The following is a 137,646-nucleotide window of genomic DNA, read 5'->3' as shown; positions in this document are numbered from 1 at the left end:
AAACAAACTGATGGCCGTAAAATCCAACCCCCCATCCCTTCCCAATCACTATGTTTCCCTCTAGCACCTGCATCAACAACCAAAGGAATTTTACCTGCTCCAGCAATACCCATTAAAACTACAGAAAAGTATTTCAGTTTGTTGAAGTAAATTGATCCACTATGCAGCGGACATTGAAGTTCACAATGGCCTCAATCTATTGCTCCAATGCAGTTCAGAAATTTCAATAGCGGAAAATATTTTTATGTTACATTCTTGAGGTGCTCTTTGCTAGCCAGAGGCTTTATTTCAAGTGCAAACTTTAGTACAATAGCTGAACACGTGTCAAACTATGAAGCTAACAGTACATCTTCTAAGTATAAATTCAAATGCTAGATGTCTAAAAGTGACACATGTTGCCAAAAACCTGAAAGAAAAGAGAAAAAAATTGTTTTCATACGAAATAATTTATTTCATATTGTTAAAATTAATTAGAAATGGTCTAATTAAAGAAATAATTAATAATATTAATTATGATGGAAATAACTAATTAAACATATTTTGCACTTACTAGCAGTGTAAGAGCCAATTTCATTTATTTATTTTTTTCCATTATAAACAAAAAACAGCAGAAATATACTGTTTTTGATTTTTTTATCAAGATAAATTCTCATTGTTTTAAGGGGCGTATGAAGTGAAAGAATGTGAAAGGTTCATTCAGGAAGAATGTGCTAACTTCACATGTCCATTTTATTCTGCCTCCAATCCTCCACACAAGAAGCGAAAATTTTGCACCTCCCATAAGTTTGCCTGGGATGTTGTTCTTTTTAGCACAATGGCAGGGAACCTTATGTCTCCTTCAGTGGATAAGACCACACCACTGGATTCAATGGCAAAATTACAGAGACCAATGACAGAGTACCTATCTATCAACAGTGCACAGTGAATATGACAATAGACTTTCCAGACCCACTGTTCCAAGAAAAGCCTAAGGAAAAAAAGATGGGGAAAAGTGAATGATGGGACTGTAGGAAGAAAATGCTATTTCAGATATGGGGAAACAAACAGCTACTAAGGGAAGTGACCATAATTTCTCCTAAACTTTACATCCGTAAGTGAGTCATTATATGAGAACACGAAATGAGGAAGGTGCATCAACAATATCCTCCACACTATGAGTCACTGTCAACCAGTAGTAGTTATGTTGAAAGAGAAAACACCTATTGAGGAATGAACAGATACATGAATCAAATGAAAATATCATGTACTTTTTTAATAAAATGAACTGATTATTTTCTATGTTTACTCTTCTTTCGACTCTGTCAGCCACAGAAGTCTATTACAAAAGCCCCACTGCTATGGTTTTAAAGGTAAAGATCTATCTCTGATTAAATCTTATCTGAATGAGAGAAAACAATTGTACATTTGAACAAAAACAAATCAGACATTCTGGGTGAAACACAAGGTGTCCCATAATGTTCCATGCTTGAGCCCTTGCTTTTCATAATTTATGTAAATGACTTGTCCAAGATGATAGGACCTTGAACACAATCAAGCAGAAAAGTGCAGAACACCTCAGAATATCCGGTATATAGTTCAGAACAAATGAATCACAAATTAACCACTCTAAAACTGTATATATTCTTTTTAGCCTATGTAACAGCAGCAGCAGCAACAATAACAACAACAACAATAATTGTGCCTCATTTAAGCTTCTTGGGATTCCTCTTGATCCAAAATCAACTTGGGAAACTCACACTGAGTATGTACGCAAAACGTTAGCCCAAGTCACCTATCTGTTAACTAAACTTACGACTTGTGTGATGGACAAGCTACTGCCGAACTCCTATTATGCCTTCTTTTTCCTTCCCCCCCCCCCCCCTCCCCCTTCCCCCCCTCCCCTCCACATCTACCTCACATATGCAGTACTGTAATGGGTAAAAGAACTTTTATTTGCCAGAAAAAGGACATTAGGTGCATTGTTGAAGTAAGGAACCCTTTATTATGTAGGGAATACTTTAAAGAGCTCAAAATACTGACAGTTAGATCACTGTTTGTTCTCAGCAGACTGGGGACTATTGAGGGAAACGAAGACAGTCGTAAACTGTGAGAGTCTATACATAACCAAGACACAATAAAGGCAGATGAAGGACATTCCAGTTACCAGACTTTTAAAAAACCCAAAATATTCATATACAAAGGGATACTATCACTTAATATGTTACCACATACAGCACAGACCATATCACTGAATGTCTTCAGAAATGTTACAAAAAGGTGGCTTAAACAAAAAGCCTTCTTCACGGTAGAAAAATTTAAAGTACGCAATAAAAATAATCTAATCTACTAAAGCTGCTGTATGATGTTACTACTATATTACTTCAGCTTTTCCGGATATAGTATTGTATCATACTCTCATGCATTATTTTTCATGATGCTTTTATACTTGATGATTAACATGTGTCAAGCATACATATCTCACTTATATTTGTCAAAATGTTTTTCTCAACATTGGGTATTGTTTACACATACTGTTTCTCCTTTTGTCATTCTGTATTACACGTTTATATTTAATGATTACTAAATCTGTCAAGTAAAAACCATGGATATTCCTTCAAGATGTTAAAAATGTGTAACTCATTATGTAGCTATACAATATATGTAAAATGCTGACATCAATTGCATGGAAAATGCTTATAGTTGGATCGATGAATTGAATCAAATCAACCTCTTTTGAAATATGTATGTATATTATAAAATACTATCAATTCTTTGCTAACATAAAACAATTAAATACATAGTTTAAACCAGAAAGAAATTCTTTTCAAAAATTTTTAAGTAAAGTTTCTGTAATTTGGTAAATTTATTTTTTACATACCTCAGTGTTACAAGTTTCTCTGCTGATGTCATTTGCAGTGGAATGCCCGATCTTTTCTGTGTTCAAGCTAGGAGCTATTTTCTGGAGTATTTAATCAAATGTTCAGACAGACATTCTTGCGTCAGCCAAAACCCTGGTTTGGTCATTTCTTAAATCACAAAATATGTGGTGGCACACTTCATAAACTTTTCTACTCCCATTAATTGTATTCTGTCCAACAACTCACATTTCCAAAAACAGCTATTTTTCACTCAAAATAAGGAGCTTAGTAGATCATGCGATGATGCCATGTTAAAAGGTGATGGAAAATACCGCTCTGCCACTTTAATTGTTGCCAGCGACACTCACCATTCCCCCACTCATGCCCACTGCTCGACGACTCATTGTAACTGTGGCCTTACGTGGGTCTTGCACTCATAATTTGGTATTTTATAGTCGCATCTAGAGATCTCGATAAAATACCAATATTTTTTCAGAAAAATATCACTATATATTTTTCCCCAATGTATCAACACATCGATATCGAAATGGCATTATCGAGTGCTGATATTTTTGTTTTATATTTTTTCACAGTTTTCAGTATATATATGGAATCCTTCTTTTGAAATTGTAGGAGAACACTATTTTACAGTCTTACTAATTTTTGAGCCTTCATCACGTCCAGTCTTTCTCTTTGAGTGTGTTAGCAAGTATTGGCGGCACAAAGAAGTAGTCCGATTGCACTGGTCATGGCGGTGTGAATAGAATAACAGGATTTTTTATGTGAAGGGAAATAGCACACCAATTTCAGTAACAAACAATTTTTGACGTAACTAGTGTGCTACACCTTCACTTCGGCAGTTGTTGAAAATAATGAACAAAAATCTAAATGAGAAAAGTGGTCTTTGCGGTGGGTGGGGACGTGTGAGGGGAAATGCTGATGTAATTGGTACTCGGCACTACAATATTTAACTTCACAACACAATTCTGACACTACAACTGCTATGTCGCTGGCGTTTGCAGAAATGAAAAAAGCAGGGAAATCAACACGAAGCACTTCAGACAAATCTGATGTGTGATGAAATCGGATGATAGACCCATCAGACACCTTTTACTGTGCCACTTACATGGAGTTACCATTGTTAGCAAAGTGGTTATCGCCAAGTGTGTCGTGCATTGTTTTCCTTTCAATTCTTGTTCTAAGGGGAGTAAGCAAGCTACTAGATTGTTGATGCACAGAATATCGAATAATAAATCAATACCATACCTAAATATATCTAGCTCTAAAAATGGAAGTATATTTACGATGTGAAGCCGATCTTTTATAGGACGGTAAGTTGATATTTGCTCCTTCAATATGATGATACATGGATCTTTTTCTATATACCGAGAGCTGATAATGATATTTTTTTAAATATTGATATATCGGATTCCCAATATTTGTAAAAATATCAATAGTCCTTGTTACAACCCTAGGCCAACGTCTTATTGTGCAAGAGCATGGCAACAAAAAAAGTTAGGTGAGCTTTGGTAAAAAAAGTTACAGCAAACAATCTCTGACAACAAAATTGTAATATATGTTTGTAATAATGCACAGTAGGCCATAGTGGGGCAAAACATGTAAATAAAACTCTGGTGCTAATGTGCAATACGTAAATAGTTGTTTAAGGCAATAGAATTACCATCAACTGGGGAACATTGCCTGTTTTTGAAAATGGTTATTTTTGGGGACTTTAAAAAGTTCCTGACTAACCAGTGCACACATCACAGTTTGCTTTGCACACAAACATGTTTAACAACTTCAATTTTGCCCATTTTCAGCATTTTTGCAGGTTTATACTGGTGTTCCTGCTTTCATCTTGGAATATATGATTTTTTTGTAGTCTAAAAAGGATCTCACCCTTCTCATTCATTTACATATGGGAATTATCTATTTATCTTTCCTAATGATCCACATAATTCTCTATCAAATACACACATCAAAAGAAATTTTTCATTGGTTGCAAAGATGGACTTCGCGATGGACGTCGAGAGTGGAGTTGTGCATCATGCAGCCTACTGTGCGCAGTTTGAGTCGTAACATGACGTCCTGTGGCTGCACGAAAAGCATTATTCAACATGATGGCATTGCTGTCAGGGTTCCTCCGAACCATAATCCGCAAGTAGCGGTCATCCACTACAGTAGTAGCCCTTGGGCAGCCTCAGCAAGGCATGTCATTGACAGTTTCTGTCTCTCTGTATCTCCTCCATGTCTGAACAACATCGTTCTAGTTCGCTCTGAGATGCCTGGACACCTCTCTTGTTGAAAGCCCTTCCTGGCACAAAGTAACAATGTGAATGCAATCGAACTGTGGTATTGACCGCCTATGCATTGTTGAAATAAAGACAACATGAGCCATTCCTGGTGGACTGGCTGGAACTGATTGGCTGTCAGACCCCCTCCATCTAATAGGCACTGCTCATGCACGCTTGTTTACATCTTTGAGTGAGTTTAGTGACGTCTCTGAACAAAGTGTGTCTGTGATCCAGTATTCACAGTCAATATCTATCTTCAGTAGTTCTGGGAACCGGGTGATGCAAAACTTTTTTTGATGTGTGTACAATTTAAGATGTGAAAATTACTTCGCATTACCTGGTAATGTTGCACCAGCAAGACTGCTGGAAATGGGACAACTTTTTCTGCGCTTGTTTTCAGATTGTGTTTTTTTTTTTTATTATTTTGTTTTAGATGCCATGATGCATGAGGACCAGGCTGGGAGGCAGCAGTGATCAAAGCCATCATGAAACTGCACACCAACTTACTGTCTCTGCAATGGTTATTAAGGAAATGTGCAGTGGGACAGCAGCTCAAACATATATCAGCTAGAACAATTGAAAATAAAGTGAAGTGCTTTCTTCCAAAGACACCAGAGGCACCAGCTGCAGCACCTTCCCCCAAATCCCTATGGAAAAATTACGCTATCTTCACAGCTGTAGCATTCTGTACCGCCACATAGGCACAAGCACCAGTGTAGCATCAATTTGAAGAAAGGCAGGTCCAAAGCAGACAAAGGAAAAATGAAAGACAAATTAAAATGGAGAGGAGAATTGGAAAATTAGTAAAATCAGTCAAATCACTCTTTTTTCCTCCCAAGTATTATTTGCCAAATGCAGATCAAGTGCACTGCTACAGAACATGACATAACAGCCTGACATAATGTCATTCAATGTACTAGTTGAAACTGATCAGTCAATGAGAGCAACCAATGGCAGGTGACTGCTACAAAGATTGCCAGCAATTTATTGTCCATTTGTTAAGCATTTAATGAACTCACTGTTGACCAGACTACTCAATGTGAAAAATAAGGTGGTGCACAGCAGCGTAAGAGGTCATGTGCAAATTATACAGGCTGTTTTAAAGCAACTACCACAGAAATGAAATGGCATTAAGTAGTGGCATCCACAGTGTGAAGCCTATTGCTTGAAGTATTGGTTTGACACCAAAGGTGGCACTAACCTCTATGTATCCACTACTAAGGGAAGTGAGGAGCCAGAAAAATACTGGCAATTTGAATTGGGACAGGATATAAACTGCACTGACTTAAAGATGATAAACTGTAATTATTTTCAGCAGAAGTATCAACTTCAAACGCTATTAAAATTCAACCTCTTTTAATAGCAAATTATATTTATGACAAAAATACAGCTCAATGCACAAAATTTGTTTATAATAAGCTATAAATTATTATTCAAGTGTATTATGTAATGATATGTGCATGGAAAATGTCTTTTTCAAGACACTGCCGTGACTCATTCAACTGTTTGATTTATCTATGTGAATGAATAAGTGCAATTGGCATGATAACTTCAAAGGAGAATGGATAATTTTTAGTAGTCTGACATTCCTGTAATTACAAAGTTTATAAAATTCAAGTTTCTCCGACATAAACTGCTTCAGGCAAGTCGTGAAACGGTTTGGATGACTTGTTTGCATAATTAAACTTCTATGAATATAACTGCCATGACCAGAATCTCCAATTCATTAAATATACACACTGGTGACAATTTATGCTGTGCATCCGCAGAAAAAGGCAGTTGATTTGGTGCATGTGTTTTGGTTGCCAGGGACTGGCTACACCCAGACGTTGTTTGATAATAGCTTACCTTCTGACTGCTATCACTTGTGTGTGTTGTTACTGTATTGCACAGTTTTCTTCTTTTCTGGCTAGGGATGAACACAGTTCTGTTGTCACCAATTGTTTTGTCTCTAACTGGTGCTTAGCAACAGTATACCTGTTGGAGGGACCCTTGTATTGTGAGAACATGTCCGGCCAGCCTGAGTGGCCGAGCAGTTCTAGGTGCTTCAGTCTGGAACTGCGCGACCGCTACGGTCGCAGGTTCGAATCCTGCCTCAGGCATGGATGTGTATGATGTCCTTAGGTTAGTTAGGTTTAAGTTGTTCTAAGTTCTAGAGGACTGATGACCTCAGCAGGCAAGTCCCATAGATTTCTCTGTGAAGAGACCACGTCCCATACTGCTCAGAGCCATTTGAACCGTTTTTTGAACAGTGTCACATATTTACTCTCAAGAGGACATGTGGAAAATAATCCCCAGATAATTTAGGAAACCATCCTGTGACAATAGCAAGAATATAATTAAGCTGGGGCAAGTGGAATAATGCCTAGGGACCTCAGAAAGGAACACTTGAAATGGAAATGCACAGTAGAAAATTTGTTGTTATTGAACTTGAAATAAACACGTGGTTACAGTGAAAGAGAACATTAATGCTTTTGTTAACATGCACAGAACAAGTGTAACACAAGGGCAGGCAACACACTACTATGTTAATGGAATGACTATAAAAGCGTCAGTAGCAAAAGATGAATATTAAGCAGAGGCATCAATTCTAAATTCAAACACCACCACTAGAAGCGATGTCTCTCAGTACCTCATTCTCGGAGTCCAAATTCTTGTGTTAGTTCCTGATGTCTGGTTCTTGGCAGTGGCTTTGTCATCATATTGAAATTTGCTCCACTGTGATTTCTCCTGAATCTATCTTTTCCCCGATAAAATGATGACTGGTGCCAAAGTGTTTGGTGCGACCTCTGTATCTGTCTTTGACAGATCAATTGCATCATTGTTGCTGCAAAACAATCTTATCGGTCCCTCTTTTGGCAAAGAGGATCTCTCCCTTTGCAGACATTGCAGCCAAATTGTTCCTTACATGCAGAAGTTACAGCCATATATTCTGCTTCTGTCGTCAAGAGAGCTAGTGTTGGTTGTTTTTTACTATTCCACGAAATTGCTGCACCTTGTGACATAGATAAAAAACCAGTGATTGATTTCCTATCTCCTATGTCCCCAGCCCAGTCAGCATCAGTGTAACCTGTGATGTCATGATCGTCTTTGCAAAATTGTAGCTTGAAGTCTTTAGTTCCCTTTATATACCTTATGATTTGCTTTACAGCTTGCCAATGGGATATTCCAGGATTATTGTTAAACTGACTCACAATTCCAATTGCGTACACTAAATCTGGTCTAGTATGTAGTTGTGCATACATTACCTACCTATGGCTTCTTTATAGGGGACTTTCTTCATCGCATCTCTTTCTCTCTCTGTTTTTGGGCTCATTTCATGAGTTAACACTTGGTTATTGTCAAGCGGAGTGTGATACTGGATTACAGAGATTCCATGTTTTACTTTTGTAAAATCTGATTTATGTAATGAGTCTGATCCAACCGTAAAAGTCCAAGCTTATAATCTCTTGTCATTCGGATCCCTAGACACCTGGATACTTCTCCAAGGTCCTTTAGTTTAAGTTGTTCCTTTTAAATGTATCGTATCACTGGTGAGTATGTTTCTTCATAATCTAAACCTTTAACTTGCGAACATCCCTTAACGACAAGTTGAGCTTTATGGCGAATTATCTGTCCTTATAAGTCTCTTTTTATCTTAAATATCAAGCTTCAATCGCTTTTTTGCCTTGAGGCAGGATAGCTGATTCCTAAGTTTTATCTTCTGTATGTGACTTCAATTCTTCTCTATTGCTTGAAACCATTTCTCTGAATCCTTGGATTGCAAAGCTTCTTCCAGACTTGATGGCTCTAATTCTTGTGAATCTTCTTTCGTACAATAGGTCACATAATCATCTATCTTCTTCAGTCTGGGTAGTTTGGAAGAGCTTCTGAGCATTCGTTGAGGCAGTTCAGATTCTTCTTCTATTTTGAGTAAGCCTGTTTCTTCTGAAATGCTGTTATCTGATCTGTTGTCCCTTGAATCATCTTGAATCGTAATGTTCTCCTCCTTACTTGTGAATGGAATAGATATCTGATTTGGTTCCAGCAAATGATCACATGTTCCTGGCTTGTTACTATTCTCTTGAATTATTTCTCCTTTAAATATCACATCTTTGGATTTAATGATTCTTTGTTGAACCAGACGGAACAACCGGTATGACAACTGTCTTCACAGTATCCGATGAGTATGTACTGAACACATTTCTTGTCCCTTTTTCGCCTAATAGTTTTTGGTAAATGGATAAATGTCTTACTGCTGAATAATCTTAGATGTCAGAGGTCAGGTTTCTTTCCTGAGAAAGCTTCCTGTGGCATTATGTTGGAGGGCTTTTGTTGGTGATCTGTTAATGAAATAAACTGCAATGGAGACTGCATCTCCCGAAAAATTTGTAGGTAATTTTGCTTCCAATAACATACATCTTGCCTTTTCCACGATTGTTCTATAGTGCTTTTCTGCAACGCCATTTCGATCTGCAGTGTAGGGAACAGTGAATTCATGTTTAACTACTCCTTCCCTTAAAAAATTTGCCAGTCTATCATTTACATACTCTTTTTCATTATCGGTTCGCAATATACAAAGCCTTTCGCCTGCCTGATTATCTATGAACTTTTTAAAATTGCGTATAATGTCAGGTACTTGGTATTTATTGCTGACCATATACAAAAATATCTTTCTAGAGAAATCGTCAATCAGAGTTAGAAAATGTTTAGGTCAACCTATCGATGTGGTTTGCATTGGACCACACAAATTTGAACGCACTAACTCCAAAATTCTTTTAGCTCTAGAAGTGTAATGAGGAAAGGAAAATCTAGTTTGCTTACCTTCTAGGCACGTAACACATGGGGTGTCGACGGCTCCTTTATATTTGAAGCCATTAGACAAATCGTTTCGTAATTCTTCCATCACATCTGCGTGTAGGTGACCTAATCTTCTGTACCATAGATCAATCACTTGGTTGGTCCAGCCTCTATACATTCCGTTGATTAACGATGCTGTAGCTATCAGTTTCTTCTCTTTATCTCGAATGCGACAACCTTAATATTTATTTTCTCTCGGCCTGCCACAGTTTTAATATGTGTGCAACCTGCCCCTTTAACAGGGAAATTTTTGTTGTTAGCCATGACCACTTGGGAACTGATGCTAAGAAATTTAAATCACATGGATGGTTTGACATGTGAGCTGATGAACCAGAATCGACAAACCACTCTTTGTGTATAGCTTTAGTTGACAGTGGCATCATGAAGAATGTCTTGTAAACTGATTTATTTAATTACTGAGTTTTTGCTTGCCTTGTTTTTACTGTGACAATTTTTTGCTATGTGTCCAATTTTGTGGCTGACACTATGACAGAGCACCTATCATAAGTGGTGTACACAATAGTGTGCGAGAAAGAATAAAGTTACAATTTAGTTCTTAACGCCACTGTAGATGCTAAAACAGCCATATAATTTCAAAACACTTGTAAATAAGTAGATATTTCTTATCATAGCATTCTACTGTGGTAGGATTTAAAAACTTTTCCACAACTGTGCCCGATATTATACAAAGGACACTAAATTCAATGCATCGGGCTGCTGCCAGATACGACACCATTTATGCACTTAGAGAGCCACTGATATTCTTAAGGATACGACAAACCCATTACTAGGAGTAAAAAAAATAATGGACAGAGTTTAGCAATAGTTCCTAAAAGCAGAATTGAATCATACAGGTTTGTTGTACAATGTAAAGTACTAAAATGAAACACTATACTACTTCATGCCTCAAAATCAGTGAGATTGGTGGTTGGAGCTACATGAAATCTTAGGCATGGTGCTTTCAGACAGGATCATTTGGCAAACATTCAACATTTGTGAAAGATGGGACATTTAGTGAAAATTTCCTAGGAAATACATACAAACAGTAAAGAAGAACATTGTCAAGCTATTCAAGTATGAGAGGCTGACAGAGCCTGTACATAGACTTAGAGTGATGCTTTATTTACCCAATGACTGGCAACATTTATTCAGAACAAAATATTGTGTATTAAAGAATGAACTAAGTTATAGACCCGGAAAGAGCAAAACAACCTTTGATCATGCCTACTCCCTGTGATGAAGATCTTTATAATGAAACACTTTTTTTCTATGGCGTTTCTTCATGACATTCCTCTTTTGTTTCCACTGCAGTTGATGTCCATAAAAACATCATTTAAAGTATAAGTGCTGAAACTGTGTTATGTGCAACACTTAAGCACAGCTGATATCGACCTACCCTGAAGTACTCACAAATGTCCTTATGTATCAAACAGAACCTACAACAGCAGCAAAAGCAGAGTGTTCTCTTTCCAAGCTAAAAATAATACACTGACTGAGGAATGGATGTCTGGTCTATCAGCAGGAGAAGGGCAGTATGCTGCAGGCTTGTTTGAATGGTGAGAGACTGTGACCGAAATAACGAAAAATTTTAAGTGGCAGAACTGGAAGCAAGACAATGCACATCTTGCAAGAATATACTGTGATATATGACGAGATGAAGTGGTGATGTTTTGTTGAGATGAGAATGGGATGTGGGCAGGCTCGAAATGCTCCGCAATTCAATTCACTACCATATCATTCGTTATCTGATCTTACCACTGAACTTCCACTATTATTTTGCACCACCACATTTTGAAAGCTTATATTCACTCCTTGACCACATTATTTACTCATACTGTCCACATTTCACCTCTCCATTATAGGCTACTAAACTCTATACAAATACTTTCAGAAAATGCTTCCTAAACAATTAAATTTATATATGGCTTATTACTATGAATACTGCCCTACTAAGTTGTGATTCCTTGTTGCTTATCACCTCTTGCAAAAACAAACCATTCTTCCTTTCATCATAATCCACTACTAATTTTTCCCTATGAGACACATGGACACTCTCTGGGAGGTCCTGATCTGTGCTTGTTCTCTGAGAAACAAATTTCTCAATTTTCCTGACAGTTAGTGCACATAACAATGCGTCCTCTCAATATTGCAATCTGTAAATCTTTGCACTTCAAAAAAAATTAGAAATGGCTTCATTATTGCACGAATAAATCTAAAAGCATGTGCAGACTCGACATCCTTGCCCGTGTACAGCCTCTAAAATTTGTCCAGAAATTAACAGGCAACAAGAATGGAAACACATAGAGTAAAATCAATGTAATTGCCCTGTATGACCGCATTCTTGCTAATGCCTCATTATAGCCTGAATGTGGTGGGTGGTGAGTATGTTAAAAAGGCATGGGATGGGGAGGGTAAGGTAAACAGTAAAAAATACAGTGCAGATGTATGCAGAAATACAAGAAGCAGCTAGCTATGAAGTGCGGTAAAATGAGGGTGGGGGGATTGTTAACATAAATATTGAAAGAATAGTACAATGTGAATGCGGAGTATCTGGAATGAGAGAAAGAGGCGTAAAAAGTTTTAGAGGGGAGTGTGGAACTGACCCGAAGACAGGAGAGTGGAATGGAGTGGGAACAAAAACAGAGCAAGGGACGAACGGACAGTGTTGAAAGATAGGAAGTGAGACTAGTGTTTTAACATTCCATCAACACCGCACACATTGGAGATGGAGCACCAGCTCAGATTATCAAAGGATAGGAAATGAAATAAGCCATGCCCTTTTCAAATGAACAATCCTGGCACTTGACTGGAGCGATTTAGGGAAATCACAGAAAACCTAAATCTGGATGGCCATCAGGGATTTGAACAGACGTCCTCCCAAATATGAGTCCTATGGACTAACCAGTGCGTCATCTTGCTCGGTGAAACTGATAGAGATTAAGGTGAGGAAGATTGTATAAATAAAGAATATGTAGGAGGGTCGTCAGTTCCAATGTGATCAGTTCGATCAGCAGTGTTGGTGGTTGGATCCCAATGACCTAAGTCACTGTTAGTCCATGTCCTCAACATGCTCTTATCACCCACTAGTGTTTTCATCATGTTATACTCTCCCAGTTGCTAGCCACCTTCTCTTTCCACTGCCCAAGTTCATCTATGTTTTCCTTCTTCTCTTTACTCATCTCTCTCAGGATTCTATATAGTTAATTTGCAACAAAGTTTAGCATTTATCCTTTTGCTCCCCACCCCATCTTGATCCCCATGTAGGTGACAGTCCTTTCCATGTGCACACCAGCATGTTTCAAAACTGCATTACCTTTCTGTATTAATGAAGAAACCGCATAACAGTTGCTGAATGAACAATCTTTTGTTGCATATACAACCATTTTTGGAACACTGAAAGTTCCATCATCTGTTATAAACTGTAATAATGCAAATATTGTGTTACAAGATAATGGGAGAGGATCCTCAAATCTTTTGTAGGATAAGGAAACATATAGTTAAAAATATCTAAATAAAATAAAAGAGAGGACAGGAAGTTACTTACAAATAAAAGAAGTTAATCCCTCTGGGGTCATCTTTGTTCCCCAGAAAAATAAATGGTGTGTGTGTGTGGTGGGGGGGGGGGGGGGGGGGGGGGAATTCTAAATACCAACATTACAACTGGACACCAAAAGTTACCACAGTCATAAAACATGTAAGATGCAATAAATATTCTGTAAAAATCATTCCCTTGTGCCACCTAACCAGGAACATTTAGAGGAAAATTATGCAACAGTGAATATCTACTACGCGTGAGTATTGGAGGTGCACACAACCAGTAACACAGGTGCTGTCTTCATCAGGTACATGATTGGTAAACTGTTTAAACTCGAAAAGTAGGAAGTAACAGCAAAAAGGAGACAGAATCATCACAACATTAGGAGAGAAGAGAAGAGGGGAGAGAATCTGTACATCTATTACCTTACACACACACCTTAACTAGCCTGAATAATGTGTAATTAACTAAAATATTTTTGTGATACAGGTCACAGCATTAATTAATAGTATAAAGAGGATGGGAACGGAGACTTCTTAAGATTTCAATTTCTTCCAGGACATGGAGTATTTGACCTTTCTCTGCAGTGTGTAAGACAGTTAAATTATTGCTCACCTGCTACAGCTGATGCTGGCTGTCAGTCAAAATCATTGTCAAAGATCACCTGGAATTGGCCAGATCTTTGTGTTCTTTAAATCTCAAATGAAGATTCCCATCTGTCAGGCAAATACATCTGCTCTTACACATCCAGCTTGTATCACACTCAATACAACACTCAAGAACAGGAGAAGAATGTTTTTTGAAAATCACTCAGTTCCTTAACCAAATGCCAAATTTTTTGGTATGAAAACTGCTGGAATTATGTTAGCTGACAACAGTTTCTTTCCAGACCTCCATGATACAGAATCTTACAATACTTGTTCCTTTTTTTCCACTGGATTCATAGTGATTCCCTTCAGTGCTCCCCTTCCCCACTAGTAAATTTTTTATTCAGTTTCTCAACCACAGACTACGGATATGCATTAAGTGTGGCAATATTCTTGATTATACTGAACTCCCTTTCATATACCTCTGGTGTCAGGGGAAAATTATTTATCTATTCAGGAAAGCAATTTAATGCTTAAATGGGTGGTTTGATGTTAAATGTTGAAATGTAAGTTAATTCCTAAGTGACCAAACTGCTAAAGTCATCAGTCGCTAAACTTACACACTACTTAAAGTAACTTACACTAATGTATGCCAAGAACAACACACACACCCATTCCCCAGGGAGGACTCGAACCTCTGCTGGGAGGGGCCAAGCGATCCGTGACATGGCACCTCAAACCATGTGACCACTCCACTTGATGTTTCATTTGGGACTAAATCACTGGTAGACTCTTTTCTAAAAATATCAAACTATCTTACCATCATTTAAGGCGATCTTCAAGTGAAAATATAGCAAGTTCCCCTTGATTTGATGTTAAACAGAATATTTAGAACTACTATTTTTTTTAATTTTTTTTTTTTCCCCAGCATACTCCACGAGTGCAGCAATTAATGGAGATACCTACGATGTTTCAACATCTTGTGATGTATACAGCTCACACTGCAGCACTCTGAACACTATCATTTTAATAAATCATTTTCAGGCAGTTATGGAGATGTATATTTATTTCTACCTACCTACATATACCTAATTATTAAGTCTGCTTGTAGGAGCCCAGAAGCTGTCTTTTCATAAAGCTGAGATTTTTGCATGAACATATTGAATGCAGATTGGGAATTAAATTACAGATGATGAAACCGCATACTGAACGATGCTCAGTCACACGCTGTAGGCCTACTCTTGGATGCAAATTTGTTGATATTTGGGACATATCCACTCAACACTATTTTGTTATTTCACAACTGGTCCCATAACCTCAAGGAATAAGTCCAGCATTAATAATTTTATTTGTAACTGCAGGTGGCTGACTATATTAAGACATTCAATATAACACATTTTGGCACCATTTGTTTGCAGTTCTACAATGATTATATGTTTTGTTCATAAATAATTTTACTTTTTTTATATTTACTTTGAGAAGAACACTAACTCAGCAGTTATTTTAATGCCAACAATCTGTTAATAATATTCATTTCCTGTAGTACTGCTAATTTTTATTTGCTTTACTGTAAAATTCTATGTTTGAATCATTTCAGTTTACTTACATTTTATTTTCTTCTTAGTTTTTTCCTTTATATTTTGCTTCTATTTTTATTCTCAAGCAAATAATTCTTTATGTCTGTTTCACTGACACTTTTTTGGAAGCTTTATGCCCCATCATTAAAAAGGGATGAATAAATAAATTGTTTATAAAAATATTTAAGCGTCACAAATATTCAGCACAAACTGTCTGTTACTGGGCATTTTCTCTAGTGTGAATTTCCATTTCATTTAAAACTCTTCATTAAGCTGATGGTTGTTTCAACAAAAAATTAAAATTTAGGACCACTTGTAAAAGAACTGCACATTTAAACATTTCAGTTATTTTTATTTATGCACATAATATTACAATGTAAGGAGATCTAAAAATAGGTGTATCTGGCATAAAAGTAGCTAAAAATACTTATTTTCTCTGTATGGTTTCGTTCTTTAACTTTTTCAGTGCTGATACCAATTAAAACACATCAAAGACTATTAACAGTAGGTCTTACGGCCATATTTTTTACACATGAATCACATTACTATGGATAAACTGATTTTACACCAATGTTTTAAAAGAAAACTATACAATAAATACAATAAAATTTTAAGTTCATGTGCTCAGATCATTTTAAGCCAGTATTTGCTTGAATCAAAATTGAATCATATTCAAGTTCATTTGCGTCATGTTGGATTTTTATTACACGCAAAGTGCAAATGTTCAGCTAATGTCACACTGACAAAATTGGGAGGCAAGCTCACTGATCAGTTGAAGTAATCAGTAGTTGCATATTGTCAGTGACTATGAATTTTGTACGCTCTTAAGGCACAAATTTTATTATTTTTCTTACTGGTAATCCTAATGATGCATGATTAGCTGTTTCTGAAATTAACAACAATGCTGGAGCAGTCTTATAAATAACAAATAAAATACAATCTATTTTGCAAAAATACTCAAATTTTGTTAAATAAATAATGTATACTAAAAACAAATCCTAGAACAGGGAGATTAAAGTCAAATTTAAGATTTTATCTAGTTGATAATAAATGGCAATGGGACATTGGGATTCACATTTTGCTTCCTGCTCTACAGATTATACTTACTAATGGAAATCCTCCATGAAATGTGAGAGACAATAATGCTTTACGAAATGTGAAACATAAACTGAAACAGACAGTTCATAGTTGTCAAATACAAAGGAAAGGACAACAAATCCTTAATCCTAGGGACCAGCAGTGCTGTTTCTGGAATGCAAAATAAGACAAAAGAAGTGACTGTTATGGAAAGACAATGAAGTAGAAGAGGTAGCAGTGATCACCTAGATCTCTTATCAATCCAAGTCAGGCACACATGGTCCTTTTTTTTTCTTTCATTTACATACTTAACCCTCTGTCTCTTATGTGACCTTAGCATTGCCACTGACCTCAATGATAAATGTTACAGATGTAGATGTGAACTGAATACTATATGAGGGTTACTGATGAGAATATGAACTGTGGCTGTAAAAAACATAGTGGTTAAATTCCCAATCGTTCAGCAATATGAAGAGTAACAGGACTGTCTGCTCCTATATGAAGTACTGAATACATATTAGAGGATCACACATCATAAATACAGCTTTTCAGGGAAAATTCAATTCACTGCATAAGTGCTAGACACAATGTTCTTGCATATGAGAGGACTTTTTCAGGGGTGACAATGACAACTACCTTTAACACAACACAAAATTATTATAAAGTTAAAAAGGATAAGGACAAGACAAGGAAATTTTAAGATAATCACAAACATGTTTGTAAAATAAGTTGTAAACTCACCAGAGTATTTTCAAAATTTGGCGAGTTGGGTGAGGACAAAGTACATGAATTCCAAGCAACTGAATAATGAAATAATTCATTCACAAAAATATAATGACTTCTCACTTAATATATCATTTCCTGGGAGGGAAGACAAAGTTATGTAAAATGTAACATAACAGATTGCAGGGAATATATGTGAAATCCTCACTGATTCTTTAAAATTTGTAAAATATAAAATCTTTGTGTTACAGTAACTTAAAAACAACTAGTATCAAGTGACAGCAGTCTGAAAATTAATATAAACTAAGATAATTTTTTTAAACATTATTTGGAAAACAATAACTAACAAAAAGCTGCAAAAAAACAGAATTTATAAATTACCACTCATTCAACAAAGAAAAAAAATAAATCAAAATCAACTTCTGCTATATTAAGACAACTATATAATCAATTCCTGTGTACCTAGTAGTACTCGGTGGCAATAAATAGTGTACAAGATATATCCTTGAGTATTCATCTCATATCATGTGTATGTGTCATGTATAGTAGATAAAATCAGTCTCTTAGTAACACTTCTCAAACAGTCACAAAGCAGTCTTTGCGATACATAAAATATGCTATTATTAACCACAGAGCAGTGCCCCATATGTTCATTGCCAATAGCTCAGAATGATTATTGTAGAGAGGTTTCCAACTCCATGGAAACATATGCCTTGTCAACTCGTGGCCAACATACAGCACCAATGAATTCATGCCTGAATAAAATAAACAACCAGTCAATTTTACAATTACTATACAAACAAATGAGTCATACATGTACAAGAAAAAAAGAAAATAAGGTCCTAAAACAAATAAAGCAACAAGTGGTAAGAACATCAAAACCGCTCCTTTCCATGATAAGGCATGCTACGAAGGCAAAAAAATTAAAATAGTGAAACTAAAAGTTATAACATGTATATGAAATAAGTTGTTCAACACCTTCAACTCAATGTTTCTTCTTACTGAAACTATTTAATGTGAACACACTGCGGCAGTACCTTTTAGGTTTGAGTGATCATACTGTGGTAAATCTGAGAGAAAACTCCTGCATTTACTTAAGTATGACATCAGTATTCACCTTTTGTTCTTCTCCAGTGCAAGGACTTGTATCGAATTTTATGAGAAGTTTGAAAGTTTGATTACCACGATTTATTTTTACTTCACAGTAAAATAAAGCTGAAAGGGTCCACAAAAGTAGCAATTCCACATGTACAACTATTACAACATGCTCAATCTTCATATTATAAATTCCGTCAGTCTCCCTCATACAAGAAGTGATTATGAAAATACTTTAAACTAATTACTTATGTTTTTAAATAATACAGGGAGTGTAAAAAAGAATCAGTTTTAAAAAATCATAATTATTATGTATTTGAGATACGAGCGTGAACAATGTACTGATGTAAACTGAATACTCTCAAGTTTTACATGGTTTCCAGTAGGTAGCAGTGTGCGCCTACTTCAATTCTATCAAAAATTGTGTCAGGACATAGAAAGTGTTTTTTGTTCCACATTTTGTGCAGTGCAGGTCAGTAATAACTGTTCAGCATGACTTTCGTACTAGGTATGGTGCTCCTACAGCACAGAGCATTAGGTGATGGCACAAACAATTTCGAGAAACAGGTTGTTTGTGTAAAGGCAAATCACCGGGATATTCTTAAGTGTCTGACATGGATGTCGAGCGCATCCACCACAGTTTCAAAAGGAATCTGCAAAAATCCATTCGCCATGCAGCTCGATGGCTCAACATGCCCCTGATGTCTATCTGTCATGTGTTGTGTCAACGTTTACGCATGAAACCATACAAAATTCAACTACTGCAAGCTCTTCATGAAGTCGACAAGGCAACAATGTTTGGAGTTCTGCAATTTCATTCTTGGAAAGATGCAGGATGACAGTTTTCTTCCACAATTTGTGTTTAGTGATGATACAACATTCCATTTTAAATAGGAAGGTGAACTGTCACGATGCGAGAGCATGGGGTACATAACAACCGCATGAATTTTTACAACATGAGAGGGGTTCTCCAAAATTTAATGTGTTTTGTGGAGTTTCACGGGTAAAAGAATATGGTCCATTTTTCTTAGCCAAGAACACTCTTACAAGCACATATCTTCATTACTGGCCTCCAAGGTCACCGGACCTGACTATGTGATTATTTCTTGTGTGTGTGTGTGGGGGGGGGGGAGGGGGGGGGGGTTTATGAAAGAATTTTTTTTTTTATGCCTTTGTTACCAACAAATATGAATGAACTGAGACATCGCATAACAGCAACTCTAGAAGCTGTAACTCAAGACAAGCTCGCTGCAGTGTGGAAACAACTTGAATATTGCATTGGCATATGCTGTGTATCTCAAGGGAGTTTCCCGTTCATCAAAAAACGAAATTCATTGTAGATGTTTATTAGTTTCAGAAATATAGACATGCTAAATCGGATGATTCTTTTTGATACACCCTGTATTATGGCACAGATATCCAAGGCCAGTGTCAATTTACTTGAAATCTTTTTCACCATTAGAATGCATCACTCTGTTGCAAATATAGAGCAAAAGATGATGTTCAGACCAAATTTTAAAAAATCTTCTTTGGGGTGACAAAATCTTAAGGTTTAGTTTCAACATCCCAAAGAGGACCACTGAAAATTCATTGAAACATTGGCTTCTGTTTTATTGCTGCTATTTTCAAGCTGTATATGGACTTCACCCAAATTGCTTTACAGCAGAGAAGCTTGGGTGCTGACACAAAAACAACTGAGTAAAATACAAAGAAGTGTTAAGGGATGTACGAGGAATGATGAGATGTGAAATTAAGATATTAAGTATAGAATTGGTACATAGTAAAATATAAAATAAAAGACAGAACTGGATGCCTAATGACAAAGACAGAACTGGATGCCTAATGACAAAGACAGAACTGGATGCCTAATGACAAAAAGGATATTTTCATATCTTGAAATAATGTTGTTTCTGCCTTCACTTCTCACTGGTTCCTTGTAGGCCACAATCAGCAATCTCAAGACTGTTACTTAAAGCCCCCCACCCACCTTAAGCAGCCATTTCCTTTTTTTAAGTGTCCCATCTCCATAACCGAGGCTCTGAAGGCCCTAGTCTGGATAGGGTATAGAAGTAAATAAATATAATTTAAAATCATAAATGAAAATTTGATTAAAAAAAAATAAACTTAGTATGTTGTCACAATTTTTTCCCATGGGGGAGGGAAGGGATGAGGGGAGGGGGGAGGGAAGAGATGTCATATATTGATGATGTGTTGACATGCACATTGTTAACTTCAGGCTGTTGGAAGCCTGGGAGGACACTCCAAGATAGCAAATCAAGAGACACAATGCAGAGAGAGGGTAAAGCATTACCATTTAGGTTACCAAAGATAAACAGTAATAATGTGCCCCTGCAAATTGCAGTTACTCTTCGCAGCTGTCCCTGAGTAGATGTTCCACTTCATTTCAGAAAATTAACTGCTAACTCCATTTACAGCCTAAATGCTGTTGTAAGGCATTACAGTAGAAGATGGTCACAAACAGGTATGTCTTAGCACACGCAGAAAGATCAATGCTCAATCCTGAGAACAGCACCGTCAGTGGGTTAGTTAGAGCAGACAGGAAATATGTAAACCTGCTCGGACAGTGGTCTCCACTCATGAGTGGCCTCAGAGTGGGCAAGGGCACTGGCATTTAGCTTTCGGCTGAAGGCTGTCGCTACCAAACTTCGTGTTTCTTAATGTGAAAGCCAGGAGCATCCCTTTCCACAGTGCAGGATACAGTGAAGGATCTGAAAGTTGTTGGACAGAAGCACCAAGGAGACGCAGAACCACACATCACATTGGCCAATGCCTGTAAAGTGCTGGTGGATTGATGAGCCAACTACAGATAAGCAGAAATAGTGCGCTGCCACAATCCTTTAAAAACCCTGAGTTCTCGTTCAGATCATTGGGATGCCAACTCTGTGTCACTTGTCACCAGCCTTAGGTACACTGCCACAAGTCTATTTCTCACTTGGAGTGTTGCTCTCTATTGCTACTTCTGTCAGCTCTCACCCCACACACTCAAAAACTTACTTATGTTGTGCAACCAGTCACATCCTTTACTTTTTTAGATGTGTAGAATTAGCCTTCAATGTAGCAGGTAATCTGAATGCAAATAAATAGTGTTATTCAGACCTATGAGTTCCTTGAATCTCCTGCTGCAAGTATCCTATCGAGTCCACAAATACGTGCCTCTCATAGGTTCCCTTTGACAGTCTTTGGGGCCAATTGAAGAAGTCAATATGCCGTCACTGAAAGTTAGTCTGTCTGCATTTGCTCCTAATTGCTCGAAAATTGGAGAATGACCTGTAGTACCCTTGTTCCATGTCTCCTATCTAGAAAACTACAATATGCAATGTGTTATTGCAGCCACGTTTAGCCAAATGTGCATAGGAGTCTTAAACATTCGATGAAACTATTATGTTTGTAGTCATCTCAGTAGCTGATTACTGCCAGTAACAAATGGCAAATGCCAAATGATTTGAGGGCTGGAGTTTGGTACACTGTTGCATTATAGAAAGATATTCAAAAGCAATATACTATTGTGAGACTTCCTGGCAGATTAAAACTATGTGCCAGACTGAGACTCGAACTCCGGTCCGGCACACAGTTTTAATCTCCCAGGAAGTTTCATATCAGCGTACACTCCACTGCAGAGTGGAAATCTCATTCTGGATATACTATTGTACCACCCAGCAATGATGATGTATTAGCCAAAGTAGTAACCATCTACCCAGCTGCAGGTGCTGTATATGGCAGCTGGTCCTCTCAACAAGTATCTAACCACAGGAAGTCACATGATCACTGAAATTCGACTTACTGCAGCCAATGATGTTCGAGGGACAGTTCTGTATGCTGCAAAATTCATTCAGTCTTTATGTGCTAGTCTCACACTACTGACACGACACATCAATCAATAGACAACATCATTCCTGCAAAAGTATACACATTCACACACACAACTACATAGACACCCAAGTGCACACTTCCAATTGTGAGACTGATTACTTACTAGTGAAAGCAGTTGCTTGTGCTGATGGAGGTGGGAAGGAGATAGAGAAGAATGCACAGGGCGAAGAGGAGGTAGCGAGATACTGCGTGGCAGGTTTTGTGACAGATCACTCAGAGGTTGCATGACAAGAAGAAAGGGGTACAGAAGGTAGAGAAATAAGAGATAGAGGTGGGGGAAGGGGTTTGGGCAGGAGAGAAGGAAGATGGAGAAGAACAGGAAGAGGAGAGAGTAAGGGGGACTGGTGGAAAAGCGGGAGGGAGGGGAGGAAAAGGGAACTCATTTGAGGAACGGAGGGGGGAGGGGGGGGGGGGGGGGTGGCAGGTGAATGCACTGCACAATCTCGATGGGGAAGGAGTTGTGTGGTCAGAAGAGACAAGGGAAAGGTAGGGTGAGGTAGTGGGAAACAGGTTAGTGGAGGTTTAGGACAGGGAAAATGTGAGAGTGCAGGATATGCTGCAGAGAAAATTACCACCTGCACAGCTCAAAAAAACTTGTGCTGGAAGGAAGTAACCAACTGGCTCATGTGGTGAAACAGCTGTTGAAGTCATTTGTGTTATAGTGTGCAGCATGTTCGACATTTGTATGATCAAATCTGTGGTTTGCCACGATTTGGCAGTGGCCATTCATCCGAATAGATAGTTTCTTGAAGTCTTGCACCTGGGTTGACCACAAGGGAACGGCCCATGGGGTGTAGGATTGGAAGGTATGGATTAAGTTATTCTGCAGGTCAGATGGGTAGCAGCATGCTGCTTTGGGAGCTATGGGTAGGATATCTCTCTTCTCATCAGAGGAGACAGAGATCTGATTATGGGCGAGATACATAGGATAGTGTCTGTCAATAAAGGCTCTCCTAAGATTATCAATATATTTTGACAACTCCTGCTTTCCAATGCAGATGCTGCATTCATACGTGACAATGATGTAAAGAAGAGACTTTTTATAATGGAGTGATTCAAACTGGTGGTATTGTTGCCTTCCGGCACACTTGACACGAACAGATGTACATGGAGCCCACTAAGAGGTGGAGATCGACATCCAGGAAGGGAGATCGACATCTAGGAAGGTGGCTGATCAAGCTGAGGAGGACAAGATGAAGCAAATTTGGGAGTAGGTTTGAGGTTATGGAATAAAGAGTCATGGTTGTCCTTACCACGAATCCAGATCATAAAAATGTCGTCAATGAATCTAAGACAGACTAGGAGTTTTAGGTGTTGACTTGATAGGAGGGATTCCTCCATATGGCCAATAAATAAAGCTGGCATAGGATGGCACCATGCAAATACCCACAGCGGTACCATGGATTCGTTTATAGATTTGGCTTTCAAAAATGAAATAATTCTGGGTCAGGACGTGGCTAGCTAGGAGAATTAAAAGGGGTTGTGGGAAAGACAGTGTTCCATGGCTTGGTATGACATGGGGGATGTTGGAGTGTAAGGATGTCACATCCCCAGTGATTGACAAGGAGGCTGGTGGTAATGGGAGAGGAACTGTGGAAAGGGAGTGAAGGAAGTGAGCAGTGTCTTCGGTGTCTTGAATGCAGGATAAGCTGCGGATGATACTTTGGAGGTGTTGGCCAACAAAGGCAGGGGTTCGTTCTGTGGGAGTGTTGGACCCAGCCATCTTCTTACGAACTGCAGCCAATGCTACGTAAGCTTAGCTTTATTATGATAGTCCCACTCGAACTATGAATCTGGCTCACTGTTTCTCAGAAAGTGTGTCCAGCAGCAAGACAGCCCAGCACTACTCTGCCATCCCATCATCACTACAGACTTCATTGTCTTCATATTCAGGACTGCATTCAGTACAATGGCATAGTTATATTTTTCTAGTATTTTTTGTTAAGGAGTCTGTTTCACAATTAAGTCTGTTGGACACCTAAAACCCATCTATCGGTATGTATTGTATGTAGTATGTTCCACCAATGCGTGCCATTAAAAGGAGTAGCAGGGTCTGCATTATTGGCATGGCATTCAGTTCATGCCAACTTTGTATGTTTTATACTCCATCCAAAATGGGTTAAAAAGCCTGCTACACCAATTGCCATTTTAAGATTTTTTCCTTTCTATCGGCACACTAATTCACTATTTTATTGAATACATGATGCATATTATAAGCCTGAAAGACAGGCCTGGACGAAAACGACTTTTGTACTTGAATAATTGAGCAGGATATTGTACACAGATAACAGTACATCCATTGTACTATGGTATCAGTAGCCATAACTAACAGCTTTTACACGTGCTTCTTGCATGGTTGGTTTCCATTCAGTGTATACTACAATATGTAACACAGGAACAGAAAGCTGAGTATCGTATTCCTTTCTCGAAGTCCAAAGTCCTTGACAGGATTAATTTGGTCTCTTTAAAATCAATGCTTTAACGTTAAAAGAAAAACCACATACCCATGTTCTTCACTGCAAGTATACAAACTGTGACAATCACATCTGAAGAAACTAGATCATTAACTACATTCTGGTTTTCTGAATTTTGTAAACATACTGCCTGCTGCATATAATGACGGCGTGTTCTCGCTAGGGGCACAAATGTAACTGTTTAAGGCAGCATTTATGAAAATAAAGTAGTGAGTGTTGGGACGTGACAGCGACCAGATGTGTTGACGGCTCACACACTCTGTACAATAAAGACATGACCAAACAGTCACAATACTGGTAAAGGACATCATATTGAAATGTCAGGAGGGAGGGAGAGGAAGAGGAAGAGAGAGAGAGAGAGAGAGAGAGAGAGAGAGAGAGAGAGAGAGAGAGAGAGAGAGAGAGAGAGAGAGAGACAGAGAGAGATTGTCTGTCTTTGTACTAGATGTTGGAGTGACAGTTAAGTACAGGATGGACATACTCTGAAGTCACGCATATAGTGGGCCATCTGCTACGTGGAGTCTTAGGACCCAACATGGTGTTTTATTTCAATCTTGATGTAAAACATCAGTGTCAGGCATGTTGTTGTTGTTGTGATCTTCAGTATTTTTTTGTTATGGAGTCTGTTTCACAATTAAGTTTGTTGGACACCTAAAACCCATATAGCGGTATGTATTGTAGTATGTTCCACCAATGCGTGCCATTAAAAGGAGTAGTAGCGTCTGCATTATTGTTTTGATGCAGCTCTCCATGCTACACTATCCTGTGAAAGTCACTATCTCGGAGTAACTACTGCAACCTACATCCTTCATAATCTGTTTACTGTATCAATCTCTTGGTCTCCCTCCATAGTTTTTATCCCTCTCACTTCCCCCAGTACCAAATTGCTGATCCTCTGATGTCTCAGAATGTGTGTCTACCAATCGATCCCTTCTTCTAGTCAGTGTGTGCCAATAAATTTCATTTCTCCCAAATTCTATTCAGTACCTCCTCATTAGTTACATGATCTACACATTTAATCTTCAGCATTCTTCTGTAGCACCACATTTCAAAACCTTCTATTTTCTTCTTGTCTAAATTGTTTATATTCCATGTTTCACTTCCATATATGGCAACACTCCAAACACCTTCAGGAAACACTTCCCGACACTTAAGTCTGATGTTTACAAATTTGTCTTCTTCAGAAAGGCTTTTCTTGCCATTTCCAGTCTGCATTTTATATCCACTCTACTCTGGCCATCATCAGTTAGTTTGCTACCCAAATAGCAAAACTCGTCTACTACTTTAAGCATCTCATTCCCTAATCTATTCCCTCAGCATCACCTGATTTAATTTGATCCCCAAAGGCACTATGCAGAATGGAGTGGCAGCACTGCCACCAACCCATTTCAATCCTCGCTCATACCATGATCACATCACAACTGAGACAACATCACGAGAAGAAGACACAAGAAAAGGGGAAACAAAATGGCATAAAAGACCAGACAAAATGTGGGGGAAAAGGAGGGGAAAACCTGGCCGACATGGGAGCAAGACTGAAGGCCTTTCAAAGCCAACACTAACTGAGGAACCCAACTTCTGGAAGAAAATCCAGGCACTTAAATCTGGGAGGAAAAACTACTTTCAAAAAAAGGCCATCCTCTAACACCACAGACAAGGAAGGTGGGAGGACATATTTAGTGTAAATGGTCAAATGGTAGAGGCAGTCCAGCTAAATATGAGCTACCAAGATAGGGGCCATGCAAACACAAAAGGGGTAGGGTGGGGGGGCTCATTATAAAAAAAAAAACATGGGTCAAAATGGGATGGCCAATATGAAGACAGCAGAGGATAGTAGATTCCTGCTGGGAGAGGCATAAGGAAGAATGCCACATGGTGGGAGTCCCCTAGGTTGCAGATAGTTTATTAGACAGAGGGGTAGCCCCTCCAAGATTCAGCCTGCAAGTGAGCAAAAAGGAATTTGACATGAAGCTGCAAATCTGTCCCCAAAAGGGTCAAGGACAACGGGGGAAGGGGGTAGGAGGCTGCCCCCTCCCCCCCAATAAGTCACTTGATAAGCTCATTACCTAGGATGTCCAGGTGGGAGAGAATGTGGGGAATAGGGCAAAGAGGAGGGAAGGTGGAAATCACAGCGAAAATAAGTGTGGCAGAGTCCAACTGATAAACCCAGCCAAGGGCGGGCAGCAGGTAGGCAACATCCCAAAGCCACAAAAAGAATAGAATAGGATGTGTGAGCAGGGAAAGAGCAGCCAGCAATGACACAGGAAACCAAGAGCTGAGACCACTGAACCAGAAGAGGGTGGGGGTGAGGCCCCAGTGTCAACTAGAAGACTATCGACAGTGCTATTGTAAAGGGCATCTTTGGCCAAACAGATAACACGATAGCGAACTACGTCCAAGAGGAGCAGTGTGGAAGGTGCAGCTGAGACATAAGCTGGATAGCAATAGTCCAGATGGGACAGAACTAAGGCCCAAGAAACAGAGAAACTACAGTTCTGGATCAGGATGGATCATAGTATGGAGACAGAAATGCACCACCCACGATTAAAGGGGGTGGGGGGACAATTGAAAACCATGCAAAAGTGTCCATGTGAAAGTGCACCAGATGGCACCCTGCAGCTGTTGGTCTGCAGAAGCCATCAAATATGAACTAGCGCAGATACAGCATCATCCACATACAGAGCAGGAGGATCAACAGTCCAACACAGACCACCAAGTCCATTAATAGCGATGAGAAGAAAGGCGCTCAATATGGATCCCTGTGGACCCTAAAGGCCCCACTCATGGAGAGTTGGAAAGATTTGATAGCACAAAGTCATGTCATAGGCCTTACAAAGATTGAAGAAAACTGTGATAAGATGCCAATGCTGGGAAAAGGCCTGTCATATTGCAGTTTCCAATTGATGCAGATGATCGACTGGAGACTGTCCCTCCCAAAAGTTAGACTGGCAAAGAGACAAGAGGTCCCTAGATTTGAGGACCAAACAGAGCTGATGAGCTACCATCTGTTCAACTAACTTGCAGGGGACATTGGTCAGACTGATTGGCCTGTAACTATCAAGGGGTGATGGCTTCTTACTGGGCTTAAGGACAGGAGCCACAATACTGTTCCTCCATCTTGGAACCAAATATGGTTAAATATCTGTAGGAAATATTACCAATATGGAGGACTGAGGTGTTGAAGCAGCTGCTTATGTATGGAAGTTCCCATTCATTAAAATGTTTATTGTACGATTCGTCTGACAAGGGGTAAAACATAAGTGGAAAGCTTCAGACCGTTTCTGGAGGAGGACAGCACCTGGATAGGAGGCTGAGGCTGATGCCATCACAAAACGCATCACACCTTGGGAATGTGTTCTGTGAGAACTGATGGTTCTGTACAAAGGCAACCTGAAACAAAAAGATCCGGGACGGAAGACTGCCTCTGGCAATCTTGCAAGGTGTGGAGCACAGCCCACAGCTGTGACAAAGGGACAGAAGATCCTAGGTAAGAGATAAATTGTTCCCTACACCCCACTTGCTCTATTTGATTAAGTAATGGACTTGGCATGAAGATGTTTGAAGGTATTATGCCTGGTAGAGAAAGGTTCTCGCTTAATACACTGCAAGGCCCGATACCAATCACAGATGGTGATAGCAATGGTCGTGCTCCACCACAGGACTGGCCAGCAGCAAAAGGGGCGTGTCATGGGGGTCGGCAATGCTGGCAGCACAAATAACTCTTATCGGACATGTGACAAACAACTTCATCAATACAACTGACAAAAAAAGGGGGGTGGGGTTTACACAAGACCTGGGAGAGATATAGAAGCCAATCGGTGTGATTGATAGCCCAGTGGGGTGTGGGAAGGGAATGAGGGACTCAATGGAAAGTAATCACTATCGCAGAGGTCATCACACAGTGACTAATGTAATGAAGGGAGAAGGGGAGGGGCAGTGAGTGAAAGATCTATGGTAGAGGAAGTGGCATAATCAGGACTGAAATGTGTAGTGGTACCATCATTAAGATAGCACAGGTGATGGTCCACCAGAAACTGTGTACGAGACCCCAAATAGGAAAAGTAGCACTGTCCCACAAGGAGTGATGGGCAGTAAAATCTCCAAGGACGAGGAAGGGAGGTGGTAGTTGCTGAAGGACGGAAATTAAAGGAGTGCACATATGTGCTGCTAGATCTGCGAGGATAGTAGCTTCTATGACAGAATTTCGCCTAGATTTAATCTGAAGATGGGTAGGATTACAAAGTTTTGGATGATTCAGATTCTATAGTATTATTCTAATCAGAAGTCAGTAAGCCATTAATACAATATTTCTGTTTTCTGTTAAAACTGATTGCAAGAAAATAGCACACAGCTGTGTGCACAATTTTAGTTAAAATATATATTAGAAAATATATAGCCTATTTCCATTTGACATTTGTCAAAACATTGAATAAAAATTTTAAGTAAATCAGTCACAAACTTTAAGATTTTTGCTAACAACCTTTCCCTGTTATATGAGATATATTTATAATTTATACATATTAGAAAAATATACAGTCCCTATACGTCCAAATGTTTATCAGAATATTGTGCTAAACTTTGCAATTTAGAGAGTTTTGCTAAAAACTTTAAAGAACAACTTGTCTTTATATAGCGGTATTGAAGACAAATGAAGGTATTAAAAATCAAACTACTACAATTACTTGGCACATTTGATACTTTCCAAGTTTTAGTGTTGTGACTTGCCGTTCTTTCATAATGCCACCGCGCAGTTACGCGCATCCTCTACATGTGGTGCTGTCTGCCAGCCACGCAGCAGCAGCAGCGCCACCTAAGCGGCTAGCCAGCCAGCGACCGCTAGACTTGGACTCAGTTATGATTTGACTGTTGAAATGTACACACGTCTTACTCTGTTTACTTGATCTGTGACTTTCATGTATTGTGCCTTCCTTGAAATATATTTGTTCAACTTGAAGTTATAACAATTGGCGACAAGGATGGGATTTTTCTTTTCCACCGTTGACCCACATGTTTCCATGGCTACTTTAGAACAACAATTGCAAGGTCTCCTCAAACAGCAAACGCTTCTCACAAATGTGGTTTGTGATTTTATCGCGGCATCAAATGCGGGACGTCTCTCGTCCTTGTCTCTACCTCCTTTTCCTCATTACGACAAGATGGCAGAAGACTGGTCTGGTTACGAAAAACGTCTTCGACAGCACTTCTTGGCATTTCATGTCGCGGGCAAACAAACATGTAAGTCTCTGTTCCTTTCATGGATTTCACCTCAAATGTATTGGTTGTTGTCGCAATTGGCTCCTTTGAAAGCTCCTGCATCTTTGTCCTTTGCTGAAATGTGCTCACTTCTGTCCGTCTATTTTCAAAAGTATGTGGCAGCCTCTCGTATTGCCTTTTATCGTTGTCAAAAACAACCGAATCAATCCTATCACGCTTGGGCTGCTGAACTTCACGGCCTCAGTAGAACGTGTCAATTTGTTACTGAAGTTCACAAAGAATCCTACACCAATTACATGGTACGGGATGCTATTATCCAATCGGCACCCGACAATGAAGTTAAGCAACGTGCCCTTCAGTTGACATATCCAACTCTAGATGAAGTCCTATCCATCGCTCAGTCTTTTGAAATTTCTTGCGCTGCTGGAGCGCAAATAGAGGCATGGGGCAACGTTGAGGAAATACAACCTCTGTGCGATGTTGACAAAGCATGTGGCATGTCCCCGCCAGCCGATGTGGCCGCAGTATGCTCCCAAGCGCAGCCTCGGCCTAACTGTATACAAACCTCTAAGAAACTGCAGCAAAACCTATGGCAACTTCCTTCATGTCCGCGGTGTTTTACGAAACATTCAAAAGAAGATTGTCCACAACATTGGGCCGTGTGTCACAAATGCAAATAAAAAGGGTAATGTGTCATCCGTTTGCAAACCGACCTCATACATGATGTTCATGAACATGACGCTGATTCCGATTCTGTGTTGTCTGACAATTGTACTTCTTCTCTTTCAGGGAAGTTATTCCTCACTGTCCAATACTTGGTCGAGATGTTTGCATGCAGGTGGATACTGGTTCTGCTGCCACTATCATCAATTCTCAGACGATCTTCAGTTGGGTTCTCCAATCCTGTCACCTGTCACTAGACAATTACAGACTTACAATAAACAGAAGATTTCTCTCTTGGGACAATTTGATGCTGAGGTATCTTACATTCTGTCATTCGCACAGTTCCCATATTTGCGGCTGACCATAGTAACATGGAGAATCTTTTTGGTTTTGATGCCTTTCGGGTTTTTGGGTTCTCCATAGAGACGACTCTGTCAATATCGTTTCTGATGCTTTTCCTTATGCTCAATTGGATTCCTTGTCGGCGACATTTTCATCCCTTTTTTCTCCAGGGTTAGGCCGTGCAAATGACTTTGAAGCGCACATCACGCTCAAACCCACTGCTCGGCCTAAGTTTTTTCGGGCACGGCCCATTCCTGTGGCCCTTCTTGATCAGGTCAAACGGGAGCTGGATCGTCGTCTCACTGCTTCAGGGGTTTTCTTCCTGTCACTTCCAGTGAGTGGTCCTCTCCTGTCGTTGTCGTTGCTAAGCCAAATGGTGATATTCATCTCTGTGGCGATTTCAAAGCCACTGTAAATGCTCAATGCCTTATCGACACTTACCCCATGCCTCGACCTGAAGAATTGTTCACTAAACGTGCTGGAGGCCAGTATTTTTATAAACTTAACCTCTCAGAAGCTTATCATCAACTTCCTCTTAACGCTGCTTCCCGGCAGTTTCTGGTCCTTAACATGCCTTTCGGCCTCTATCAATACCAATTATTGCCATTCGGGGTTGGCAGCGCCCCTGCTCTCTTTCAGTGATTATTGGAACAATTATTGCTCACTGTCTCTGGGTGTGTAAATTACCAGGGCGACATTGTTGTAACTGGCTCCACCACTGACGAACATCTTCAAAATCTCCGCACACTTTTTCATGTCTTAAAGACTGCCAGTCTTAAGTATAATCTTCTGAAATTAAACTCTTTTCAGGCATCTATCACATACTTGGGGTTCCAACTCTCTCAGGATGGTATTCGTCTGCTTCAGCAAACTGTCGCTGCGATCTACGCCCTTCCTCTCCCTACATCTGTTAAGGAACTGCAGGCCTTCTTGGGGAAAATAGCATACTATCATAAGTTTTTACTGTCTGCTGCTTTGAGGGCTCAGCCGTTGCACCACCTGTTGCATAAAAACGTGCCTTTTCACTGGTCCGTGTCATGCGATGCGGCTTTCCAGAAATTGAAGACTATGCTGAAAAAGGCCCTGTGCCTGGCTACTTATCGACCTGGCCAACATCTTGTTCTTGCCATGGATGCCTCTCAATACTGGGTTGATGCAGTCCTTGCGCACCGTTTTTCTGACGGTTATGAACAACCCATTGCTTATGCCTCCAAAATGCTCACGGATGCCCAATAAAAGTATCCTCAAACTGAAAAAGCAGCTTTGGCCATTATTTATGCTCTTCATAAGTTTGGTGTTTTTCTCTATGGATCCAAATTTCATCTTGTTATGGATCACAAACCACTTGTTTCCTTGTTTCATCCATCAACATAACTTCCCGACAAGGCTGCACACCACCTCCAGCATTGGGCTCTTTACTTATCTCGTTTCAATTATGAGATTCATTTCCGGCCGACAGCTCAACATGCGACTGCTGATGCACTGTCTCGCCTTCCCATGGGTCCTGATCTGGCATTCGATAGGGACGAACTTTTGTGTTTCCACCTGGATGTAGCCAAGCAGTGTGTTGTGGATGGGTTCCCCATCACCAGGGACTGGCTGGCGGCTGCTACGGGTTCTGACCCTACCCTCTCCCGGGTTTTACAATGCATTCAGAAAGGTTGGCCAAATCGTCCGTTCACTAAGACTTCTGATCTGTTGTGAACTATTACGTTTTGCATTACTGCCTCACAGCTAGGGATGGTGTTATCCTCCTTTCCACCGAAAATGCTTCGGTACCTGCATCTTTACGTGCTTCGGTCTTGCGCCTCCTTCACCAAGTGCACTGGGGTGTCTCTCGCACAAAATCTCTCGCGTGCCGTCATGTGTACTGGCCCGGCATCGAATCTGAAATCGCACACATGGTTGCTGCCTGCGGCCCTTGTGCGTCTCAAGTCATCTTTGTCACCGTGGCCTTCGCCTGAGAAGCCCTGGGAGCATATTCATGCTGACTTCGTGGGACCTTTTTTAAATACTTATTGGCTTTTTGTTATTGACGCCTACTCTAACTTTCCTTTCATTGTCCGTTGCACGTCGCCTACCACTGCGGCAACTACCAATGCTCTAGCTCGCATTTTCATGCCCATGCAGGAACAAGATGACCATCATCTGTCGGAGCAACTCTACTCACCTCCTTCTCCTATGGACGCGCAAACATCACCCATGTCTCCTGTTATAACAACCAGACTTGCCGCAATGGGCAGATTGGTGCACGGGGCCCCAGCAGGCTCGACCCCAACGTCTCCTGTCATCTCGACTCATCATCGGGAACACTTCCATCCGTACGGGAAGCCTCCTCCTCAAGACTTTACGGCCAGTCAAACAACACCTATGGGCATTAGCAATCTACAGCCCACCTCCATCAAGACCTGTGCAAAAACTTCAAAGGGTGGGAAAGTGTTGTGACTCGCCAATCTTTCAAAGTGCCGCCACGCAGTTACGCGCATCCTCTACATGTGGCGCTGTCTGCCAGCTATGCAGCAGCAATGCCGCCTAAGCGGCCAGCCAGCCAGCCACCCAGCCAGTGTCCGCTAGACTTGGGACTCAGTTATGATTTGACTGTTAAAAGTGTACACGCGTCTTGCTCTGTTTACTTGATCTGTGACTTTCATGTGTTGCGTCTTCCTTGAAATATATTTGTTCAACTTGAAGTTATAACATTTAGAATGGAAATTAAAATGGCTCTCTTCCCTGAGATAAAAAAACTGTCCTGCTTCGTATGTGAAGAAAGGTCGAGGATGACTTCTTCAGCATTTCTGGCAATGTACTGCAACATCATGTGATGTTTTGGTCATGAAATGGTGACATGTCAGTAGTTGCAACAAACTGGTGACTTTTGAACCTGATAAATTTTATAGGCTTCAGAAGTAGGTATTTATTTTGAAACCATTACATTTTTTTTATCTTTGATGAATCCCTTACAGTATCTGATTAACACAAGCTGATAGTTAAAACAATTTACATGTTGTTAAAACAATTTACATATTCGTTTGGCACAGCAAGCAACATTCTTGCCTCATGTGTGGCTTGTCATACTTGCCACATATAGTTTCTCTCTTCTGCACTTCGGCCATATGTTCATAGTGCTAACACTTTGAAGACTGCATGGGATGAGAAACACAGGGCCACACATTAAGCGGACAGTATAAGCCATTATGGGTTTAGACTGAGATGGTGATTTATATGTTGTCATATTATGAGCTCCCAATTTTCATTCTGTAATTCTTTGATCCCGTGTGCTTCAGGGCTGTGCACAATACATCATAGCTACAGTTGAGAGTTCATTGATGATCCATGTCTGTCTTCGTACTTTTGCATGCAGAATTTGCAGGCATGACTGTTGATATCTGTATCTGCAAGTAAGTGTCCCAATACACCGATGCTTCACCAATTTGAGGATTATTTCATATAAAAAGAAGAAAAACACTTTTTCAAATGATTCCTCTATTCTTTTAATAATCAAAAAGACATTTTATGAAATTGTGTTGTGTTTACAGCTTTACAAACAACAACGAAATATTGTACTGGGTTGTTCAGTATTGTCAAAACCTACTAGCCTTTTACAAAGTATTTCTTAGTCATTACTTTTGTTACTAAATATCATCGCCTATTCAGATATTTTTGCTAACCTATCAAGTTGTGAGTATAGCCATAGTGAATGTCCCATTTGAGTGGGATCTCTTTGCTGAAGAGATTTTTCCTGTCTACATACTGATTAACAGCCACGAAGGCTGTACAGGCATTAATAGTAACAGATGAAGTTACAACAGTTGAACTCATTGCCACACCAAAATAATTCCAAATTAAATCGCCAAGCTACTATCTGATGAATACCAATACAGACAGACAAGGCAGTTATGCTGTACTGCAGCAGATCTCTGAAGTGGCAAAGCACAGATACATACAGACTTTGGATGATAGTAGTCGTTTTCTGTCCACCTGCTGTAGCCCTGTTAAAACACCCATTTCATGTTGTGGACTATTGAAAAGCTGGCAATTTGCACTACCCATGGGAACTATACTGCGTGAAAAGGACTGCTGACTCCACCTGAGTCGTACATGAACTGCACACAGCAAAAGAAATCATGGCAAGTGACTAAATGTATTTGGTATGCCACATCAGTAACAGCTTGCTCCACTGAAAATTATAATTTTGGGTAATACAAAATCTGCAGAGTTGCCACAAATGTGCAGGAAAGATGACAGGTGGGCAAAGAAATATTCCTTACTCCACGTCTTCTGAGCATAATGAAGTGGAAAAAGAGACAGACTGAGCTGGGCATGAACTACATCTGGTGAAACCTCTTAGTAGAGTAGGTTTTATAAGTCCCAGGTAGTACAGACACACTGTTGGATAGGAACTATTTGAGGAATTTAAAGCTATGCTGGAAAGCTAGGGACACTCATGTTGATTTAGATACAGCCCCACTTATCTCAACACAACCAATAGAACAGTGCCTACTAGTTGCCATTAACGAGAGTTTTGCCTCATCTGCTGTCCACTTCACTAGAACATAGCACACATTTAGGGTGAAGTTTTTTAAATAAACTATTCTTATGGTATGGGAAGTTTAGCCACAATTCTCATTTGCTATGACACACAACATTCTAGCGTTCACCATGCAATGATCGCTGAAGCATACAGAAAAAATGTTTACAGAAGGCTGGTGACCCAGCTCAGCTTCATTGCTATCCTTTGGCGATGTAGAAATGTTCCAGTTCATTATGGAGTGATAAACTTCAAAAGTACACAATGAATTACTGGACAACTGCACTCCTCACAAATACGATTTCACTTCAATTTGCAGAAAGTTTCTTGCATATCATCACCTAAAGCTAAAATGATATGAATGTAATGGAACGAGATTAGTTCAGTTGAGCTGGATTACTACCGAATGAGAATACATAAATTCACATTTATTTTTATGATTGGAGGAATACTGCCAGTGCCCAAATGCACAGAGAAGAGGAAATGTGTTTTTTAGAGAAACATTCATATAATGCCTCTCCATACTGAAATGATTGGTGGATCCAGAGACGAAGAGCCCAGTTATGTCTCTGGATCTGGATCTGGATCTGGATCTGGATCCAGAGATGAAGAACCCAGTTATGTCTCTGGATCTGAATCCTACAGATGCACGAGACAGATGAACTGAGTTCATGAGCTGCCACCTATGACTGTTACAGACTTCCTGACAGCTTTTTGTCAGAAAATGTGATCAACAAGCAATAGCATTCTTGTCTTGACCAACACAGAAAGCATGCTATGCACATAATAAGAATATGTGTCATTTAAGAGCAAATGTATCATTTTACTGCTATGGAAGGGAATTTACAGTTCAGCAACTTTTCCTGACATGTCTATCTTCACTTTCATAACATTTCTAATTACATTTTTTTGGAACTGCTTTACGCCAAATAGCTTCTGATTGAGCTATATGGGAGAAATGGCTGGCAGATTGAGAAAATAAGGCACAGCACTAACATTGCCTCATTCTACACAATAAGTGCTCTGTTCCATTACTAACATAGACTACTTATTAATAACTCTTGGTGATACATCATATATAACGGAATAATCTGCACGTATCTGTCCTGTGTTTAAGGATGAAAAACTGTGGTGTGCAGATTAACTGCAATAATGTTGGAACCGCTCCGCCTCCAACAATAGATCTCTTTATATTACAGCATTGTTTGGCCTGTGATGCATCAGTAGCAAATTAGAAGTAAATTTGTTAGAAGTTAACTTGTTAATAATTACTATAAGCCCTTGTTAACACTCATTCACAGCTAAAGAAAAACTTAAAATTATTGAAGAAGCGCAGAACCTTGGAAACCATGCAGTGAGAAGAAAGTGAAATGTGAGCGAGAGTTGTTTTACCAGGAAGGGGGGAGAGGGCAGGGCGGGAGGGGGGAGGGTGGCGGGATTGGAGCCCCACAGCTCCAAGAGATACAAACGGTAATCAACGTGCATTTTGTGGCCAAGCATATGAACCTCGAAAAATGTCTCTGTGGTTATGAAGATGAGATGCGACAATATGGATGCTGGTAACACATATCAAAAGGAGAATCCAGCCTCTTGATATGAACTGGCAGCAATAAGAGGCAAAGGTGTACAGTGATGTGTGTAACTGGCAATGCACAAAAGCTACCACTTCATGTGATATTTAAGAGGAATACTATTCCAAAACCATCACTGAAAGTCATATTGGTGACAGCAAATCCAAAAGGATGGATGGAATGACCTTGTTGACTGGGTGACACACGTTTGGCACTGTCACATTGGTGCGTTACTGAATTTATGTAACATGTCAGTGCTCGACTGCTCCCATGGACGTACAACTGAGGAAGTGCGAGACAAGTTAGCACAAGGGAAAGCTAACTTGGGTATTATCCCTGGAGGTCTAACAACCAGCCTGCAATCACTATGTGTGTGCATGTATATCAGCCATTCAAACCTGCACTTAAACAGCAATGAGGGCAATGGATAACACATGCATGCCCACGACACCCTCTCCCCCCCCCCCCCCCCCCCCCCACACTCACATACACATGCACAAAGACAATTTCTCCTCCTCCCCCCCCCCTTTCCAATTACAGTGCACAGATTATTTGAATGTATGGTATACGTGGTGACTGACACACTTCCTGCCCCCACCCTCGTCCCGCTCTCATCTCAAATTATTGTGCACAGATTATTTGAATGCATTCAGTATATGTGCTGACTGACAGAGCAGTTTTAAATCATATGGTTCTCAAAATATTTTCAGCAAGTATATATCTTTAAATGAGTATTAATTTACCTGCATATAGGAATGGAGCTCCACTCCACCAGCGATGACAGTCTGCCACAAAGTACAATATGCTAAGCAGAAGGAAAGCCATGCTTGCAGTTGCCAGCACATATGACAGGGACCAGAGATTCTTATTGACTGGGATGATTCCATCTTCTTTCGAGAAATGACAGAGGATTCCAGCTAATAAGCCCTGTGTAATTTTTTCAATGGAACATTATTTTCATGAATAATTGATAAATACACAAGATAAATGAATCTAACAGGTGTTATTAGTTGACTCTTAGCCTATAATTCACTATGCAAATTTAATCTCAAAATGAAGTGTATAATTAACATTGCTGTGATTTAATTAATACATAATTCTACCTTAGAAAATCGGGGATGGAATAATGACAATATTATGAAAAGAACAGATTGCTAATCACCACATAGTGGAGATGTTGAGTTGCAGACAGGTATAAAAGAAGGACACACACACACACACACACACACACACACACACACACACACACACTAAAGGCAATTCAAATATACATGACCACTGTCGCTGGTCACCAGTGCTGGACTGCAAGGAACTGCAGACAGGCGACTGGAACAGAGAAGGAGAGAAGTAACAAGAGTATTGGTGGAATAGAAGGCTGTGTAATGCTGGAGTAGGAGTGCAGAAGGGGATAGGTGGGCAAAGGCTAATGAATAATGAAGGTTGAGGCCAGGAGGGTTATGGGAACATAGGAAATTTTGCAGGGAGATTTCCCATCCTTCCAGTTCAGAAAAGCTCTTACTGGTTAAAAGGATCCATATGGAACAGGCTGTGAACATTCACTGAAGTGAAGAACTCCATGTTGTGTAGCATGCTCGGCGGCAACTGGATGGTCTAGCTGTATCCTGGCCACAGTGTGCAAGTGACCATTCATGCATGCAGTCAGCTTGTTGGTTGTCATGCCCCATAAAATGCAGTAGAGTGGTTGTTCCTTAGCTTGTAGATTGATTCACAGGTAGCCCTACTTTTGAAGGGGTAGGTGATGCTTGTGATTGGACTGGAGTAAGTGGTAGTGGGAGGATGTATGGGACAGAGCTTGCATCTAGCTCCACTTCATGGACATGAGCCATGATGCAAGGGGATGGGAGCAGGGTTAGAGTAGGGATGGACAACAATATTATGCAGGTTCAGTGGGCAGTGGGAGGGGTGGGAAGGTTAATGGGTAGGGTATTACATCTCACTGTGCCCTGAAATGATTAATATCCTGCCCACTATCCTTTGAACCTCTCTCACAGTGGTATTCCCCTGCCCACCGAACCTACACAATGTTCCTGTCCATCCCTCCTCCCATCCTGCTCTCAATCCCTTGGCTCATGGCCCATATCCCTGTAATAGTGGTGCAGGCAAGACCTGTCCCACACATCCTCCCATCACCACCTTCTACAGTCCAGGCACAAGCATCACCTATTCCATCAAAGGCAGGGCTATCTGTGAAACTAGTCATGTGATCTACAAGCTAAGCTGCAGCCAATGCGCTTTTCTACATGGGCATTACAACCCACAAGCTGTTTGTCTGCACAAGTGGCCACTGACAAACTGTGGCCAAGAGACAGCTGGAACACCCAGTTGCTGAGCACACTGCCCAATCTAATGTCCTTCACTTCGATGACTGCTTCACAGCCTTGCTATCTGGATCCTTTCTCCCAACACAAACTTTTCTGAACTGCACAGATAGGAACTCTCCCTGCAATATACCCTACTTTCCCGTAAGCCCTCTGGCCTCACCCTTCACTAGTGACTGTCATTTACCAAACTAACCCCTTCCTTGCTGCCGCTCCAACACAGCCTATTCCACCAACACATCCACAGTCTTTTTACTTCTCTCCTTTTTCACTCCTCTTACCCCCTCCCCCCTCACTGATATCTGTCTAACTGCCCTACCCTGTCACCACCATGTCCGCTATCTCTCCCATTCCCCACCCCAGCCTCCTCCTTACCCATACCAACCAGACTGCTGCTTCTGTTACACACAGTTGCTCACAGTCCAGCCTTGGCAGCCAGAGACAATGGTCATGTGTGTGTGAGTTCTCCTTGCATGAATGTGTGTGTGTGTGTGTGTGTGTGTGTGTGTGTGTGTGGTTTACTTTAGAAGCACACCTTTTGGCCGTGCTAGTCTGTGACTCAATGTCTCCACTCTATGATACGTAGCAATCTATCCTTTTCATAATATTCCCACAATTCTTCCTTACATTTGTTATTCTTTTCCCTTGCAAATATAGACTGTGCACCTAGAAACAGGTAATAACCACTGTTTCTTCCGCAACTGTTAGTGTGTCAGACGCATCCGAGTTCACTATTGCCAACTCATAGACGAATGGCCACTGGCCTACACTGTGCTACTAAGCTAACTTTGAACAACAGACAGATATATAAATGATAGCATGATAGACAGTTAGATGGATGGACAAAATATTATTTTTACAATAGACTTTGTGGACTCACAGTAACCACTCCCCATGACAACCAGCGGGAGATTCTCATAAAGGTGTAGTTATAACACTGCAGGATTCTACCAGCATGAACTCCTAGGTACACCATTAGAATTGATGTCAAGGTTCCAAGTATACCTGCAAAGACAAAAATAAAATTGTGAAATGACAGCAACCTGCACACATATTTATTAGTTATTAGTAACAGTCTATCTTCACTCCACATCACCATGGATTGTAAACTTCAGTATGTTTCGTCTGTTGGTGGAATGTTAATTTGCAGAAATGTAAATAGTTAATTTCAGTATTACTGAACACAACTGACTGCAGTCAAGACAAACACACTGCAGCAGTGGTGCTTCACTCAGTGGTAGACCATTTGAATTCTTATGGATAAAGCACCTTTATTACAAGAACATTCTCGACTTCAGGGGATGGATAGCCACGTGATGTTTCCAATCAGCATCCTATGCATCATTGGATTTATCACCAAAGCCCTCTACAACACTTGAAAATGGCACATCACTGAAATCAGCTGATGTGAAATAAACAACTGTAACATAATACAGCCAAGGTGGAAAATGGAATGATCATTTAATAAAGTTCTGGAAAGCAGAATGTGCTTTCTTGGTAATTTTACATTCTTGAATTTGGAAGCCACCTCAGTGCTACCTCTCCCTCATTGCCATCAAAACCACATTGACATGACATTACACTCTACATGATCCCACGACAGCACCCTCTATGAAGAAATTGCATGTCAGACATAGCACTCATGGTTCACAATTTAAAGAACAGGTAGGAAGGAAGATTAGGGTTTAATGTCTTATTGACAATCGTATCATTTACAGTGGAACACTAACTCAGATTAGGAAAGGATAAGAATGGTAATCTGCTATGTCTTGTTCAAAGGAACCATCATGGTATGTACCATAAGTGATTTAGGGAAACCACGGAAAACCTTGTAGGCCAAAAGGGGATCCAAACAGCCGTTCTCTCTCATGTGAGTCCAGTATTCTTAGCATGGCACCACTGTGGTAAGTCTCAGATACACAAATTTAGGTGGTTGAAGTCTTAATGGACATCAAAGTCAGCAATTTCATACAACATTTACTCTTTTGCATTACTAAAGAGAGTAATATTGTCAAATATGAAAAGCTACTGACGAAATCTAAGAACACAAAATTATCAAGAAAGCACATTCTGTACTGTAAAACTGAGTAAGGATTATTATGCATTACGTAGGGATCTTGTCTCGGTGGTGGTGGTGGTGGTGGTGGTGGTGGTGGTTGTTGTTGTTGTTGTGGTGGTGGTGACGGTGATGGCAATGGAGGGAGAGGAAGAGGAGGAGGAGGACGAGGAGAAAAACAAACAGGAGCGATGGTAAAGTGTGAGATAGTGCGAGAACTTGGAAGTGGAGTGGATGCAAATGCTATGACAACAGTTACAGTAAAGTTCTGCTGAATTACTATAAAATTAACTGATATTAAAGGAAGTGTGCACATTGTAAAGACAAATTTTCTGGATGAAAAACAAGAGCTGGGGAATAAGACAATTTCAGTGGACAGACTGTGGTCATGCGTGTTTGAGATGTGTTTACGTGAGTGTGTCTGTATGCTATCTATTTGCATTGAAGGCCTTGTTGGCTGAAAGCTTACTTTCTGACAGTCTTTTCGTTGTGCCTATCTGCGACACAGCATCTCTGGTATATGGTGAGTAGAAACCATTCTTTTCGTCATATCATTATTAAGAGAAATAATCATCAGAACAGTGTAAGCAAATAAAAATAAAAACTAGAAGAGCAAAGAAAAATGTTTACTTGCACAGAAGTTCAACCCATTTACTCATTTCTTCATTTATATTTTCCATTTAATATAAGGATAGTGGGTAGCTTATGAAACAGCCTGGACAACTTGAAGCATTAACACGGAGCTTCCAGGGTACATTGAAGTGAGCCTGCCTGAATCAAATCTGCCTTGTGGATTAATGACGAAGGCTAGGGAGCCAGCCAGCCTGGATGTGGTTTTTACGCAGTTTCCACATGCAACTAGGTAAACACTAGGCTGGTACCAATGTCCAGTGCCAGACACACACTATGCAGATATCTAGGAAATGTCCTCCCACTTGAACATGAGATTTATTCTAGACGCAAACAGATGGGGTACACAAATTCCATCCCAGGGGAAATGGTGGCATCAGTAATGGCATCTGTCAACCACCTGACACTAACACTGCACATACTACAACACCAATCCTCTTAAGAAATGGGCCAAGCAAAGGAGGAGGAGGACGAAGAAGAAGAAGAAGAAGAAGAAGTGGATAGCTTATGTTCCTGCTATATCAAACAAAGAAATAAACTGTTTTACATATTTACTCTTTTTCCATTATTGGTGGTTCATTGGAGAGGAAAAAATCATTATGAGTAGTTACAGAATTTTCACTACTGGCAGATATTCTGAAAGTAAAATAAAATTCTATCTGCATGCATTTTGTGTGATTTGATGAATGATCCCTACAGCACAAGAAACTGATTAAAATTTGTAAATTTGTGGTAAGTTCTAGTGGAGCAAACTGCTGAGTTCATCAGTCCCTAGCCTTACATGCAACTCACTCTAACTTAAACTAAGGACAACACACACATCCAAGCCTGAGGGAGGACTCGAACCTCCAACAGGGGAAGCTGCGCGAACCGTGGCAAGATGCCCGAGACCACGTAGCTACCCCGCAGGCAGATCAACAAAGCTAAGCCTCTGACAGATGAACTTGCAGAATTCGCAATGTGCATGATACAGGTGTGTACATTCTTCGGAATGTGAAGCTCAACATAAAACACCAAGTATCACACTTTTCTGTTGATACGATTGCTGCAAGTTGTACTAACCTTCCGGGTCATATACTTGATCATTGTGGTAAATGGACTTGCATGTAGGGTTCTTGTACATGTGCTGCGGAGTGAGGATGAGACGATCAATGTAACCGGCAGCTCCACCAGTGCAGTTGGCATACTGTCCATGCATGTGCCATCCACCAGGTCCCAAGTAGCCCCGCGGGCAGCCAGGAACAGGTAAAGCTAGTGAGATAGCAACGTGGGCCGTAGCCAAAGCTATCACCACCAGCCACTGACACCAGGATTCTATAATATCTGATAGTACTATGTAGCGTCCATACCTAGAATGGAAAGATACCATTATTATAATGCATCTGTTTATTATCTAAATTTGTTTGTTGAAACCAGTTTGTAAGACTAAAATGAAACCTAATGAAAAGTCTGACAAATGTAGGCCTTATGAAACTGTTGTTACAGGACAAAGGGAAATTACAAATATCTTCATCAGTTTTCTACATCTGGGAAAATAACTTCTTCTAAAGATAATCATAATCAAGGAGGATTTATGTATCTTTTTTTATTAAATCTATACTGACAGGCAAGTGTTGCTTTGATCAATGGCTGAAAAGAAAATAGTTTAACACAGCATTGTCAAACAAAATGAAAAAAAAAAATCCCCTGATTTCCTGGTCAAAAATAAACAATTTTTCTGGATGAAAATACTCTTTTCCCATGTTCAGTAACAAGCAAGGTGGTGCAGTGATTAGCACACTGGGCTCACATTCGAGAGGATGATGGTTCAATTCTGTGTCTGGCCATCCTGATTTAGATTTTCCGTGATTTCCCTACATAACTGCAGGCAACTGCCGGGATGGTTCCTTTGAAAGGGCATGGCCGACTTCTTCCTTCCCCATCATTCCCCAATCGAATGAGAGCAATGACCTCACATTTTGGTCTCTTCCCCCAAACAACTCAACCCCCCCCCCCCCCCCCCCCCGTTCAGCGACAGTACACTTTCCCTCACAGTTGTAAAACTAATCAATCCTTTGAATGGTGTAGAGCACTCGGCACTTTAGGATATGAAACACCACAAAAAAAGTTTTTTGAAGAGATCTTTGACTCACAGCAACATGTAGTATTATCTTACTACAAAAATGTAAGTTCAAATTCCACCAAACAGAGCACATTAGTTTCTGAAGCACTGTAATTGAGATTGTGATGTGGTTTTATCAGCTAATCATAGCTCATTTCACTTGTTCTTACCAGCTTATAACAGCAGATATTCGTAGTTTAGGCCATGAGATGTAGTCAGCCAATAGCAACATCACTGCTAAGTAGTGTTAACACCCAAAGAGGAAAAGTTGATGGTTGATATATATTAATATGGAGAAAGTATAGCTACATGCAAAGCTAAGCTTTCAAATATAATATTAGTCCTTTTCTGTGTGTGTTACCCTTTAAGATATATCAAACACAAATGTGTCAGTAAAATTTTAAATAATAACATAAATTGCTGGTCTTCTGGGACCAAAATTTTTCTAAGTAGCTGGTCCTCAAAGTATTAAGTTTTGAATGAGAGTCAAACACTCTCCGATTTAAGAAAGTCATCTCACACGTAATGTAATTCATTTACTTCGAAAGTAATACTTCTCAAATCACCATCAGCAATATTTTCCCGTGACCTGTTAGATGTAGGTTCATTTAAACAGTTGCCACAAAGCACCAGAAAGTAGGTGTTACTGCGCATGTGCAACTACAATGATGTTTGCTCTGCTCATACACCTTTCGACGCATTTCTGCTTGGAATTTCATGCGTAGTGAGGCATCACATGACCACGTGCAGCACTGCAGCATGTTATTCAAATGGACATAGTTTTGTACTTAAGGAAATTGTTTTATCATATCCTGTCCAGATAAGGAATGCAAAATAAGAAAGCAGTCCTTTGCATAATATTCGTTTATAGACTCTACACTTTGAAGTACCCTCGTATCTTGCTACGTGAAGATTTTAAAACTGATATTCTTTATTCATTCTCTGCAATACTGTCATGTAGAATTTCCAATCAGGTTTACATCCACATAGCATTGAAAAAAAGCTAATAATAAGGAATACACACTTGGAAAAAAATAAAAGCCATCTATTTATATACACCAAAACTAAGGATGATAAGTTCTGCATCATCATTTTAAACAACATAAAAGACGAACATGGTTTTCTGTAAAGCCAAAAGCCAAGAAACTGTATACTTGGAAGTTAAAATTTTACTCCAGGAGTAAATATAAAGCCTCGTGGGGAATTAAAATTATAAAATGCAGTGGGCTATAAGTTATCGAAGAATAGCGTTCTGCAAACTTCGACATAAACAACACAATTCTTCTGACCTGCAACACTGTCTGCCACTCCGACCATACCACCCCCACCCCCACCCCCATTTTTTTCCAGTCGCCACTCTCGTCATTCACTGGTGGTGTTGCTGCTCGCAGTGTGGTTTCAGTTGCCTGAGATTGCAGTCGTGTGTGTGTGTGTGTGTGTGTGTGTGTGTGTGTGTGTGTGTGTGTGTGTGTGTGTGTGTTGTTGACGGGAAAGGCCTTAATGGCCAAAAGCTTTAACAGTGAGAGTATTTTTGTTGTGCTTAACTGCGACTCAGCATCTCCACTATATTGTGAGTGGCAATTTTCCTTCTCATAATATTGTTACATTTTCCATTGTTTGAAAATATTCTTTACAATATTCTTAAACTTAACTGCACCAACAAAGACATACAAGCTGCACAAACTTCAGAATCCAACCAGAATATACTATCTACAGAACAGTGAACATGCTCGTATCAGGCACTGATATTGTACCACTAGTACAATTTGGCTATCCACTGCTTGTTGTGAGGGACTGTATAGCTTATCACGCATAATGGGGATATGACTGTGAGAATTGCAACGGTGAGCTATTAATGACTATCCTAGAAGACGTAAACCTAATGCTGCTGAATGACAGACACCCACAAGAATAACTCCACCATTACAGACAAGATTGGCAATAGACCTAAGCTTTTCATTACCTCATGTGACACAACTATCCAACTGGAAAAGAAAAGTACATCCTTTGTGTGCCCGCTATTCTTGTGTGGTGGGGTATCAAATATCAGAGAAAACTGGGAAAATATATGAGGCATAATACCCAAAACTGGGAAAATATATGAGGCATAATACCCAACAAAATTACATTAACCTGAAAAAAATACAAGAGAAAACCAAGATTAAAAAAAAATTAAACGAGAACAATTGGAAAAACCTGTGCAACTCTACAACTAAGGTACTAGAATGTCAAGTGTAGAGAAGAATGTGAAGAGCTTTAAAAACACTTGATATTGCACCATTAGAAGTCACTGTCTACGAATTGTGTTATGGAACAAATGTTACAAAATCTAACACCTAGCTCCACCAAACAGCTGCCTAGCACAAAGGATCTAAATTCCAATGACAGTCATCCCCTTCTACAGTCATTCTCAATGGCTGAGCTGCAGAGCACTTCGCCTCTGGTAAAAATACTGTCACTACCTCCAGTAACTTCCATTACAATATGCTATCATTTCTGCCATATGAAAGACAACAATACCTACCGGCTACTTATAATAAAACGCGGTTTGAGGATCACAATAGTAAGCCCCTTTAATGATATTTGTGCCCAAACTGGGAAGAATCCTGACTCGGTGCCCTAGGTCTATTGCCAATCTTGTCTGTGATGGTGGCATCACACAGACAAATAGCGTTACTATAATGCCCCTACAAAGTGCTGGAAAAACTTGTCAAATTCCAGTAAGAACAGTCATTTGAATGCCATGAACTATTCCCTAGTAGTTAAGTGGTTTTCACAAAAGGAAACCTACTGAAGATGTTCTCATACACCTAGTTAGTGATAAACAGTTCTGTTTTAGCCAAAACAACAGTTTTGTTGCTGGACCCATGCAACCCTTACAATGCTGTAGTATTTCCAGTACTAACCACAAAACGGAACGACATATGCCCCGCACATTTACAGAACACTTGGCATCTTTTTTGTCTGAATGGATGCTACTAGTTATATATGAATGACATACAACATGACCACAAACTATGAATTGAGGGTTGCAGCAATGGTCTGTTTTGGCACCTATTCTGTTAGGTATCTACACCTATGAACTACATAGGATATACCGGAAAAGGTAAAAGTTTTACAATTCGCAGATGAGACTGTCTATGGGACCAGTCCAGCTGGTTCCAGTGGCCAATCTTACTCATGATGATGTGATGGGGTCAACAATTTCAAAGCCAAAAGTGCCGCTGGGTCTTAGCTTGGCAACCAATCCAGTTCAGATGAAAGCAGAACCCAGTAAATACAAAGTAGAATAGTGTGACCCACAACCCAAGAGCAATAAGCAAAGAATCAGAGTGTTTAGCTTCTCCATGCAGCTATTCTCAAGCTGATGAATATTGGGCAGCAGGGTAAGCTTTTCATCAACGAGGAGTGCCAACATAACTGTGCAACAATGTCAAAGTGCTGGGTAGCTAAGCAGCTATCTGTGTCAGGATGAACCGTGGTATGATAAAAATGCATGGTTCATACAAGAATATTGGAACCATGGGGAAGAGTCTATGGCAGGGCCCTTTGGACGGCACCTTGGAGCTGGCATTTGGCCTTGGATACAGATCGAAAGCTACAGCAAATGCAAAAACTAGTAAAATTACAGCCCAGTATTTTCTATTGGTCCAACAGACATCGCTAACCAATTTATGGTGATAATGGAAGGTGTAGCACCCAGTACAGAGCCCTGAGGGATGCCATTCTCTTGGACCTGTGGGTAGCTGAGCGACATCCCAACTGCTACCCAAAATGATTGGTGACGTAAAACTGGGAAGTAAAAATTGGTACAGAGCCTTAGAAGCCCCCAATCTTGGAGGGTAAGAAAAATGTGATATTTGAGACAGGAAAGACTGCAGTGAGATGTTTCATCTAACCACGTAGTCAGTTGTGGACCGTACTGAGGTACTTCCTAGTATACACCCTGATAGGGGGACAAAAGGCCCCATGATTTGAGAACCCAGTTTCACCATCACACTACCATCATTTTAAGCAATTTGCAGAGTGCACTGGTGACACTAATTGGTAAGTACCTGTCAATGGACATTGAGTTTTCCCTGCTTTAAGGATTGGGATGACGGCATTACTGACCCTCTGCAAAACAATTCATGGCACAATTCAGTTGAAGACCCTGAGTAGATGGTGGAGTCTATGAGCCACATTCAGTTGTTGGATCATCTGATTCTGCATTGAAACAGGGCCTGGTGCTGCAATTGTGCTACAAGACTCTAACAACCTTGTTGATACAATCTGATGAAGAGGGGGTGAAAGTGATGACAGAGACATACAACTGCCAAATGGCTCTTCAGAGAACACACTGTTTGGCAACTGGATCACTGGGTGGTGGAAAGGAAATGACCGAACTACTGGAAAGTAATGACTGCCACAAAGATTTTCATACAGTGACCATTTTTGTAAAGCCATGAGATTGGGGGAAGAGATCGTAAGGTCTGTGCTGTTAGGTATCGATACCACCCCATGGGTGTCACAGTTGGCAATGGAATTGCAACTTTCTGTCTGACACTGACAGCAGCTATGCGGGATCTGACACACCCAATGGTGCGCACCTGCTGCCCCCCACACCTCCAGCAGCCAAGACCACAAGTGCCCTCTGCCACAGCAATATAGTACGGCTGGTGGCAGCCACTCAACCCACTTGCACTTGGAGCCTCTTCGCTACAACACATTCGTTCACCCTTAGTACAGCGAATCTCTTCCTTGCCGACAATTTGATAGTTGATAGTTTTTTGCTGCATTATTTGTAATGAGTTTTCGAAAGCTTGGAAAAATACAAGTTAAGTAAATCTGTTTACTGTGTTAACTTGTTCGCCAATCATTTCTGCTCCTGGCCAGTTTTCCTGTGACAACAGGTTTTGCACTAATCTGCAGCCCACCTCTCCTTACCGTTGTGTACGAAGTTGTATACAACAAGATTGATGCCAAAAAGATGTGGCACTGAACTGAGTAGGTGTACCATCAGTGAGGAAACACAGATAAAGATTGGAAAACAGTTGGTCAATCAGAAGGAATCTAAAAGAACAATGTTGAATTTCCCCAGAGAGGCTGACTGAAATAATCAAGCAGGAGATAGAGGAGAGAGAGGGTTCTCAGATTACTGTGGCCATTTCAAGGAATGTTACACGCCCCACTCAGAGGTAAAGAAACATTGCAAATTGTGATGCCTGGAGATCATTTGTGATAGCACTGTCAATGCTTTCATTGGTGTATGGAGAGGAATCCATCCACTGAAGACATGCATGTGAACAATGTACAGATGCCTCCAGTATGGTTCTTACAGAAGGCACAGTAATATGAAACGGATGGAGAATGGTCATCAATGAAATGCATTTATTGGAGAGCATCAGAGACCAGAACGACAATAACTTATATTTCTAGTGGGTGACAGTAACATTCTATGCTGTTCCATTGAATTAAAACATTAAGTGCATCCTGGGTGTGAAGGGACCACTCCATGATCACTGTCTGCCACTGGTGAGAGGGGAATAACATTGAAAAACACTGCTTCTGTGTCCAAAGGTGTGAGGTCACAGGAGTAGCCTTCTTCCAAGATTTATTTTTCTCCTTAGCTACTTTAAAGGGTTAGGACTCCTACAAGGGCTTGTCCACTGAGAGGATAGGGACTGAAGGTGAGCGTGCAGCTCTAAGACCCACAATCCATGCTCCCTTCAGCCACTGAATGGTATCAGCTTGCTGGTGCATAGATTTACAGAGACACGATTCCCTAAATGGACCCCTGTCACTAGTAGATGCTAGGGAAAGATGCACCTTCTCCAGTCAGAAGCAGACAGATGAGGTCCCCAAAGACGGTGCTGCAGGAACCACAAGAAGAGAGGTTTTAGCTATGATAGGTAAACATTGATGCAATGAAGGGAGTAAATACTCAAGATGCAGCCAATGACCTGGTGACAGTAGTGGCAAAAGTTTACACAACTGGGACAGGATCCAACTGAACATACCTTTTCTGAGTTTCAAAACACAAGAGGCAACCGAAGACCTAAAATCCCTTAGTTTTACGTTCCTTAATTAGTGTAGGATACTTCAGAGAATGAGGAAGATGACTGTCTAGGCAATAGACAGAAAGATGGTTCCTCACATGTTTTTCATAAAATGGCCAAAAACAGTCCCCACAAATTGGGTTGTTCATGCAATGGGAACACACATGCCTGAAGCATTGTCACTGAAAGCACCACATTGGAGATGGAAAATATGGTTTTACATCACAACAGATTACTATGTTTTTGACTTTCTCTGGAAGCAAATCTCCCCTCAAAAGTGAGGATGAATTCTCTGGTTGTTGTTGTCTGGCAAGCCTCAATGTACACGACATGCAAAGTGGACCCCTTGCTGCTCCAAGATATCATGTACTTTCTTATCAATCAGCAGGTTTTAAGTCCCAGTGAAAAATTAGTTTTTCTTATTTGTACACTATTCAAAAACTTATGTTCCTCTCAGACATAGATGTAATCATTAGTAAAGATCATCATTAAATACAATTTCAACAGAAAAATCATAAAACTGCAAAATATCATTGACAACAAAAGAAACTTTTATGTCATATATACAACACTAACAGTGACGAGTATTTCTTATGTACACAAGCAACAAAGTCTCTGTAGTTCATTAATTCATTGGTATATTACGTAATACACATCACAAAATGTAGATCAAAATTCTAGCCTGGAAAAGTCTTCTAGAAATTTGTAAATATATGCGGTGAGTTACCTGAATGCCCCTTCTCGTGACATTAGTAAACTCTCTATTGTGCCAATCACCATGTAGCAGGCACCAAGCCTCTGCAACACTCCAGGCAGCCGCAGGGTCTTCACATCAGGTTTTGTACCATGGTTGCCACATGAATTCAGAATTACTCCTAAGGCAATAAGGAAAAGTGATCTACGTAACACGTGTCCAAGGACATGGAGCTTCGGTTTACTGGAGCGCAATTGTGTGCGCAGAGATATCGCCAAGCTCAAACCCATTATCCACATAAACCTGTCAACAGAAAATGGTTTCAAATACTCTTATTTTATTGCACTGAACTGTAGAAAAGATGTATGTTTTCATTATCTCCCCCCCCCCTCTCTCTCTCTCTCTCTCTCTCTCTCTCTCTCTCTCTCTCTCTCTCTCGTGCACACACACACACACACACACACACACACACACACACACACACACACACACACAGACAGACAGACAGAGAGAGAGAGAGAGAGAGAGCACACTGTATTTCACAGATTAAAGAAACATTTGTTTCTCACTTGAGTCTTTTCATTTCAGAAAAATTATAATTCATTGTATACCAAATCACACTTACAAGCTGCAAATACTTGAATTTCTACATAAACTTGAAACTTAATCTACTTTCAGACAGTGGTGCCTGTCATTCTTACAATCTCTGTATCAGCACATATACTCAATCTGTATATCCACTTTTGCATCTTAGGAAGAGCTGTTTAATATAGCATCCAACATATGTTAAATTTCGAGTAGCTATACTCAAACAATGGAAAATCAAACAATGGAAATTATATGTCTATACTGTTGCACACATACTTGCAAGATGATTGGGAATCATTTCTTGGATAACGACAAGTGTTTTAGATTAAGAGCTGTAAAGAGAGTAGTAATTGTTAAGGTCTTTGTAGTCTGCTGTGTTATAAGCATAAATCTTCAACTGAATTCATATGAGGAATGGGCAGAATAGCTACAGTCATTATACATGAGAATTATAGATCTTACTAGGACACCGAGAGAAATCAGCCTTGTCCTTTTTGAAGGAACCACTCCCTAGCATTAATCTTAACTGCTTTATAGGAAACACACAAACCATACAAAACTTAATCCATCCATGCACAGGGACTTTCAGTCCTTTGAGAAGTAGTTTACTATGGTTTGTGCAACTGGAGAGCCTATTACTGTGCCATTCATTATTTTATACCTCAACAAAAATTATTAATTTCTGAAAATCTGCATCTACACCGATATGTTGCAATCCACCTAACGATGTGTTGTGGAGGATACCACATACTAATACAAGTTATTTCCTTTCCTGTTCCACTCACAAATATAAATGAGGGAAAAATGACTGTCTTTATGCCTCCATACAAGCCCTTATTTCTCGTACCTTATATTCATGGTCCTTACAAGCAATGTATGCTGGAGGCAACACAATTATACTGCAGTCAGCTTCAAATGCCAGTTCTCTAAATTTTCTCAATAGTGTTCCTTGGAAAGTGTGTTGCCTTTCTTCCATGGGTTCCTGGTGGTGGTGGTGTGTTGGGGCTTATGGGCGTTCAACATTGAGGTCATCAGCGCCCTGACACACATTAAAAGGAACAAATGTGGACAGACCTAAGAAAACTAAAGCTCACACTCAAAGAAAGCAGGAAAAGAAGGAAAATATGACATAAGAAAGTAAAACCTAAGGAAAGGGGAAACATAGCAACAAGACTGTCACAGGAATTTGTTATTGGCTGCCCACTTACATAAAATATGGGCTAGCTTGTCACACAGTGAGCAAATTAAAATCCTCCCCCTAAAATCTTTGTAAAAACGTTCCCATTTGAGTTCCCAAAGCATCTCCGATCCCGAACACTTGAGGAGTACTGAAGAATAGGTCGCACTAGCATTCTATATGTGGCCTCCTTTATAGATGAACTGAAGTCTACCATTTACCTTTCCTACTCCAACCCTCACATGCTCATTCCATTTCATATAGCTTTACAACATTATACCCAGATATTTAAATAACATTACTGTAAAGCAGGAGAAAACACATAAAAGTTAATGAAATTTGCAACCAGTGGTTCCTCCTTCAACAGCAGGTTGAAGGGAAAGAAAGGGGGATCAAGGAAAATGACTGACAATGGAAAAGTCAACCAGAACTGTGGGTCAGGGGAGACTTACTGGATGGGATGAGGAGGACAGCTTTCTTTCTCATCCCATCCATTATGTCTACCCTGGCCCAGGTTTGGGGCGACTTTTCTATAATCCTCCCCATTTCTTAAACCTTGTCAGTCATTTTCCTTGATCCCTCTTTCTTCTCCCTCAACCCCGTTGCCAGAAGAATGGATCGCTGATTCTGAAAGCTTGGACATTTCGTTAACTCTCACGAGTGACCTCTTGGTGAGTAGTTTTTATCATCCAATTATATTTCATTATTTCATGACACTGCCGATCACACTGATAACATATCACCTCCAAGGTGTGTTACAGCAGTCTGATAACAGGCATGAAGTGACCTAAGGTGTATTTAGTATCAAAAAGAAAATTATCTTAATAAAACTACATAATTATGAGACAGAATTGCTGGCCAGTACCTACCTTCAGAAGAAATGTCACTACTGCTGACAGGCACAAATAAAAGTATACACACTATTGTAGCTTTTGGAACCAGTTACTTTCTAGTGGAGGACAAAGGGATGCACTGGGAAAATTTAAAAATGATGGGCATGTCACTCAGCCCCAGTACGACAGGGGATCGACCAACAGTTGTGAACATGAGGTTCTCCCTCTAATTAATAGTAACAACACTGAAAACAACACTTTTTATTGCCAGCAGTACTACCACCACCACCACCACCACCACCACGGCAGCGACAACCTGCATGAGGTGCCACCACATCTGTCCTCAGATCATCCAGGGTTGCCACAAGTTTCCTGAAGTGATATTCCCTCCTGACAATTCCTCAATTTTCAAATAAAGTTTTAGCTTTTTTCCTTAGCAAATTCTGAGATCTGTGGGGTAAGTTAACAGGTAAGTTGACAAAAACTGTGAGGACTTCTATATTTCTGAACATCTTACTAACTCTAAATTACAATGAACAGCACGTTATTCTCTCCTTACAGGCTTTATGATCTGACGGGTCAGGTAAATTTTGTAACTAAAAGCCAACTTGCTCTCTCTCTCTCTCTCTCTCTCTCTCTCTCTCTCTCTCTCTCTCTCTCTCTCTCTCTCTCTATTTTTTTAAGCATTTTTGGGTTTATTAACAAGTTGACTTGAGAACTTTGAAGTGTTTGCTCCTTCTCCTATACAGGATGTATGAACTTTCCAGGCAAGATAATCTGTCAGGTGTCTGACCACCTTGTCCGTAACTGCTTTATAATAAGTGAAGATATTTTAAACTCATCTTGCAACTATCGTACCAGAAGCAACATTGCCAAATGAGAGAATACTTTAAAACATGCAAACAGACGGTGTTTCCTGGTCTGACTGAAAATCGGACATAACATATTGTAAGCAACATCAACCACTCTTGTCATGAACTGGTTTTAGATTCAGAAAGTAAGCCAGATTGTAAATATGTTTCACTACAGACCACTATGGTATTTTATTTGGATTTCCCTAAATCATTTCAGGCAAATGCCGGGATGGTTCCTTTGACAGGGCACGGCCGATTTCCTTCCCAATCCTTCCCTAAACCGAGCGTGCGCTCCGTCTCTAATGACCTCATTGTCAACGGGACGTTAAACACTAACTACCACAACCATTTTATTTGGAGACAAATATACGCATTTTCTTGTAGTTACAAAGATGGATTTATAATACTTTCAATAACTTAAGGAGAAAGATTAGAAATATGTAGGCCTCTTCAAAAAAGCGTAAAAGAGTTGTATAAACCAATAATATAGTGAGCACCAATAAAATGTTGCCTCTTTTATGTTCATTATTGTAGGCTATTACCCACTGTGTTATGTCCTTTGTTTTACACATATTGCACAATTTTTCTCTCAAGAAAATTATGAGTACATAGCACACATACCACCAGGACTGCCAAAGTTTTCTTCCTAGCACCACTCTCTCTTGAATATACACTCTAAGACAAAAGACACGAAGCATTACAAAGGAATTATCTGTATGGAACAGAAATTGGTAGATCTGATGTACTTGTAGAGACAAACAAAAGCATCACAAATTGAGCACATCAATAACAAGTTTGTCCATCTCTGCCCACTATGCAATCAGTTATTTGGCTCGGAATTGATTGACAGAGTTGTTGGATGTCCACCTGAGGGATATCATGCCAAATTCTGTCCAATTGGCGTGTTAAATCATCATAATCCTGAGCTGGTTGGAGGGCCCAGCACAAATGCCCAAAAGTTCTCAATTTGGGAGAGAACTGGTGACCCTGCTGGCCAAGGTAGGGTTTGGCAAGCACAAACAAAAGGAGTCTAAACTCTCACCATGTGAGGTGGGCATTATCTTGAAGAAATGTAAGTGCAGGATGGCTTGGCATGAAGGACAACAAAATGGTATGTAAAACATCGTCGACATACCACTGTGCTGTAGGGGCAAAGCAGAAGACAATCAAAGATGTCTTGCTATGAAATGGCACCTCAAACCATTACTGCTAATTGTTGCCGAATGGTGATCGACAGTCAAGTTGGTATCCTAGCACTGTCTGGGACACCTCCAGACACTTTTTCAATGGTCATCAGGGCTCAATTTGAAGCAGGGCTCATCACTGAAGACAGTGCTACTCCAACCAATGAAATTCCAGGCTGAAGATGTGTCTACATCTAAATGCATACTCCACAAGCCACAAGCATGATGTGTGGCAGAAGGTATCACATACCATTACTAGACATGTACCATTGCTAGTCGTTTCCTTTACTGTTCCACTCAGAAATTGAGTGATGGAAAAACAACTGTTTATATGCTACTGTATGAGCCCTACTTTCTCATAACTTCAGAGTGCTCATGTGAAATATATGTTGGCAGCAACAGAATCATTCTCCAGTCAGCTTCAAGTCACTGTTCTCCAAATTCTCCAACAGTGTTTCTCAAAAAGGATGTTACCCTCACTCCGGGGACACTCATTTGAGTTCCGGAAGGATCTCTGTAGCAATTATGTGCTGTTCGAACCTACCGGTAACAAATCTAGTAGTCCATCTCTGGATCGCTTCAATGTCCACCTCCAGTACGCTCAAACAGCTCACAGTAGTGTCCCACATGTGGTCTTCTTTACAGATGTACCACACACTCCCAAAACTCTCCCAGTAAACTGAACTTGACCATTCCACCATCTCTATCACAATTCTCACATGCTCGCCCCACTCCATGTTGCCCTGGAACATTATACCCAGACATCCAAACGGCATGCCTGTACCAACCAGAACACTACCAAGGTTGCATCTAAACATTATGGGTTTGCTCTCCTACTCATCCACCATTCCATATTTAAAACCAGCTGCCATTCATCACACCAACCAGAAACCTTGTCCAAATCATTCCACACCTTTCTACAGTCACTCAACTTTTGACATCTTTCTGCACACCATAGAGCATCATCACCAAAAAACTGTGCACCACCATGCTCACCCTGTCTGCCAAATCACCAATGTATACAGAAAATAATAGTGGCCCCATCACACCTCCTTGAGGCACCCCTTATCATACCATAGTCTCTGAAGAACACCTGCTGTCGAGGACAACATACCGGATTCCATTACCCAAGAAGCCCCCAGAGACACTGGTATATCCATGATTCATGAATCCATTCCATACCTGCCCCCTACCCCCCCCCCCCCCCCTTTCCACAACAGTCCACAGTGGGAACTATGTCAATTGCACCCCAAAAACCTAGAAATACAGAATCTGCCTGCGGCTCCCCATCCATAGCCTGTAGCATACCACATGAGAAAAGGGCAACCTGAGCCTCAAAAGAGTGATGCCCTCTATATCCGTGATGACTCATGGACATAAGCTTCTCAGTCTCAAGAAAATCCATCATATTCAAATTGAGTATATGTTCACAGATTCTGCAGCAAAGCAATGCTATGGATACCGGTCTGCAATTCTGCAGCTGCAGGTCCACTCTTTCGCTGTTCTCACATACAAGAGTCACCTGTGCTATGCTCAAGTCACTTGGGACTTTGCACAGGGTGAATGATTCACAATATATGCAAGCTAAGAAAGGGACCAGATCCGTAAAGTACTGCTTGTAAAACCAAATTGGGATTCCATTCAGACCAGGCAACTTATTTGTTTTCAACTCTTTCAGTTGTTTCCCTACTCCAGTACTGAGTGCCTACAGTCAGCATGTTTACTTTACTTTGTTTCCGTGTACAGGTGGAATTGTGAGGTTTTCGCTTGTGACCCCATTGCTTCTTGCATGTTCTTGTTCGTAAGGTCTTGCTTGGTCATCCGTCGGCGTTCTTGTCCGGCCTTTCCTGTTCGTTTTATTTGTGCACGGGCAGTTCCTGTTCGGTCCCGCCGCACTTTCGTCCTCTGCAACCCCGTGACCGCTCTGGTCACAGTTACAACACCTACGCCAGAGATAGTTAGTACTATGTTGTCCATATGAGAGGCTGTTCGATGGTTAAATGGCAGTATGTCTGTATGATTCTCTTGCATGAACAATTTCGTAAACACAAAACTTAAAACTTCAACTTTCCTTTTGCTATCTTCAATTGCCACACCAGATGGGTCAATTAGTGACTACATGGAAGTCTTACACCCACTTAACAATTTTACAGAGGACGAGAATTTCCTCAGGTTCTTTGCCAGATCTTTTGCTAACGTACAGTCCGGTAGTTATATGGTTTGCACAAAGATCTTTTCACAGATGCACGTACGTCTACTACCCTACATTTCAGCAAGACAATGCCCGCCCACACACGGGCATGGTGCACAGCAATCTACCTATAGGACAGTCCTTTCAACATGCAAGATGCCTGGAACATTCAATGGCTGGAACACACTTCCTTGAAGCAATAGATTCACATTTCTTGAGAGTGACCAGCAGGTTTTCATCTACCCTGACAAGACTGGTGTATATTGAATCAAATCGGAACTGACTGGGGCAAATACGGGGTACTGCTGCACCAACGGGGATGGAAATGGCCTCCTGAATGTGACTGCATTGAAGAGCAAACAGTACATCATATACCATTTGAATGTTACCTTAGAGCATTCACAGGAACAACGGAAGACCACAATTTGTCTGCAGAAGCTTATGACTTTGATAGTAATAACAAAACACTATACAGCAGAATTAATAAAAATGGTTTTATGTAACTATAAAAAACAGATAAACATACCATGGGAATACAAGGTCTGCTACTGTGAGACCGTTCCATACGGAATGCTTGAAAAACCAGTAGTGGCCTCCTCCATAGTTGACAAATATCATCAGTGCTAGGCATAAGCTGAAAATAAAAAAATATGTTGATTTCAGTATTTTACTAATTAGTTCTTTTTTTTATTATTATTATTCTAATATTGATCATACTCTCTCCTGCCCCCACCTCTCTCTCTCTCTCTCTCTCTCTCTCTCTCTCTCTCTCTCTCTCTCTCTCTCCCATGAGCTAATATAGATAACAACATATCATTACAACTGAACCATCAATGTTTGAGTTACCATAACAGGCCCATCACGCTATATTATGAAAGGAATCCTCTCTTGTAGACTATGATAGGTGACACACACACACACATAACAGACCAAAAAATCACAAGAACTATTGAGTTATGTGTTCTATTTTGAAATGTAAGAATAGGTAACATTTACAATGAATCTGTCTTCCATTCAATGCCAATAACCATCTTGGCATGAAAAATTGTCTTCTGGTAATACCTCTACAAGTTCAGTAACAAGCCTTATGATTACTCACTATCTATATTTCACCTGTCCTGGTATACTATAGAGTATTCACAATTCCTATTACACAGTTGTACGTGTTGTGAAGGGGACTCAGGACAGCGATATTTGGTAATAAACCTATGTCCAGAAACGCACCATTTGGAAGATAAACAACTTTGAACAAAGGTAGGCAATACACATTGACAGGGGAGGCTTGTCAGGTGATGTCACATGTTGTCAGAGAACAATCAATGAATTGGAGTGCACGTACATCTGTTATCATGGATTGATCAAGAAAGACAGTGCACTACAGAATAGCAGAGTATACAATTTCTGATTGCAGCGACATTGTTAAATCTAGCCTAGTCATCAAATATGGGGTGTCTAGGAAACCTGATTTCTCAAGTCGATAAACAATTCAACAAATCATATTAATTAGTTTCAAGTTTTACTACGAAATAAAAAAATTCAATACTTAACTTTGTGTTACACAGATGCGTCACAAGCAAAGGGCAACATACAAAATAAGCAAGAATTCTATGTTTGAGCTACATAGAACATACAGCAAAGTAACTAGTGTCGATGATGCTATAGAACTTGCTAATCTTGAAACTACTCTTCAATTGAGCTACGACCAGTTGGACGCAGTACTTATGTCCTCTTCATATAGAGGCCACTACCATCGCATTGTCATCCTGGAGACTGGTCAGTCAGCGAGCTATTGGCTGACTTCTTCTCACAGCCGTCTCTTCTCTTTCATTCCAGAGTGGCATGCCAGCACTTGACTTTAGGCCGTAACAGACATGTTGCTCATCTCCCCCCTTCCTCCTCCTCCTCCCCCCCCCCCCCCCCCCCCCAGCATTCTGTCCACTCCTCCACCCCTTCTCTCTGCCATCCCACCTTCTCCTCTTCCCCCTATTTGTGTTCATCTCCTCACCTTTCTTTCCTGTGTCCATGTCCACCTTTTCCCCTCTCTCTACCCATCTCCATCCCTTCCCTTTCTCTGTTCATTTCCTCTTCTCTCTATGTTTATTCATCCTCTCCTCCCCATCACTCTGTCTGTCTCTTCCTCCACCTGTCTTGGTTCATCTCCTCCTCTCCTCTCTATCTGTCCATCTTCTTCTACTCCTCCTCCTATCTGTGCCTATCCCGTCCTTCCCTCTTGCTGCCTGTCCATCTCCTTGTCCTCCCTTCTCTCTTCATGTTATTACACTCACCCCAATAGGAGGCTGAAGGTTATTATGCCTACAGAGTACCAAACTTGACTGAAATCTTTCCATGGATTTCGGGAGAGCTTTTTACCCAAGGCACTGTATGCATATTCACACGTGAAATATATTTCACTCATATTTAACATATTTCATGCATATTTGAACACATATTTTACCTGTATCTATAATGAATTCCCCCTGCAGTTTCATTTTCACACAGCTCAACGTTTATGATGACATACCTCCTGAAATGTGTGTTTTAAAATTATGTATCTTTCTACATACATTCAGTGGTATATGTGAACACTGGCTGTGAAGAGTGTTGTGAACAGAGTTAGTAGCAAAAAAATAGTAAATTAAAAAATCCTGCAGTTTTCACATATCTCAGTATTTGTATCATATCTTCTGATCTGTGCATCATACAATGACACAATTTTTGTAGACACATTCAGTGGAAAATTTGGCTACTGTACGTGAAAAATGTTGCTCATAGTCAGTAGTGATGAAGTAATAAATTTAAATGTCTTGCACGATGTGGTAGTTTCTCATGGATTCAGTGTTTATGACGTCTTATCTCCTGAACTAAGTGTCTTACACTGATTTAATTTTTTTGGTACAATTAGTGCATATGTGAATACTGTCTGAAAAATGTGTCAGGAATACATTTAGCAGTAAAGAAGTAATCAATTAAAATGCCTAGCTTGATGTGGCAGTTTTACTGCACGAACAGCAAAACTGTAGAAAGTGACATCTTTTTCTTGCTTTTATCACTTTGTGCAGTTGTCAGTCAGAAAAAGTTTTGTTAAGATTTGAAATTATTTATATAGTCTTTTACACATCTCTAAGTGCTCTCATTCTCAAAAAACCAGGCAATTTCACCCATGAGGTCATTCTGCTCCACGACACTGCAAAGCCTCATATGGCCAACACAGTCGTGACATTCCAGCAGAAATTCAAAGGGGAGGTTCTCGGCCACCCTCCAAACAGTTCGGACCACTCTCCCTCTGATTACGTTATTTTTGGTTCCCTTAAAAAGGCTCTGAGAGGCAAACGATTCACCTCGGACGAAGACGTCCAGCTGTACGTGGGGAACTGGTTAACATCGCAGCCCCAGGAATTTCATGAGACAGTCATTTACTACCTTGTGACACAGTGGGACAAGTGTCTCAACATCAAGAGTCAATATTTTTAACATACAGGAACTGGTTTCTTAATGCCCCTTATATATAATGTTTGCAGTAGAAATGGGTGTTAAACTGACCATGGTCTATAGGAATCTTAGAAAAATAGACTTGGACTCATATAGCAAAGACTTATACTCACACTTATCTGAAGTTAAAACTTTGGTAAGAAATCCCATGCACCTTGAGAAAATGGCAGATGAAGTGATGTCTGCCACTGTTAACTCATACTTAAAAAACTATCCAGTCACCAAGAAGTGCACAAACAGGAATGTAGATTGGTTGATCAATAATATGGAATTTCTAAAGAAGAATATTCAACTTTGCCAGAAGGAAATGACAACGAGCAAAATATCAGAGTCCTTGCCAAAGACAATCTTGATATTAAGCTAGCAAATCCATCATCCTGGGAGGTATTTTGTGAGGAGTTAGAAAGTGCAGCTGTTAGGGCTAGACTTTCACAAGAATACCAGCAAATCCAGGAGGCACTCAGAGAAAGGAGGATAGTGAGTATACAAGAACAAGGCATGAGATGCTGGACTTGCTTTGTAAGACACACTTCTCTCAGTGCATTCTTGCAGATAACACAGACTAAGATTCAGTCTCCATGACACACTGGTTTTCAGGTAACCAACAGGAGAACTGGAGATATGTCAGAGATAGTGCTGACTTTAGGAAAATCCAGTGGTGGTGGGAACATTTCAATCATGTACGTCACCAGGCTCAGATGGAATATTTCTGGCTCTATTACAACAAACAGGAGAGAGATTAACCAGACACCCATATAGTCTGTTCAGAATCGGTCTAGCAGCAGGGGTCATTCCTAATGCTTCAAAGACAGTGAAGATTGTTTTCATTCCAATGCCTAGGAGAAGTAGTCACACTGAGGCTAAGGACAGAGGACGATCATAAAGACATCAGAAGGACTGGTTAATGTTTATATTAGTGAAAGGAGGTTAACTGAGGTTCCTCTACATGAAAACAACACACATTTCAACTGAACAAATCATGCAAAACTGCAAACTTTTTAGGAGGTGGAAAAAGCTCTACACTTTCAGAAAATTGTTCTCTGTGTCTTGCTGAATACTGAGGAAGCTTTTTGTAAGATGACCTTCAAATCCATGGTTAGAGCTGCAGAAGCGCATGGCATTAACATCATTAACTGGTGGATTAAGACAGTGCTTGGTAGACAAAGGTACAAACCACAATGATGAATGAGAAAATGGCGGTCAGCACCACAAGAGGGTTTCCTGAAGGAGGACTTTTGCCTCCACTACCGTGGAAGCTAGAATGAACTCATAAAATAGTTAAACACCAGAGCTTATTTTTTGCAAGGATATACAGACAATTTAGCCATAGAAATACTTGGCAAATCTGCAAGTACTATTAGAACAATAGCACAATTCACTCTGAACGCTGTTCAATACTGGTGCAAGAAACAGTGTCTAAGTGTAAGTTCCAAGAAAATTGTTATGTCACCATTAATGAGGAAGCATATCAAGGGCATGTGCTTGAACCATGAGCTCTTCCATGGAACTCTACCAGCAGTTAAGGTAGTGAAGTACCTAAGGGTAGCCCTTAGCACAACTAACATGGACGCCGCACACAAACAATATATGTTCTAAGGAAAAGGTGGTCTCATTTGCAGCAAAAGGGTTGTTGGTAAAAACTGCAGTCTAGGCCCTGGGAACATGTGTCAGATGTTCACCTCTGTAATAAAACTTATGATAATTTATTTGATTACAATGGGGTACAATGAGGTACAAGAGAAGGTGGCTGCAAAAGAGCTTGTGGAGGTAGCGGCAGGGGCATACAGGTTAAAAACTGGAAACATTTAGGTTATCCAGAATTGCACACTAATACAATGGATGTGATAAAGATAGGAATGATCAGGGAAATGCCGGCTGACTGCACAGAACCTTCGAGCTGCTTCAATAAACTTTTGAGAGTAACAATTGGAAGTAGGGAGCAGTGGAATAATGAATGACAATACCATTCAGGAGACATAGTCTGTTCACTGACGAGTTAAAAACGGGTGAATGTGCTGAAGCCAAAGTATACGGGGTACAGCCTAAACTAAAGTGTGTAATCTCTCTAGGAAAGCTCACCAAGCTACTTCAGACAGAGATATTTCCTACCAGGGTGTGCACAGTGGAGAATCTACGTAAGTGCTACAATGAGATCAAACATTGTTGCAGAGTGCCATGAATCACTTGTGAGGCTAGGGGAAAGCATCATGGTAAACATGCTTGGGTTGTAGGTCAATCAGGAATCAGTGGTAATGAACAAACTGACACACTGTCTGGGACAGGAGTAACAACTTCATTTGTTGTACCGGACCCAGTCTTAAGGCCACTAAGGTGATGGTAAAATCAGAACTATGTAGCTGGGTAGTAACCCTGACGAAAGATATTAATCCATGTTTTTGAGCAGAGGAACAAGGTGCCTGCTTTCTCTTTGGAACACAATATGATCAATAAACATAATTTAAATGTATTTACTGCTTATGAAAATATTCTGGATTCAAAGTAAAAGATATAATTTAGGGCAGTTTGAACTCAGTTCGACTGCTTCACACCAATAAAAGGTTTTTTAGAAGAGGAACGGGTGAAATAAAGAGGAAATTCATTGGACGACATTCATTGAAGAAGTTATTCAGCACCCGTAAGTTTAAATGGAGTTTGTAATCAGTTTTTTTCCAACTGGACAGTGGATTAAACATCAAAATTAACTGTAGATTGAGAATCCATTTACTGTCAGTGCAAAACTTTTGAGTGCATCTAGAGAGGAATAGAAATATTTTTATTGATAAACATATCATTTACTATTGGAAGAAGGAAAAACAGATAAATGTCCTCAATTATCGCAAAAGGCCTGATCGGTATTTTTACCATCTGCAACTACATATGAGTGCACAACAGTTTTCTCAGGCTTTGTCAACAAAAAACACACTTCTTGCCAAACCTATCACCAGAATTCATCTTTCTAAAATAAAGTCTAATATGAAGAATATCTGGGAAAATAGGGACCAATATCACTCATCTCATAAAAAGTTGTCTTGTTTGGTTATGCTACTTTATAATTAGGTTATTTTGAGAACTTTTAGTTATTTTTGAAATTATTTCTGGAAGCAAATATTATTTAAAAATTATCTTTTCTACAAATGTTCAATTTATAAACAGGTTCCAAAACAAAGATGGTTGTTGAAAAGGATTCCTCTTACTGAAAAGATTAAGAAATGCTGCTTGAGAGGATCAAAGAATAATTAATCGTGATTAGTGTACAAAGATTGTTTGCCACAAGTCATCAGGAAAAACAACTGAAAATGTTGAATCATTCTCTGCCATGACAATGCCAGCATGCTAACAATGGACTATTTGAGGGAGAAAAACTTCAAATCAATGTTTCTTTGTCCTAATTCCCCTAATTTATCACCTAACAACTTCTTTTGATTCCCTTATACCATGTAAATATGAGTGGACAGAGAGTTTCATTACCTGAAGAGCCTCTTAAACCTTTTCAAAATCATGTTTTTGAGGTAGTAACATCACAGTAGAAAAAATATGCCCAGAACATGAATGCATGCAAATGTGTCCAAATTTTAAAGGCGAATATTCCGGGATTAGTATCAAAAATGTTTTTCTTTCATTGATTTTATGAAAACTTATATGGCAGCAATCCAAACCAGCCAACTGCTACTCTTTTAACTGACGTAATAATTTTGCCCCCCCCCCCCCCCCCCCCCCCCCCCATGAACCATGGACCTTGCCGTTGGTGGGGAGGCTTGCGTGCCTCAGCGATAAAGATGGCCGTACCGTAGGTGCAACCACAACGGAGTGGTATCTGTTGAGAGGCCAGACAAACGTGTGGTTCCTGAAGAGGGGCAGCAGCCTTTTCAGTAGTTGAGGGGGCAAAGGTCTGGATGATTGACTGATCTGGCCTTGCAACATTAACCAAAACGGCGTTGCTGTGCTGGTACTGCGAACGGCTGAAAGCAAGGGGAAACTACAGCCGTAATTTTTCCCGAGGACATGCAGCTTTACTGTATGATTAAATGATGATGGCATCCTCTTGGGTAAAATATTCCGGAGGTAAAATAGTCCCCCATTCGGATCTCCGGGCGGGGACTACTCAGGAGGATGTCGTTATCAGGAGAAAGAAAACTGGCGTTCTACGGACTGGAGTGTGGAATGTCAGATCCCTTAATCGCCCAGGTAGGTTAGAAAATTTAAAAAGGGAAATGGATAGGTTAAAGTTAGATATAGTGGGAATTAGTGAAGTTTGGTGGCAGGAGGAACAAGACTTCTGGTCAGGTGATTACAGGGTTATAAACACAAAATCAAATAGGGGTAATGCAGGAGTAGGTTTAATAATGAATAGGAAAATAGGAATGCGGGTAAGCTACTACAAACAGCATAGTGAACGCATTATTGTGGCCAAGATAGATACGAAGCCCACACCTGCTACAGTAGTACAAGTTTATATGCCAACTAGCTCTGCAGATGACGAAGAAATTGAAGAAATGTACGATGAAATAAAAGAAATTATTCAGATAGTGAAGGGAGACGAAAATTTAATAGTAATGGGTGACTGGAATTCGAGTGAAGGAAAAGGGAGAGAAGGAAACATAGTAGGCGAATATGGATTGGGGCTAAGAAATGAAAGAGGAAGCCGTCTGGTAGAATTTTGTACAGAGCACAACTTAGTCATAGGTAACACTTAGTTTAAGAATCATGAAAGAAGGTTGTATACGTGGAAGAACCCTGGAGATACTAAAAGGTATCAGATAGATTATATAATGGTAAGACAGAGATTTAGGAACCAGGTTTTAAGTTGTAAGACATTTCCAGGGGCAGATGTGGACTCTGACCACAATCTATTGGTTATGACCTGTAGATTAAAACTGAAGAAACTGCAAAAATGTGGGAAATTAAGGAGATGGGACCTGGGTAAACTAAAAGAACCAGAGGTTGTACAGAGTTTCAGGGAGAGCATAAGGGAACAATTGACAGGAATAGGGGAAAGAAATACAGTAGAAGAAGAATGGGTAGCTCTGAGGGATGAAGTAGTGAAGGCAGCAGAGGATAAAGTAGGTAAAAAGACGAGGGCTGCTAGAAATCATTGGGTAAGAGAAGAAATATTGAATTTAATTGATGAAAGGAGAAAATATAAAAATGCAGTAAATGAAGCAGGCAAAAAGGAATACAAACGTCTCAAAAATGAGATCGACAGGAAGTGCAAAATGGCTAAACAGGGATGGCTAGAGGACAAATGTAAGGATGTAGAAGATTATCTCACTAGGGGTGAGATAGATACTGCATACAGGAAAATTAAAGAGACCTTTGGAGAGAAGAGAACCACGTGTATGAATATCAAGAGCTCAGATGGCAACCCAGTTCTAAGCAAAGAAGAGAAGGCAGAAAGGTGGAAGGAGTATATAGAAGGTTTATACAAGGACGATGTACTTGAGGACAATATTATGGAAATGGAAGAGGATGTAGATGAAGATGAAATGGGAGATACGATACTGCGTGAAGAGTTTGACAGAGCACTGAAAGACCTGAGTCGAAACAAGGCCTTGGAGTAGACAACATTCCATTAGAACTACTGACGGCCTTGGGAGAGCCATTCCTGACAAAACTCTACCATCTGGTGAGCAAGATGTATGAGACAGGCGAAATACCCTCAGACTTCAAGAAGAATATAATAATTCCAATCCCAAAGAAAGCAGGTGCTGACAGATGTGAAAATTACCGAACTATCAGTTTAATAAGTCACAGCTGCAAAATACTAACGCGAATTCTTTACAGACGAATGGAAAAACTGGTAGATGCGGACCTCGGGGAGGATCAGTTTGGATTCCGTCGAAATGTTGGAACACGTGAGGCAATACTGACCTTACGACTTATCTTAGAAGAAAGATTAAGAAAAGGCAAACGTACGTTTCTAGCATTTGTAGACTTAGAGAAAGCTTTTGACAATGTTGACTGGAATACTCTTTTTCAAATTCTAAAGGTGGCAGGGGTAAAATACAGGGAGCGAAAGGCTATTTACAATTTGTACAGAAACCAGATGGCAGTCATAAGAGTTGAGGGGCATGAAAGGGAAGCAGTGGTTGGGAAAGGAGTGAGACAGGGTTGTAGCCTCTCCCTGATGTTATTCAATCTGTATATTGAGCAAGCAGTGAAGGAAACAAAAGCAAAATTTGGAGTAGGTATTAAAATTCATGGAGAAGAAGTAAAAACTTTGAGGTTCGCCGATGACATTGTAATTCTGTCAGAGACAGCAAAGGACTTGGAAGAGCAGTTGAACGGAATGGACAGTGTCTTGAAAGGAGGATATAAGATGAACATCAACAAAAGCAAAACGAGGATAATGGAATGTAGTCCAATTAAATCGGGTGATGCTGAGGGAATTAGATTAGGAAATGAGACACTTTAAGTAGTAAAGGAGTTTTGCTATTTAGGAAGTAAAATAACTGATGATGGTCGAAGTAGAGAGGATATAAAATGTAGACTGGCAATGGCAAGGAAAGCGTTTCTGAAGAAGAGAAATTTGTTAACATCGAATATAGATTTAAGTGTCAGGAAGTCATTTCTGAAAATATTTGTTTGGAGTGTAGCCATGTATGGAAGTGAAACATGGACGATAACTAGTTTGGACAAGAAGAGAATAGAAGCTTTCGAAATGTGGTGCTACAGAAGAATACTGAAGATAAGGTGGATAGATCACGTAACTAATGAGGAGGTATTGAATAGGATTGGGGAGAAGAGACATTTGTGGCACAACTTGACTAGAAGAAGGGATCGGTTGGTAGGACATGTTTTGAGGCATCAAGGGATCACAAATTTAGCATTGGAGGGCAGTGTGGAGGGTAAAAATCGTAGAGGGAGACCGAGAGATGAGTATACTAAGCAGATTCAGAAGGATGTAGGTTGCAGTAGGTACTGGGAGATGAAGAAGCTTGCACAGGATAGAGTAGCATGGAGAGCTGCATCAAACCAGTCTCAGGACTGAAGACCACAACAACAACAACAATAATTTTGCTTAACAAAAACATATCAAGGACACATAGTAGCAAACTGACAAAAAGAGAACCCTTGGTCTTACAATGCAATGGTGCTAACTCTTTACTGTATACACTAAAACAGTACTCAAGTAATCTGCAGTTAATACTGCCTCTGTACTCTTAGTAATGTTTTTATAAGTTGTTCAAACGATAAAATTTGCGGCCAGTAATGTCTCAGATGTGTTGACTCAAAGTGAAAAAGAGATTACTGCGTTGAGATGAAAAGTGGATAAAATAGCAGCAACAGTGACAGTAATGACAGTAATAATATTAAAGATGATAATACAGATCAAAATAAATAATACAGATCAAAATAAAATAATCTCCTTCTTTTACCTTTTACAGAACATTCTCTTTGTTCAAATCATCAGCTTCTTACCATTATCTGTCTTTGTTTTACCAATGACTGTAATTTTTCCATATTTTTAAACAAATTATTACTTTGCAGTGAGTGTATAGTAGCATTAAAGTTTATTTCTTTAGTTAGTGATGTGAAGAATGTTCACTTACCCTCGGAAGATGTCTACAGATGCAACCCTATTCTGTCGACGGATTATTTGCAGTACCTCATTTCTTATGATTGGAGGTGCATCACCTGGGTTTGGGCTACCAAGGTCCTAAACAAAATTAAAAAAAAAAAAAACTCTTAGACCATCCCACACATACATCCAAGTTGCAGATGTAATTTATGATCGATTTTTAATCCTAGAGACTTACTATTTCATGATGATTCAAAATGATATTTGCAAAATTTCTATTAGAACAACATAAACACATACAGTGAGGTACTGTTAAGAAAAAGTAACATTTTATTTTTGAAATGAGACAGTGAACAGTTCAGAATGGAAATGGTTATGATATCAAATGTGTTTGCACACTTTTTTGTTTGCTTTGTTTTTCATGGTAATGTAGTGAAACAGAACAAATTTCAATATGATGCACGGAAGCTGTAGCACTACCTCACCTTTAGTATCCACGCAAGCAGACATCATGATGGAGCCAGACGAGCTGGCATGGACAGCACAGCAGAGTAGTGTGGAATCTTGCCATGGAGGGTGCTTGTGACACACGGTATGAACAGATCTGCTGGCAGAGGTGTTTGCCAGCATACTGCAGTACGCTGGGTGGGCCAGAGCTTACTTAACGAGTTTGACCACCACAGACATCACCTAGTGTATCACATGTCACGTGTTGTGCCAAGTGCATAGCTGTTAATTGTCCACACCAGCCGCATGCCGACTTTTTCCTATACTTATCTCTACACAGGTTCAAACTGCCTGCTTCATTGTAGATCGACTCACTATGTGAGTTCATTACCCTCTCACAGGGTTCTGTTCCCTGGCTATCATCGAGCCACCTTCGGTCCATAAAGTATCTATGCCAACTATGTAGTGAAGTGGCATTGTCATGCCTGTGAAGATTTTGAAGTGGTGACAAAGGACATTCTTATGAATGTGACCCGCCCCCCTTCTATTTTTTCTTTTTCCTTTACTAGGGCCACCATGGGGCTGACATTTCTGCAGTGCTGGCAGGCATAGTTACACCTACAGAAGAACCAGCAGCAGCAACAGGAGCAGGTGCAGGTGCAGATGCAGGTAAACCACAATGCACGCTGGTTGAGTGTGTGTGTGTGTGTGGGGGGGGGGGGGGGGGGGGGTGAAGGGGGGGGGGGGGGGGGGTGAGACGCATGTGTCCATTGTACCACATGTGCCACTCCTGATTCAGTTTGCCGGTTTCAATAACTCGATGGAAAGATGGGAGAATTACCTATGCTGGTTCTTACTCTATATCCAGGTAAACTGTATTGACCATCCAGTATATATGGCTGCCTTATTGATGCCCAGCAATGCAGGTTAATACAGTTCTCCACAATTTTAAGCCACCCACTGAGCCTGAAAAGCTTTCCTTTGATGAGCTTTGTCAGTTGCTTACGCAATATTTTGGTCATCAAACCCATGTGATGTGGTGGTGGTGGTGGTGGTGGTGGTGGTGATGGTGGTGGTGGCAGCAGCAGTGGTGGTGGCGGCAATGAAGTTTTAGTTTAACCAGCACCACAAGCGCCCCGGGCAGCTGTATGAAGCCTGGATAACAGATTTACATGGCCTCTCACACAAGTGTCGTTTTGAGTATCCCAAATGTGCTACTTCTTAAGCAGGCACACTAATTCAGGACTTGACTGTCAGGTTTACTCCTGATCACGAGGTGCAAACTAAGGTGTTGACCTTGACTGACCCTTCTTTAGCCGACGTTGCCCAAATTGTGATACACATGAACTTACGGTGATGGCAAGGGCTTCCTTCCTGATAATTGGAAGTGGCACAATTGGGTGTGCATGTTAACAAAACCCTGGAGCCATGAATAACATCACAAATAGCCTCACCAAGTTCCGAGTCGACACGTGTCCTGGTGCAATGCCATTTCGGTGCTGCCTGCCCTCACCTGTACCGAGCTTATCGAGTTTGTGCAGCTCGCAGTGTCGTAATTCCATCAGCAGCGTGTTTTGGGTCCTTGGCATGGTTCTTCTTCCTCCTGTTGTGTGAGCAACCGGTCCTGCTCCGATTGTCATTTGTTGCACATTTTCAGAGATTGGCCACACCTGCAGGCACCATGTGAGGTGTGCGAGTGGATCGGTCATTGGGCAAATGTTTGTGACACTCCAAGGGCTGTAGTCAGTCTTCAGATGTCCAAACATTTTATGTGGACTCTAGGGTTGCCTCTGACACCCCCGCACACATTCCCTCGGGGTATTATGCTAACACTGGTAGTGATAAAATTTCAGGTACACACAGAAGCAACAGTCAGCCATCTAACTCAGATGTGTACAGGCAATTGGGATGTCCCAAGTTACAACAGCCGCCCCATAAGGTTGCTTATAGTGAACAGCGTATTGCTTTGCGGAGGCAAATGTCCATTTCTGTGCATTATAAGAATGTGGAATGACAACCTGCCTCGGCAGTAGTCAATTCACCATTGCCACAAAACATTTTTGGGCTCAACACATCTTCTCTTTTTGCTTCCAGATCATTGACAAAGTGCGTTTAGTGACTCAACCCACCTCTTTTCATGATTTTGACTCCTTACAGCAGTCCTATAACCTGCTACAAGAGAACACTTTGGACTGAGCAGAAAATTTTGAGGCACATGTTTCTCTTATGTCATTTGTGGTACCCAGTTTTTGTGCCCCACCCCATTTCAATCATCACGTGTGACAATGTAAAGGCTGAGTTGCAGCGTTGGCTGGATCAGGGAGTCGCACCAATGGGCCACTCCTTTGACGGTGATTCAGAAGTCCAACAGTGTCATGCTCCACTGTGATAATTTTAAACAAATGGTCAATGCCTAGTGTATCAAAGATTTGTAACCCATTCCACAGCAGGCAAGGCTGTTAAAGTTATTAATGCGGAGGGGTGTGGTGAGGGGGAGCATTATTTTTCCTGCATCATCTTGCAGTTGGCACTAGACACAGTTTCTTGGACTTTCCCAGGCCTCAATATCTCTTTTGGGTTTTACCAGTTTCATCACTTGCCATTTCGAATATTTTCTGTGCCGGGAATTTACCCATGGTATCTGCAGTTGAGGACATTCCTTGTTGCGTCAATTATCTGGATGACTTCTGGGTAATAGGCTCTGCTCAGGAGGAGCATTTACAAAACTTTTTAGTCAGTTTTCCAAGACCTTCTGCAGAATGGTCTTCATGGCAAGCCAGAGATGTGCAGATTTTCACCCTGAACCTGTATTTTTTGGGTCATGTGCCTAGTAAAAATGATCTAGTCCCTGCAGACAAGCATATCTCAGCCATTGTCAACCTACCAGCATCCATGAACCTTAAGGAACTCCAGTCTTCTTTGGGAAAGATTTTGTATTACGCTCAGTTCATTCCCAAGGCCATGCACATCTGCCATCCTCTTAACTGGCTTCACCAGAAGGGCTGTACATTTGTCCGGTCTGCAGATTGCAAATGAGCTTTTCAATCTCTCAAGCAGTGTTTGTGCTCTGCTCCCTGTCTGGCTTCCATTACACTTGGTAAACCTTCAACTGCGGCCTGTGATGTGTCTGAGTATGGCCTCGGTGCCATCCTGTCCAATCAGAACCCAGATAGCACCGAACAGCCCATTACTTATGCATCAAAGATGATTGAAATTTCTAATTATTTACAGACTGGAAGGTGATCTCTATTGGTTTCGAAGAAACCTTTAACAATCCAAATCACTTTCAATACCATTTATTCCTGATGACCAGTTTCAACAGTTAAGACTCATTTTCTGAACTTCAAAAAACTTGTTGTTATACATCCTATTCCACACAGGTTTGTTAACAATAAAAACAGTTGAACTCTGTACTTCAAAGAACGTGAATCCCTGCTACATTTAACTTGTTCTGTAAATGTAAAAGTGTGCACAAATCTGTGCTGCTGCACAATTCAACATCTGAACAAGTATCAGTGGAATGCCTGTGCATGGACATCACTTGTTAGGTAAGGTGTTTTTTTTAACAGTATTGTTTTTGTTGGTGAGAAATCTGTTTCTGTTTTTAACAATCCTATGTGGAATACGCTATGAGGTTTGATCAAAAAGAAATGGGAATTTTTAATTTTGCAGGCTTTATACCTCCGATTTTTAAAGGGTGTTTTCTTTTTTTTTATATGGTTGGTACACATATTCCTAATGTGTGTCTGCATTTTCAGCTGTTCAAAAAGGTTGTTTGTGTTTATGAGTACGCAGTGAATTTTTTATTTTTGGAAAAGATAGCTCAAAAAATTTGTATCAAATTTTGCCTGAAAAATGGGGTATAAACATTTCAAAAAGTGTCAAGAATTCATTGAACGTGAAGAATGCCCTGAATGTACTACCACACCAATTACTGATGACACTGTGGAAGTAGTAAAGAAAATGGTTCTGGAAAATTGCCAAATTATTATCAGAGACATTGTTGATGACGCAGGCATATCCTTTGGCTCATGTCAAGCAAATTTTTTCAGATGTTTCAGACATGAAACATGTAGCAGAAAAGTTTATTTTGAAACTGGTCACTGTCCACCAGAAATGACATTGTGTAGACATCAATCTGGAATTGCTGAATGAAGTCGACAGTGATCCAGAACTTCTAAAGAAGGTTATAACAGGTGACAAAACATGGGTGTATGGTTATATGGGTATGACATCGAAACCAAGGTTCAATAGTCCCAATGGAAACTGCTTGAAGAGCCACAACTGAAAACCATTTGACAAGTTCAATCACATTTGTAGGTTCTCCTCATTGTTTTCATTGATTACAGTGGGCTTAAGCACCACGAGTTCCTGCCTTAAGGCCGTACTAGCACCCCAAATAAAACAACCAGAAGGGTCATCCCATGTCAATTCAACCAATTTGAGAAAATGTTCCAGCTGATAGTCTCAGATTTGGCTGAAATTTAGCACACCAATGTTACCAAGTGTGGAACACTCATGTAGAAAATTTTAAGTTCCCCTGCCAATTAGTTCCAGAATTATGGCCTGTGAAAGAAGGTGGCGTGACCCGGAAATTGCAACCCGCATCTGGCGATCTATCTTCAGACCCAACTTCAGGTCTTAACAACTTTGGAACTACTCTGCACAGTCCAGTGAAATTTTTACAACCCAGTAACATCCACTTAGAGAACACACTCTATGAACCAAAACACCAACAACATATTTCTGAGGGAAAATAAAAAATTCCAAAATGAGATTAAAAAAAGTAATACGTTAAAAGGTACATATTGTAGGTGCCCTCTATGCCAAATATAATTCACTCAAAAACGGTATAAATTTTTTTTTGGTAAGCTCAATGTGCCCTAAACACACACAGAACTCTTCTTGCCCATATCAGTCATACAAAAAGAGTTCATGCACACGATAATACAAAAATTTGAAAAATTACCTGAAAAACACAGATTTTCTAAGTGTGGTAGCACAAAAGGTACAAGTTATATACAAGCCAAATTTCAAACACTGCCTAAGTAGATCATAATATAATATGTAGCAAAATTACAACTTGTTATTGCCAGGTATTTGTGTACAATAAAAGTTGACAGACATTTATTTGGTTACGTTTCTTTTAACACAATTTAGCAAGTAATAGTGATGATGCAGACAACTTGTTTCAGATTAATCTGCAGAAATTGTTAGCAACCATTATTGTTGTTGTGGTCTTCAGTCCTGAGACTGGTTTGATGCAGCTCTCCATGCTACTCTATCCTGTGCAAGCTTCTTCATCTCCCAGTACCTACTGCAACCTACATCCTTCTGAATCTGCTTAGTGTAGACTCCTCTTGGTCTCCACCTACGATTTTTACCCTCCATGCTGCCCTCCAGTCCTAAATTGGTGATCCCTTGATGCCTCAAAACATGTCCTACCAACCGATCCCTTCTTCTGGTCAAGTTGTGCCACAAACGTCTCTTCTCCCCAACCAGATTCAATACTTCCTCATTAGTTATGTGATCTACCCATCTAATCTTCAGCATTCTTCTGTAGCACCACATTTCAAAAGCCTCTATTCTCTTCTTGTCCAAATTATTTATCGTCCATGATTCACTTCCACACATGGCTACACTCCATACAAATACTTTCAGAAATGACTTCCTGACACTTAAATCTATACTCGATGTTAACAAATTTCTCTTCTTCAGAAACGCTTTCCTTGCCATTGCCAGTCTACATTTTATATCCTCTCTACTTCGACCATCATCAGTTATTTTACTTCCTAAATAGCAAAACTCCTTTACTACTTTAAGTGTCTCATTTCCTAATCTAATTCCCTCAGCATCACCCGATTTAATTGGACTACATTCTATTATCCTCGTTTTGCTTTTGTTGATGTTCATCTTATATCCTCCTTTCAAGACACTGTCCATTCCATTCAACTGCTCTTCCAAGTCCTTTGCTGTCTCTGACAGAGTTACAATGTCATCGGCAAACCTCGAAGTTTTTATTTCTTCTCCATGGACTTTAATACCTACTCCGAATTTTTCTTTTGTTTCCTTCACTGCTTGCTCAATATACAGATTGAATAACATCGGGGAGAGACTACAGCCCTGTTTCACTCCCTTCCCAACCACTGCTTGCCTTTCATGTCCCTCGACTCTTTATAACTGCCATCTGGTTTCTGTACAAATTGTAAATATCCTTTCGCTCCCTGTATTTTACACCTCCCACCTTCAGAATTTGAAAGAGAGTATTCCAGTCAACATTGTCAAAACCTTTCTCTAAGTCTACAAATGCTAGAAATGTAGGTTTGCCATTCCTTAATCTAACTTCTAAGACAAGTAGTAGGGTCAGTATTGCCTCACGTGTTCCAACATTTCTACGGAATCCAAACTGATCTTCCCTGAGGTAGGCTTCTACTAGTTTTTCCATTCGTCTGTGAAGAATTCGCATTAGTTAATTAATTATTAAACTGATAGTTCGGTAATTTTTCACATCTGTCAATACCTGCTTTCTTTGGGATTGAAATTATTATATTCTTCTTGAAGTCTGAGGGTATTTCGCCTGTCTCATACATCTTGCTCACCAGATGGTAGAGTTTTATCAGGAATGGCTCTCCCAAGGCCGTCAGTAGTTCCAATGGAATGTTGTCTACTCCAAGGCCTTGTTTCGACTCAGGTCTTGCAGTGCTCTGTCAAACTCTTCACGCAGTATCGTATCTCCCATTTCATCTTCATCTACATCCTCTTCCATTTCCATAATATTGTCCTGAAGTACATCGCCCTTGTATAGACCCTCTATATACTCCTTCCACCTTTCTGCTTTCCTTCTTTGCTTAGAACTGGGTTTCCATCTGAGCTCTTGATGTTCATACAAGTGGTTCTCTTATCTCCAAAGGTCTCTTTAATTTTCCTGTAGGCAGTATCTATCTTACCCCTAGTGAGATAAGCCTCTACATCCTTACATATGTCCTCTAGCCATCCCTGCTTAGCCATTTTGCACTTCCTGTCAATCTCATTTTTGAGACGTTTGTATTCCTTTTTGAATGCTTCATTTATTGCATTTTTATATTTTCTCCTTTCATCAATTAAATTCAATATTTCTTCTGTTACCCAAGGATTTCTACTAGCCCTCGTCTTTTTACCTACTTGATTCTCTGCTGCCTTCACTACTTCATCCCTCAAAGCTACCCATTCTTCTTCTACTGTATTTCTTTCCCCCATTCCTGTCAATTGCTCCCTTATGCTCTCCCTGAAACTCTGTACAACCTCCGGTTCTTTTAGTTTACCCAGGTCCCATCTCCTTAAATTCCCACCTTTTTGCAGTTTCTTCAGTTTTAATCTACAGCTCATAACCAATAGTGTGTGGCCAGAGTCCACATCTGCCCCTGGAAATGTCTTACAATTTAAAACCTGGTTCCTAAATCTCTGTCATACCATTATATAATCTATCTTAAACCTGTCAGTATCTCCAGGCTTCTTCCATGTATACAGCCTTCTTTTATGATTCTTGAACCAAGTGTTACCTATGATTAAGTTGTGCTCTGTGCAAAATTCTACCAGGCGGCTTCTTCTTTCATTTCTGTGCCCCAGTCCATATTCAACTACGTTTCCTTCTCTCCTTTTTCCTACTACCGAATTCCAGTCACCCATGACTATTAAATTTTCACCACCCTTCACTATCTGAATAATTTCTTGTATTTCATCATACATTTCTTCAATTTCTTCGTCATCTGCAGAGCTAGTTGGCATATAAATTTGTACTACTGTAGTAGGTGTGGGCTTCGTATCTATCTTGGCCACAATAATGCGTTCACTGTGTTGTTTGTAGTAGCTTACCCGCATTCCTATTTTCCTATTCATTATTAAACCTACTCCTGCATTACCCCTATTTGATTTTGTGTTTATAGCCCTGTAGTAACCTCACCAGAAGTCTTGTTCCTCCTGCCACCGAACTTCACTAATTCTCACTATATCTAACTTTAACCTATCCATTTCCTTTTTTAAATTTTCTAACCTACCTGTGCGATTAAGGGATCTGACATTCCACGCTCCGATCCATAGAACACCAGTTTTCTTTCTCCTGATAATGACATCCTCTTGAGTAGTCCCCGCCCGGAGATCCGAATGGGGGACTATCTTACCTCCAGAATATTTTACCCAAGAGGACGCCATCATCAATTAATCATACAGTAAAGCTGCATGCCCTCGGGAAAAATTACGGCTGTAGTTTCCCCTTGCTTTCAGCCGTTTGCAGTACCAGCACAGCAAGGCTGTTTTGGTTATTGTTACAAGGCCAGATCAGTCAATCATCCAGACTGTTGCCCCTGCAACTACTGAAAAGGCTGCTGCTCCTCTTCAGGAACCACACGTTTGTCTGGCCTCTCAACAGATACCACTCCGTTGTGGTTGCACCTACAGTACAGCTATCTGTATTGCTGAGGCACCCAAGCCTCCCCACCAACGGCAAGGTCCATGGTTCATGGGTGGGGGGGGGGGGGGGGGGGGGGTGTAAGGAACCATTAGGCAACAGAAAGTTAAACAATGGTAGTTTTCCAGGACAGAATGAGTCATTGTTAGGCAGGAACAACAAAGGAAACAAGCAACAATTACAGGTTATTCATGTTTTTAAGATTCTAGTTCAGACTGGTCAGTACTGTTGTGGAAAGTCAGTATGGAGGCAGTAGAGTGTACTAGTGGTGCTTTTGTTCAAACAAGTTGCAGTATTGGTAGAGCACAAGCGTCTGAATGTCATAAAACAACATATTGAACAAAATGTGGCATTCGCTTTGTACTGTATGATCTGGATGAATCGGACCAAGATTTGTTGCTATGGAGATGCGGGATACACCCTGTTGGCACAAGAAGTACAGTTCCAGGAAACTTTAGTGTTTCTTATCATCATATGAAAGTGTTTCTGGATAAGTATTCTTTCCTACGAAGAAGTTGTTTTGATCCATTTTGGATTCATATGAAGACAGTGAAGTGTAGCCCCGGAGAAACTGATATAAAATCAGTATTGAAAGTGTATCAGTGCATGGGACTTAACATGAAACCAGGACAAAAGTTATGTTCCAGGTGTGTTACACTGCTAAAAAATGAAGAATATTCTGATAATTTATGTGACAGTGACAAAGAGTATCAGCCACCTACAACCACAGCAGATGAGCAATTAAATACTTCAGTGACTGCTCTTGGTTTGTCTCCCATGAAGACACACAAAGTTGGAAAAAGAGACAGGACCAGCTAGGGTAGAAGAAAACTACAAGAAGCTCAAATGGAATTAAAACACAAAATATCTGACACACTAATGGTGGAAGAGGAAGAACTATCTGCTTCAAAGGAACAGAAATCATGCCAGAAATGCTCTGATTTGGACAAAATTGTGCACGATTTGAAAGAAAAATGTGCCATATCCACACGCCAGTAAAAAGTAGCTATTCTTAGCCTTGCACCTTCCAGCTGGTCTATTGACTACACTGCAAAGAAATTCAATGTTTCTACATATATGGTAAAGCAAGCTAGGAAAACAAAAGCAACCCAAGGAGTGCTTCCACAACTTCAGCAGGCTCAGGGTAAGCAACTGAGTTCAGAAATAAAGCTACTAGTTTCGGAGTTTTATGAAAATAATGGCTACAACCGAATAAAGCCTGGAAAAAAAGACTATGTAATGGTGAAAATGGGAAATGTATGTGTACAGATGCAAAAAAGACTGTTGCTATGCAACATATCAGAACTATATGTAGAATTCAAGGAAAAGTATCCCATTACAGAAGTAGGTTTATCATCTTTTTTCAATCTTCGGTCAAAATGGGTTGTGCCTGTAAGTGCAAGGGGCACACACAATGTTTGTGTATGTGAGACCCATCAAAATACTAAGCTGATGTTTGCTGCTATAAAGGATTCTGGTCTGGGTTACAAAGGTGCAATAAAGCTGCTAGTGTGTGACATCAGTTCCTACCAGTGCCTGATACACAGGTGTGAAAAGTGTCCTGGTAAGGCAAATCTTGCAGAACACATATATAACAAACTGTATGGTGAACTACTTGTGGATGATGATGAACTTGTTTCTTATAAACAATGGACACACGTGGAATGCACAAGTATTGAAACAAAGCAACATACAGTGGAAGATTTTGTTGAAATGTGTTGACAAAAAACGGACAAACTGACCACACCCGACTTCACAGCAACAGCACAATCACCTTATCTCCAGTTTTGTAAGGATAATTTGAAACAAGATGAAATTATAGTAATACTAGACTTTTCTGAAAATTATACATTTATAGTTCAAGATGCCATCCAAAGATATCATTGGGACAACAGTAAAGCAACTCTCCACCCTCTTGCTATTTATTATAGAGGTGAATCAGGTGATGTGTCTGTCAAGAATCTGTGCGTTTTGTTTTTAGTGACTGTTTAGTTCATGATTCCATTGCAACATTTTGCGAAATACTTCAGTGACGGGGCAGCTAGTCAGTACAAAAACTGTGAAAATCTCAAAAATTTATGCATGCATTACCATGATTTTCAGATTCACGCAGAATGGAATTTTTTTCGCAACAAGTCATGGTAAAAATGTATGTGATGGTATTGGTGCTACCATTAAGTGCATGGCATCATGAGCTAGTCTGTAGCACCCTACAGAAGGTCACATTCTAACACCTCTTCAATTATTTACCAGGGTACAGAAAAATATCTCTGGCATATAATCATTCTATGTTTCGAAAGATGAGGTGAAATCAGTCGAAGAGTTGCTAAAAAGCAGACTAGAACACCCTGTTGCAGGCACAACGAGCCATCATCACTTCTCTCCAGCGGACTCTGACAATGTGCAGATGAGTAGATTGTTCAGTTATAACTATAGGTTCATGCACAACATGTGTCTTCACAGTGTGTCTGACTCAGGATTTAGAAGCAAAAATAGCAACATACAACCAGGTTGCTATGTTATTGCTGTTTATGATGACAAATGGTACTTAGGATATGTTGCAGAGTGCTGTGAACCAGAAGCCCAATGAAATTTGTGAACTTCATGGCAATAGCAGGACCAGCGAGATCATTTCATTGGCCACGTTTGGCAGACAGGTGTTGAATTCCTTTTGAACATATTCTTATGACAGTTCCAGTTCCTACCACAGTGTCAGGAAGACAGTACAATTTGCCACTCAATGTACAGAGTATAGTAGCTAAAGCGTGAGAGAACTACTTTTCAAAGCAGAATCGACTGGTTTTTAGCAGTTAAGGTGCAGTAAACATTAATGATAGATTTTGTTAATCTGTCTACATCTTGTTGCTTAATGATTAAACAGTTGTGGGAGAGGATAAGAAGAGGCAGAACAGTTTACGATATGTTTTTACAAAATTATGTTGTGGAACAATGGCCACATCACCAAATACATCTGTCAACTTCCATTGTACACAAATGTATTGCAATAACATGCTGAAATTCTGAGATATATATCATTATGGTCTTCTTACACAGTGTGTAAAATTTGGCTTGGATACCACTTGTCCCTTTTGTGCTACCACACTTAGAAAATACATGTTTATCAGGTAATTTTTCAAATTTTTGTATTTTCGTGTGCATGTAACTCAGTTTTTGAGACTGATATGGGCATGGTGAGTTCTGTATGTGTTTAGGACACATTAAGCTTACCACAAAAAAATTTATACCCTTTTTGAGTGAATTATATTTGGCATAGAGGGCACCTACAATATATACCTTTTAATGCATTACATTTTTTAAAATCACATTTTGGAATTTTTTATTTTCCCTCAGAAATACGTTGTTGGTGTTTTGATTCACAGAGTGTGTTCTCTAAATGGATATTACAAGGTTGTAAAAATTTTACTGGACTGTGTGGAATAGTTCCAAAGTTATTAAGACCTGAAGTTGGGTCTCAAGATAAGATAGCTAGATGCGGGTTGCAATTTCCGGGTCACACCACCTTCTTTCACAAGTCATAATTCTGGAACTAATTGGCAGGGGAAACTAATACTTTGTACACGAATGGTCCACACATGGTAGAATTAGTGTACTTAATTTCAGTTAAACCTGACACTATGAGCTGGAGCCCATGGTTGAACTAACATGGAATGACCCAGAACTGTGGCAAAGCCAGAAATGGAAATTGCAGCACTATAATGCTCCCACTCACACCTCAATGGTTCATGATTTTTTGGCAACAAACAAGACTGTTAATCTGCCTGAGCTACCATATTTGTCAAACATGGCCCCCTGCGATTTCTTTCTATTTCCAAGACTGATGGGAACCATGGAAAGATGACATTTTGGCACCATTAATGACATAAAAACAAAATCACTGATTGAGCTGAACACTATAGTGAAAAATGAGTTCCAGAAGCACTTCCAAGACTGGAAAAAGCACTGTACAAGGGTATTACATCTGAGGGGGATTACTTTGAAGACGACTAAGTTGATGATGAATAAATACAGAAAAAAAATTCATTGCTTTTTGATAACCTCACATATACTATCCACTATAATGTCGACATGGCATGTGTGATACAGTCATAATGGAGCAGCACTTATAACACCAAGTTTTTGAAAGATCAGAAGATGACAGTCTTAACAAATAAAACTGGTCATCAGGAATAACTACTACTGAGTGCAATCTTAGATATTAGAAGTTTCTTCAAAGCATCAAGACACTTTCTGCCACACAGTATAATTATTCACAGGTGGAAGAGGAGGCGCTAGCTATTATTTTCGGGCTTAAGGATTTCCACATCTTGAGTATGGGGTGAATATCCTGCTCGTCACTGCTCACTAATCATTGGTTTATTATTTGACCCCTCACTATAAGCAGCTGGATATGACTATCCACTGGTTGCAGCACTAGGCCCTCTATCTCAGCATCTACTGTGACAACATTTATTACCACACCACTGCCCAAGGGGTCAATGCCAAAGTGCTATCACAGCTGCCGATGGAGCCCAATCCAATCAGCTGAGGGCTCTTGTGTTCGCAGTGGATGAGACCTTGCAGAAAAATCTGTCAGACTTTCTGTTGATGGCACGTGAAGTCGTGACCCCCATGGACTCTGACCTGCTTTTCCAGAGTATCATTTCAGCAGTCGAGTTGGTTTGGCTGGAGACCATTTCTTCAGGTGTAGGCCCAGTGTAGTGTCCATTTTCCCTTTTCCATGATTGGCTCAACGTTGCCCTGGGGGTTCATACCGTCACAGACGAACGATGCTGCCGTGCTGTCACCCCCCTGGCATTGCATCCTCACATACTCCAGCTGCTATGTGTGTCACACTGGGGTATGACTCGTATGAAGACACTGGCTCAACGTTAAGTCTGATGGTCAGTGACTGATTGTGTCATCGAACATCTGGTGTGCTCTTGTGTGGGTCATACGCAGAACCAGGCTACACCATCATCCCATTTCTCTCCTTGGCGATTCCCAGAGCACCCTTGGCACAATGTGCATGTCGAGTTCACCGGCCTCTTTTTCGGCAGCATGCAGTTGTTGGTGATCACTGTATTCTCCAGTTTCCACCACTTAGACAAGCCGTCCTCCACAGCATTGATGGACACAGTTCACTCACTGCTGGTTACTTTTGCCATTGAGGGATTTCCAAGGACCCTGGTATCAACAACAGTTGGCAGTTTGTGTCACAGCAGTTTGAGGACTGTTGCGTTCGCGGTGGTATACAACATCTGATCACCACTCAATTTCACCCATTTCTAACTTGGAGGTGGAGTACTTTGTGTTTACATTTAAAGCCCAAATGAAGACACCTGTGTCCATCGCTTGACGTGATTATGCATTGTTGAGCTTTCTGGCTACATACTGTGCAATGCCAGCTGAGGGGGCAGTCTACCAAGGACATTTGCACAGATGCCAGCTGCAGGCTCTCCTGGGTTTGCTGCACCCTGAGTCACACACCAACTGTGGACCGCTCTGTTTTTCTCCCGGAGCTGCCATTTGTGCCCAGTCTTTTGACAGGTGGCAGGGTTGGCTGCTGGGTGTCACGGTGAGCAACAAAGGTTGGAAGTGGTTTGTGGTTGATGTTGGTAGAGAGCAACTGACTCGCCATGCCAATCAGCTCCAGCTACAACCTGTTGGAACATCACTACAATAGTCTCCTGGTCTGCAGGTTGGGTCATGACATTGTTCCAGGTGAGCGCTCCTGCTCGCAGCGACATGCTTTCATGTTGTCGCTCCAAGTGCTCTGCTGTCTCCTGTCACCAACAACAGCAGCTCCTAGTGGAGCCCACACTTGTGCCTGCCAGTCTGGAGCTCATGGATTTGGATCCACCCCCCTCCTCCTCTTCCCCTGCATCCCCATCCCGTCATCGATGGAGGTGCCGTAATTTCCACTGCTACCAGTGGACTCCCACTGCCACAGCATCCATGCCCATTTGGGTGGGGCCAGTGTCGTCGGAGTTAACTCTCTGCACGATTGGTCCACTGCCAGATTTCCCAGGGACTTCTCCAGTTCTGTGTTGGTGGTCTTGGCCCAAGGTTAGTCACTTCCTGCTCTATGTGGCCTTTTCAGGGGGTGGAGGGACTTACTATCTCTCCCAGCAGACGCACGATGGAGGCAGCCAAGCTGGTGCGAACAGTGCAGAAGCCTGCCATGGGAGGGTGCACACGACAACGCAGTATGGGCAGACCTGTTGCAGGTGGCAGCAGGGCAGGCGGGCTAGCGCTTATTTAGAGTTCAACCACAATGGACCGCAACTAACGTATCGTGCTGTGTGTTGTGCAGAGTGCTGGTAGTCATATGTATCAGCTGTGCACGGAATTCTTCCCACACTCATCTCTATGAGGGTTCAGTCTCTCTGCTTCCTACAGATCGAATATACAAGAGGCAGTTTAAAATGAAGTTTGTGGGATGAAATATTAATCTCCAACTTGAAACAGTACAATGCATACTCTGGAGCACAGCAGATGGTGCAGGACTGGTAGGAGGTGGTCATGTAACTTGGCTGGTTGATTGGTTGGGTGGTTGGTTTTCAGGGAGGGGACCAAATAGCTAAGTCATTGGTCCCATCGGATTAGGGAACGATGGGGAAGGAAGTCGGTCATGCCCTTGTTAGGCAGTGTGCTAACAACTGTGCCACCTCGCTCAGTTGGTCACGTGACTCTCACCACTACAACACCAGCATACATCTTGACAGTGAAAAGCGTGTGTACATGACAATCAATTACATGGAATCAAAACATTAAGATTGATAACTGTGGAGATGTGACAGAATGATAGAAAGGAGCTACTGTGTTTGAATGTGCCCATGGCCACAATGTGAATGAAATTAACTGATTTGTTGGCATATCAATGTGAATTGTCCAGCATGTCTATAAGAATGGTGTATTAGTCACAGTTCAAACTCAACAAGAATTGCTACTGCAGTGAATGAAGGGCTATGTACAGGGAGTCAGACCATTGCTGAAAGCTACACATACAGTTACAAGTCTTCAATGGGCCACACAACACAAAAACTGGGCAGTGAGTGAGTGGAAGCACGAGGTGTGGCCTGAAAAGCCATCAATTTGTCCTGTTTTTAAATTATGTAAGACACTGATTGTACTGATGGCCCAATGAGACAATTAACTCACAATGTGTGGATGTAGTTCAAGACTGAAGGTGATTCTGAGATGCTTTGGAAATGTTTTTGTTCTATGACCCGCTCCCAGTCATTTAGGTCACTGTGAATGTGTATTTTCTCAGCCACAAGAAGTTGCCCTTTCTTCAACATCTCCACCATGAGTATTTGTTGACACACCCATCTTCCAAAATGACAAAATGTGTGTTCATAGGTGTGCAAGCACATGTTCCTGGTTCGATGAACACTTAAGCATCCTGCTGCATCTTGACTTACTCACTAAATCAACCAACCTTAATATAATTTAAAAAAATCTGGCTCTATTTGGAACAGCAAGTGAAATATAGCAATCAATATCTCAGCAATTTCCTAGCTCTACAGGGCATAATTATAAATGAGTGACTTCAACTGAAAAATGACATATCTAAAGAAACTTGACAACCCTCTTCCTTACCAAGTTGAAAACATTTTGAAGGCCAGGGGTGGTGTTCCATAGTACTAGCGTAATGTCTTCTGGTCTTGGTAAGTTCTTTTCTGCAGTGTGCTTATAAGAAACACTTAAGGAACTGGGGGAGTGACAGTTAAGCAGGAGCAAATGAGGCTTGCAAAACACACACACACACACACACACACACACACAGTCAGTCAAGGAAAGGAACCATAACAAGCAGAAGACTGTTGAACAACATTGTAAATATGGTAAGTGGCTGCTTACAAGCCCGTAAATGGGATTAAACATTAATTTTCAAACAAAATAGACAGCTGTTTACTTGTAGGGTATAGTAATGTAAGGAATGAAAAATTGTTTCAAAGAGCATTAGACATGTGAAAGAAGATCACACAGAAGTTACTAATCTTTGCTACATCATTATAATCTTTCCCTCTCCACACATTACCTCAGTTTGGCTTGAAATGCTGGAAGTAAAATACTATCTCCGAAGGATTAGCCAACATCCAGCACGTCTACAATACGACCTAGCTGAAACTGACTAATTGTGCTAACTGACACCATCTATGCCTAACACATTAGTAAGTGGTTTTTAGTACATCTAGATCAAGATTTAGTGAATCAACACTTTAGCTATCAGTAAATAAGCAAATATGACTTCAACAACTTCACATTCTATCTTGTCTTTCCATTTCCTACTCGGAAATGTCTGGCAGGATGCATGGGTGCATTACAACATACACAACAGGAGTGCAATAGTTTAATACACTACAACAGGGGCAAAATACAGCTCTAACGAAATGTCAAACACTTCAGTGGGGTAAAATATGGTGAAAATGAATAGTTATTTAAATGAATGTATTGGCAAAAATCACACAACAAACAGTGTGCTGACAAATAGAAGAGAAGGAAATAAATAACACATAAGAACAATTCACGAATTTTGAATGAGAAGAGAGATGATACAGGGACTTGGGAATGAAATTAATTTCACATAGGACATTATCATTTAATATTCCTCCATTGTACAGGTTCACAGAAATTTTTGAAGCAGTGTTGTAGTTTACATATAGGAAGCTGTCATTAAAGACACAAATGAAAGGAAAAGATGTGGTCCTTTTACACCAATATCTTGATTAATCAGGCTATCATATATATGAGCAAGACAAAAATAGTTCTTTGATTCTAAATGCAAACACAGTTTCCAATGAAGGAAACTGTTTCATTACACACAGCATTTGAACTTTTCAGGATGTAGCACATATACCTCCAATGTCAGCAGCAAACAAAAAGATGATAATGTGTTTAATACCTTTCACTTTTTTTTCTAAAACATCATTTTTCTAGAATTACAATGCTACTCATAAAGTAAAAATGTACACAAATAATTGATAAATAGTTTTCATACTAACATTTTCTAGCTCTGTGAAGGAGAGATTCCTCCTCCATAGGTTTGTAAACCATCCTGATTCCACAACTGTAGCAAATGCGTAAGATATTATACTAAGAAGCAGCAGCAAACAGACAGCCACAATGAGTGCTGTAAGAAATAAAAATAACTGAACCATGACTGAATAAAAACTATGAAAATAAAAATTATGAAAGAGGATAGAAACATAATATAATAACTTTACATAACATACTTAGACAAACAGTTATGCTGCAAATATGAAAATATTTCACACTACTGAATCATTTGTATCATATATACATACGAAGAAACTGTGAGTCAGGCTTCTTTATAATGTATAAGTCACTGCAAGCATCATCAGATATATTCCACCCATATACACCATACTCTTTGAATGTGACGTTCCTCCTGCAATAGTTGCATCCAGACCATTCAAATTAAGACAGTCAGCAATCTCCTACATGGAGAAAAATACTGGTATGGCAGAAATATTTGTACTTACAAGCACCATTTGGAGGCATTGAAAGAGTAACGCAATAAAAGTGGAAATGTTGTTTTCACTGTAAATGAAGCATTTTCTAAAGCCCCAACTGTGTACCAAGGCTGATAGTCACACTGAAAAGAAAAGAACATAAGTATGATTTCTTTTACATTTCTAAGATATTCTTAAATGCAGTAAGGATTAATTAAATTTTAGAGACCTTGCGAGTTCAGCATCACCATTTGTTTGACTATAGAAAAGTATACATTCAGTTGCATGATAAAATTATAAATGAACTATGCAATACACATTAATATTTGCTTATCAAACAATAGATAAAAAGCATAATGCTATAACAAGACAGGTAAGCTATTTGTTTAGCAAGACTTTACCATAGCAGCAGGAACCAGAGTCTCAGTAAGAGAGTAGGTAGTGGTTTAACACTGGGTTGTGAAGGGGTGAAATAAACAACATTCCAGAGGATTTCATTTTTGCATGTGGATGTTCTGCACTTGTATAAACGAGAAGGTTAATGTCGATCTGCGTGTAGTAGGTGGTATACATACCATGATTAGCGCAAACACAATATGGTGCACAAATGATGCTTTAGAAAACAAGACAAATTATTCAGTATTTAACAGTTTACCTATGCCTCTTGATCAGTTTTAAAAATACACTAGACTCTTGCTAAATAGGCCAATCTTCGCACACAGGGGTGCCGGATTAGCGGAAGTGCCAGATTGTTGAGTGTGTCTAAAATTTAGTATAAACACATAGGGATTGTACTTTATCAAATCAAAAGATACATCCATTTTTACAGAAAACTTAGTCCTTGAGTGTGTACATGCATATTAGTATCACCTGTCATTCTCTATTAAACGTGTTTTAGTTGTCACCATGATGATACGTGATGGTAGTGTGCTTCATCACACAATGGGCTTTAAGAGCATTTCATAGTTACTGCCATGTTTCTGATTGTTGGTCAATGTCCTCCAGGAAGACGTCTCTAACTTCAGCACCAGCAGTTTGAGATATCCTCATGTTCTTTCCTCCTATGTCCTCTTCTTCATGAGCTTCATCATAGCTTTCCTGTGAGGTTATGATTACCTCTTTTATGCTGAAGTTTGGTCATAAATAGTTGCTCATCCAACACCGTTGCCAGCAACAATGGTTTCCTGCGAACAATCTCAGTTGAGTTTATATTTAATTCTGAGTTTGTGCTTGAGGTCTAGCATAATGTGTTTCCCTTAGAAGCCATGACAATGACCTGTAAGGAAAGCCACAATTTCAAAGTGTACAGGAATGTTGAACACTGTTGCAGACGAAATTTCATTACTGTAGGCATCTTTTCTGGTTGAATGACTATAGAGGCTGTATGTGTGCCGGATTACTGAGAGGCTGGACTACTGAGGGCCATATTTGTGAGACTTTAGTGTAATGCATGGCAAGTTGTTAAACAGACTTCAATGGACTTGGTCACACTCTGAATGTAAAATATCCAGATAGACAATAAGATGGCACAGACTGGCTATACAGCTCAGCTGCTCAAAGAAGTAAGTCTATTTCACTATAAGTGAAACACTTTGTTTCAGAAAAAGAACAGTTTAAACAGAGTTTGAAAGACTTTTTAATAAGCAACTACTTCTACTGTATGAATGAATATCGTAACAAAGACTGTTAGGCCAGCTTAAATAAAAATGTCTGTCAGGTTTCAGTTTCGACAGCACTTGGTCACAACAGCCAAGATTAGGTATTTTGCGTATGATAAATTTATTAATAGTGCATAACAATGTTTCATTCTGACAGCATATTAATTCTGTAAATATAAGCTGTTCCATTTTACTGTATTGTATTCACCTATTTTGACAATTTCCTGACAATTGACCACAGTAGTGAGTATTATAGTCAAATGTTTTATGTTTTTCATGTTATACTTTCTGACATGTTCCACACCCAAAAGAATCTTCTCATTTTTTGGGTCTATGGAACGAAAACTGAATCTCATTTAATCTACTTACTTGTCACTGTCTTCATGGCGGTAAGAATAATTTCATACTATTCCGTAATTGGTGTCCTATGAAAAAACATTATTTAGAGACACTGTACAAATGCATGAAGTACTGAAAAGTGGAAATCAAAACACATACAGAAATCAACAATAAATGTTGTCTGAAGATGTTAATACCAAAACAACTACTTTTTCACAATGAGTCCATCTTCCTTTCAAAAATACCAGTGAGAATTATACACCTTTTCAGGCACATCATAATCATTACATCCTACGAGGGTCACTCCAAAGGAAATGCACACTCTTTTTGTAAAAATACAGTTTTCATTCTGCATGTGTGAAAGTTCTACAGTGTGTAGATACATCCTTCCCACTTATTTTCAAACTTAGTTCAACCTGTTCCTGTGAGTGGCGCCATCACAGCATGTCTTCATGGTGGCTGCTACACTTGACGCTCATCAGAAGCAACGCTGTGAAAATGAGACAGTGGGAATCATCCAGAAGAGGTTGAAAAAGGTGTATGGAGATGCTGCTGTTGATCGCAGTACAGTTAGTCGCTGGGCAAGCAGAATATGTGATGAAAGCGGGCACAGCAATATTGAGGATTGTCCTCGCAGCGGAAGGCCTCGTACTGCACACACTCCAGACAATGTGCAGAGAGTTAACGAATTGGTGACTGCTGACAGATGCATCACAGTGAACGAACTGTCACGCTATGTTGGGATAGGGGAAGGAAGTGTTTGCAGAATACTGAAAGTGTTGGCGTTAAAAAAGTTTTGTGCTAGGTAGGTTCCCAGGATGTTGACAGTGGCTCACAAAGAAACAAGAAAAATGGTAAGCAGCAAACTTTTGGATCAGTACGAGAATGGTGGAGTTGAATTTATTGGAAGAACTGTGACAGGTGATGAGACATGGCTCCATCGTTTTTCACCAGAGACGAAGAGGCAATCAATGGAGTGGCATCATGCAAATTCCCCAAGAAAAAAAAAATTCAAAACAACACCTTCTGCTGGAAAAGTTATGGCTACGGTGTTTTTCGACTCCAAAGGACTATTGCTTGTGGACATCATGCCAAGTGGAACCACCATAAATTCTGATGCATATGTGACGACACTGAAGAAACTTCAAGCTCGACTGATCACGTTCGACCACGTCGGCAAAAGCAGGATGTTTTGATGTTGCATGACAATGCACGGCAACATGTCAGTCAAAAAACCATGGAAGCAATCACAAAACTCGGATGGACAACACTGAAACACCCGCCTTACAGTCCTGACCTGGCTCCATGTGACTATCATCCCTTTGGGAAACTGAGGGACTCTATACGCGGAAGAAGGTTTGAAGATGATGACTCCCTAGTGCACTCTGCCAAACATTGGCCCCAACAGGTTGGTCCAGAATTTAATGTGTGTGTATACAGACGCTGGTCCAAGATGGCGTAAGACAGTTGAAAGGGATAGAAATTATGTGGAGAAATGAAAATATCGTTCCTAAGGATGTATCTACACACTGTAAAACTTTCAAATATGTAGAACAAAAGATGGCTTTAAAAAAAATAGTGTGCATTTCTTTTGTAGTGACCCTCATAGATGAGATTCCTGAAGTAAAAAGGAGAGATCAGAGTTTAACATCTCACTGGTGCTGAGGTCATTAGAGATGCAGTTTTGTCTCAGTTGAACAAGGAAAGAAAAGAAAATGGCCATTGTTCTTTTAAGGAATCACCCCAGTGTTTGCAATACATAATTTAGGGCAACAATGGAAAATCTAGCTCATGATGGCTGGACAAAAATTTCACTCTGTTCCTCCTTAGTGGAAGTCCAGTGTCTTAACCAATATGCCACCTTGCTTTGTGTTGAACTTAAAATATCATGGCAGTAGTCCAATCAACAAGCCACAATGAAATGGCTTCCGGTGCAAGGAACACTGGAAGCAATTTGATCCACACATATGACGACAGTTCAACAGGAAGTGCTACTGGTATGTATGAAGTTTTAAAAGCACACCAATGTTAACAACAGTGCACTGATAGAAAAAAATTAATTTATTATGCAGAATCAAAACTCAATCACTGCTTGCTAATGACGAGAATTTCCCTATAAATCAGATAACTTGCTTCTTAAGATGGACATCAGTGTGTCTGCCAGGAAACATCGCAAAACAAATATTTTGCAAGCATTGTGGACATGACAGAAGGCACTTGGGACTGTTTCATGGGTGACTGTCTTTCCTTATCTGTGGGCAACAGACAGATATAAATTTTGTTCCACTCATCTTCAGTGAGGAAATTCACAAGGATTAGACCACATTAAAAAAATGTAATACATATTTATAAAAGAAGAGAGCTAATGTTCATTCTATGAAGCCAAAATGAAATGGTACTTAAAGTTGAACAAGTAAAAAATCTGTAGACTTTCAATTTGAGGATGACATCAGACACACAATGGATAGGTCCTCACACAAATGCGAAGACTCTGCCATTCTTTGAGTGATATTACATGCCCTGGATGAAACGTTCCATTGAAAGTGTAAATGTAGGCCTACAGGTGTTGATCAACAGACTGGGGCAATCATACAGAGGTGTGACTGAAGCATCGTCCATTACACAGCATATCTAAATCTCAATGTTTACAGTAAGAAGTTACATACACAACTAATTTCCAAGAGTCAAGGTCTATTTATTGGGAGACTGAAGTAAGTAGTAGTAACACCAATATACAAAAGTGGAGACAAGCAACTGACTTAATTACAGACCAATCTCAATTTTTTCTCTGTTCTCAAAAATTTTGAGAAAGTAGTTTCCAACAGAATGCTGAACAATCTTTCTGAGTATAGCCTTTTAACAATAGCACTGTTTGGGTTCTGTAAAGACTTGTCGACTGAGAATATAATGTGCAGTCTCACAAATTCATTTCCAATAGAACGAAACAAACACAAATTGCTCTGTTAGCCCTTCTGTGATCTTTCCATGACCTTTGACTGTTATATCATAAAATTCTGCTGGGGAAACTAAATGATAATGTATTAGAAGTCTCCTCCTTGCATGGATAGAGCAAAACCTTAACAACAGAAAACAGAGGGTCACATCAGCAAATGATGTAATAATGTGACAGAGATAAGATTAAATTCAGAGTAGGGAAACTTTAAACATTGGAATGGCACAAGATTCAGCATTTGGAACACTCCTCTCTTTGGTCCACACAATTGATGTACTGGGAACTTTGGAGGACTTTTCAGAAACTATGTTTGTGCTGATCATACAAGTATGGTCCCCCCCTTCAACTGTCTTCTGACAGATTTGATGTGCTCCCCTGCCCCGAGTTCCCCTCCTATGCTAGCCGTTTCATCTCAGAGAAACACTTTCTACCTATAGCCACAATTATTTGCTGGATGCAATCCAATCTCTGTCTTCACCTACAGTTTTTGTGTTCTAAAGATTCCTATAATACAATGGAAGTCATTTCCTGGCGTCTTAACAGCAAACAGTCTATCTTTCACTACCATGCAATGTTCTTCTCCAAACACACACTCTCAGAAACTTTTTCCGCACATTAAAGTCTACATGCGATACTAGTATAGTCCTCTTATCAGGAATGTGATTTTTGCCAGTGCTAGTCTATTTTTTATGTCCTCTTTGAACCATCCATCATGAGTTATTTTGCTTCTTAAATAGCACAATTCTTTGACTTCGTCTACTTTGTGATCCCCAATTCTTATGCTAAGTTTCTCGCTGTACTTGTTTCTGCTACTTCTCACTGCATTCGCCTTTCTTCAGTTTATTCTCAATCAATATTCTGTAACCATTACTCTCTTCACTCCACTTAACTGATCCTGTAAGTCTTCTTCACTTCTATTAAGGATAGATATGTCATCAGTGAATCTTATCATTGATATCCTTTGACCATGAATTTTAATCTCACACTTGAATCAATCTTTGATTTTCATCATTGCTTCTTCAATGTGTAGATTAAACAGTACAGGTAAAAGACTGCATCCCAGTCTTATACATTTTTAACCCGAGCCCTTCGTTCTTGGTCTCCCACTCTTACTGTCACCTCCTGGTTCTTGTACATATTATATATTACTCATCTTTCCCTATACCTCATCCCTACTTTTCTCAGAATCTCAAACATCTTGCGCCATTTTACACTATCAAATGTTTTTTTCAGGTTGACAAATCCTACAAATGTGTCATACCAGACATGGTTTCCTATGCTGGACAGGCTTCTATCAGAGGGGCCTGACACAGAGTGTGTCACACTGTTCCATCTTTTCTTTATCCAATCCCAAGCTCTCCTTTCTTGACATAGTAACATAGGGTGGTGGGGTGGGGGAGGTGACCCAAAAGTAGAAGCCCTTGGAGAGTCCACTGCTAGAAAAAAAAAAATCCAGGTCATCTAGGTTAAAACCGGTTTCCCAAAGAAAATGAAAGGAAACTGGATGAATCAAAAGGCATTGACTCTGATTAAGAACAACGGTTCTGATTTGTGGAATGTGGAATTAACATGGATTGGAAAGAATACTTGAGAATATATGGAAGTACTAAAAATTGATATCCTGGTAATGACAGAGAAAAAAAGAAAGGTATTTTATTCAGCTGGTTTCAAAGCATAAAGCCACTAAATAATTATGGGAACATAAATGTGTGGCAACTGAGTCATTGGGAATCACACCTAAGTCAAAAAGACACAAGGGAGCAGAGGACCAATAACCACAGTGACCACCTGGACAGCACAATGCAGAAGTGACTAGCGCAGGCACTACTCACTTCCATGTCATGCTGTCCAGACTATCAGGCATTTGTTTGACATTGGTGTGAGCCCCATGACTGACCGACTTAATCAATACATACTTATGTTCCCAAAATTATTTGGTGGCACCTGAAGCTGAAGCTTTATGCCACAAAACTGACCATAGAATAAATTAAGAAATTATTGGCAACTAAAGCGGACTTTTATTCTACAAATATGTTCCTCACTTGTGGATGTTCACTTTATCAAATATTATGTAAAAAGGAAAAGATGTTGAAAAGAAGTGATTTGAGACTATATTCTGTATTGGAGTGGAGAGGAAAAAACTAAAAGAGCAAAATCATTGGCAGTAGTTCTTACAAGAATAAAGTGCAAACAATGAATAATTAACTAGAAGAAAGTGAATGAAAGAATAATAAGTGTAAAAATAAAAATTCATCGAATAAAACTGGAATTAATGGGGGGGGGGTGTATTGGCTTAATTAAGTTGCCCCTGAGAAGAAGAAAAAAAAGACTTTTTCAATGACTTACAAGAAGTGGTCGATGAATATCCAGATAGACGTGAATTCTTAATGATGGTAGACTTAAATGGACAAATTGGAAAAAGATTACTTGAGGACATTCATGGTCTGTAGGGAGAAGATGTAGGGAATAACAACAGTATGAGATTTATTAACTCCTGTAAGGTACAGAAATGGTCAATTTCAGTGCAAAGGAATTCATAAATACATCTGTGTTAAGTCATCAAGGAACCACAAATTAGTTACAGGCAGTGTAATAGTGCAAAGACCATGAGAGATTTAAGTACAAGATATAAGGCCAGAAACAGGAACAGCATGTCTCTGATTATTACTTAAAAAACTGCTTTGTCAATTAAGATCAAGACAAAACAGGCAAAGAAGGTTAATGAGGTTGGAAGTACAACCCCAGAGGACGCCAAATTATGACACATCTATTACAAGAAAAAAGTGTGAAAAGTATGTATCAGCAAAGATTAAATCACAAACTGGATACAGTAGTGGAGGACTGAAGCATCAATAACAAAACTGGTGTCCAAAATTAAAGCAACAAACTACTATTTCCCTAACTTGCATCTAATTCACGATATAATCATACAAACTGTCAAACAGATTTCTGTACAATTGTTTTCTGCCTGGATGATGACATTCCAGTCAACAGACAGCCATGCCAATGGTGACATCAGGGCACCTATGAAACAAAGTAGTGTTTGCTGGGTAGCCCCGCATCCACAATCACTGTGTACAGTCACACATGGTGCAGTATAGGACTGAGAAGATGCGTACAAGACTCTCTGCAGTGGAGGACCACAGAAAGAAAGGAAGCAGGACACTCACAAACTGATGTGGCCCAAGGGCTTAGTGCGAATCGTTTTGTTGTTTCTTGTATGTGATGACAGTGTATACAAACCAAAACTGTATTCCGAAGACCAAAGCAGAGCCGACCACATGTCACTTCAGAAGAGATGACCATTATTTGGCTGTAAGGCCACAACAGTAACGCCTTAGTACTGCAACGGCAACTGTCATGTGAGCTCGCAACATCAACTGGACGTGTTGTATCAATGCAAATGGTGTGCAGAAGGCTTCAGCAGAGTAGCCTTTTTTATTATTGGAGACCTGCTGTATGTCTACTTCTGAGGCATTTTCACAGAAGGGAATGTATAGTGTGAAGTCATCAACATGCCACCTGCGTGGTCAAACAGTGAACCAAGGCCGTGTTCACAGATGAATCCCAATTTAGTCTGGATAGTGATTCTCAATGGACTCGCATATGGAGGGAATGTGGAAAAAGATTTCAAAACCCAAACATTGTGAAAAAGAGACCGATATTGAGAAGGATCCCTAATTATATGGGCAGGGATCGCCAAACCGATCTTCAAGAAATTGTACAGGTGAACAGCAAGTTTCAACTGCTGTCATGTATTGTGACAAGATCTTGGGACCTCATTTGCAGATGTTGAGAGAAGCCGTGGGCCCAGACTTCGTTTTGATGGACGATAATGCTGTACGGGTGGTTGATTTTTCTTGAAAATGGAAGATACCGCACGCATAGCTTGGCCTGCTCATTCTCCCAATTTGAATCCAACAGAGAATGTCTGGGATGCACTACGGAGACTGTTTGCATCACATCAGCATCCACCAACCACTCTTCAAGACTGCGAGCAGCTCTACATGACGAATGGGCATTCCTGCCTCAACAAGAGACCAATGACACCATTCACAGCATGCCCCATTGTCATCAAGCCTGAACTGCTGCCCGAGATGGTCACACCCCATACTGAGCATATTAACCAGTTGTCGAAATGTGTGTGCAAATCCAATAAGCTGAAAAAAATTAAGAACATTTTTGTCTACCATTATGCATATTGCAGTTGTTTACATTTTGTATTCTTTACATTGTTTCTACTTTGCTATCACCTGTTTATACTGTTTAGTGGCAAAATAAATGCAAACTTACATAATTTTTGTTTTGGACACCAGTGTATAATGTTTCCTCAAACAGTCTGTTAAGGAGGCCAGGGGAGCAGCTTCAGAAAGAGAAAGGGAAAAAGAGTAAGGATGGAATGATGACCATGGAGTTATTGAAGGTGACTGAGGAAAAGAAGAAACTATGTCACAAATGGTGAACTTCAGGGAATAAAGAGGACTTGGAATACGATATTGTAGTGCCTGTGTTATTCTGATTATGATGCACAGTTCCTATGGAAATGCATGCATGACCTGTACAGGAATATACATAATGGATGTACAAGTCCAGGTTGTGGACACATGGTTGATGACACATGAAAGTTTGCGTCTCGCCATGAGTCATGCATGGATAGCCAAATGATAAGGTGTCCGCTTGCAATAAGCGGAAAATCCGGATTCTCGTCTCGGTCCAGCACTAATTTTCATTGTCATCATACCATTCCACAGCTGATGGTTGTTATGATTCACAGTTGCAAATACATTTTATGAAGAGGACTTGGATAGGTACAATGTTTAGAGCTACAAAACCAACAATAAAGTGTAAGGAAGAGGCAATGGAAAGAGTATGCGGGGTAATAGAGCATTTGCTTGGATGTAGGACATCAGCAGAGGTGTGGAAGATCAAAATGGCTAGCAGTCCCACACCTACAAAATGATCTATATTTCTTGGACAGTGGAAAATACACTATGAAGAACTTCTGGTAGAAAGAAAAAGGAACCAGGTGATAGAAGTCTATAACAAAAGCAGTAAGCTAAGTAATACAGAGACTATATTAAAGGAGTAAAAGAGGTATTGAAAAAAGCAAGAAATGGAAGGGCAAATGCACTGGCAGGAGTTCTGACAGAATTCTGAAAATATAGACTGCCTCAAATGCTGAGACTTATAAGTATATTCTTCAATCAGGAGAGGAAATGTCAACAGAGTGGAGTAAATATAAGTAATTGGGTAGGTAAAGAATCTATTCACGAAGCAGCAGCAGCAGTAGGAGAACACACTTACAAAAGGTATTACAGTTTGCAAATTTTCAGAGCCAGTTTTCTGGGAGAAAAATTGAAGGGGAAAGAAGAGTGTGTGTGTGTGTGTGTGTGTTTGAGGTTTACGGGCGCTAAACAGTGTGGTCATCAGCGCCCAAGCGCATAGAAACAGGAACACAGGCGGTGAAGGGACGAAGACGGACGCCGAACAAGGAGAACGGCTAAAAGACACAGGCCTAACGCAGTTCCAAATGCGCACATACAGAGGCAAAACAAGAGGAGAAGAAACACACTAAAAAAGGAAAGGAAACACAAGGAAAAGAGAATAGATACCGAGGTGAAAGAAGGAGGTAATCGTGACTGGCGGACCTCTTACCTAAAAACTGGGTGAGCCAGTCACCCAGCAGCACATTAAAACCTTCTCCCTAAAATCCGAGGCAACAGATTGGACAGGACACAAAACCGTAAAACCTTAACCACAGTCGCTGCGTCGTCTTGCAAAATAGAGGGCAAATCCGGTGGCAAGGAAACCACCGCCCTCTGGTCAGAGAATAAAAGCGTTGAAGGAAAAGAACTGATGAGGTTTAGGAAACGGGTAAACATCGCAAAAGTCACAATGACCAGGATTTTCTGGGTGACTTCCTAGCTCTACCTCTTTTCTTGAACTTCGGCAGTCTTTTCCTTCCCCCTCTTCCTTCCCTTCCAACTCTTCTGCCAGAAGGAGCCACTGGCTTCGAAAGTTTGCAAACTGTAATACTGTTTATATATGTGTTCTCCTGCTGCTGCTTGGTGAGTACATTCTTTTCTACTCAATTAATTATATTTTAAAAACTGATTATTTTCAAGAGAGTGGCGTGTATCACACATATGTGCTACCTACAAAAAAGGAAACAAGAAGCACCCAAGCAATTATAGGGAATTAGTACTATGGCATCTATCAGCAGACGTTTTAACACTGTACTAAAAAACTGGTTGGGAAATGAGATCAAGGGGAAAGATGTTAAGGGACCAAGCAGGTTTCACAGCTGGGCAATCTTGCATGGATCATATTTTTACCCTTAGAAAAATAAGTGAGAGGATATATTCTAAGGGTCACGAAGCACATACAATATTTGTGACTTCAGAAGAAGTGCATGGGGAAAGTTTAAAGACCCATTCAAACACTGACAGGACAAAGGCAGGGCTACAACATGTTGCTAACTCTGTTTAAAATACATAGACTATGCATTATATATTGGAACAGTGGAATCAGCCAATTGGAGACATGGGTATTCCTCTCCAGCATGAAACTCTCAACTCATAATTTGCCAATGATAAGTACTATAGCTCAAAGTAGAGGGTATGTCAAATTTATGATAAAGTAGTTACTGGATGGACTTGAACAAAGTGGGCTTAGAATAAATGTAAGTACAACAAAAAATTTAGTAGTGGGAGGAGATGGAAGGGGTCTAGTACCGAGATAAGGAACCATTCAAGCACTTTAAATACTTAGTACCTTTTTCTTATGGTTTTAGGGTGCAAAACTGCTACCAATGGGAGCAAAACTCAAAAAGTGGGAGACAGAAAGGGAGAGCTTAGAAAACCGCTATAGAAGGAGGGGGGGGGGGGGGGGGGTTGTTTTCCCCAAAAAGAGCTACATATGACCGACGTCATCTCACTGACACTGATAAACTGGAGAAGGTGATCGGCTGAGTGCGTGTCATCTGCTAAAATGGAAGATATATCAGGTGACAGCTGTAAACAGGCGTGTAGCAGAGTAAAATAGGGGCACTAAAGTAAAAGGTGTCTCACCGTCCACAGTTGAGAGCAGTGGGGACAAAGTGGGGGCAGATCGCCACTTAAAAGATGTCGATGGCTAAAACAACAGTGCCCTATTGGAGTCTAGTTAAAATTACCTCCTCCCGATGACGAGTTCATGAGGAAGAGGTCCAAGCACAGAGAAGAGCTTTCATGCCCCACAATTTATTATCGGGAAGTGTAGACCAATGCGCATGCCATAAAAAAGCAACACAACAACATAAAATACTCTGTAGATCGGTGAAGGGAACCATATTAACAGAAGGCTGAGGAAGAGAGACTGCAGCCTTGGCCGCTACATCGGCCGCCTCATTTCCACGGATACCAACGTGACCTGGGATCCAGAAGAATGAGACAGAGATGCCCCCCATGTGGAGGCAGTCCTAAATCTGGTGGACCAGAGGGTGGACACGGTAAAGAGCTTGGAGGCTGAGAAGAGAGCTGAGTGAATCTGAGCATATGATATACTGTATCTGCTGATGGCGACGGATGTATTGGACACCCTGGAGAGCAGCGTAAAGCTCCGCAGTAAAATTCGAACACTGGTCGGAAAGCTGAAATCTATTAGGGGTGTTGCCAACAATACAGGCACTCTCAACACCCAATGCCCGATGATAAACAAGAGAAAGGGGTACCATCCTTGGGAACCTGACAAAGGTCATGGAGAAGGCAGGTCCGGGGCTGGAACCAAGGTGGTGCTGTACATCTACATGACTACTCTGCAATTCACATTTAAGTGCTTGGCAGAGGGTTCATCGAACCACAATGATACTCTCTCTCTACCATTCCACTCCCTAACAGCGTGCGGGAAAAACGAACACCTAAACCTTTCTGTTTGAGCTCTGATTTCTCATATTTTATTTTTATGATCATTCTTACCTATGTAGGTTGGGCTCAACAAAACATTTTCGCATTCGGAAGAGAAAGTTGGTGACTGAAATTTCGTAAAAAGATCTCGCTGCGACGAAAAACGTCTTTGCTGTAATGGCTTCCATCCTAATTCGCGTATCATATCTGCCACACTCTCTCCCCTATTACGTGGTAATACGAAATAAGCTGCGATTTTTTGCACCCATTCGATGTCCTCCGTCAATCCCACCTGGTAAGGATCACACACCGCGCAGCAATTTTCTAACAGAGGACGAACGAGTGTAGTGTAAGCTGTCTCTTTAGTGGACTTGTTGCATCTTATAAGTGTCCTGCCAATGAAACGCAACCTTTGGCTCGCCTTCCCCACAATATTATCTATGTGGTCTTTCCAACTGAAGTTGTTCATAATTTTAACACCCAGGTACTTAGTTGAATTGACAGCCTTGAGAATTGTACTATTTATCGAGTAATCGAATTCCAACAGATTTCTTTTGGAACTCATGTGGATCACCTCACACTTTTCGTTATTTAGTGTCAACTGCCACCTGCCACACCATACAGCAATCTTTTCTAAATCGCTTTGCAACTGATACTGGTCTTCGGATGACCTTACTAGATGGTAAATTACAGCATCATCTGCGAACAACCTAAGAGAACTGCTCAGATTGTCACCCAGGTCATTTATATAGACCAGCAACAGCAGAGGTCCCAGGACGCTTCCCTGGGGATCACCTGATATCACTTCAGTTTTAGTCGATCATTTGCCGTCTATTACTACGAACTGTGACCTTCCCGACAGGAAATCACGAATCCAGTCGCACAACTGAGACGATACCCCATAGGCCCGCAGCTTGATTAGAAGTCACTTGTGAGGAACGGTGTCAAAAGCTTTCCGGAAATCTAGAAATACGGAATCAACTTGAGATCCCCTGTCGATAGCGGCCATTACTTCATGCGAATAAAGAGCTAGCTGCGTTGCACAAGAGCGATGTTTTCTGAAACCATGCTGATCATGTATCAATAGATCGTTTCCTTCGAGGTGATTCATAATGTTTGAATACAGTATATGCTCCAAAACCCTACTGCAAACCAACATCAATGATATAGATCTGTAGTTAGATGGATTACTCCTACTACCCTTCTTAAACACTGGTGCGACCTGCGCAATTTTCCAATCTGTAGGTACAGATCTATCGGTGAGCGAGCGGTTGTATATGAGTTGTTAAGAGAGTTTTAGGAAAGTGGAAGGAAAGAGGACATAGCAGTTGATGGAAGTGGACTCCCGGTGGTAGTAGAGAGGAAGGGCGGCCTGCATACCCTAAATCCAAAGAGGCATTGAAAAAAATGTCATGGGCCAGATTAGCAGGCATCGAAGGCAGATGGCTAGTGTAACGGCTCAGGAGGACAGCTCGCCAATTGGACAGCAGAAGTTCAGCAGTCTCAGCATAAAGGCTTTCCATGTGGCTGGTGTAAAAAGCTCCAGATACTAAATGCAATCCACAGTGGTGAACAGAGTTAAGACGCCGAAGTATAGACGGCCGTGCAGAGGAGTAAACTATGCTTCCATAGTCCAATTTTGAGTGCGCTAAGGCGCGATATAGGGAGAGAAGAATCTCTCAGTCTGCTCCCCAGGAGGAACACAGAGGGTGTTGATGGATTGCAGACAGCGAGCAAGAAGACAGGAAACGTGGGAGGACCAGCACAGTTTTTTGTAAAGCATAAGTCCCATGAATTTAATTATGTCCACGAATGGAAGGTTAACAAGGCCTAGATGTAGAGAAGGCAGAGGAAACTCTGAACAACGCCAAAAATTTAAAGAGGTTGTCTTACTGGAAAAAAATCGAAAGCCGGTTTCGATGCTCCAAGAGCGGAGGTGATCGAGACATCCTTGAAGACGTTGCTCAAGAAGGCTGGTCCATTGAGAGCTGTAATAGATCGCAAAATCGTCGACAAAGAGGGAGCCCGAGACATTGGGAAGGAGACAATCTATAATTGGATTTATGGTGATGGCAAACAGGACAACACTTAGTTCGGAGGCCTGGGGCACCCCATTTTCTTGGGAGAAAATATGGGAGAGAGTTGTGTTAATCAGCACTTTAAATGTACAAAAAAAAGGGGGGGGGAGGGGGTAGCCGACTCGAAAGCCCCAAGGATGCCTGTCCTCCAACAGGTATCGTATGCTCTCTCCAGATCAAAAAATATTGCTACTGTTTGGCGTTTCCTGAGAAAATTGTTCATAAAATAAATGCAGAGAACAACAAGATGGTCAACTGCAGAACAATGCTTTCGGAAACGGCATTGAGCAGGTGTTAAAAGGCTTCGGGACTCCAGCCACCAGGCTAAACGACAATTCACCATACGCTCCAAGACCTTACATACACTACTTGTGACAGATATGGGGCGATAGCTAGAGGGATGTTTGTACTTTCCAGGTTTGGGAACAGGAACGACGATTGCTTCCCGCCGTCTTCTGGGAAAAGTACTGTCAGTCCAAATTCGATTATAAAGGCGAAGGAGGTAGCGCACACTATGGTATGATAAATGCATCAACATTTGGATGAGGACACCATCCAGTTCTGGGGCAGAAGAGCCAGAAGAAGAGAGTGTGTGTTGGAGTTCCCGCTTTCGCTATTTTCAGAGGAGAAAACAAGAGGTCGCACTTCCGCTGCACGTTTCTTCAGCAGAAAAGGCTGGTGGGTAATTTGAAGAGGTCTAAAACTCAGCAAAGTGTTGACCCAACAGAACAGTGAGACCAGAGATCAAGGAGAAACTAGGTGTGTCAGATAACTCTGTAATTCAACTCCAAACTTCTGAGGAGGGAGTGAAGGTGTTAAAAGAGCTAATACAGAAGTCGCAGCTCAACTTCGTGCTATCACGGATGATGCGACGGCAATGCACATGTAACTGCTTATAGCGGAACAGTTGGACAAAGTAGGATGGTAAATTTTTCCATTAGGTACTGTACATAGCCCTCAGTGGTGTCTGAAATCAGTACAGTTACACAAATACTTAATATGCAGTATTAGATATAAAAAGTGACACTGGTTATTTTTCAGGTACATGCTTTTCTCACAGTATATAGTAATCTAGAAGTACTTCCTATGCCTATAACTGTGATTGGGTTAGCACTAGTCACCATTTGTCGTTAGCATACTTTAAAAAATTTGCCTGCTGTGACTGCTCTGCTGTTAATGTATAACCTGACTCATTTTGCATCCTTGAAAGCTCTGCTTCATAATGGGATCTGTGAAACAGTGAGGAAAGACTGCGTCAAGATAATATTGCCAGTATTCGAAGATTATGGCAGCAATCAAGATTTTTGTCATACTGTACTATTAGCCAGTCATTGCAGCAAGTGTACCATATCCAATATATTTGTTGCAGACTATACAGTGCCATATTTTCTTTATAACACTTAATTAGCTAATAAAATTAACTTTTAGTTGCACGCTTTGTTAACAATGGAAAAATGCTGTGTCTTATTAAAATTTTCCGGCATACAGGGACACAAACTCCATGACAATCTGTTGGAGTCAAATAAAAACTGTGGTACCAAACATGGGCAATGACCTGTGATGTAACTGTGTTGTGTGACATTATTGTGGCATGGCATCTTTGAAATGGATTGTGTTTGCAGATGGCGAGGTGGAGCAAGTGGTTGCACACTCTATCCAGGGATGTTTGTGTTACTAAATTGTTTGTGAGCTATGTTAGTACAGTAGTGAGCTTAACTCTGTGTGCTATTTGGTGTTTGGGGAGTTTGTTTCTGTTGGCCTGTCAGCGAGTTTCTTTGATGTCATTAGTAATTGGCTATTACTTTAGGAACTGTTAGATTGTTGTACTGTTAATGATCTGAGATTTAATTTTTGTGTTTTTGTTTGATACTGGGTACAGATCAGACGCAAAATCTACTACTTGTTTGTTAGTTGCTGGTATGGGCAACAATATGGCTGTTACAATTAAATTTCTCTAGTTATATGGCTTCATGAATGAAGACACTGCTTCTCACACCATGGATGAGTCCATGTGGTGGCATCAGTATGACAATATTTGGAGATTCCTGGTTCAGTAATTGTTATTTTGTTTTTCGTTTTAGTGTGTGTGAGTGATTTCTTTATCACCAGAATATGGATGGTAAGTATGTTTTTATGTTCTTGTTTTTCTTCAGTGTAAGAAGTGTAGTGTGTTTGTTTAAGTAAAAATTTTCTCTGAGATGTGGGTATCAAAATTCATGTTGGAGTTGTCTTTTTATGATTTTGTGGATTGGTTCGGTAGTTCGTGGTGTGTGTGTGTGTGTGTGTGTGTGTGTGTGTGTGTGTGTGTGTTGTTGTTGTTGTTGTTGTTGTTGTTGTTATTATTTCAGCCAAGACATGTTTTCATATTTGATTGTACTGTTAGTTGTCGTTTATTTAAATTGTGGACTTCGTTTAAGGTTTATTAGGCATTAGTTTTATAGATCCCCACCACCAGGCATAAACATAAGTGTTAACTGTTAATATATTCTGTCAAGGCAACACAAGTTTTCATATGTTTGTTTTGCCAAATTTTTGTTTTGTATTCTCACATTCCCTCAAAGACAATTTGGTTATCCAGCACATTTTACCAATTTCCCATTATTTTTCCCTTTAAACTATTGCCCTCTTCAATACATACGTTTCTTAGTTGACATTTTTGTTGTTCTGTTTTCCTGTAATAAATTTTGCTACTTCCAATAAATAATAGCCCCTTTCATATAAGTGTGTATGGGATCATGAATATGCTATCATACATATCTTGCATATCTCAATCTTGCTAAATAAATTCCCATAAAAATAATTTGAAATTTCCTGTCTGCAAAGTTAGGGTGCTCCCAGCTTCGTATCTATTTTCACTACGCACATTTCTGTGCTATAATCAACTAAAGTTCTGCAGTGGCACAGGACTGCCACATCACATGTAATTTCTTTATTTTTTGACAAAATGTAGTCAGTTCCATTTATAGTCTTATTTAGTACCGGTCATGACCATTTTCAGTGTGGTTTCATCTGTGAAAATATGTTGAGAACATAGCCTGCATGTTGCTGTACACTCTACTAATGACCCCTGTCAGTTCTGATAACACAACTGATTTTTCTCACTGAAGAGCTGGTCATCAGTATTAATCCTATTATAGAACAAAAATTCTACATCATCATTAAATAATGGTATTTTCTGCCATTTATTTGTTTCTTCAACTCTTCTACTTCCCTATCAGAAAACTTATTGGAGCAGACCTGAGTGATTTACATAGAAACTGTTGTTTATTGTTAACAAACGACTTGCTAGTTGATTTGAACTTTCTTCAATATCTGTAGTACTATTTTTAAATTCCTTGTTTTTTAATAAACAAGTAAATTTCCTCCATGCTCTGTCCCTCTCCAATAAAAAAGGGGGCCCAACTTTAATTCTATTGGCCTTAATTCTTAGGGTCACTTCTGATAACCCTACTTATATCCCACATAATTTCATTTTACTCCTCTTTCAACTTCAGTAACCTATCATCAAATTGTAGAGTCAGTCAGAGTTAGAGATGGTGACGAACTTGGGAGGGCACTTGAATGGAACAGACAGTGCCCTGAAGAGAGATAGTAAGATGAAGAACAATAAAATTAAAACAAGAATAATGACATGTAGCAGAAGTAAGTTGGGTGATTGTGAGGGAATTGGATTAGGAAATGAGACACAAAAAGTAATAGACGAGTTTTGCTATTTTGACAGCAAAGTAACTGATGATAGCTAAAGCAGTCAGATATAAAATGCAGACTGACAATAGCACGAAAAGCACTTCTGCAAACCAGGAATTTGTTAACATCTAATGTACATTTAAGTATTAGGAAGTCTTTCCTGAAGGCATTTGTCTGGAGTGCACCATCATATGGAAGAGAAATGCAGACAATGGACAATTCAGGCAAGTAGAAGATAGAAGCTTTTGAAATGTGGTGCTACAGATAAATGAAGAAGATTAGACGGGTATATCGAAAAACAAATGATGAGATACTGAACCGGAATGGGGAAAAGGGAAATTTACGGCACAACATGACTAAAAAAAGTGACTGAATAATGGGGCACACCCTAAGGCATCAAGATATACAGAGTTTGGTAATGCACGGAAGAGTGTGGTGGTGCAAACTGCAGAGCAGGAACAAGGCTTGAACACAGTAAGCAAGTTCAAATGAATGTAGGTGGTGGTAGTTATGAAGTGAGGTTTAAAATTGGACAGATTACCACTGAGAGATGTATCAAAGTAGTCTTTGTACTGAAGACCACACCACCATCATCACAACCAACAACAATCTCTGCCTTATCCATCATACATTTAGTCAAGAAGGAAGCAAAGTGACTCAGAATACTGCATGCAATTTGGCTTAGAGAGCAGCAATCCATATTTTTTTCTCCTCTGTGTGAGTCGACAAAATATTTTCCTTATGGCTATTAACAACCACATAATGCAAATGTCAGGACTGCATACGGAATCTTCCGTGGTTGATCTCCTCGACTGTCACAAATGTGAAACTGATGCTTGTGTAGCCGGCCACAGTGGCCGAGCGGTTCTAGGCGCGTCAGTCCGGAACCGCGCGACTTCTACGGTCGCAGGTTCGAATCCTGCTTCATGCATGGATGTGTGTGATGTCCTTAGGTTAGTTAGGTTTAAATAGTTCTAAGTTCTAGGGGACTGATGACCTAAGCTGTTAAGTCCCATAGTGCTCAGAGCCATTTGAACCATTTGATGCTTGTGTGCTAGTTCTTAGAAGATTCTTTTTTGCAGTCTCAACCTGACTTACAGTTCAGTAGTGTTAAATGACAGATTAAATTTTGTATTAGAAACCCCGACACATCATACAGGAAACAAATATCAAATCTAATGAGATAGGTATTGAAGAGAACACTGATTGGTGATACACACAAAACATGTAGGATGGCTGACTTAACAACCCGTTCTCACCCAGCCTTGTAATACCAACCACACTACTGGCTAATGTAAACAAATGATATAAAAGAAGTGAAGCCATCAATATTCAAATACCTAACTGGACAAAGCAGCATTTTTCATTACCTAATAAAGTTTACATGCTCGTGCCTCCTTCTACATCTCATGTAGGTACAACAATATTTTGTCATGAGTGGACAATTCTCTGGCAGAGATCTTGTTTATAATCCACAGGAATATATAACTGAATAGGAATCCTTTAACATCAATTGTCTTCTCAACTACCAACATAAACAGAATATCTCTCTTATTGATGGACAACTATTTCCAGTCAGTCTCAGGGTAACAGTGATTTTGTGCCAAACTACAAATCTGAGGGTCATGAATTCGATCTCTGTAGAATTTTAATCAGTCAGTTACTACTTTTTTTCACTGCTAGCAGTGGTTGTTATGTGGAAACTGGCGAATTGCACAGTGTCCTGGAATCCACATTAAACTGGAAATATCCCTATAACAGGGTGAATAAGTCAGTTTAAAGGTACGAGGAAGGTGAGATATACTACCCCCAATAGAGCCATGTCCAGTAAGGCACTTTGGTGTAGAGAGCAACCTTTGGGTTGATAAAAACATCTGTAACCATGTCACAATTAGTTTGTCTCTATTTTACAATTATTTATATTACAATCTTCTGTGCAAGTTTAATAAGTTCTCTCCTATACCAGTATCCCAAAAGTTTTAATCTGAATTGAGGAATTTGAGCTATTTGATTCTTCGATAATTTTAAGTTCTAGGAGCACATTTTTTTAAGCATCAAATAATAGCATATTTACAGTATTGTATTTCTGGATAGCTGACAGTTAGCTATACTTGAACTGAAATAACATTATTCTTTTAATCTTTCGTTTTTCTTGAGTGGGTAAGGTACTTCGAAATTATAACAGTGATAGTTAGAACCTGACACTTTTGTTTTCTTGTGCTGCATAAGATAAATATTCGTTTGTGTTTGTTTTGTCAAATAGTAAACAAAAGACCGTTTGTCTTTCACTGCGCAATTGCCACTTTTGTCCTTCATAGCAGTATTTACGAGATGGTGATGACTCGGCAACAGTTTAATAAAGGTACAATGTGGCATCCACAGCATGCAGCGAACAATTTTGTAATTGAACTCAAACGGTTTTCTGTCGTTCAAGAGCTGTATATGTGAAGTAATGTTGTTTAATACTTTTATCTTACCGAAACACATTCTTCAGATTGAGCCCAAAGCTGAATGTTGTTCTCCGCTGCAGAATTCACGACGAGGCATGCTTCATCAATGTTCAGCACAGAAGTATTGCAGTTTATAACGCTGTTTAAAATATTTAATTGCGCCATTCTTAACAGAGAATTTCAACTGCACGTCATAAAGTAATAGTAAACACTCACAGAATCACATGTAAGAACATCACAGGCTACTGTGCAAACAACACAAACAAATCTATGCGTCACCCATCATTAATATTTCACATGACACAACTGTCATCACAACGCCACAGTGACTGTACCAAGCAGAGTGTACCAGGCTGGCCAACATTAGTGTCAGCTGCTCGAAATTTTTGAGATTTTCTATAATGTCAGTTGCAATGAACTAAGCGTTTCTTTCGAAATCTCGCTACCTTCAGTTTCACGGAAGAAAATAATATTTATCTATACGGGTTTTTCTATGTTCGAAGCGTTATCTCTCTAATCAAGATTCAGTCATTAGATTCAGAATGCACAGATACAATCACATGCGAGTTGTCCAACTGCTTATACTGCATGAGTGGCTAACTATTCCGATTAGAGAAATGTCCCGGTGTCCCTTTGTTCACAAAAGAAGGTAGGGGAAATAATAGGGAATAACTGATAATTGGAAAGAAAAGTGGAAAAACAGAAAATGCGATATGCATTTAAGTATGCTCTTTTCATTGTAAAATCATGTAGGGAATAGAATTGCGACACTACATGAAGAAAAACGCTTGAAGTGCAAATAAACATACAATTAAAGACAATTACAATCGAATCGAGAAGCCTTACCTAGCACTTTATGGCTGTAATAGACAAGAGAAAAGAAACAAGGTCGTACAAACTACACATAATTAAAGACAATTACAATCGAATCGAGAAGCCTTACCTAGCACTTTATGGCTGTAATAGACAAGAGAAAAGAAACAAGGTCGTACAAACTACACATAATTAAATCTCTCTCCTCGACATCCAAGTTTTGAACCAATAAATCAAAATTCCAATTTATAAAGAAATGTAAGTGTCTCGAATTGTCGTAACAAATAACGTGAGCTGGAACGGTGCTTCCGTTCTCCGTATTCGAACAAAAAGGCTATAGTCCGATTACAATTACTTGATAGTTGACGTCTGTCACCGCAAGAGCTTTGCTACGTCGGCCGCCAGCTACAGCTCGGTTGAAGATAACACATGAACACGGAGAGCCACTTCACAAGTACTGTTTGTCCATGTGTAATGCGGAGCAATGCTGGAAGCTGCCGCCGTGAGGTATGACTGTAATGCGCGATTCTCTGCCTACAGCGATTTTAAGTGCCCAATGACTGAACGATGTGCAGCCTCGTGATGCACAATGTATCCGAGAAATTGGCGGTGAAGCCCAGCAGCTTCCATACTAGCAGTCTGCATACCTCTCATTTCGCTCGAACGACGTTCAGGGAACCGCACGACTGTTTTGGCGTTAAGTCGATGACAGTCAATATTTTTCTTGTTCGTTGAGTTTGTTTGTTTAGTTCTTCGCATTGTGGGTGACAATAACTCTGGAACTGTGTCAGGTAAACCTGGTCCATCGTATGTGAGAGCAGACGATCCATAATTTAAAGAAAGGCTTTCAAGAATTATCGATGAAGTAGTGAGTGACATATCCAGCTTTGAATTTTCTCCCGTAGTGGATGGTGATTTTATTCACAGTCAACATGATATGGAATCCAGCGTGTCTGGCGAGCGTGAAAGTGTCGAGGAAACGGTTGAAGGAGAATCAGAAAGCGAGAAGATGAGGAACGTGCTACAAATACTTCTATATCAAGGTTCAGGTAGTCGGTAGTAGAACGAAACAGGAATATCAGAATTCCAGCTCGTAATATATTGATGATACCAACACTTCGATACTATTTCAGAACACAATCATAGGTCAACCCACTCACCGCTTGGAGCTACATTTTCAGTGAAGCTTACTCACATGGGCAAATAAAAAACTTAAAAAAAATTCGAGGAAAGTGCAGGATAACGCAGAGAATACAAGTCGGACCTTGTACAATGTCTGAAGTGAAGAGTTGTATCGGCCTTCTAATCTACACTACAGTAATCAACACGAGTAACGCAGACATACTTTCTCTCTTTTGTGCCGATGCGATTGGCCGTGATATTTTCCTATCACCTTCATCAGCAAGATTTGCTGCAATTCTCAACTGCCTGAGGTATTGAAATCTTGACGACAAGGAGTTACGTAAGCTTTCTGATCCTGCAGTTACTACGCTACTGGACATTAAAATTCCTACACCAAGAAGAAATGCAGGTGATAAACAGGTATTCATTGGACAATATATTATACTAGAACTGGCATGTGATTACATTTTCACGCAATTTGGGTGTATGGAGCCTAAAAAATCAATACACAGAACAACCACCTCCGGCCGTAACAACGGCCTAGATACGCCTGGGCATTGAGTAAACAGAGCTTGGATGGCGTGTACAGGTACAGCTGCCCACGCAGCTTCAACACGATACCACAGTTCATCAAGAGTAGTGACTGGCATATTGTGACAAGCCAGTTGCTCGGCCACCGTTGACCAGACGTTTACAATTGGTGAGAGATCTGGAAAATGTGCTGACCAGGGCAGCAGTCGAACATTTTCTGTATCCAGAAAGGCCTGTACAGAACCTGCTACGTGCGGTCGTGAATTACCCTGCTGAAATGCAGGGTTTCGCAGGTACGGAATGAAGGTTAGAGCCACAGATCGTAACACACCTAAAATGTAACGTCCACTGTTCAAAGTGCCGTCAATGCGAACAAGAGGTGACCGGGACGTATAACCAATGGCACCCCATACCATCACGCCGGGTGATACGCCAGTATGGCGATCACGAATACACGCTTCCGATGTGCGTTCGCCGCGGTGTCGCCAAACACGGATGCGACCATCATGTTGCTGTACACATAACCTGAATTCATCCGAAAAAGTGACGTTTTGGCATTCGTGCACCCAGGTTCGTCATCGAGTATACCGTCGCAGGCGCTCCTGTCTGTGATGCAGCTTCAAGGGTAACTGCAGTCATGGCCTGCGAGCTGACAGTCCATGCTGCTTCAAGCGTCGTCGAACTATTCGTGCAGATGGTTGTAGTCTTGCAAACGTCCCCATCTGTTGACTCAGGGATCGAGACGTGGCTACACGATCCGTTACAGGAATGCGGATAAGATGCCTGTTATCTCGACTGCTAGTGACACGAGGCCGTTGGGATCCAGCACGGCGTTCCGTATTACCCTCCTGAACCCACCGATTCCATATCCTGCTAACAGTCATTGGATCTCGTCCAACGCGAGCAGCAATGTCGCGATTCGATAAACCGCAATCGCGATAGGCTGCAATCCGACCTTCATCAATGTCGGAAACGTAATGGTACGCATCACAACAACGTTTCCCCAGGCAACGCCGGTCAACTGCTGTTTGTGTATGAGAAATCGGTTGGAAACTTTCCTCATGTCAGCACGTTGTAGGTGTCACCACCGGCGCCAGCCTTGTGTGAATGCTCTGAAAAGATAATCATTTGCATATCACAGCATCTTCTTCTTGTCAGTTAAATTTAACGTCTGTAGCACGTCATCTTCTTTTAACGGCCAGTAGTGTATAAGAAACATTCTATATATTTTCAATAAAAATTCACAGCAGTTCTATATTCTTGGGGCTAATGCTACAGTTGATGAAATGCGAATCGGCTTTAGAGGACGCTGTAAGTTCAGAATTTATATTCCATCCAAACTGGCGAAGTACGACATGAAGCTTCAATGCCTCGCCGGTTGTAGGAGTAATTATGTCCTCGACACCCGTCTCTACTTAGGAAAAGGTTCCGATGGACCAGGACTTAACGCCAGACGAGAACAAATACGCCGTTTCCACTCAGGCTGTCCTCTGGTTGTGCACGCCAATAGCACATAGCAATCGAAAAATTAACGCAGATACATGGTATGTGTCAATAGAACTTGCAGACGTGCTATGGAAAAATGGTTTAACCATACTGGGAACAATCTGAAAGGACCGTAAGAGAATTTCGATATCTTTGTTGCCTTCCCGTGGATGTTAAGTTGGAACAACGCTGTACGCATTTACCAAACACATCACGCTGATTTCTCACGCATCTAAGAAAAGGAATATCAGTCATTATAATATCAACACTGCATCACTCCGTAGAAGATGATAGGGAAAATGAAAAATCTGTAACTATAGCCCCCTATGACAACACAAAGGGCAGTGTTGATACCGTGGATTGAAAAGAGTGGTAAATATTGTTCAAGCTGCCGTACATGACGCTGGCGCATGGTTGTGTTTTTCTGTCTTCTTGTTATGAGTGCCAACAAGGCATATATTCTTCATAGTCTTGCAAGGAAAGAACTGTACTTATTAGAATGAACTTTATACAGCTCTGGCGAAAGAACTGATCAAACCTTCACTGCGCGAAAGAATAGAGAACAAACACCGTCCACTAGAACTGGGATTTTATGTCGGTCGAGTCTAGGAAGTGAGACAACAAACTTGCTAGGGATGGAGCGATGATATGTCGCATTTGTCCACCAAAAAGTAAGAGTAAGACAAGCTATTTGTAGCAAGTGCACGGTCGCAATATGTTTGGAACGCTCAAGTAAGGTGTGTCCGCAGTAAGGTGTGCCTGCGAGTGCGCGAGGTGACGCAAAATGTGGCATCTGTCAGTTGTGCAAATTTTTTCTGTATAATTCACTGTCGAGAATACTCATTAATTTTAACACTGATAGTACCTGTTCAGCAGTAACCTGCAACAACCAGGTTTTAAGTAAGGAACTGCACTTAAATACACTGAAGTGCCGCCAAAGAAACTGGTATAGGCATGAGTATTCTTATACAGAGATATGTAAATGGGCAGAATACGGCCCTGTGGTCGGCAACGCCTATATCGTGGGCTTACTGCTAAAACCCGTTAACTCCAGTTTTTGACATTTACGAGTTATGTACACAGACGGTATCAGATAACGAATATCTTTCGTCTGGAGAAAACAGTTAAGAGCATTAATCACTCTAAGGAGTTAGAGAGATATGCCGAGATTCCAGTAAGTACACAAGTGATTGTTTGGTACAGCAAAAATCATTCAGGTGCACTTGAATGATTTTCCCAGTACCTATCAATATGCTTGATGAAATTATTTGAACATCGAGAATCCTTCAAGTTTACTTAATGGATTTCAGCAGAAAAAGAAACCACAACTTACTGGATTTAAATTTTATAAGTCGACTGATGCAAGCTTGTATTTCTTACATCAGCTTCGTTTAACAGACTGTGGTAAATCTGTGAATCGTATTTCCAACAGCCAACAACAATGCACGTGATTCCACATAGGCTGTAATAATATCATTATACTACAATACGTGAACAATGCAAGAACAGCATTATTGTCGATTGTTTCAGTTTTTCGATTATTTTCGTTTGCTTGAATAAGAGCCTATTGCCGCAGTAGCTGCTGTTAGTTGAGTGAGTGCAGTAGCATTTTGCTGTTTACCTAGAGTGTATTAATTCTAAAATGTATTCAGGAATTGCCCCGACTGTATCACTGACCAAGAAAACGATACTCACAGCAGATTGTATTGGAGGTAAGCAATAGACTAATACAATAATGTAAACATGAACTGAACTGTTACAGTATACTGACATTTTAAAATTTACTGAACTGTTACAGTATACTGACATTTTAAAATTAATTTTATTTCATAGTTTTACTTTAAGGTAATGAATGTGTATCTCCAAGTGTCAACTAGAAGCAGAGTTCATGGTGCACGCAGAGTATTCAATGAAGTCCTCATAGAGTCAACTGGGCAAGATAAACTGAAGCAGGGACTGTATCAGGTGAGTTCACAGGGGAATCACTTAAGTGAAAGTGTCAATCAAAGTGTATAGGCGGTTGATTTTGACTCAGATTGTTCCATCAAGGATCCTAACTACGAACCAGATTCGAGTGATGCAGATAGTACGGATCTCCTGAGCAAATAGATAAGTGCTGTAAAGGAAACTGCTACTGGTAAACGATCAGGATGGAAGAAAAGTGGTCCCAAAAATTGGAAGAAGAATGTGATTAAGATGTGTAAAATTGAAAACAAAAAGCCAGTTTACTGTGAAAGATATATATAAGTGCAACAAAAATTTCTCTGTTGAAATTAGGTAATTTGTAGAAGCTTCTGGGACTGTGATTATACAAGGCAAATTGATTTTATTCTTTGCAACACACTGAGTTTAACTCCAGCACGGACACGAAGTATTGCTCAGCCACTGAAAATACGTAAAAATTCTAAAGTATACTACCTGAACAAAGACAATAAAAAAGTCAGAGTATGTAAGAAATTCTATATTAAAACTCTTTGTATTTCGGCTGATGTAATAGGCACTGCATATAAGGGAAAAGGCGAGAGTGGACTGTTCGTAGGAAATGATAAGAGACGCAAAGCAATTCCTCATAATACACTCCTGGAAATGGAAAAAAGAACACATTGACACCGGTGTGTCAGACCCACCATACTTGCTCCGGACACTGCGAGAGGGCTGTACAAGCAATGATCACACGCACGGCACAGCGGACACACCAGGAACGGCGGTGTTGGCCGTCGAATGGCGCTAGCTGCGCAGCATTTGTGCACCGCCGCCGTCAGTGTCAGCCAGTTTGCCCTGGCATACGGAGCTCCATCGCAGTCTTTAACACTGGTAGCATGCCGCGACAGCGTGGATGTGGACCGTATGTGCAGTTGACGGACTTTGAGCGAGGGCGTATAGTGGGCATGCGGGAGGCCGGGTGGACGTACCACTGAATTGCTCAACACGTGGGGCGTGAGGTCTCCACAGTACATCGATGTTGTCGCCAGTGGTCGGCGGAAGGTGCACGTGCCCGTCGACCTGGGACCGGACCGCAGCGACGCACGGATGCACGCCAAGACCGTAGGATCCTACGCAGTGCCGTAGGGGACCAGACCGCCACTTCCCAGCAAATTAGGGACACTGTTGCTCCTGGGGTATCGGCGAGGACCATTCGCAACCGTCTCCATGAAGCTAGGCTACGGTCCCGCACACCGTTAGGCCGTCTTCCTCTCACGCCCCAACATCGTGCAGCCCGCCTCCAGCGGTGTCGCGACAGGCGTGAATGGAGGGACGAATGGAGACGTGTCGTCTTCAGAGATGAGAGTCGCTTCTGCCTTGGTGCCAATGATGGTCGTATGCGTGTTTGGCGCCGTGCAGGTGAGCGCCACAATCAGGACTGCATACGACAGAGGCACACAGGGCCAACACCCGGCATCATGGTGTGGGGAGCGATCTCCTACACTGGCCGTACACCTCTGGTGATCGTCGAGGGGACACTGAATAGTGCACGGTACATCCAAACCGTCATCGAACCCATCGTTCTACCATTCCTAGACCAGCAAGGGAACTTGCTGTTCCAACAGGACAATGCACGTCTGCATGTATCCTGTGCCACCCAACGTGCTCTAGAAGTTTAAGTCAACTACCCTGGCCAGCAAGATCTCCGGATCTGTCCCCCATTGAGCATGTTTGGGACTGGATGAAGCGTCGTCTCACGCGGTCTGCACGTCCAGCACGAACGCTGGTCCAACTGAGGCGCCAGGTGGAAATGGCATGGCAAGCCGTTCCACAGGACTACATCCAGCATCTCTACGATCGTCTCCATGGGAGAATAGCAGCCTGCATTGCTGCGAAAGGTGGATATACACTGTACTAGTGCCGACATTGTGCATGCTCTGTTGCCTGTGTCTATGTGCCTGTGGTTCTGTCAGTGTGATCATGTGATGTATCCGACCCCAGGAATGTGTCGATAAAGTTTCCCCTTCCTGGGACAATGAATTCACGGTGTTCTTATTTCAATTTCCAGGAGTGTACATTCTGCACAACTGTTCCAACCGACAATGTTAATCTTCCTGCAAATATCCATGCCTTTATACTGATTTTCTCTACCGTAGTTGAATATAAATGCAGATGCTGCCCAACCCTACAGGTTGTATTTCATCACTAACGGCACCTGAGTATCCTTGATTCGTTGCAAGCGTCAGTCGCTGCCAGTACAGTGTTCTGTGAAGCTGAAACTGCACTGTGTCGTAGTTACGTGAATTCGAACGTACGCAAATCACTTGTGTTGGTATGGCGGGTGCTTCTGTAACCAAGGTAGCCTATGTGTTTGGCGTCTCAAGAGGCAAGATATCGAAAATTTATACTGCACACAGGGAATGCTGAAAAACATCCGCTAAGTCACAACGCGGACGAAAACCTATGGCGAGTGATCGTGACGAGCGACCGTTGAACAGGATTGCGTCGAAAAATAAGAGGTCGACAGCTGCAAAAGTCACTGCAGAACTGAATATCGCCCTGTAAGCACAAAAACAATACCAAGGGAACTCCAGGAGCAATGAATTGCAGGTCATGCTGGAATTCCAAAACCAATAATCAATGATGCAAATGCCTCTAACAGGAAAACGCGGTGCCGATTAATTAATCTCATCTACGGAGCTATGGAAGAAATTCATTTGGTCAGATGAGTCTTGTTTCGCACTGTTTGCAAATTCTGCCTGAGTTTACGTCCCAAGATTGAAACACAGAGGACGTCTGGTGATGATATGTTTACGCCGCAAGATCGTGTTAGTGCCAAAGATTATATCACTATTTTGACTGATCGGTTCCATCCTAGGGTGTAATGTTTGTTCCCCAATGGTGATGCTGTGTTTCAAGAGGACAATGCCCTATTCACACAGCTCGCATCGTCCAGGACTGGTTTGTGATGACGAGGATGGATTGTCCCATCCTCCGTCGCCACCACAGTCACCAGATCTCCGTATTATTGAGCCTTTGGAGATCTCTATCCACCTCCATCATCGTAATTTGAATATGCCACTATTTTGCAATGAGAATGGTATAAGATTCCCTTGAAAACAAAAGAGGACCCGTATTTATCCGTCCCGAAACGACTGGAAGCTGTCCTACACCGTATTAGGCCTGGAAATGTGTTCTGATTTTGGTGTTTCCGTACGTGCCCCCGCTGTACATAATACGACCTTTGTGAAAACATTGTGGATCGGGTATCAAGTGATCAGGCCGATGTCTTCTCGCCTCCAGGACTGGGCATTTTCTCGTCGTCGGTGGAAGCGCAGTAGTATGGGGAAATACGACTAAAGCACACTTTCGGCGCGTTCAGAATGTGGCAAGTCGTATATTGGTCAGACGATGCGTGCCGTCGAGGATCGATGCCGTGAACACCAGAGGCACACTCGACTGATGTATCCGAGCAAGTCGGCGGTCGCTGAACATTGTTTGTCGGAAAATCACGCTATGGAGTATGACCGCACGAGGATACTGGTACAGACGTCGAGATACTGGGACAGCGTTGTTAGAGAGGCCATCGAAATTCGCACCAATGACGACCTCATAAACCGTGACTGTGGCTATAATCTTAGCAAGGTTTGGGAACCAGCGATTGGGTTAATCAAGAGTAAATCGAGCAAACGCATAGTTGTGACGACCACGGCGGACAGAGCCATCACACCGACGTCATCTCAGACGCCGTCGCAATCTGTTCCACCGTGCTACCCTGGCGCGGGGCGCGGACGGCGGAGGGAGCGCGCCGCGGGCGGAGGATATTTAAATCGGCCGCCGCCGCGACCTGCTGAGGGATTAAGTTTTACTAATCCCCCAGCAGAGTGTGTTACTTTTTCTCTTACAGGTCACACCAGCATGGAAAATTCGACAAGTGTGTTAATATATTTTTCTTTTCTCTTCCACAGGAACCGCAGGAATGACAAATCTGTCTAGACTGCACCATTCTCGAGCCAAGGATCGGCTCGTCTTTACAGCTTCAGCGTCAGCGACCGAACCCAGTTCCCCCTGAGCAGCCATAGCGTACGGATCTCCGTGCCGGCACGTTCACAGGAGCTCAGTCCGTCAGTTCACCTGATGATGGCGACATGTTTGATCGCCGAAATATTGTGCCCGTTGGACACTATAGACCGGCAGTACACCCGTGGATATTTTGATTATCAAATACTCCGGGAGAAACTCAAGAATCACAATTACTATGTTGACTACCAGAACCAATTATGTGATGCAATATTTGATTTTCATGTTAATTAATAAAAAGTTATAAAGCATTAACAAGCTATTTATGCATTAACCTTTACTAGACATCACTATTAGTTAGTTAATGCATTGCAACGATTCATTTGTTGATTTAATTATTTATGGTTCCCTGAGGAATATAAAAATCCATCTTTCTCGAAACTAGCTAAAATGGCGTTAGTGGGTTTTTTTGAGTAAGCCCACGATATCATACTACAAGTGCCTGGCGCAGTTGTTACTGCTGCTACAATGGCAGGTTATCAAGATTTAAGTGAACCTGAATGTGGTGTTTTAGTCGGTGCATGAGCAATGGGACGCAGCTTCTCCGAGGTAGCGGTGAAGTGGGGATTTTCCCATACGAAAATTTCACGAGTGTACCGCGAACATCAGGAATCTCCGATATCGCTGTGACTGGTTAAATATCCTGAAAGAACAGGACCAGCGACAACTGAAGAGAATCATTCAATGTGACAGAAGTGCCGACCGTGATTGTGGTTTCTTGGATATGTGAAGGACACCTTTCCTTCATGTCTCCTTGCATGTGATTCAAAGTCAATGAAATGGAGTCGTTGAAGTGTTCATCGGTGGGTTCTGTTTATGATAATTGAATACCCCTGTACACTGAAAAGTAACTTGGCTGTTTCAATTACCTTTGATCTTGCTGCCTGATATGTTGACGGTATTTAAGGGAGTGCTAGTGGTGTACAACCAATAGGCATGAAGTCGTGTTTAATGCATACCAAGTAGTGCATACGTTTGTACCCAGCGTTCAGAAGCGAGCCGAAATATTTTCCCTAATTCCTTTTCTATTTTATTATTTTATTTGTTGTTTCAGAGGTTATCTAATCAAATCTTAAGAGACACTGTCATATATTAGGCTGTCTGCTTAAGGTTCATTTCTGCCACGTAGAATTAAAGTTTATTGATAACTTTTGGGTTAATATTCTTGTGTATCTGCTGTGTCAGAATGTTGTCTGCCTCTGATGTGTTTATGTTTCAGATAATTGGCGGTGGTCGACACTGGGAAGCTCCGATCAGGGTACCACCGTGGAAGAGTAAAAATTAAGAACCTGGATTGGTGTCTATAGTTACGTTGTTAACGCGCGGCAGTTCCACCTTGCCAGTGGAGTGTTGTGATTTTGCGCAAGCTTACTTGTTGATCAAAGTTGACTATATTTTTATTTTTCCTTCTGGTCCGTGATCTCCTGTATCTGTTAGAACCTTTCGGTTTGGTTGCGTCCATCACCAATTTACCATAAACTTGAGGTGGTCCCATGTTAAGATGATTTCATATGTTATTATTATATTGAATGTATTATAATCTTGTTAAATTGTCAGGAACTTTAAGACCAATTTTGGAAAGATCTGACCTTATTGGACTTAATTGGATTAACGTTCTTTGCTGCTTCCTGAGTTACATGAAAACCAGTTTCTATGTTAAGTGAAGCACGTTTGAGATTTGATTAATTGTGGTTTTATGAATATTGTTTTAATTAATGAAAGTTGGCTAAGCAAATTTTGAAAGATCTACATTTGTTGGACTTAATGCATCCTCTTAGTTGTGGAAGTAGTTTTAGAGTAATGTTGTGAATTACACGAAAACAGTTTGTGAGGTTTAGGTATGGCAGTTATATTTTATTAATAGTGGTTTTATGAATGTTGTTTTACTTAATGAAAGTTGGTTAAGCAAATTTTGAAACTTTCTATAATAGTTGCTACTGTTAATTTGATAAAGCAATATGTGTGTAATAAAGAAGTGTGTGGCAACTACAAACTGGTTATGTGTTTAATTTCGATGTGTCAAAAGATTCCTACACATCAGACTGTTATGACTGCAAACATGTTGCCTGGTCGGACGAGCCTAGTTTCAAATTGCATCCGGCTGATGGACACATGTGGGTATGGAGACAAGCTCATGAATCCATGCTCGCGGGGGACCTACACGATGTTAGGCAGGTGTACCATTTTCCTTGGCTCATCAGTGTATTTCGATATGTGCCCATCACTGAAAATTTTGATCAGAATTTCGAGTGCAATATGAATAGGCCTTTCCAGCAGCATCTAAACAGTATTTTGTACACATATTACCATTTCTGTCTAACTGAGGAGTAAATATGTAGTACTAAATGCAGAAACTAGAACTAGATGATGGTTTTTACGTTTTTTTTCCGCCTCCCAAACGCAGTTCACGGGACCAGACGACTGTAGTTACGTGAGAAGTACTCACGACTGCGATTAAGCGTTAAAGCTAACCTCTCCGAGCGAACTCAAAATAGAAAAATTTCAGTTTCAGCGCTAAAAAACAGTACGACAATTTCACGATTGATAATATCAAGAATCGGGTAAAACATCAAATCTCCGACATCGCTGCGGCCGGAAAAAGATCCTGCAAGAACGGACCAACGACGACTGAAGAGGATCGTTCAACGAGAAAGAAGTGCAGCCTTTCCGCAAATTGCTGTAGATTTCAATGCTGGGCCATCAACAAGTTTCAGCGTGTGAACCATTTAACGAAACATCATCAGTATGGATTTTCGGAGCCAAAGGCCTACTCGTTTACCCTTGATGACTGCACGACACAAAGCTTTACACCTCGCCTGCGCTCGTCAGCACCGAAATTGGAGTGTGATGACTGGAAACATGTCTGTTGAGTCTCGTTTCAAATTTCATTCGGCGGATGAACTTGGATTGGTATGGAGTCAAGCTCATGAATCGATGGACCATGCATGTCAGCAGGGGAATGTTCAAGGTGGTGGAGGTTCTGTAATGGTTTGGACCCCTTATATGTCCGGATACGACTCTGACAGGTGACACGTATGTAAGCATGCTGTTTGATCACCTGGATCCACTCATGTCATTGTGCATTCCGGCGGACGTGGACAATTCCTGCAGGGCAATGTGAAACCCCAGAATTTCTACAGAATGACTCAAGGAACACTCTTCTGAGTAAACACTTCCGCTAGCCACCACACTTCCCAGACATGAACATTATTGAGCATATCTGGGATGTCTTGCAACGTGCAGCTCAGAAGAAATCCCCACACCCTCGTACTCTTCCGGATTTATGAACGGCACTTCAGGGTTCATGGTGTCAGTTGCCTCCAGCACTACTTCGGATATTAGTCGAGTCCATGAGACGTCATGTCGTGATGTTTCTGTGTGCTCGCGTGGGCCCTATACGATATTACTCACGTGTAGCAGTTTCTTTGGCTCTCCAGTGTAATAAGTAATTGTATACAAGGTCGGACTGACCATGTAGCCGAGATGGCGGTTGCGAGCAGCGCCTTGCCTGCCCGGGTCCTCTACTCTACCTACTTTGGCTTACGACCTGCATGTAAAATAGTTCATAGAGAAAAATAAAACAAAAAATTGAAAATTTTTTAAGTCTGAGGCCATCTCTGAAGTTTCCCGCTATTTTCAAGCTCAAAGTGCTGAAAAATATTTCTGGTCATAACTGCTGAACTCTTCGAGATTAAAAATTCGGTTTCGAGCTCCTTCGGCTTGTTTTTAAAAAAACAATATTTACCGATCGATAAACTGAATTGTGGCATTTGATGTTGTTTTCTTCGTACAAAAAAGTAACGTCTCCTCAAAAATATTGCTTAAAAGTTATTTTGAAGAGGCACTTTTGTGAAAACGTTTGTAGCAGTATCTTCTAAATGAACTGACCGATTCTGACGGCGTTCGACGCGGTATCTATAAATAGTGTCCTTACAAAAAAGTAAGTTGTTCAGGAAATCTTAGTTATTTTGAAAAACCAATTTTTTGAAAATTTCAGGGCGATAACGTTTGACGGAATCAACCGATTTTTATCCGATAAGCGGCATTAAGTTGTTTGTTGATAAAAATGCTGATTACATTTTGGAGGCAATAAAAAAAAAGTGTGTGAAATCTTGTGGGACTTAACTGCTAAGGTCATCAGTCCCTAAGCTTACACACTATTTAATCTAAATTATCCTAAAGGCAAACAGACACACCCATGCCCGAGGGAGGACTCGAACCTCCGCCGGGACCAGCCGCACAGTCCATGACTACAGCGCCTTAGACCGCTCGGCTAATCCTGCGCGGCTGGAGTCAATCAGCTGAGCCAAGATATTTAAAAATGTATATCCTTTAAATTTTGTTTTTTGTATTTTTCTTTCAAAATTTACACCATCGATTTGTTTAAAATTTTCAAGGAACCTAAGTTTAGTGAATACCTTTCAAATGCTATGAGTCCCATTTCGATAGGTCAATCGATTCAAAGGTGTTTAAAAGGTGCACACACATACACGTAATAGCAAGGGGGGGGGGCTAAGAGGCTCAAGTCCCCCCCCCCCCCCCTCCCAAAAGCACCCGTGACAAATCACAAATAAAACTTCATATTATCCTACTGTCTTAGTTCTATACTATCTACAGACAATTTTCATCACTTGTTACGTAATCCATTTCAAGCAGGTGTAGTATGTTTTCAAATTCTACATTTCTCTACGAAGGTGCTTATGTGAATAGTTTTTAAATCGCGCGCCGCCCATTCGGTTCGCAGATACATACGCCACCTGTCCGCCCGATACGAGTGTGTGGTTTGCGACTGCGCTCGCCGCACTGCTGTACACTCAGTGAATTGTCGTATGGTTTGTCGAATCAGACACAATGGAAAGCGATGTTCAAGTGGTTTTTAATTGTGCTTCTTATTTGTATTTGCCAGATTTTCAAAAAAATGACATCGAAGCGTAGACAAGTGGAACAAAGAAGAGGTAGAATCGATCGAAATTGAACCAGTATTACCTGGAAACAATGTCGGTAACTTATCACTGTCGATTTAACGCTCAGCAGTTCATCTTTCTGATTATTTTGTATGTACTTTATGCAATTCATACAAACACGAATAGTAGAGTTTGTGATTCTTTAATGGGTTGAGTTCGTTGATCTTTCGGTCGGTGTGCTGTGGGTGGCTGTGGACTGGACTCTGGATAATTATTGCGAAGTTAGTGATTTTTCACTCCAAATTTTGTGATTTTGAGTACCTGTCTAGTGTGCAGATTTTGTATCTACTGGCTGCTGCGGATTATGGTGAATTTTAAAAAGATTTGGGTGGTTTGTGGTACAATCATTTTTTTTTTAAATCACTTGATTCATTCTACATACAGCAAAAACACTATTTCATTAGCTAACGTCTAGTAGCTCTTAAATTTATGTCACCTAAGTATTTATAATACACAGCATTTTGTCATCGTTTCCGTGTTGTTTTGTGGCTGTATTGTTATGCGCTTTAGTATCAATAAATCTGCAATTCCATGCACAGTGCATATCTGTAGTGCCGGTGATAATCACTTGCTGTTGTTTTAGAGCTAAACATACGTAAAGTAAAAGGACAGTATACCAGAAGTTTCGTGCAGAATCGCTACGCGGCAGTAAATTTACAGACTGGCTAGAAAGAATTCAAGATGATGAGACAAGAGCATATAGTAATTTTGCCGTAATATTTTGTTAGCATGTTCTGCCGCAATAATAAGCCGCAATAACACAAAAAATAAATGTACCATTCAAAACCATGAAAGAGTATTGAAAAGTGAATGAAGCTTAGGCCCGTTGCACACTTAACGCAGATGGCCCGCGCTCCGCGTTCCGCCCGGTCGGTAGTCACGTATTCCAATGGGGCACCACACAGTTACGCGGACTGCCCGCAAGCGGCGGAGCCGTCAGCGCAGCCCTAGCGCACCGCGGACCGTCCGAGACAGTTGAATACACAGAAACAAGTTGGTGCGTGCACAGCCCTGCGGATACCGCGAGCGCAGTAGAAGCAGAGTACCTCATTTCAGCCGTAGCATTCGACTTCTCTGGCAAACATGGTGTGATTTAAGAAGTTTCCAGAATGGCTCGTGAAATCGATACAGACATGTTAATTGCCGAAGTTGAAGGCCTCACATATGGGATCCATCGCATGGGAACTACAAGAACCGAGAAATGCGATTGAAGACGTGGCTAGACGTCTGTGCAAATATAATACTCGGCTTTGAAGGTCTGAATGAGGCAGATCAGATAAAGTGTGGTAAGTAGACGCCCATTTCCCTTGTGTTTTTATTGTAGTTCTATACAAAATACAATGATTTACAATTATAGACATTCACAAATTCAGTTTATGCACAGTACAAACATTGATCATGTAGAAAAACTGTACACAACCGCAAATGTCTGACACTGAGGTAAGTGGCCTGTCTTCAGTGAATTTTTGATTCCTGCCAGGGCACAGCTCCTCTATCGACAAAATATTCCGCAAATTTGTCTAGTACGGTATTACCCGATTTACTGACAGGTGAAGTTTCTGCCACATTTTCGAAGCCGGTAACATACAGGGTATCTTCAAAGTTGTATCCGTCTCTTACTCGAACAAAATTATGCAAAATGCTGCACGTTTTGACAATAGATACTGCTAGATCAAGACTGACATTCAGAGGCCGGTGAAAAACCCTCCACTTGTGGCTTAATATTCCGAAAGTACATTCAATCAATCTTCAGGCTCGGGTAAGTCGGTAACTGAAAATCTTCTTTTTGTGAGTCATGTTTTTTCGCGCATACGGCCTTAACACATGTTGCGTTAATGCGAAGCCTTCGTCTGTCAGAAGAACATATGGCACTGGAGAGTCGTGTGTTCCTGGCAGTGGCTTTGGTGGGGGTAACGCTAATTTTCCTTTTCCATTTTCCTCCAAAAGAAGCTGTTTTTAAAAATATTTCAATCACAGTTCCTTCCATATCCTCTGACATCAATGAACGTGAAACAATAGTTAGTGTCAAAGATGGCCATAAGAATAATGGAGAAATAATTCTTGTAATTGAAGAAAAGTTATCCCCTTATGATACGTTTTACTAGATGAATATGTTTTCCATCTAGGGCTCCGATGCAATGAGGAAAATTGGCGACATTTTGGAAACCATGGCTAATTTCGTTCCATTTGTCTGATGAGGGCTCAGGCATACATTCTTCTCTTAACGTAGTCCAAATAGTGGCGCTCACCTGCCTTGTAATCTGTCCAATTGCTGATGCACCCATTAAATAAGAGTAATGCAGATCTGTAAATGTGTTTTCGCTTCCAAGATACCTACAACGTGTAAAGCATATATTTGATACTTATGTACATTCACAGAGGAAAGTAGATTTAATTTTAGGTATTAAGTCGGCTACGCGACATAAAACCTTACACGTGTTCCTTCTTAAAGTAATATATGTACGCGTCCTCAGTAATAAAAGACTTATCGGCCTTGTTATTTCAGTTGAAGAGATCCAGATGAGATGGAAAACTACACGGGATGCCTTTTTTAAAAGCCTTACTAGAATGAATCAAACGAGGTCCGGATCAGCAGCGACTAAGAGACCAAAATACATCTACCATGAGCAGTTACACTTTCTTGACCGTCTCCGAGACGCAACAACAGAGTGTAACTTTGACTAAGTATCGGTCGTGCAAAATGATCTGTATAACAACAATGCACTCGCAGAAAAGAGTCGAGACGGACCCTCTGAAGAGCAAACCGATGATGTCCGACTGAATGTCAACACAGAAAAACAATTCTTCAGGAGGAAGAGGCCTGTCAAGAACACAAAATTTGAAGATAATTTACTTACATTCTTAAAAGATGGTCAGGAAAAGGAGGAAGACGACGACAGAGCATTCTTTGTTTCGCTCTTGCCCTCTGTGAAGACATTAAATGTTGATCAGAAGCTGTTATTTCGTACTCAGGTACTTCAACTGCTTATGTCGATTAAGCAAACAAACCAGGCTAATTTAAACATACACCCCCAGCACCCATCAGCTGTTTCTACTATCCACCGACCTCTTCTACCTACGCCCCACCTTCAATATCCCAACAGCATCCTAACCAATCAATGCAGTACCGCGAGGATCCGTCCGTACAGACACAAGTTGCGACTCCCCATCCCTCTCCAGCCCAATCAACGTCATCATCATCTTGGGAGATGTTATAAAAATTAATGGAATTCAGTAGTAATACAATACAAATGTAAAATTGTCTATAGCTAAACGAATGTAATACATAGTTGTAGCAAAGCTTTGAATGATTAAATATATTATTAATATTAATCGTGATCCGTATACATATTTATATTCTTACCTTAAGGTTACTGCTACTCGTTCTGTCGGAGTAATAGGTATCCTTCTGAGACTTTCAAGTGTCAGGTTGTCTTGTATTTTGCCGACAAGCTCGTCAAAGCAACGAATAGACATACGAAAATATGTTTTAAATTTGTCTTCGTCTTCGCGTAATTCGGAATACAGTGTGACGAACGCTCCTTTCGTACCTCTTTGTTCCACCATAGGATGCACCCAAAACCGTCTCTCGCGCGTGGAGTCTCTCTTTTTTTATATCATATAGGCTGAAATGACTTTTACTTGCAGCGAGCTCATCTCTATACATTTGATCAAACAGAACGATGTGTTACACCACAGATGAGATCCTGCACAGTGCAGGGAAGACCGCGTTCACTCGACTGCAAACAAGCGCGCATCCGCCCGACTGAGTGAACCATGACGCCGGTCCACCAACCGCGCGCGGTCAAGAGATAAACACTTATGGCGGAAGAAGACTAATCTAACCAAGGATACCAGACGAAAGTTCACGACACCACTGCCTCACAAATTACGGGATTTGTGAATTGAATATATACAAGTTGTAGTTTTTGTTTGCTGTTGCTACAGAACTGGAACCTGTGTTCCAGTGGAAGTGGCTAGTACATCGACTGCTTGCGCTGAAAAATCTTTGGATATTTGTTATGTGGTAGGAAAAGCACTCAGTGATGAGGAAAAGTATAAACATCTGATGGAGTCTTCAGAACAGCCTCGTAATTATGAATATCCGGAGCAGACAGAGGATGGACAAAAAAGGAAGTTCCGTTCTGATTGGCTAAAGGAATACTCTTGGCTAGTCCACAGCCAACAAGAAAACGGTGCATATTGTTTGCGTTGCGTGCTGTTTTCTGGTCCAGATAGTGGGGGCAAGGACACTAGGAATCTTCAGAAACCATTCTGCTACAGATTTTCACAAAATGGCAGTTTTAAAAAGCACACATTTCAGAAGTTAATATGACAGCCATGAAAAAGCTATAAATAATGTAATCGAAATCATGTTATTTATGCATAAGTGAAAACCGATTCAGATTTCTGTTGAGATGTCCGAGGTTTGATACTATTCGTGATAGAGATGTTCGCAGAGAGATTGACATAGCTATCACAGAGATACTTTAACTATTCAGGAACAACTGCCAAAAATATTTTTCGCCTAGTGAATACCTTACTGTTGACGAACAGTTTTTGGCATTTAGAGGAAACTGTCCGTCCAGGCAATATATTCCTAGCAAAGCAGCAAAGTATGGGTTAAAAGTGTTTGCTCTGGTTGATGTAAAAACAGCTTACACTTTGAATTTCGAACCATACGTCGGTAAGCAACAAGAGGCACCATGTAATGTCGGTAATTCAGCTGAAGATATTGTTCTTCGAATGGTCAAACTGTTTGAAACGTTAGAACATATTATGTGTACAAATATTAAATGTATTGTACTTAGATTTAATAAAAAATCTTAAAACCAGTCATAAAGACAGTTCAAAGTGCACAAACAGATCGCTTGCTTTGTGGATGACACGTCATCCGCGCGAGTGACGATTTCACGAATTTTATAGCGAGTAACGGAGGGTTACACTATCTAACTCGCAATACCGGGGGGGGGGGGGGGGGGGGGGGGGTTCTTCAAGCCCGCCTTCCGAAAATATAAAAATCTACTCAGGTACTTTAGTTGTTTGAAAATTTTGTAAAAATATTTATTTTCTTCAATGAAGTCTTTTTCCGGATTCTATGATTTTTTTACATTTTTTCTTTAAGCTTAATTGGAAAATTTAAGTTTAAGAGAGATGGTTATAAAGTATGCCCCCCCCCCCCCCCGATATTAGATGCGACTTTCCACAACGGTCGTCTTATTCCACAAATATAGCATTACGTGACTTTAGAACACATGGACATTATATTTCTCTGAGTTGACAGCAACAGTGGCCTCAACAATGGTTCATTTCTCTTTGCTTCTTTATTGTTTTCTGTTCAGTAGCACTTAGTCCAGTGTTAGACACAACTGTGATTGAAAATGTGTCAACAGTCACTTATTGACAGAGAAATATCACATATTTTAGAAGAATCTACAGATTTTCAAATTGAATTTGATGAAACTGACGATGTAGTGAGTGAACGTGAAAAGGAATGTGTTGTGCACGAGGATGTGGACCGTGATAGCGTACCTACAGACGCTAAAGATGAACTATGGGCACCTGAAACTGATGACGCAGGTTGCGGAGGTTAGCGGCAAGTGCGGGGTGTTTCAAAATGAATATGCGGGTTTTAAGGCTTTGTAGCACATATTAAGTTCACCTTACAGTTATAAATAATACACCACACGAAAGAGAAACACAAAAAGCTTTTCTTAAAATTATTCAGTGTGAACACCGATCACACATCGAGACGATAGAAGAGTTGTTGCGAAACCTTGATCAATGTATCAGGAGTAACTGCTGCAGTAGCATTGTTTCTAAAGTCGGATAGATCAGCCGGTATCGGAAACACATGATCGTGTGTGAACGTGGAGGTCGTGCATAGAATGCTGTGTCAACCGGCTGCTTGCGCCTTGTCCACCGGTCGGATACAACGTCGTTTAACCAGTCTCCAGTGAACACCGTCTTGCTCCCAAATAAAGATGTGTTGCTCAGCTTCTTCCCATTGAGGCACGGGCAAGAGCTGTAGCACATCAAGATACGGAACACCAGTTACACTTGATTCACCAAAAAGTAAGGCCCATAAACTTTCTGCGGGGATATTTCTCAGGGCTAAGCGTGAAAGACTCGCAATCATTCAACACGTTTTTCACTCACTCTGTCATTCCATACTCTTCCCGTTGAGCTCAGGTATACAAACAAAACTGTTTAAGTTGCTCTTTCATTCGGTGTATTATTTTCAGTTGTAAGCTGAGCGTAATAAATGCTACCACGCCTTAAAACCGGTATGTTCATTTTAAAATATCCTGTACGTTACAAGCACTTGAAAAAAATTGTAGCTCCAAACCTCCTCAATTTATAAGACGAGTAGCACGAAACATAGTGACAGAAAGAGAAGACATAGGAGACAAAGGTGAAGTAGGAACAATAAGAGAATCATTTGAAAAGTTTTTGTCTCCAGAAATTGTCAACATCATACTAAAGCATACCAATGAAGAGGCATAAAGACAGAAAATACCCAAGACAAACAGATTTGAATTCTTGCCATATATAGGTCTACTTATTATTATGGGGAAGGAAAACGGCAATAAGCCATCTGTTACAGATTTATGGTCCTATACTCCAGGAAGGTTTGTTTATACTGCCTACCACGAGCCGAACCAAATTCCAGCCACTTAGTAAAATAGTAAGATTTGATGACAGAGAATCGCGAAGCGATCGCAGTAAACGTGATAAGTTCGCTGCGATACGAGAAGTTTTTGATAAAATGAATGAATTACAACCAAAATATTATTCTATTGGGATGCACGCTGTTATTGATGAATTGTTGTCACTGTTCCGTGGCAGGTGTCCCTTCAAGAACTTCATGAAGCAAAAACCTGGTAAATACGGTAGCTTACAGACACTAATACCAGATATGTCATCAGCATGGAGCCTTATGCTGGGAAAAGTAATGATGGTACACAACAATCAAATTCCTTTGCATCTGTGGTCAAACGCCTGGTGGTTCCTATACATAACTCAGGGCGAAATCTCGCCACAGACAGATATTACACTTCTATTGATTTGGCCCAATATTTATGGAGGAATCGCACGCTAACTCTCGTGGGAACATTACAAACTAATAGGAAACATATGCCTCAGGAACTGAAAGATATCTCAAGACGAGAATTATATTCTAGTAAAATAATCCAATCACAATTGTTTCTTATATCCACCGTGAAAAATCCAAAAGAAATCTGCTATTTCTATCACGTCAACATAATAACGCTCCAATTGATTCACCTACTGACACTACGAAGAAAACAGTTATAAATTTATATCACATCTACATCTACATCTACATCCGTACTCCGCAAGCCACCTGACGGTGTGTGGCGGAGGGTACCCTGAGTACCTCTATCGGTTCTCCCTTCTATTCCAGTCTCGTATTGTACGTGGAAAGAAGGACTGTCGGTATGCTTCTGTGTGGGCTCTAATCTCTCTGATTTTATCCTCATGGTCTCTTCGCGAGATATACGTAGGAGGGAGCAATATACTGCTTGACTCTTCGGTGAAGGTATGTTCTCGAAACTTCAACAAAAGCCCGTACCGAGCTACTGAGCGTCTCTCCTGCAGAGTCTTCCACTGGAGTTTATCTATCATCTCCGTAACGCTTTCGCAATTACTAAATGATCCTGTAACGAAGCGCGCTGCTCTCCGTTGGATCTTCTCTATCTCCTCTATCAACCCCACCTGGTGCGGATCCCACACTGCTGAGCAGTATTCAAGCATTGGGCGAACAAGCGTACTGTAACCTACTTCCTTTGTTGTCGGATTGCATTTCCTTAGGATTCTTCCAATGAATCTCAGTCTGGCATCTGCTTTACCGACGATCAACTTTATATGATCATTCCATTTTAAATCACTCCTAATGCGTACTCCCAGATAATTTATGGAATTAACTGCTTCCAGTTGCTGACCTGCTATTTTGTAGCTAAATGATAAGGGACCTATCTTTCTATGAATTCGCATCACATTACACTTCGCTACATTGAGATTCAATTGCCATTCCGTGCACCATGCGTCAATTCGCTGCAGATCCTCCTGCATTTCAGTACAATTTTCCATTGTTGCAACCTCTCGATACACCACAGCATCATCTGCAAAAAGCCTCAGTGAACTTCCGATGTCATCCACCAGGTCATTTATGTATATTGTGAATAGCAACGGTCCTATGACACTCCCCTGCGGCACACCTGAAATCACTCTTACTTCGGAAGACTTCTCTCCATTGAGAATGACGTGCTGCGTTCTGTTATCTAGGAACTCCTCAATCCAATCACACAATTGATCTGATAGTCCGTATGCTCTTACTTTGTTCATTAAACGACTATGGGGAACTGTGTCAAACGCCTTGCGGAAGTCAAGAAACACGGCATCCACTTGTGAACCCGTGTCTAAGGCCCTCTGAGTCTCGTGGACGAATAGCGCGAGCTGGGTTTCACACGATCGTCTTTTTCGAAACCCATGCTGATTCCTACAGAGTAGATTTCTAGTCTCCAGAAAAGACATTATACTCGAACATAATACGTGTTCCAAGATTCTACAACTGATCGACGTTAGAGATATAGGTCTATAGTTCTGCACATCTGTTCGACGTCCCTTCTTGAGAACGGGGATGACCTGTGCCCTTTTCCAATCCTTTGGAACGCTTCGCTCTTCTAGAGACCTACGGTACACCGCTGCAAGAAGGGGGGCAAGTTCCTTCGCGTACTCTGTGTAAAATCGAACTGGTATCCCATCAGGACCAGCGGCCTTTCCTCTTTTGAGCGATTTTAATTGTTTCTCTATCCCTCTGTCGTCTACTTCGATATCTACCATTTTGTCAACTGTGCGACAATCTAGAGAAGGAAGCACAGTGCAGTCTTCCTCTGTGAAACAGCTTTGGAAGAAGACATTTAGTAATTCGGCCTTTAGTCTGTCATCCTCTGTTTCAGTACCATTTTGGTCACAGAGTGTCTGGACATTTTGTTTTGATCCACCTACCGCTTTGACATAGGACCAAAATTTCTTAGGATTTTCTGCCAAGTCAGTACATAGAACGTTACTTTCGAATTCATTGAAAGCCTCTCGCATAGCCCTCCTCACACTACATTTCGCTTCGCGTAATTTTTGTTTGTCTGCAAGGCTTTGGCTATGTTTATGTTTGCTGTGAAGTTCCCTTTGCTTCCGCAGCAGTTTTCTAACTCGGTTGTTGTACCACGGTGGCTCTTTTCCATCTCTTACGATCTTGCTTGGCACATACTCATCTAACGCATATTGTACCATGGTTTTGAACTTTGTCCACTGATCCTCAACACTATCTGCACTTGAGACAAAACTTTTGTGTTGAGCCGTCAGGTACTCTGTAATCTGCTTTTTGTCACTTTTGCTAAACAGAAAAATCTTCCTACCTTTTTTAATATTTCTATTTACGGCTGAAATCATCGACGCAGTAACCGCTTTATGATCGCTGATTCCCTGTTCTGCATTAACTGATTCAAATAGTTCGGGTCTGTTTGTCACCAGAAGGTCTAATATATTATCGCCACGAGTCGGTTTTCTGTTTAACTGCTCAAGGTAGTTTTCAGATAAAGCACTTAAAAATATTTCACTGGATTCTTTGTCCCTGCCACCCGTTATGAACGTTTGAGTCTCCCAGTCTATATCCGGCAAATTAAAATCTCCACCCAGAACTATAACATGGTGGGGAAATCTACTCGAAATATTTTCCAAATTATTCTTCAGGTGCTGAGCCACAACAGCTGCTGAGCCCGGGGGCCTATAGAGACATCCAATTACCATGTCTGAGCCTGCTTTAACCGTGACCTTCACCCAAATCATTTCACAATTCGAATCTCCGTCAATTTCCTTCGATACTATTGCACTTCTTATCGCTATAAACACGCCTCCCCCTTCACTGTCCAGCCTATCTCTGCGGTATACATTCCAATCAGAGTTTAGGATTTCATTACTGTTTACGTCTGGTTTCAGCCAACTTTCTGTTCCTAGTACTATATGGGCGTTGTGACCGTTTATTAATGAGAGCAGTTCTGGGACCTTTCTATAGACGCTTCTGCAGTTTACTATTAGCACATTAATATTGTTATTCCTTGTTGCATTTTGCCTACTCCTGCCTTGCCGCGTCTCAGGAGGCGTCTTGTCGGGCCTAGGGAGGGAATTCTCTAACCTAAAAAAACCCCATGTGCACTCCACACGTACTCCGCTACCCTCGTAGCCGCTTCCGGCGTGTAGTGCACGCCTGACCTATTCAGGGGGACCCTACATTTCTCCAGTCTCACAGTGAGACTAAAGGTGGCGTTGACACGATAGATCAAATGGTGAGGAAATATTCAACTAAGAGGACTACAAGAAGGTGGCCGCTTTCTGTTTTCTATACTCTTGTGAACATAGCAGCGGTAAATAATTATATACTATTCTTGTTGAACTTCCCAAACTGAAATAATAAAAAACCTAATAAGCGAGCCGGCCCTGGTGACCGAGCGGTTCTAGGCGCTTCAGTCCGGAACCGCGCTGCTGCTACGGTCGCAGGTTCGAATCCTGCCTCGGGTATGGATATGGTGGTGTGGTGGTTGTTGCTTACCGACGTACGGTTCAAAATTCAAAGTGTAAGCTGTTTTTACATCAACCAGAGCAAACACTTTTAACCCATACTTTGCTGGTTTGCTAGGAATATATTGCCTGAGCGGGCAGTTTCCTCTAAATGCCAAAAGCTGTTCGTCAACAGTAAGATATTCACTAGGTGAAAAATATTTTTGGCAGTTGTTCCTGAATAGTTAAAGTATCTCTGTGATAGCTATGTCAATCTCTCTGGGCGCTCAACATCGAGGTCATCAGCGCCCTGACACACATTAAAAGAAACGAACGTGGACAGACCTAAAAAAACTAAAGCACACACTCAAAGTAAGCAGGAAAAGAAGGAAAATGTTACATAAGAAAGTAAAACCTAAGGAAAGGGGAAACATAGCAACAAGAATGTCACAGGAAATTGTTATTGGCTGCCCACTTACATAAAATATGGGCTAGCTTGTCACACAGTGAGCAAATTAAAGTCCTCTCCTTAAAATCTCTGTAAAAACCTTTGACATGGCACAGAACTTTAAAACTTTAGCCTCATTCGTCCGAGTGTTGCCTAAAAGAGATGGAAGGTCCGCTGGCAAGGCAGCTGCGGCCCGCTGGTCAGAAAATAAAACGCAATCCAATAAAACGTGGCGCACAGTGACCTGGACGCCGCAAGCACCACACATTGGAGGGTCCTCTCGCCGGAGCAGGTAGCCATGCGTCATAGGGCTGTGGCCTATTCGAAGCCGAGTGAGGAGAACCTCGTCCCGTCGATGGGGCTGAAAGGAAGTACACCACACACACGTTTGGGCTTGACTATACTGAGCTTATTGTCAGTCACTCCCAGCCACTCATCCTCCCACCGACGCATAACCCGTGAGCTCAACAGCGAGGTGAGTGCGTGCAAGGGAATAGCACACTGAGATACTAGTGGGGCGAGACACGCCTCCTTGGCTGCGAGATCTGCCCTTTCATTCCCAGCAATGCCGACATGCCCCGGAACCCAGCAGAAAGCTACAACCTTCCCCACGGCATGGATGTGTGTGATGTCCTTAGGTTAGTTAGGTTTAAGTAGTTCTAAGTTCTAGGGGACTGATGACCTCAGATGTTAAGTCCCATAGTGCTCAGAGCCATTTGAACCTAATAAGCGACGACTTTTTCTTCAAGAACTGGGACTGCAGCTCACGAAGCCATACATTGAAAAAAGATCTTCAAATGTTGCAGGACTGCCGAAGCCTGTAGTTATCAAGTACGGAGGGTACTGTCAGATGGAAAAGCAAGCAGAACTTCAGTGCAAAGGAGGCTCAAGGAGATAAAGGTAGACGTCGTTTATGTGTTATTGAAAGTCTTTCAAAACCAAAAAGTAAACAAAATGAACAAATAAAAAATAACCTGTAACGATTGTAAGAGATACACGTGTGGTAAACACAGCAAAAAACTGTTGTATGTTCCAAGTGTGCTGTAGATTCCGAAGAAAGTGGTGAATAATTCTTCTCACAAAATTATGTTACGTTCCTAAGCTATTTGTATATTACCTCAAATTTTTGTAATATTTTTAATTATAGTAAAGTGTACATCAGTGGTACTATAACGGTTTTTACTACTAATTATTCTCAAGGTAATTAGACTTAGTGAACTTAAATGACGAAGTAAGTGAAAGATATATAATGAATTTTTGAAAACAGTTTTAAAAGAAATATTCAGGTTCTGGATCCTGATTATGCATTGCTAGATCTTTCAAAACTATGTTATTAATGTAATTCCAGAGCAATTAATGAATTTTATTTATTTTTTAAATTTTTTATGGTGGGCACAAAATAGCCCCCCCCCCCCCCCCTGGTAATGTAAGTTACTAAAAATGGTTTGGTATTGGGAGGGTTAAAGCTTGGGAGCTTATCAGAAGTGTGGAAATAAATTTATGAAAATAGTTAGATAATTTTGACCACGTTCTCAGAGCTGCAACTTCGCTTACATCCCAAGTTCAAGGATTAAAGGAAACCGAAAATATTGATATCGATGTACAGACAACGCTGTCTTTACGGAGAATATCTAAAAAAAAAAAAAACCGAAAAAGCACATTGAGTTAAGCCGAGACGAAGTGGCATTGCTGTCTGCATCCCAAATAGATCGCATTCTAGTTCCTCCTACAAAGCCATTATTCATTCAGATTCAGTTACAATAGAGGCAAAATTCAACTGTAACGAACATTTAATGAAGGATGCCGCCAGTCTAAACCTGGAAAACGTCAATGCGACGAATAAAATGGTTCAAATGGCTCTGAACACTATGGCACTTAACATCTGAAGTCATCAGTTCCCTAGAACTTAGAACTACTTAAACCTAACTAACCTAAGGACATCACACAACCATGCCCGCGGCAGGATTCGAAACTGCGACCGTAGCGGTCGCGCGATTCCAGACTGAAGCGTCTAGGACCGCTCGATCACAACGGCCGGCGCGACGAATAAAAATCGTATTCCTAATGACGCATTAAAGTCTCTCGTATCAACTGCAAATGTTGATCGAGAATTGCTGTCAAATGAATTAGAAACTTTGGCAACACGTTTTAATGAACTGTTTAAAATCTTTGTGATGAACACGTTTCACGTACAAAATGTGAATCGCTCAGATTCTCAGAGTGAAGAATATGTCTTAGACCAAACTGCAATGGACGCCATTTGTTTTTTCCGAAACGGTTTGCACACCTGTCAGAGTTGCATACCTTGCGCATGTAAACATTTGTCACAATAGAACATTCACATAAGTACGTACACCAACTGTTTTTTTTTTTTTTTTTTTTTTTTTGTTCTTGTGTAATCCTTACAATTTCGTTCATGCAGGTGACTTGTGAGAGACTACTTTTCTGCAGTGAAGCGCACGAAGACGAATCTTCAGTCCTTACTGGGGCAAGAACTGTTGGATTAGTTGATTATCTTAAACACAGATTCGGATCTAATCAAGGGTGACGAGAACAGCAGTTTTTACGATCGAGTTATTGACAGCTTAGCTGAAACTTCTCCCCTTTTAAAATAAGATTCGTTATAGTATAAGTAATTGGAACTATATTTACCTAATAATATACATCATTGGAAGTTAATAATATGTATTTTTTTTATTACACTTATCTCAGGTTGTAGTGAGCCACCAAGGCCCTTCCGGCTGAATCGCGTCTAATGTGGGAGGATCCAGTAGTATTTGGTTAGTGCTGTGTATGAGTTGCGTGTATATTGTTAGCATCATTGTGTGAGTGTGTGTGTGTGTCTGTATCTGTTTATTTTTTGAGGTTATTATGTGTGATGAAATACGCAATTAACAGACCAGAGCCAGGATTCGGGATCCAGACAGAACAAGAAAGGAAGCCAGACAAGGTGAATTGACAAATTGATGTGACAGCGGCAACAGTTAAAGGTTCAGGTGTGAGGTTGGGCTTTCTGATTGCAGGGAACCAGCTCCAGCCCAAAAAGTGTCAACTTTCAAGTAATTTTAATTGCACTGCAGTTACAAGTTCGGTAGAGGCTGAGAATTGGGCACACGTTGCAATCTTACTACAACTGTGTTGAAGTGTACAATAGGCACTGTGAAATGCTGCAAGTCTGTCAATAAAGCCCAATCCCGTCGTATGGCTACACAGTTAGTTGTGGAACAGAGTAAATAATCCCACTACCTGAGTCGTCTGCTACAGCATCCACCCAAATCTTTTTATGAGACTGCACACAGAGTCGACGCCGACACAGAAATGTCGACTCCGGCGACGAGGTAGGGCTGT

The 137,646-nt window shown here is 40.7% G+C and overlaps 1 protein-coding gene across 1 annotated transcript; it reads right to left on the bottom strand.

Annotated features, from left to right (window-relative positions):
* Positions 1–16,000: 16,000 nt before the first annotated feature.
* LOC126334812 (heparan-alpha-glucosaminide N-acetyltransferase-like) lies at positions 16,001–108,978 on the bottom strand. The gene is made up of 11 exons (XM_049997453.1): positions 108,385–108,978; positions 87,340–87,452; positions 87,142–87,245; positions 86,839–86,966; positions 68,972–69,078; positions 58,459–58,566; positions 51,139–51,408; positions 43,335–43,621; positions 40,467–40,591; positions 37,991–38,174; positions 16,001–18,224 (listed from the first exon to the last, which is right to left on the bottom strand). The coding sequence occupies exons 1-11, from the start codon at positions 108,520–108,522 to the stop codon at positions 18,046–18,048; spliced, it is 1,743 nt and encodes a 580-aa protein (XP_049853410.1). The 5' UTR covers positions 108,523–108,978; the 3' UTR covers positions 16,001–18,045.
* Positions 108,979–137,646: the final 28,668 nt, after the last annotated feature.

This window comes from Schistocerca gregaria, chromosome 1 (genome assembly GCF_023897955.1).
Source record: "Schistocerca gregaria isolate iqSchGreg1 chromosome 1, iqSchGreg1.2, whole genome shotgun sequence".
Lineage (NCBI taxonomy): Eukaryota > Metazoa > Arthropoda > Insecta > Orthoptera > Acrididae > Schistocerca > Schistocerca gregaria.
The sequence above is the reverse complement of the archived record's forward strand: the minus strand, read 5'-3'. Positions and strand labels throughout refer to the sequence as shown.

Bases quoted from the DNA above. Each gene is read 5' to 3' on its own strand.
- LOC126334812 (XM_049997453.1), bottom strand. From the start codon at position 108,522: ATGGCGCAATTAAATATTTTAAACAGCGTTATAAACTGCAATACTTCT. The intron at 86,967-87,141 runs GTATGTATATAT...TATTTCTTACAG, and splicing joins GCCTGACTCACAGTTTCTTC to CACTCATTGTGGCTGTCTGT. The intron at 40,592-43,334 runs GTTAGTACAACT...TTGTCTTTGCAG, and splicing joins TCAAGTATATGACCCGGAAG to GTATACTTGGAACCTTGACA.